A 103642-nucleotide genomic window follows, 5' to 3' on the forward strand; every position below is an offset into this window, starting at 1 on the left:
AGTGTCTCTCTTTTCTTGTTCAAGTGTTTACATTCAATCAGTAACAGGGACAAAGCAGAACCATGCTTTGATTCTCGGATACACAATACAAAGCCCATTACGAGTGTCATGGTCCTTTCCATCACTTGCTTTGGGGTTACAATATGTTTCAAACTAAACACAGCACAGATGATTCAGATGACTCCCTTTGTAGATATTGTTTCTGTTCATGGTTTTTAAAAATAATTTAAAAAATGTAAAAAAATAAATAAAAGCACACACATGTGGAACTGTACATTTATCAACACTGATTTTGCTTCTTTGGAATTCCTGTTTTAATTCTTTCTTCATATTGCATTTTTTTTTCTATGAAAAAACAATGAATAAGAAGAACTTGAAAGTTGTCCTTGCATCATGATACCGTATGTACTCCTGGTTGCTTTGATTAATCACTTTAAATACATTGCTTTAGGTATACATAGAGTTAATATGCTCAGCATCCATCTTTAAAAAAAAGTGTTGATTAAAAGGTTTGGTGAGACTTTTTAATGGCCTCAGTGTCTTTGTGTGTCTATGTGTCTGTGTGTCTGTGTGTCTGTGTGTGTGTGTTTATATTTATATTACACAAGCTTATGTTTGGCTGCCAATTAAGTAAGGTGCATTAGCTATTGCTTGATTTAAATCTTAATGCTTTTTATCTGGGAGGGTGTTTTAACAGTAATAATAGGTGATCCATTTTCCTGATCAGTGTTGTACTTCTTTACATGTATGTCGTTTTAAAACTGATTTCAATATTTTACTAAAGCAAATATAAATCTGTCAAGAATGGCACATATTCAAATAAAATGATAATCTCTGGGATTTTACAACATACACAAAAAATATTTTACACTGTGTCTGAGCACATTATTATAACTGTAATATTTGTTTAAATTCCTGTCCAAATTGCTGTGATTTTTTAAATTAGGTTTTATTGACCCATGATGCATTATTAAGAGAAGATCAAAGATTGATACAGGGTAAGCTAGCCTCCAATCTTACTTTACAAGTTGATTCTAGTCTTTGTAACCCCCCTTTACTCCCCTAGAGGTTATCATTACCGTAATTGTGCATTAGTTGATGTAATTGATTGATTAGATGTTTTACAGTATTGAGTAGGGTGGGGGGTAGAGGTATTGACGTTTGAGCGGGGGGGGGGGGGTTATGTTCCGGTAACTTTTGTAGAGAGAACAGGGCGTGGCTGGGGGCCCTGATGATCTTCCCAGCCTTCATCTTGCTTGCGTCCCATGATGGTTGCATCCCATGATGGACTGGGCTGTTTTCACCACCCCGTGTAGAGCCTACACGGCCCCCGTGTAGAGCCTACGGTCTAGGGCTGTGCAGCTGCCGTACCAGGCAGAGATACAGTCGGTCAGGATGCTCTCTGTGGTGCATCTGTAAAAGTTTGTAATGATCTGGGGGTCCATACCAAATTTCCTCAGCCGCCTGAGGAAAAACAGGCACCGACGCATGGTCTTGATCACAGAGTGAGTGTGTTGTGACCATGTTAAGTCCTCTGCGATGGGGACACCAAGGAACTTGAAACTGTCGACTCTGTCCACTTCGGCCCCTCTGATGCAGATGGGGGTGTCAATCACCTCCTTAGTTTTGCTGATATTCAGAGAGAGGTTGTTATTCTGGCACCAGTCTGCCAGGACTCTTACCTCATCCCTGTAGCTGACTCGTGGTTTTTAATGATCAGGCCAACCACAGTGGTGTCATCAGCAAACTTGATGATGGAGTTGGAGCTGTGCGTGGCCACACAGTCGTGGGTGAACAGGGAGTACAGCAGGGGGTTGAGCACACAGCCCCTCCTGTGTTAAGAGTCAAAGTGGATGAGGTGATGCTGCCTACCTTCACCACCTGGGGTCTACCCATCAGAAAGCCCAGGATCCAATTACATAGGGAGTTGTTGAGACCCAGGTCCCTGAGCTTAGTGAGGAGCATGGAGGGGACAATGCTGTTGAATGCTGAGCTGTAGTCAATGAACAGCATTTTCACGTAGGTGTCCCTCTTGTCCAGGTGGGATAGGGCAGTATGCAGGGTGTAGGTGATGGCGTCATCTGTGGATCTATTGGGGCAGTATGCAAACTGAAGAGGGTGGCAGGTAATGATGAGTTGATATGTGACTTTACAAGCCTCTCGAAGCACTTTATGGTGATTGAGGTGAGCGCAACGAGGCGGTAGTCATTGAGGCAGGTTATCTTGGTTTTCTTAGGGACTGAGATGATAGTGGTCGCTTTAAAACAAATGGGGATTCCAGACTGGGACAGGGATATATTGCATATGTCCATGAAGACATCTGACAGCTGGTCGGCACATGCTCTGAGAACACAGCCTGGGATGTTGTCTGGTCTGACTGCTTTGCGGGTGTTGACGCGCTTAAAAGCCTTCCTCACATCAGCCGTGTTGATTGCTAACACGCTGTCTTCGTGAGCAGCAAGAGCCTTAATGGGGAGCACAGTGTTGTTGCTGTCGAACCGTGCATAGGAGGTGTTAAGTGTTAAGAGCAGTAGTGTTTAAAATGTCATCATGATGGCAATTAAAAGCCATGTTAATTTATGCAAATTTACATTATATACTGTAGTTTAAAAAGTATCAAAAAGGCTTTTTCCAATGTTCTTTATTTAGAGTTTTCTGAACATTATGAAGTTGGTTTGGTGTTTCTAGCTTCAACAGTGACGTTCTAAAAATTGCCACTTCTGGTGCCTAGTGACCTCTGTTTGATTTTTCTATCAAACACGTAATGCTCATTACCGTAATATGGTTCCTCATCTAGTGCAATCTGCGTCTCACCATCGAAATGCATTATGTTTGGGCAAATATTTCCTTGAAAATAATACTGAATTGTACATATTTGAGCTCCTTTTAAAGTGTGTCTTATGTTTACTTAAAACATTTCCCTAAAAACAGAAATGTTTTTATGTCATATCAAACCGTAACAATTATTACGGTAGACGTTGTCTTGGAAAATGTTTTAAAATTAATGAAAAATGATTTACACAATTATTTAATTTAACATAAACAATAAATTAAGATAAAATTATAAGCATTACACAAGGGAAAATGTTTGTCTCTCTCTGACATTGATACAAGGACAGAGCCAAGTTCGTGAGAAACACCCAAGAACGTCATCAGCAAGTCAGCCTTCACCAACCAAAGGTACGATATTTACGATAATATGTGTGCTAACAGATATTACAGCAGATTAAAGGTGCGTACACTTGAGTAGAATGTGCGTTGTGAGATGTACACATACAGTAACACCCACATTGAACGTTTACTGTACATCACGTGCGGGCAGGCATCTGTCATATTAATGGTATAAAAAGGCCACTCACGATTGCTAAAAAATAATAATTCAAAGTAATTGAAATACAATAAATATTATTTGGACCCAGTTCTGCTGTGGCATCCATTACCTGTATGATAAACTACAGTAAGTGCCTCATGAATAAATCATCTGGACAGGGCTGGTGACCATTTTTTATTAATTATTTTGTTGCTGTTTAAAAAAAAATGAACAGAAGAGGGCAGCATATACCAAGTCCCTAGACAAACAATTGCTGTTGTAGATGTGCTTGCTTGCTTCAACTGTCCAGACTTAACTCAGTGAAATAACAATATTGGAGAATACTACACACAGATTACGTTATTTAATCATTGACACATGTTATGTATTTTTAGAGTACACTTTATTGAATGTATTGATTAAAGGGGCAATCTGTAATTGTTACATCCATTTTTGGACTTTTAAATTTATTATATAAAGCCATTGATATAAAAGTGCCTCAAGAGCTTAGATCAACTGTCTTACCCAGTCAGAACCCAAAATACACTATACACTTATTTTACTCTATTGTTACTTATATAAGCAAAATATAAGCTTGTGTTTATCCATGTAAACAATGCAATTGTAAACAAACACTGTATAGCTTCAAAACATGATTAAAACAATAATTTTTATGTCATGGCTGGTCAGTCCTTGCATCAATAGCTCTGTCTATAAACTGAAAGTGGTTAAATTTCTCCAGCCCCATCGCTCAGCTGTTGACCAAAAAAGGCAGGGAGCCTGTTTTGTTGTTTGTATTACAGATTGCACCTTTCAAAAAGTGGTTAATTTTGTCTGATATTTATGTCTGACTGACATTGCTGTTGAACAGTTCAAACATCTTATTAGTTCTTATTTGGTTGATTAAGCAGTTCAAGTAATTCCTTCTTTATCATTTGAAGATCTGACACAGGATCTTATGTAATATGATAACTGTCAATATTCAACCCATATTGTGGGTTCTCTCCTCTGTAGGGTGCTGCCTTGCATTTGTGCAGTGTGTGCAGCAGAAGCCTCGATCCTTGAAAGAGTGTCACCTCTCACACAGGATCAGCGTGGGGGTAGAGGCTTTTTTTCCCTCACAACTTTCTTTACGAGAACTTAATATCGTTAACCACATCTACACCCTCCCACACAATTCGCGGATACCGTGTTCTTTATCTTCTCCCTTCAAAGGTCATCTGACAAGATAAGAGACACACAGGTAACCTGAATTAAACAGTGGTGGGTCTGGAGACATGCTAACTGCAGTAAGAGACATGCAAACATGCCAAGTGGTCATATTTTAAGAATGATTATCACACACACATACACACACACACACACACACACACACACACACACACACACACACACACACACACACACACACACACACACACACACACCATACTATTCACATTTAGATAAATAGTATGATCGTGCAGATGTCAACACATCAAATGAGATTACACAAAAGCATTGACCAAGGTAGGTTGTGAGGTTTAAGCAAGTGCAATTCATTTGTTTTCATCCAATGAAATATGTTTGGTCATACATCTACCTTTTAGCTAATGTCATCTGACTTCTGAAAGATATAAAATATCAAACTACAGGGGTTGGTAAAACATATTGTATTTCTATTTGGCCCCAGATTAGTATGTTTAGATTAATACGGTTCACTGAAATAGTGGTGAGACAATTCTTATAATTATTAGAAAATGAATGTTACAATGGAATGTATAGTGCTCAATGTACCAAAGGAGGCTCTTGTGCTGCACTGTATTTGGAATAAGATATGGAATTTGAGGTAACAGCTTTAGTGAGTATGATCTAATGATCTTTTCTGATTTAACACATTTCTACAGTTAATGGCATACAGTGAATGTCACTGAGTTTTGGTTACATGTAGTGCTTTTGCTTGGAAATTAAGACCACAGAAAAGGTGATATTGACATCTCTACGCGCACATGCGTCTAGTTTTTTTGCTTCATGTTCCCTGTCACACATATTTGATGAGAGGGCGGTGTACAAGTAATGCTTAGTCTTGTTGGATAACCTTGTGTTAAAAAATGCACACTGGTACAATGTTTTTGATTCTTTTTATTCAAGACTTTTATAAATATTTGTATATTCCCACTTCTTGTATGTTTGCACTAATCGAATACATTCATGCATATTTTGAGCTATACCACCATTAAAGAGAAATCTTCTTGTGGTTACTATAATGTATGTTTTTATTCACATCCACAAGTTTGTGAATGTGCAAGAAAAGCTTTCATTGACTGATTTTGTATGAGATGTAATGACTTATTAAATTTCATATAGATATAATATTTAAATTGCTCCTCTAAGTAATGTGATATGACGAGTGAATAGATTATGCTACTGTTTGTATTTATTTGTATTTGTATTATTTGTATTTTAAAACATTATTTGTATTTTAAAACATTATGTGTGTGTTATCAAACATAACAAAAATCTTGAAGCAGTCAATCATTGAATTAAAAACCTGATAGATTGTTTCTTGATTGGCAGTATATTTATAATGCTTTCACCTTGATCAATATTCTGATGTGTGTGTGTGTGTGTGCGTGTGTATGTGTGTGTGTGTGTGTGTGTGTGTGTATTTTACATACTGGTTTTGTTTTACAGATACTTGAGTGAAGTATCTTGAACCACCGAAAGCAGTCTTACTGTAGCACAACAAAAGCAACAACAACTGAAAGGTTAGGGTTATTGTGTTGTTTACCCAATATAGATTTACCTGAGAAGATTGATGGGTCAGATAAAGTGAGAGGTCAAATTCTCCTGGTAGGTACAGCCTGTAAGCAGCCGGCTTTACTCCTTTTTAATTCTACTCACAGATTTACTCTGCTAAAGGGTAGCTCTAGCTCTCCCAGTCACATAAACAGTGTCACTCTCCACTTTCACTCGCTGTTATCATCTTTCATCGAGCAAATCCAGAGGAAGTGAACAAACAAAAATGTAAGTGTGTATTTTACTGAATAGAGAAAGTCCTAGATAAGTGGTACAGCTCAGAGCTGCATTGTATCCTGTTGATGACCGAAGGATCAAAAGGTCAAGATTGCATCATGTCATTACTTTCCAAACTGTGTTTGGCCTGTCGCCACAGAAATATAGTTAAGAGAGAGGGTTGAAAGGTCAGCCATAATCTGGTTTAATCTAATGATGAACTGCAACAGTTTTGCCCCACAGAGGCTGGAAACATATCTTTATGAGTAGTTGACTAAAATGTAAAATGTTTGCTAATGGGTGGCCATTGTGGCATGCCACCAGTAGAACCTGATATAGCATATAGCATGCCATGTGTCTCCTTAGTTTCCAGGTTGCTTATACTGTTGTTAAAAAATACATACTCTACAGTAGCTAACCACAATTTGCCATGAGTGTCCCCTTCTGTATTTGGACAACCTGATTCATTAGGTCACAATTTAATGGACATGCATGGCTGAGTAAGATCATTCTTAACTATTTGCAGCTATCTAGAATGCAAGCATATTCCCCATTACTATACTGAATTACATTTTCCATTTGAAAAACTCCATGACAGCATAATGAAACATGAAAAAATGAGAGCCCATGAGATAGGGTCAACTACATATCCCAGGAGCTCCTGCCAGTCTTAGCCACCGTGTGCGTGTGTGTGTGTGTGTGTGTGTGTGTGTGTGTGTGTGTGTGTGTGTGTGTGTGTGTGTGTGATGTTGTCTACCGAGTTTGCTGACGTCACTGCTGGAACTGCCCTGTCACGCGCTGTTAGTAAAAGTTGGGATAGAAGCTCCAGTCAGAGAGAGAGAGAGAGAGAGAGTCACAACCTTGTCCGTCTTGTTGACACCAAACATCGATAAATCAACTTCACGTTCGTTCAGACTAAAGAGCACGCGCGTTTTAGGACAATCAAAGGTGTAGGAGAATTGTATTTGGAAACGTCGGGGTGGAGGATATTTTGGAATTGTATTCAAGGAGGCAAACTTGTTCACATTCGCTTGTTGCTAGAATTTCATGAGCTAAACAAAAGTTTGGTGTTCCAGTTAGTAAATGTTGTGACATTTAGAAGTATTTTGCACTAGCCGTCGTTCAAGTGACGGGTAAACCCGAGCTGTCAAACCCGATGACTACTGCAAACTGCACCGGTAATGAGGAGCTGGACTTCAGGCTGATCTTCGGAGAGGACGGGCAACAGCAGTCGCTAGGCCCCGCAGGTCAGTCAGTGTTTTAAATTTCTCCTAGCTGCGAATAACAGACAATATTGTATTCAAGAATACAATTTGCTGCAGCAGTGCATGGTTTACAAAGCTGCTTGCGTTAGTTGATAGCTCTAGACTAGATATAACAACATTCCAGACTCCTTCTTTGGTTGCAACACAACAAGATTGAAGCTAGTATATCTAAATATGAATTTATTACTGCCTTATGCATATTCGTATTTTAAGAAATCATTTTCCATTTGTTAACTTTTTTTGCCAACAATGAAACTAACACTGTAGCTAACACCTTTTGCCAAGTAACAAGGAAGCTCGCGATAGCTGTCAGTTAGCTTAGGTAGCTAAGTACAGTAGCTATTCGATCTGCTGCCCTATTTTGCCACATAAGTTCACTTGCAAAAAAAAAACTACGTTTGAAGTGCAGTAGATAATGACCACAGATACCGTCTATGAACCCTGTACACGCAGTTGTTCAGTATGTGGCTACTGTGATGAAAGAAGAGTTATAATATAAGCGTAGTTGTTCATAAATAGGTACATTAGCTAGCTAGCTAACACAGTCTGAACGGGCGTAGATGTCATTCAATCTCTAATGCTACCTTTTAGGCGCTGTGCTCGCTGCAAAGTGCAATGCTTACGTTACTCCAAACAGTAGGCTACTTTAATGCATGCATTAGCATGCATGTATGCTTTTAACGAGTTTATTAATACATGTTCTGCAGCCATTTGTCTATTTGCTAAGAATCTCATTGACAAATTGCAAGCATTGTTGCTTGTGAATACGACATTTGCAAGTGTGACTTGTTAGACACTTGAAACAAAGGTCAGTGATCATCATGTGAAATCAGGGATAATTACTAAACAGATTTTTAAATTACATCTGCAGCATATGGTTTTATTGTTAGATTGAGTTTCGCTTTTATGTATAGTAATAATTGATTGCAATTCTTATCAATTACATTTTTTCCCAAGTCAGTTGAATTGTTTAATCTGTCAACCAAATGTAGCCTAGATTTGAGGATTCCAAAGCCTCATTATTGTCCAGAATAAATCATTTATTTACATTGATTTACAATGCTTTTGATCAGAACGAACTCTTTCAATGAAATGCAGCTTGACAAAGTAATTAAACCACAATAACAAAAACAATACAATAAATCAGAACAGTCATGAACTGAAAACAAATAGAAAGTGAGGCGGCAGGCTATGACACTGTACACTAGGCAGTTCACAACCCTAGCTGGGCCTATGAAGGTTTTTTTTATTTTTTTTTAAACCAAGCCTACAGATAACCACTAACCGTATGTCACCTTGCTGCCATTTTTATTTTTTATCTCTGCAGACTGCTCTCAGTTTGCCATCAACAGGACCCAATATTTGACTCTCACTCAAGAGGGATGTGTGTGCGAAGGGGAATGCATATCATCACTGTCAGTCTGTCCAAGTCTGCTGGAAATAACACGGATCAGGGAAAGCCTGGTTATGCTATTTTGTCCTAAGAAATCTTGTGTATTATTTTTGTTTGGAAACAACCACCTAATACATTTTGAGACAAGAGAAGCCAAGCGACCAACCATTCAGGCTAAGCTATGTCAATGTAAATTCAATGTGTTGCAATTGTAAATGATGACATCAGGGCAAAGGCAATCAATGGCTCTATCTGCAAAACTGAGATGCTTCCTTTGAGCTGCTGTTGTTTAATTTCACTTAGTGCTTTGAGCATGACTTGGCCCTAATGTGACTGCTATTAGGTTATTAGGTACTATCTTACCCAGTCCAGGGACTGACGAGCATAGAACATAAGGACTAGCCTGAGCTGAGCACGACTAAGACGCCCTGGTATTGGCAATGCTTGTGCTAACTTGCATCTCTGCTGCATTTACAGGAATTTGTGTGGCCTACTTTTTGAATTAGGATAGCAACAAGTGGTCCCTGAACATATAATGTGGGAATTATTCTGTAACCATGGTTCAAACATAACTACTATAACATATTACTGTAGGACTATCTAAAAAACCATGACAACTTCATTTGTATCAACTCAACTCAGATCCAGGACATGAGCTGTATCAACGTTTTTATCAGATCCAGGACATGAGCTGATGTCTGTCCAGTAAACCTTTAGTCCCATTCAATTCAGAGGTAGCTGTGTCTTTTTCACGAAACTCGGGCAAAATGGTGAACCCAAGGCTTGGCTAATTCTTCCCAAGATTAGAAAAAAAAAGGAGACAGGGGCGAGAGGAAAAACGTCTGGAATGAGCATAGGATTAAAAGCACCCACTGTACAAGTGGTTTTAATCTGGAAGGACTGTATGCCTTTGTCCGTATTGGGTGTGCCTGTCCACATTAATAACTGGAGTGTAACACAGTATCACACAGTCTCAGTAACATTGAGTTTTACGCTCCAAGCTGAATTGGTCTCCCTCTCCTCAACTTAGACACACAAGTCAGGGCTCGCTCGCTGGAACTAGGCTATCTTGAGCTCCTCCTGGATTTCCCCTGGTTTTCTAACATGTTTTTCCCTTCACTATTTTATTGTTGTTGCTTGAACTGGGCTATGACTGTCATATTGTGCACAGCTCCTCTGCTACCAGATAGGCCTATTGTATTTAAAACAAGGAAATATGAAAGGATTTCAGTATTTGTTTATTCTATTTGGTTTAGGCCTAGGCGTATGTCTTGGTGTTCCTTAGACTTCGAAATTATAGGCTAGCTGTTGGGTAATTCCACCATAACCTTGGGACTCAATTTCTCACTTTCAAATGTATGCCAAACAAAAACCCTTGATAGAAAAGTTTAACAAACTATACAACTCTATGCACAAGGACTACTTCTAACAATTTCAACTGAAAATACAAAACACACATTTACTTTAAGAACTGTGCAACTTCAAAGTTCGGTAACAGAATGACCCTAAAGTCTCCCCGGGTTTTTTATGTAACCATGTTTCACAAAACTTAAATACGTCTGCAGAAAAAGTGGGGTGTTAGTTATCATATGATACCTTGACTTTGAAAATATCTCTTTTGGTTGTAGACCTGCAGTAAGTGATGTGGATTTACATCTGGTAACAGAATTACTAAATAGGTCCCCTACAGAAATGCAAGGTAGAAATATACAATAGACACTGTCATTAAGGTAATGATGTATTATTTTATCAACTTATATATAACATTAAAAAGGGAAATTGATAAAAGTTCACAAAACACAAGAAACATAAATCTGCCTTTGAAACTCTTAATTTAATGTGAAATAAATCACAAATGACATTTGTAGTTTTCATTGTCTTTGCTGAATATACCAAAAGGAAAATAGGCTACAATTTTAGCAGCAAAAAGTTTATTTGGAAACAATAAAATACAAGTAGGCCAATGTCATGATACACACAGTGACACCCAATCTGCTCCTAGTTTGCCTCAGAGATAGGATCCTTCCCACATTGGGACTCTTTGTGTGATTTGCTGGCTTTGCTTTCCCCCCTGAACAACAATGAAGTCTCCATTTATTTCAGCATGAGATGAGGATGTTGATGCAATGGTTTGTAACTAACTACTACTGTAGGATTTCCATCTGTTTTTCGTCTGTCCTTGTGGAAGAACCATTTTGGAACCCTTTTTAATTTCTGTGAAAAGGTTTCTACATGGAACCCAAAAGGGTTCCTTAAGTAGCCAATTAAATTTCAGTAATTCCGATTTGATTTGTCATTCTGTTATTGATTTGGTAACAGAATGATCAGTTTAATTCATAAACAAAATAGATTTCAATAAAAACACTACAAGTATTTGGTAGGTCTACCTATACGTCTTTTGTTAACTATACGTCTTTTGTTAACTTCATTACCATCGCTCCTCATTAGGCAGAGAAATTTGAAATATCTTACACTTATGTGGGTTTTTGGTAACAGAATAACCTGGAGGCTGGGCAATGATTTTCAATCGTACAGAAGCCAAACCATTTCCTAAAAATGAAATATAAGTGTTGATATTAGTTGACCGGGGTCTATACTTGAACATTAAATAGAGGTTTGATGTTTTTCTAAACACCTTTTTAGAGTTTTTCTGGTAGATGTTTTCTTAGATGATTTTCCATATGTTTGACCAGAAGTCAAAGAAGTCATCCCTATTTTTATCATGGAAGATGATTGAGAAATGTATTTCTGACTTAAGAAAAAAAAAAAGAATCCCAAAGAATATGTCCAACCTAAGATAAGAAAAGAAATCCCACTTCCCCGACAGCTCTGGCCAACACCTGTGGTCAGTCACAAACCAACTATCTTCACACCAACCTGGTGCAGCCAATTGATGTTTTAAGCATTTTGTCATCGCCATGCCCACCTTAATCCTAACAAATATGAAAGGATTTCACAATTTAAGTTTATTCTATTTGGCTTAGGCCTAGACCAATGTCTTCCTTAGACATCAAAATGGCTACATGTAGCTAGTAGATGGATTAAAGAGCAATCAATGAAAATTGTATAAGTTGTAAATATATCTGTAGTGCATAGTAAGTTCTCCAACCTCTTGAATGGAACAGTATAGTCTAGTTCAACTCCTGCGGTAGTTGCCTAGTATGCATTTTATTGTCATCATATCAATCATTTTGTATTTGAAAGTGTGTTTAACACGACCGTTTCCTCAGTAATCTACATGTCATGCTCTGAGTCCTGTCAGTCTGGTACTGTGTTTGTTGATTTATTTCAATGGTAGAAGTTGGTGTAAGAGCCATTGAGAGAGAGCCGATAGAGACTCACCTCATTTCTTCTCTTTCAGTGTGACCTATTAGGCTTACTCCATGGCTGTACCTCTCCTCCTCCTTGTGTGTGGAAACACTGTACTTTGCTTGGTGTTCTCATTCTCAGCTCATGATTTGTTGTTCAGGATATGTAGTTCCCTTTGAAGTAAGACATTCCAGTGCTCTATAATTTAAAGGCATTAGTAACTCAAGGGTTTTCCCCCCTTAATGAACAACTGTGATGAATGTAAGAAGTTGAAATCTTAATTGACAGAACATTCAACTACACTGCCTTACCTTTGGGTTCAGTCACCTGTCACATCGATCTTCCTTGCAGACTGTGATAGTGTAGCACAGAAAGTGTCCTCATTGTGTGGTAGAGATGGTGTGAGCGGGAAAAGTGCCCTCTCTGGGGTGTGAAGGAGTAGATACCCTTTTCTACCTTTCCTTTTGTCTCTCTGTCTCTTTCTTGCTGTGCTGCTTCTTTCTCTGCAGGCCTCAACAAGGACAACTGAGGCTTGTCTTCTCTTCTCCCTCATTTCTCAGGATATTAGAGACCAACATTTACGTCAGAGACTGATCTAATGAAGTCTCCAGATATGAGCAGTCTCGGCTTAACTGTAATCAGGTTTGATTTGGTTTGGTGTAGTTAGGTTGACACTTTGGTATGTGGTAGTAGAATGCTATTTAGGCAGTTGATGTTGTAACTTAGTATTGAGTCATGGCTAAGACGTATGAAGAAATTGTCAAAGTGACGGTCTGTTGGAGAAAGCTGCTCTTTGGTTGTTCTTTTTGCCCTGTGTCTGGACTACTGGCTCAGTCTGTCTCAGTCGTGGGAAAGACTGAAATTACATCGCTCTCATGGTGGACTATTTTGAGCTCCCAGAGAGAGTGGCAGAGGGCAGGCGGCAGGTTTTAGAGCGTTGTTAGAGCAGGAGTCCCAGAGCACGCCTGAAGCTGTCCAGTCGAGCACACCGCTTTACCGTCTAACGGGAGAGAGGAGCGGAAGAATGCTGTGCGCCACATCACCAGGTGAGTGTCTCTGCTCCAAGACACTGCCACGGTGTGTGAGTGGGTGGGTGGATGGAGGTGTGACTGCTCAGACCAACTGTTGTTTAAGCGACTGTCTTCAAGTGTGTCAAAAGTAAAAGAAAGAGAAAGGCCTAAGTCAGTGATGGCTAATTGTGAAGCTTTTGTTTCTGAGTACTGGTAGTCACATTTGGCAACTATACTGCATATTTGATGTTTCAATCAAGGTTAAAGTGCATGCTTTAGTGGTTAGCATAGAGGTCTTGCTGTAGACTTTGCGTACTGTCGGTATTATGAACAAGTTGAGTAAAATAATAATACATTTTAGCATTGTTTTTTTCTGTGTCAATCTGGTTGGGTCAGGCCATGGAGCCATGGGCAAGCCTAGTCAGAGAGTTCTACATGTGGGCTAGCATGCCATGTGGGTGCCCCCTAACCCTCCAGACGGTGTGAAACTGAGGGGGCCTGACGCCCCGGAGTGATGAGAGAGATGTTTGTTTCTTGGGGCGAGGCACGAGCAGCTATGTGTGGCATCTGTCTAGTTTAAATTTAGTGTAACTGAAGCTACCGCTGGCTGCCCTGTATCAACATGCTGGTGGCGTGTTGCACTAGAGGGAAAGTTGTTGAACTCTTGCATTTAGTTTTGTCCCCTCTCCTTGTTTTAAGAGGCGGGGCCTATGGCAATGGGCTCAGAGATGGATCCCAGTTTATTTTAGGCTGTGCCTCAGGCCTCTGTTTCAATGCTTACTATTGGCACCTTGTCCCTCTGCACTTATTCTAAATTTTAGAGACATTTTACTTTTGTTTGAATCATTTTACTTATTTTTGATTATGGTGTGATGACTGTTGATGAGTAACATGCATGCAGCAAGATAATGAGCATTCTTCAATAATACACGAAAATCTAAGTTTAAGCCAAATGTCTATGTAGTCTATAGTGAAGGAGACTTTGATAATTGAAAGAGCCTAAACTAAGCTTTGGCCAATGTGAACAAGAAATTACCAGTTTGTGAAGGCCTACAGTACTTAACCCATGGGGTGTTTTAGCATGAGCCTGTGGCTGTATAGAGAATGATCCAGTGAGCGATGGCTCCCTTCCACTGCAGTAGCTGTCAGACAGAGAGCAGCAGCATCGCCATATCTCCACCCAGGGACATTGCACTTCCTTCCGTTTCTCACGGTCCCTTAGGTCACCCCCCCTTCTCCCCTCCCTGGTTGCACAATTTATTCACGGCCATCACTGCTGTTACAGTGGTGTAATTAACCTGAGAGGGGACAGAACAGGACAGGACATCTTCACCAGAGGTGAAGCTGCTGGGGGACGACGATAACGACATGAGCCTGCTTGTTTAGGGACTCTGGAATGGTCAGAGGAACTGAGAGGACATTGAATAGATGTTGAGATAGTCGAGGACTTCTGCTGTCATAGTTCAAGTAGATGCTAAGCACCACCCTCAAGCTCTCAAACTATCATTTATATTTGTCGGGAATCACCATACGTTATTAATGAAACTTGTGATTCCTGAGTTGAGCTGCATGCATACATTCTTATCTAGCCCACTCGTTCACACTGTATTTGGCAGTTGGATAATAGACCTATTCAGTCTCACTGCACTTTCCCAGCCTCACAGTTTTAAAATGTCAACCCATATTTCTCTCTCTCCCCCGCCCTCTCACACACACTCACATGCGCACACAGTCTCTCCCCCCCCCACCCCTCTCTCTCTCTCTCTCTCTCTCTCTCTCTTTCTCTCTCTTGTTCATGCACATGCACAGTCAGCCTTGACAGATTGTTTAAATGTCACCCTGTGAGCAGTAGCCTCTGATGTTATCTGCTCTGGGTTATTGCAGGCCGCTGGGTTGTGTTCAGTTCTGCACGGCTCTCATCCTGGCCACTGAAAACTAATGCAGGAGCAATGTGACATTGACACAACCATAGTTGGACACCACAATCAAAGAACTGCTCAAGCCTTTAGCTTTGCTTGTTGTCTCATAGCAGTTTGATATTTTGGGGAAATCAAGTGAGAAATACATTTCTCAACCATCTTCCGTCATCGGAATGGAAGCAAGCAAAGGATTTGACTTCTGGCCAAACATGGAAAAGCATCTGCCAGAAAGTCTTTAAAGGTGTTTAGAAAAAACATCAAACCTTATTTGTTCATCATGTTCAAGTATAGTCCCCATTCAACTAATATCAACACATAAAGTACCACAAGTGTAAGACATTTTAAAAGTTCTCTGCCTCATGAGGAGCAAGGATAATGAAAGTTAACAAAAGTAAGAAGTATAGGTTGACCATATGTTTTTACTAATATTGATCAGGGTTGGGCGAAATACATTTTTTCACACCTTTATACCATCCTTAAATTATACCGGGGTATACGGTATTACCGCAATTTTTTTTAAAATAACGTAGCGTAGGGCTGGCGGGAGCCGACTCTGCTCCATATATTTAATCTACATTGAAAAACGTAATTATTTATGTGGTTGCTCTACCGCCTTCCAACAGTTGGTGGCTTGGTAGCACTTGTGTCACTGGTCAGCACTAAACAGTTCACAATTTCTCTTGCAGACTTACACTACTAACACCTCTCTTGTAATCTTATTTTATTATTGCTCTCTATCACTCTGCAAGAGTGAACAGGCTTACAGTACGTATTTATCAGAATGCGTTTTGGGACACTTCTCCACTGTTCGAACATGAAAATCTGTCAGTAAAAGACACTATATGATTAAGATCATTGTATTAACTGGGCAGCCTATAGCAGTCAGTTATGGCTTATCAAATTAAATAACAAAAATAAGCAGCAGCAAAGAAATGGCCCTTGGCCTAAGTGGCAGGCCTACATACCATAACATTAAACTTCTAGGTTTTTCGCCAGAAAGACCAGCATGTTCACTTTCTCCGGCTTGAGCAATGCACGTAATTGACTCCCACCGTGCTGAACACACGCTCTGATGGTGAACTTGTAGCACAAACAGACAAGTATTTTTGGGCCACCTTAAACATCAATGGAAAGCAGGTTGCATTGGATTTCCACTAGAGAAGCTGGTCTTCCTCTCCATCAATGACGGCCTCATGCAGATAGGAAACGATCTTGGGTTCTGCTCGCTCCTCTATGCTAGTAACCTAGCTGCAGCAGATGCTTTTTCCCCAGGAGACTGCCGAAAGTATTTTTTATCTTTGGGGGCTACGCATCCCTTTCCTCTCCCTCCTTCAGCCTGAAACACACAGCCTACCTGAGTAGTGTACTCCAATGGCCTCCACAGTCACCAGATCTCAATCCAATAGAGCACCTTTGGGATGTGGTACGGGAGATTCGCATCATGGATGTGCAGCCGACAAATGTGCAGCAACTGCGTGATGCTATCATGTCAATATGGACCAAAATCTCTGAGGAATGTTTCCATCACCTTGTTGAATCTATGCCACAAAGAATTAAGGCAGTTGTGAAGGCAAAAGGGGCTCCAACCCGGTACTAGCAAGGTGTACCTAATAAAGTGGCTGGTGAGTGTATATCCCATCCGTGCAGCTGTTTATTTTATTTTATTTTTGGTATTTTTTTAAATATGTTTTTCGGGCATTTCTGCTTTATTGGGATAGAGACAGTAGAGATTGACAGGAAGGATGGGAGAGAGAGGAGGGAAGACATGCAAGATATGTCGGGGGTCGGAATCGAACCAGGAACCTTGCGATTACGTGGTATGCACATTAGTGTGCTACGCCACCAAGCGCCCCATCCGTGCAGCTGTTAATGGGTGTTTCAGTTTGAGGTGCGAGTGTAGATTAGATGTGTTCTCATCTCTGGCCGGCTCTCCTTTATCGTTGGACTGGAACCCGAAATGCTGCCATTAGCGCTAGCTATCTTTTTTTCCCCTAACCTTAGGTGGAAGAGGTCATGTGCAACACCCCAAAAGTTACACAAAGGTGAAATATTGTAATTCTTGCTCTGCCCACTCTGGCAGTGGCACTGTTACACATTGTGAATTGACAAACAGTGCTTAATTTGGCAGTTTGATAGATAATGGAGCAGAAATTTTATGATGGTATTGAAAAGCATACCGTGAGCATTTTCAAATCTCGCGGGATACTTGTATTACCGTTATACCGCCCAACCCGAATATCGATTTAGTTTATGAATTAATAATTGATTCAAACCAAATCTGTAACAGAATGACATATCATATCGGAATTACTGATATTGAATTGGCTACATTCACTTATTGTACAGGTTGTCCCACTACATTCCATTACTATGAAAGTACAAATCAATTGCTATGTAACAGCATGTTATTAAAATGTTTTATTAGAGCATTACAGAGCACAGGTATAGGGGGAGCCTAATGTAAAGTATGACTGAAATATACTTTTCTAACCAAATAGGAGTGTTTTAAATGCTCCATTAATGGTTGGGTTGGTGCACTGGTGGGCACTTAGTTTAGGTGGCCACTGGGCATTCTTTGTTAATCCTATAATGTTATCACAACATGAGATTGTTAATTAGAGAGCTTTATTTAGAAACCAAACATATGTTAAGTTGGCTTAGGCAGCTATTGGGCCACGGACGGCTGCAGAGTGTATGTGATGGAACAGCCTGTAATGCAAGAGGAAGTCATTGTTGTTAAGTGTTGATTATGGCAAGAATGGTCATGTTAGAATGAATCAAATGAGGATTTAATAATACTGTAAACTTGTACAATTTTATGAGAGAGAGAGACACACACAAATCAACACCTGAGACCTCTGCTCTGTTACAGTGTATTTGGAAAGTATTCAGACCCCTTCACTTGTTCTGCATTATGTTATGTTACAGCCTTATTCTAAAATGGATTAAATTCATTTGTTTCCTCATCAATCTACACACAATACCCCATGATGACAAAATGAAAACAGATTTTTAGAAATTGTTGCTAATTTATTAAAAATATAATAATATTCAGACCCTTTACTCAGTACTTTGTTGAAGAACCTTTGGCAGCGGTTACAGCCTTGAGTCTTCTTGGGTATTACACTACAAGCTTGGCACACCTGTATTTTTCGGAGTTTCTCCCATTCTTCTCTGCAGATCCTCTCAAGCTCTGTCAGGTTGGATGGGGAGCGTCGGTGCACAGCTATTTTCAGATCTCTCTTGAGTTGTTCGATCGGGTTCAAGTCTGGGCTCTGGCTGGGTAATTCAAGGACATTCAGAGACTTGTCACTCCTGCATTGTCTTGGCTGTGTGCTTAGGGTCGTTGTCCTGTTGGAAGGTGAACCTTCGCCCCAGTCTGAGAACCTGCTCCAGAGCACTCACGACTTCATCAAGGATCTCTCTGTACATTGTTCCGTTCACCTTTCCCTCGATCCTGACTAGTCTCCCAGTCCCTGCCGCTGAAAAACATCCCCACAACTTGATGCTGCCACCACCATGTTTCACCGTAGGGATGGTATTGGCCAGTTGATGAACGGTGCCTGGTTTCTTCCAGACGTGACGCTTGGCATTCAGGCCAAAGAGTTCAATCTTGGTTTCTCATGGTCTGAGAGTCCTTTAGGCTTCCATCTGGCCACTCTACCATAAAGGCCTGATTGGTGGAGTGCTGCAGAGATGGTTGTCCTTCTGGAAGGTTCTCCCATCTCCACAGAGGAACTCTGGAGCTCTGTCAGTGTGACCATTGGGTTCTTGGTCACCTTCCTGATGATGGCCCTTCTCCCCCTATTGCTCAGTTTGGCCGGACGGCCAGCTCTAGGAAGAGTCTTGGTGGTTCCAAACTTCTTCCATTTAAGAATGATGGAGGCTACTCTATTCTTGGGGACCTTCAATATTGCAGAAATGTTTTTGTACCCTTCCCCAGATCTGTGCCTCGACACAATCCTTTCTCGGAGGTCTACGGACAATTCCTTCGACCTCATGGCCTGGTTTTTGCTCTGACTTGCACTGTCAACTGTGGGAACTTATATAGACAGGTGTGTGCCGTTCCAAATCATGTCCAATCAGCTGAATTTACCACAGGTGGACTTCAAGTCGTAGAAACATCTCAAGGATTATAAATGGAAACAGGATGCACCTGAGCTTTCTAAAAACCTGTTTTCACTTGTCATTATGGGGTATTATGTGTAGATTGATGAGGAAAAAAAATAATTGAATCCATTTTAGAATAAGGCTGTAACATAACAAAATGTGGAAAAAGTGAATGGGTCTGAATACTTTCCAAATGCACTGTACTTGACTTCAAACGATAGTATTTAAATGAATAGCTGTTTGCAAGGAAAACCAATGAGACCTCATCCTATCAATTCTATTCATATGACACCACAACATTAACACATTCCCACAGGCTTGTAAAACATCACAGAGATATCACAGTCATTTGGCCCATCGGGGGAAGGGATCTCAAGACGGGGGGGCAGAATTGATGTCTCCCCCTTTGGTCCACTCCGTGGACACAGCAGAGGTGAAGGGCATCGAAAGTGTACATGAGAAAAGTCTTGAGAGTCCTACACCCCAGTAAAGAGGCGAGTGGTCAGCGTTGGCATCACACTTCCAGTCCAGTGTGTGGTTAGAATCCTGGTTATAATGGTCATTCACTGTGCTTGTTCAGACGGGAGGATGCGCTGTCCTTGACAGGCAGATCACACGCACACTTACAGTCAGTAGAAGAACATAGTATTGATCAAGATTGAGAACAGGTTATGATTTTGGACACTGTTGGGTTTGTGGTAGTTGCAAATGGTAAGATTAAAACAATGCTTACTGGTCCATGAACAATTGTGTGGACTCGTCCAGGTTGTTGGACTAGCAGCACATGAACCAACAAAGTACATATACCATCCCTATGTCCAAACGAATGGTTTGGTTTGAAGTACACCTGGTTGAGAAATAAGATTAAAAGGTTTGATGGTAAGCAGTCAACAATGTTGAAACAATATGTGCCTAGGAACAATTCCGTTGGTTTGGCGTTTTAAAATTATCAAAACAAGAGAAACAAAAGAAAATGATAAATGAAAAGTGCAAAAATGTAGTTTTAAACAGATGTAACAAAGGTTTCATTTCAAAAGTACAATTAAGACTTGGATGAAATCAGAATTAGAAAATCTCATATGTGCATCTGAGTTATGTGTTGTTTAGTTATATAAACATATGTTTACTAAATTGATTTTGCCATGTTCACTGCAGATAGGGTCAGGTTAACTACAAATGTGTAGTCCTGGCTTCACTCCAGGCTAGCCATGCAAATGCTATGTGAAGTTTAACACCCTATTCACACCCTTTGCTTCTGTGAAACATGGGCAAATATATCTCCACTGACACAGGGTCACCACTGGTCTGTCTGAAGAGACAGATAACAAGCTGCAATAGAATTGAATGTCTGTGCTGGCCAATACAAACAAAGTAAATAACTAAAAGATGAGTCAACTTTATGAATGTGAAAGCTTGCATAATAGTAATAATAATAACCCTAACCTTTTAACAGGTGTCAAAATATGTAATATGCTTAACAATATAACAAAGACGAAACAGAATATGCCCCATGTGCGGTCTAAAGGCACTTAATGAAAGACTCAACAAACCTACACCTGTAGGTAAACTTGAATTACCAAATGCACTATGCATATTTAATAGACTGACAGCAATTGCTTCCTCTGTGTTACATCAGAGGCTACTGGTCTGGCTTAGAGTATGGAAAGCATAAAACTGAAATGTATGGCATCCGCGCAATGGGTTTCTCAATATTACCTGTGAAGAAAAACATGTTGTCTATTAACTTGTCACACAGCCATCTATTTATGTGATTGACTGGGAATATCCCACAATTTAGGGGACACAACATTGTAGATGTTGCAGGTTTCATGGATTGATCAGGGAATCAATGATAGTCAGTCTATTCAAGTTCCATCTGACTCCAATGAATAAAAAAAATAAAATAGATTGGCTTCCTACTTTCGTAACTAGCCGAATATAATGAGCCTGAAGTGTGTAAGTCGGATTACCTTTTCACGTTATGGCCTTAACGAGAGCATCACACTAGACTCTTTGAATATACACTCACCGGCCACTTTATTAGGTGCATCTGTTCAACTGCGCGTTAACGCAAATGTCTAATCAGCCAATCACATGGCAGCAACTCAATGCATTTAGACATGTAGACATGGCCAAGATGACCTGCTGAAGTTCAAACCGAGCATCAGAATGGGGAAGAAAGGTGATTTAAGTGACTTTGAACGTGGCATGGTTGTTGGTGCCAGACGGGCTGGTCTGAGTATTTCAAAAGCTGCTGATCTACTGGGATTTTCATGCGCAACCATCTCTAGGGTTCACAGAGAATGGTCCGAAAAAGAGAAAATATCCAGTGAGCGGCAGTTCTCTGGGCGAAAATGGCTTGTTGATGCCAGAGGTCAGAGTAGAATGGCCAGACTGGTTCGAGATGATAGAAAGGCAACAGTAACTCAAATAACCACTTGTTACAACCAAGGTATGCAGAAGACCATCTCTGAATGCACAACACGTTGAACTTTTAAGCAGATGGGCTACAGCAGCAGAAGACCACACCGGTGCCACTCCTGTCAGCTAAGAACAGAAAACTGAGGCTACAATTCGCACGGGCTCACCAAAATTGGACAAAAAAGATCCCGTGTATTAGTCTAAAATAGTGTGTTAAGCATGTATTACTTGAAGCAACCCAACTATAAAGTCATTGCCCAGTGACTCGCTACGATGAGAGAGATGAATGAAATGTGAATCTCATGTGTTTTCACGTTTGCCTCACGGTGCACACACGGGACAACATAAAACTTGCGTAAGACAAATAACCAATAATAGACAATAGGCATTATTGCTAAATCTTGCAATCTTGCTATAGATATTGCAATACAGGAGGGTGCCTTGGTGATTACAGTCAAACAGAGCCATGTGCTCTGTTGAGCTCAACTCAATTCTGCAACACAAAAGATGGGGGAGACACCCATTTCCTAAATCCCACTAGGTGTGACCACTTTGTTGGCAATAGTCACAGCAAGTTATTTTACATTGAGAATAATACACTCTGTCTGAATTATGGAGGAGGAGGCCTCTTCCCAGGTCCCAACATCGGGTTGGCTTGGATTGTGTCTACCTGTTAAACGATTGCCCATAGAAAAATCTGCGGCTACATAGCTTGCCATTGTCCTAATGACAGAGACAAGCGCATTAGTATTTAGAGAAAGAGAGACATGCACAGTCGTGTTTGGGGTCTCAGATTTACAAGAATGAGCATCAGAAGTACAGTTTGAATCACATTGAGAGATGTCGCTAATTCCAGTGTCGGAGACATTATGCTCTAGCGACTCACTGTATTGTTGCAAATGCTTAACATTACTGTCCAATGAAGCTATCATTTTGGCATATTTCTCTTGCTGTTTTGCCCAACTAAGCTTTTCATGACCAAAGTTATCGAGTTGTAGTTTCAATTCCTGAATGCTCTCCTTTTTCACTTAACAGTAATGCATTTAGCACATCATTCTGAATGTTCTCCTGAGAGGTTTTTTCACTTATCAATAGGCTTATTGTATTAAGATCCTCCCGCACGTCCGTGAGATCGTTATGCAGATGCATGTTGACATCTTGCTCGTGGGCAAGAGTCTGATGTTGATGTCTGTTTAACAAATATAAAACGGCTTGCAAAATTCGCTTTTTCTCTGACTTGCTTTTATGAACACCAATTGTCTTGTCCTTTTTTTTTTGCTCAACTTCAGCAATAACTCAATCACTTCATGCTCTCTTGCCATTGTATTTGTTAAACGTGGTGAGTGATTACCTTAAATTATGAAAGCACGGTTACTATGGACCTGGGCGGGTTTAGGATTACAAAGATATATTGGTCCTGAAAATAGGCCTGTTTTACAACGCTATTTATGCAGAGTTATCCTTACAAACAATGCAATTATAATACCCATGCAATGGACCAATACAAAAAAGGGCATGAATTAATTTAAAGCAGTTTCAGCGCTTCATATCGTCATCCAAAACTGTAGGGCCTTATAGTGTGGTAGTTACAATATGAAGGGTAGAGAGAGAGACAAATCAACACCTGGGACCTCTGAGCAGGACACAAAGACAAATAATCTGCTCCTCAACCCTGTTTTTATACCTGATTTTCAAACCGTATTATTTAAATTTAGAGGTGTTTGCAAGAAAAGAAACCTCATTTTATCAATTCTATTCATATGACACTACAGCATTAACACATTCCCACGGGCTTGTAAAACATCACAGAGAGATCAGTCAATTGGCCAATCAGGGGGGAAGGGATATCAAGAAGGGGGGCAGAATTGATGTCTCCCCATCCATTGTGATAACCTGGAATGTTATCGTTTATGGACCAGATTATGTTACCTTGGCCTGCACTCTTCAAGATGTGTGGAGCCCATCACATTATTATTTTATTTTTTTTACTGATGTGTGTGTCTCTTACACACACACACACACACACACACACATCAGTGGGAGGTTCATCAGGGTTGAGGGCCACAGGTGTAGGTCAGCTGTGTGTGTGTGCGCCACACAGACTCTGTGTTTAGAAACGGGGGCAGACAGCCAGTGGTTCTTGGAAAGACTTAAATGTGTTGTTGAGAGCCACCTTGGGAGTCAATGCTGATAATGATGTGATGTATCAAATCCAAAGAATCATTGTAATTGTGTGTGCACAGATGGTGATGATTACCCTATTTTTGTGTTTAAAACGCTATAATGAAAGATAAACAACATTAGCCCAATTGCAACATTTAATTAATGTATTTAATAATTATGAAAAGGATATATGCTGGTGATACGATGGGCTTTTTTATTTCACTAGAAAGGTGGTATTGCTGTTAACATTTTGCTCATGCTTTAGTCTTGGTGAGTCCCCCAGTCACTCCATAGAGGAGAGCAGAAAGGGGAGACTGTCTGCAGGGGTGTGTCCAGTCTACAGGGGTGTAAGAGGATCCATTTCTAATCAGCCCGTGGACACACAAAGGGAACCCAGGCTTAGGTTATCCCAGCACCTCACTCTACTGAACCATGTGTGGCCTTGGAGGACACACACACAGGTACCAGATAGTGAGTGTTCCTCAGAATGTGTGCCTGTGTGTCAGTTACAGCCAGAGGACTGTGACACACTTCTCCCAGGCCAGAGCGTGAGAAGGGAGGAGAACAGCGCAGCCTCAGTAGCTTATCCCCCAGCACACTGAGCCCATACAGTATCATGGAGCTAAAGCCAGGGAGCTGCTCCTCCAGTTGCTGGGGGGGAGAACACCACATGGCGGACCCTGGGGTGTGTCACGGACAGGCATCGGCAAGGCATCGGCAAGCAAAACTCCACTGAGCGATTTCCGGCTATTATTAGCTTAGGAACAGCAAAGCCTCTTAGAGCTCTTTATTTAACCGGATTGGCAGTCTGATGTGTGGGCACTTCAGTTGTCTATGACGCACTCTGTCGTCAGCAGCCCTGGGCCCCGAACCCTAACCCAGACCAGGCTTGGAGCAGCTGGGACTTCCATTCACTGGTCTGACTGGGACCGGATAGAACATCCAATATTTAGAGAACTGATGAGGCTCCATCAATAGCTCATAATTCAGCCTGTTTTGTACAGAATGGAATATGTCTTTTGTGTTTGTTTATAGGTGGAGCTCTGTGTATGATGCTGATTACATGGTTCGTATGACTGAGAGGGGCATTGACCTGCATCTTAAGCCTGTCTCGTCCACATGCAGCCCTGCCCTACCCTCCCCCTCTCCTCTCCTCCTCTCCACACCTCCTCTTCTGGGAGCAGGTGGTGGTGGTCTGGCTCTGATGGGGTGCTTTCCCTCCTGGCCCCCAGCTGGACCCCCTCACCAGGTATTAGGTGGCAGGCTAATCTTGGCCCAGAGAAGGGTGTGAGCCATGGGGGGCCCTAACAACCCCCCCCCCCCCCCCCCCCACGCAAACACACACACACACACACACACACACACACACACACACACACAGACCTCCTGTGTGATAAAGCCATGGTATTAACAAAAGGATTTCAAATCAGTCATCTGAGGACCTGCAGGAGCCCAGAGAGAGGCCCTGAGGGTTGCCACACCATAAAACATCTAGCTAATGAGCTCTTAGATTAGTCATAGGAGCATTTTTACACACTCTCTCATAAGCAAACATGTACAGTACACAAACACACACTTACACTGAGACACACATGCACGCACACCAGTATGACAAGTTGTCTGTCATTATGATATTTGATGGGGAGAATAAGGCAAACAGCATTGTAAGCCGTTCATGATACAGTCGCAAATGACTTCCACTGGTTGCTGTTTTCATCATTAGGTCATGTTTTGTCTGGCTCCATTCTTCTTCATTATTGCTGGGTGGGTCTGTGGGGCACATAGACCCTCATCAAACAAGATGAAGCCTAATTGAGAGGCTGTATACTCTCTCCCTGGCCTATTCCCCCCTCCTCTGCCTCTCTCCTTTCTCATTTAGTGAACCATGCTAATGAACTGGCAGCCAGAGCCTGCGGTGGGATATTAATTGATGGCTGGCCCGCCTCCCTCATTTAGAATAGCATTTCAATGAGGAGGTGAAACAACAGGCAGATTGTTTACCACCTTATACTCGGAGGCTCTCGCAAAGAGGATCTTTAATAATAGAGGAATATTTGTGGACAGCTCTTGCTAAGGTCTTTGAAATTGAAAATGCTTCTCCAATCATCTCCCAAGGATGATAGTGTTCACCAATGAATATGTGCTTCTTGTAGATTACTGTACTGGAATGCAAATTCTGTGTAAGTGCTTCGTCCAGCTACATTGAGACGTTTTCCACTTTCACTTTGAAATGCAAAATGCAATGCAATTATCAAGGGAATTGAGCTGTACAGATTTGTCTAACTAAATTTGTACCACTTAGAATGTTTTTTACTACGTAGGAAACTACAGTATCTAACCTTGTTATCACAGGAGCCCCTTGCAATCTTGTGCCTTTTGAGTGACTCGTTTTGGTATGGCTACTTTTGGAAATAACTTTAATGTACAGTTATGGGATAGAGCTACAGTAAAAAAAATACTTGATGTACTCCATGTCACGATTAACATAAGTAAAGCATGTGGAACCTGTCTTTTGTTACTAGATGTTATGGAGAGCTGTGTGCTTGTGGTTCACTCCACAGACGCATAGCAGTGTGTATATGTGTCTGTGTGTGTGTCCTTCCTCTGAGGGCTCAGGGGGTGTGGCGGCCGGTGCATGCCGCTGACCCACTCTGTTGTCCTTCCCTCCCTGTCAGTCAGATGCTGTCGTCAGAGGATACGCCGCTCAGTCTTGTGACAGGCAGGGCCAGTGTGGAGTTGCTATAAATAAAGAGGCTGCCACTTCTGCTGGGGAGGGGAGAGGGAGGGAGGGAGGGAGATAGGTAGGTAAAGGGAGAGAGAGAGAGAGAGACGGGGAGAGAGAACTCTAAAAGTGCCCCTTTGACAGATTGTGATAGCTCTTCTTTAGCTTCAGTAAAGAGAGACTGTGTGTCATGCTGCTGAAATGCTTGAATAACATGATTTGTCTAAGATTTAGATCTAAAATCGAAACCTGTTTTGAGGAACACTTTCAGACATTTGAGGAACATTGAAGTACAAGTGTCATTTCACAACCACTGATGTGTATTCATACGTCAACTCTGTGGATTAGCCTAGATAGCATGTGTTGTGTGCACATTGGTCATACTACTGTAGCTCATTTGTAATTTCTCCATGACATGATTTTGGTGACCAATGTTTCCAGTTGATCTGAGCACTCACAAAGTCTTATTCATCATTGCAAAATCTCTGCAACAAGCTTGAACAGAATGTGACAGAAGGGATATGCCTGTGTTGAACATAACAATACAGTGCAGCCGGGTCTGTTTGTCCCCTTTGGGTGTAGCCAACAGAAGTTTATCAATAACCTCTAATAGAGTGGTGGTGGTGTGGACAGTTGCCCCATGTGTGTTTGGAGGCCAAGCAGCTTCGAGCTCTCTGGTGAGGCTGGGCTGGGCTGGGCTGGGCCGGGTTGGGCTGGGCTGGGCTGACCTGTGGTATAAATAGGCTGCTGGCGCAGCCGTGTTGACAGCCATGAGCACGCACCATTGTGTGAATTTGTTTCCTGAGTAGCAATGTTCATTGGTTATCCCTTTTGGAACCATGCCTATATGCCTGTCTACCCCAATAAAGGAGGGAGATAGATAGATAGTTGCCAAAGGTAGTAGTTTGTATGACTCCTTCTTATCACTCCCCTGGCTACTTAGACATTGAAAGAAAATAACTAAACAAACAATACCTATTATGGTTTGTTTTTACATGCCAAATGTATGTATATTGTACGTGAGGTTCATAATAGAAGAGAATGGTGTAAGACCATAGTGCACTCATTGAGAGTGTGATAAAGTGACTTATTCTCTCTTTCTCTTCTTCCCCAGATCTGGAGCCTGATGACAATACGTCGTTCTATATCCTGAATGTTGGCCAGCCCCAGTCTGTGGTCAACCAGTCCATAGGCCTCCCCCGCCATGGCATGCAGACTCACTCCCAGGTCATCAATGCCTCGCCGCGCCTGCAGTCCCACAAGGTGTACGACCCCAGCTATGATGTCTTGGACTCTAACAAATACGGCAGCCCTGGGATGGGGGGGCCGCCCAAGGCCTTTGAGTGCCCCAGCATCCAGATCACCTCCATCTCCCCCAGCTGCCAGCAGGAGATGGACGCCAATGAGGAGGATATGCGAGTCAACGGCCCCGATGGAGACTACCACCATGACCGGCCCCTGTCCCGAGACCACCTGTACCTACCCCTAGACCACTCATACCGGGACTCCTCCCTCAGCCCGTCCCCCTGCAGCAGCCTGTCCTCCAGGAGCTGGTTCTCTGATGCCTCGTCTTGCGAGTCCTTCTCCCATGTGTATGATGATGTTGACTCTGAGCTGAACGAGGCGGCGGCTCGCTTCACCCTGGGCTCGCCCCTCACCTCCCCCGGCTGCTCCCCCCAGGCAGGGCCACTGGATGAGCCGTGGCAACACCACCACCCAGCCTTCATCCACTCTCACTCCCAGTCTCACTCTCACTCCCACTCTCACTCCCACTCTCACTCTCACTCCCACTCCCACACTCACTCCCTGTCGCCCCGCCAGTCGCCTTGCCACTCGCCCCGCACCAGCGTCACTGATGAGAACTGGCTGAGCCCCCGCCCCCCATCACGCCCCTCCTCCCGTCCCACCTCTCCCTGCGGCAAGAGACGCCACTCGAGCGCCGACATCTGCTACCCGGGCTCTGTGTCCCCCCACCACTCACCCACCCCTACCCCGGGACCGTCTCCACGGAGCAGCGTGACAGAGGACACCTGGGTCAGCAGCCCCTCCATGGGCATGTCGCCGTTCCAGTGCTGCCCCTCAGAGGCAGACATCCCCTCTAAGACCAGGAAAACCTCCCAGGACCGAACAGTCATGCAACCTGCGCAGGGCGATCTGGGCCTGGACGACTCTGGCAATGTGTCACCACTGCTGGACTCCCCATCCGAGGACAATCTGCACACCCTAAAGAAGGACGGGCCCGGAGAGCAGTTCCTTTCTGTGCCCTCCCACTTCACATGGAACAAACCCAAACCAGGCCATACACCCATCTTCAGGTACGTCACTGTCTGACCTCTCTTCAACCAGGCTAATATGCACTGTCTGACCTCTACGACCAGGCAGGTTGCTCTTTATCAGCTCTGAGCATGAACACTTATATCACTTATATGATATTGGGCATTATTGGGGTCAAGGCAGAGAGACGGATCAGATAGGACCCTTTTATAGATTTAGTGGCAAGTTATCAAAATGTTCAAGATGCTATATGATCTAGATAAGATAATAAGAACACTGTTGACTGTCTGATTATAAAACAAAGCCTTAAGGTCATAAATTAGCATTAGTGTATTGCAATATCATTCCGTAGGTTTAATTTCAGTGTAGAATAGGCAGGACATTTTAGCACTGGAAAGCAGTGTAGAGTACTCTTTAAACTTGCATGGGTTGTAGCAGTGCAACAGTGTAATATAAGATTATCAGTACCTGGGAGGAACCATATGTGAACACACAAACACAACACACAGTAAAGGGAAATCGGTACAACCAGAGGCTCTTGATCTTTGTGATAGACTCAGCCAGAGTAGAGGAGGGGACTGAGAGAGTCTGCTCCCTGCTCTCTCAATGTGTGCCGCAGATGAAGGCATGGCCTTGTTTGTGTGCACTGGCCCCTGTTGCTATAAATCAGCATAGGGCACATATGGTTGAGGGTCACCCCCCCCCCAGGTGTATCCCCTGCCCTCTACTGCAGCTAGCTCTAGCTAGCCCTAACTTTCCTACTACAGCTACCACACACTCTCCTCCAGCCCTAGCCCAGCTATTGCACCACACACTCCCCTCTGGCCCTACTGTAGCGACCCCACTACAACCCACAGACACATTCACAGACAGACAGAACAGCACCCTCAATTTCAAGCCATATAGTTATAGGGATGTGAAATATAATGCTACAATACAAGCCTGTAGGCCTATACCTTAGATTAACCAGTGAGTTTTTAGGACCGGGGTTGGCTTCTACCATTCAATGGAGAGTGCTGCAGAGCGAGTCAGCTCCAGTCTGCTGTGGAAGGTTCTGGAAGCGTTTTTAGAGAAGCCCAGCACGGTGTGCTGAACAGATGGCTCAGGCGCTTGTTGGGTGGGTTTCAGTGGCGCTGGCAGAGTGGGGGCCTCTGACTGGGGCTAGATTCCCCCTACCTTTAGTGTGTGTGTTTGTGTGTATCTAAAGGTAGCTTCCCCCTACCTTTTTGTGTGTGTGGAGGGCGACAGCAATGGCTGTGGGACGTGACTGAAGCGGGAGCCCTGAGGTACGGAGCGGACACCCGAGAAAGGTTACGCTATTTCAGGCCACGGGCCGCCACTCCGCCATGGCGCTCAGGTTTCCTCCATCCCCCTCTCCTGTTACCGTGGCAGCGGTGCAAACACACTTCCTGGGTTATGTCATGGCTGCTGAGGGAAGGGGACATGTGACTGTCACATCCCTGGTTTTATTCCTTAGATTAAACTGTACTACATAATAACTAGTTGTGGACTTGTGGTTGCCTTTATGTGGGCCTACTGTAGTGTAATGTGAGGGGCAATCCCTTGTCATGTGCTGGAGAATCTGCAGAATATAATTTGATTTAAAACCACAAGTTTTTGTGAATAGATAGCCACATAATACCCTCCATTGACCAAAATGTCAGAGCCACGTGACTCTCTCTTCACTCAAGTGTCTTTCCTCTTGTCTCGGTTCCTCTCAAGAGGACAGTGTGTATAGCCTCCAGGGAAACTGGTCCAAAGAAAGCGAGCCACACATTTCTCTCACTGATGCTGTCCACAGTGAGCCAGCACTTGATGGACACTTGGAGAGAGAAGAAATGATTTTTATATATATATTTATATTTATATACACACACACACTCACTCACCGGCCACTTTATTAGGTACACCTTGCTAGTACCGGATTGGACCTCCTTTTGCCTTCAGAACTGCCTTAATTCAATGCCACAATCTGACAAGGGGAGCAGAGCCCATAGTGGTTGACTTTGTTGCCATTCTGTTTGTCTGCCTGCCCATGAGATGACAGTTCCTGGCAACGGCCTACAGTGATGTATCATTCCTCTTACTCATATGCCCTGACACACACACACACAAACATATGCATGCAGTTTCATCTCATGCATACTGCACAGTACTGGCAGAAGTAGTAACAGAGTAACTGTTAACAGACCAGACAGAACACCTGTAAAGCACACATGATCAGAGCCATGTTTACTATTTCATCAATGATAGATTGTGTGGATCGGCCTAATCAATTACTCACACATCTAAAAGGTGTATTCAGCCCTTTGGTTTTAGAATGGATTATTTCTCTATAAACTACTAGGAGATGGAGACAGTTTCTGTGTAGAGGGGCATTGGGCTGTTTATTTTCGAGTGCAGCTGTTCAAATATGATTGTGCCCTACATAGATAAAAACACAGAAAGGAAAAACACACAGCAGCAGCTCTTGTGACACAATAGTCTGTCTAGTCCATACAGGACCATAGAACATAGAAGGCACTCCCCCGGTCCACCGTAATTGTGAAAAGTCCCAGAATGATTCACCTGTTAGTCACAGCAAGACCTATTACAAGTCTTATGATTTTTAGAGTATGGTTAATGTTTGTGGGTATTCCCATGATTCACTGTCTGATAGGGTTGAATACACTTGCCCCCATTTAGCCACTGTACTCTGTGTCAGACCATAAAGCTAGTGTGGCTCCTCCGCAAAGTGTTTCCAGAGTTCATGATTCAGTCTAACCTTCCCCCACCTTTGTGTGTGTGCAGTATGTGCCATTATGTTGTTTTTCCTGTTTTAATATCTTTGTGATCAATTGCTCAATAAAAAAAATAAAATAGAATTATCAAACAGTAGATACTTCCGTTTTCCAGGAGGAGACGTGTACAGTGGCAGCTTGTAAACAGAGAGTTATCTCTTAGGCATGTTTCATTGAAGCCAGCCCAAGGTCCAACACGTGTCCATGCTGGTACCTGATCTTCCTGATGTGTTAAAGCATTGATTGAGATGTATCCAGCATTGGCCTTATTGTCTGTGTGTGACCATCATGTCTGTGTCCCCAGGACATCCTCCCTGCCTCCTCTGGACTGGCCTCTGCCCAGCCAGTTTGGCCAATACGACCTGAAGATCGAGGTACACCCTAAAGCCCATCACCGGGCACACTATGAGACGGAGGGGAGCAGAGGAGCAGTCAAAGCAGCCTCCGGCGGTCACCCTGTGGTTAAGGTGAGACATGCGGTTTAACCTTGGGTACACAGTTCTGTTCAGTTATGGGTACAACAACATCAGTTTTGGGCATTCTTTATCAAACTACCACCTGGTGACCTAATCACACCTTATCCCTAAAGCATGGGTCAAATTACCCTATATGTCGGACCCATTTTGTTTCGCCTGTATGTTCACATGTTGCTTGCATCGTATTACATAAGGCTGACCTGTCGTCTGAGCACCTACACCACCACAACACAGCAACCATCGCTGGAACCATGGCGTTGGCGTGGCAACCTGGACTCAGGAAGTTGAACTTGAGAAGCCCTCCACAGTGTAGCGGGTGTGACCTGCACTCACTATCCTGACACTCCACATTCACATTGATGGACAGCCCTGCCTTGTTGAATGAGGACTAGTGCCAAGACCTCAGCTGTCAATTCATCATTTTACAGCTGTCTACCCAGCTAAAGACACTCGCAGTGCAGGGCTCATTTTACCTGGCGTGTGTGACTGTCATCACACGGTGAACCCCCTCTAGGTTAGAAAGGCTAACCTACTGAAGCAGGCAGCTAGGCCAGGGACAGTGGTGTCACCGTAGCTCAATTAGTGTCTGTGTCATGTGATACCCCAGAGAGGTAGGCTGGGTGAGCTCTGCTACTGGCCCAGGGCTCCCAGGGCGTTCAGTGGGCTGCCAGTGAGGCTAGCAGCAGGTGAATATTTCATGGCCATGGGGACAGGTCTCCTTTGTGTGGGTGACGGAAGCTGGGCATCACTGCAGGCCAGGAGCACTGTTGTGTAACCCAACAATGCTGGGGCTTAGGAGCCTGTCAGCCCGTCTATCAACTTTTAGACTTGTCTTTTAGAGAATGGTCAGAGAGTGGTTTTGAACACTTTTTGATTAGAGTGACATTTTACAAACTAGACCACAAGATGACCACAGTTTTGTCTTCAGCTGCTCATTTTGGTTTATTTTCACAGTCATTATTGGTTAGTTTGACCCAACTGTTGTTCTAAAGTTGTCCTGTGCAGCCGTTGACCTTGATCCAGGTCCCTCGTCCCAGGTCCTTACCTCCAGCAGTAGTGCTGTCTCCTCTCAGGGCTAGTTATGCAGACAGAGCCCTGTTCCTCCATCAGTCACAGCTAATGGTTAACCACATTCTACTCCACCATGTGTGAGGATGCATAATGTAGCTGTCAAAATGTAGTATCCAGGCAATGGGTTTGTGGGGGTTTAAGCTATAAGGTCTTGTTACCATATTCTGTCAGCTCCCTGCTTTTTAGTTGTTGCAGATCAGTTTCTGTGGTATTAGCATTCACATCACGTGAGGATAGACAAATTATATCATCCCTGGTCAGGCAGGTCTACTGGTCTCCTTGTTTACTAAACACTCGCTCCTCATTGTTAGTCTGTTGACACTGTGTTTCATGCACCCTGTAAGACCAGCCCTACCCAAAAAGGTCACCCTATTATGGTGACTAGACCATTGTTTTTCCAGAAACACTTTTTGATACTGCTCAAAAGAAACACCTTTTTGGTATTGATACAGTAGCACATCAGCCCTGGTGAATAGCGATTAACCATCGTGGGTCAGTCCCTCCTCTAGTCTAACAGGCAGTATTTCCCCTGGTGTAGCCTAGCTAGGTGTGTAGCTAAAACGGTAGAATGACATTGAATGTCTCAGAGTCTCTCTGCAGCTCTTTGCTCTCTACGGGAGCACCAGTCTTCCTGTGGGGTTGACTCTGGTGTCATGATGTCATCAAATGACGCCAAGGCTGCCATCTGGACGCGGTGTGGGCTTCCTTTTGTGACTGTCGCCCAGATCAAGGCACCACAGAGCTGCTATGTCAACAGAAAAACAAAAGCATGTGACCGGGAAGGGAGCCATGGGCTGGCTACATGTGTAAGGTAGCTCAGGGGAGGGGAAGGATTGTATTTGAGCGTGTGAGACAATAAAGGGAGAGACGGCCTAAGTTATTCATGCCACCTGGTTTGTGAAGTTGTGTTAATTGTAGCTGCCCTTTCTTCCTATTATTTCTCTTGAATCTGACAGAGCAGTGTGTTTACATGGGAAAAGCCAGGCTTCGTTGGTTTTCTCTGATCACAGGATGATGCAGTTGAGCAGCTTTAATCAGGTAGAGGTTGTGTTGAAAAGGCCTCAGGCAGGATTTGATTATGAGCTGTTAGTCTCTCCTCCCTTCTGACAGAGAGTTGAGACATGTCTCTGCTACAACTGGCATCATGCATGTTTCTAAAACTATGTACTGACTCTCCTCAAACCAAACCAAACCAAAATAGGTGTATATATGGCATGTAGCTATCTATAGTACTCCTAACAGTCTTATGCTGCTCACCTAGTTTGAGCTAGTTTGCTGGAGGAGCCGTCGTGAGTGAGTGATTTCTGTTTTGTCCTATGGATTGTGTAGGCTAGATTCTAATGGCCAGATCCCTAACTGCAGAGGCCTTCAGGTCATCAGAGTAGTGTAGTTTACATGAGAAGAACAGTTACTGACCTTATCCATGCCCTGCTCAAACAGCTGTTAAATACTGTCATAGACTGACTTCAGCTGCACAAGGTTAATGAGTTAGACAGAGTCAGAAATTAAATATGGTCTTTGTCCTAAAAAAGCGAGCGCATTAGAGAGCCATCAGTCTCAATGTCATAACAGTAATCCCATAACTAAAACGTACAGTAGCCAGACAAACAAAAGCGAAACAGTGTGACACTGTTTACATCGGCTGTTTGGACTGAGGTGATTCATGCTGCTGGGTTCTGCGTGGAACGCTGCTTATTCCAGTGCAATCATAGCCTAGGCTACGCTAGCTAGTTGGGCCGGCCCTCAGGGGCTAGCCTAGCTGCGGGCAGACCATAATTGGCACACCTGTTGCTAGGAGACGTGTAAGTGCAAAGCCTCTCTGGCAGAGGTATTCTTGTGCGTATTTAACCGGCTTAATTGTTCACTCGCTCTGACACAAAAGAAGGAGCTCCTTTGCATTACCCAGTGGGCCATGTATACAGGCACATATGCACACACACACACACACACACACACACACACACACTTACACTGCTGCCAAGTATTACAAGGAAAATAGATGCTGTAAACAAAAACATTTGACAGCAACATTTAAATGTTTTGTATTGCAGGCATGAGTTTGTCTTGAGCTTTCATTCCCCTTAATAACTATGAACGAGGCCATGGTGTCTGATGACAGGGGTTTGAAAGAGAAGACAGTCAAGTCTGTCCAAGAGCGCGTTATATTTCCCTCTGGCCAAACAGAAGGATTTTGACCCTGATATCATGACACCCCCCCCCCCCCTCCCCCTCTCTACCAGTGACCGGGGTGCTATACATAACCTCAGCTTTGTCCAATAATAAAGCATTTGCCACACGTTGTCACTTTTCTACCCCAGTACCTCGGTTTTGTTTTTGTTCCCTTGTGTTGTTATTGTACTGCTTTGTTGACTCTTTCAATAGACGATGCGTATTGAAGAAGCATGCGAAGCGCTGCAGTTTGCACTGTGTGAACTGAAGCTGTTGTCCTGCCCCAGGGTGTATTTGATGTAAACATGATGTAGGCTTGGCACTCATTTGAGAGAGAGAGAGAGAGAGATGACCTTGTTTAAACAAATGGCCGACTAGCCCCCTGGCTCTCTGTGCCCTGGTGTGCTGGGTAAACAGCAGGCCTGTATGTGAACAGGGCGCTGTGTGTGTGTACGGGCCCTAGGCCGTGTCAGAGCAGGGACACCGCCGACGACACGGGCCAGGGGCTGCCCATGACCTTGACTACCACTGCTGCCGCTTCCACACACACCACACCACACCAATACACACACAGGCACACTCATCCCCTCAGGGCTGTAGTTTACACCAACGTGAGCGTGCGTAGACCCACACTCACACTCGTATACACGCACAGACCCTTGCCATGGCAACGGCAGAGAAACATGGGGAAACAACTTGGCAGAGGCAGGCGCCTCTGTGAGAAAGTGTTGTGTTACGGGAGAGGAGAGTGGCTGAGGAGTTGGAGAGAAGGAAGGCAGGGGGAGATTTAGGCATGATGAAACATGCCGCTCTCGCTGTGAAGTGTGGTGCGCTACGCTCCTGTTTAGGGGTACGGCGTCCAGCCCGGCCGGGCTCAGTCCAGCCCAGCCTAGCATAGCCATCCCTCAACACATGTTGTGTTTTCCTTTTCATATTTGCGAATGTCAAACATTTGAGGGGCTGTTTCTTTTTGTGGGTGTCACTCCGGGCCCGCTGGGCTATTTTCCCTTCTATTACTGGATCAGTGGAACAGATGCCGAGCAAAATAAGTGGGGCTTTATTTAGACTTGAATATGTAACGGTATCCAGCGGTTTTATTTTAGGCCTATTCCAGCAGCGCGGGACATGTGACTGGTATTAATGTCACCAGGTTTAATATAACTACTGATCCATCAGGCCTTATTGACCAGCTGGTCTGAGAGGATTTGGGGAGGTTAAGAAAGTGCAGAGACCACCCTCCCATGGTATTTCACACCAAGCATGGATTTGGTGGGGGCTGCGGCCTAGGAATGTGAAACAAGCTGTGTGTGTGTGACCGTGTATGTGTGTGTTGCCTGTGTTCAGACTCACATGCAGTTGTATGTATGACGCATACACTATGAACAGTATTTGGAAAGGTGTAGCTTAGTGATGATTTTGGACTGAAAAACACTAACCGCAAGGAAAATAGTTGTTTTGGAAGTAGCTTTAAATGTCAAGGGCTACTAAATTAGCCACTGCTGTGTTATGTTACTGTTTGACCTGGGAGTGCTGAAGTGGGCTTACAGGTCCTAATCAGTTTTGCCTTGTGCATTATTTGATTTGGAGCAGCCTGAGTCTGCTGAATGTGTCTATGACAACATGGTGGCTCCATACCAGAGCTGGGCTTCATTAGGAGAGAGAAGTGGAATGCCTTTGTAGGAAGACTACTGTTCCTTACATATTCCATCAGTTTGTAATTCAGTAAATGTCACAAAACAGTAACTTGTACTTTTGTACCATGACACAGAGCTTCACTCTCTCTCTCTCTCTCTCTCTCTCTCTCTCTCTCTCTCTCTCTCTCTCTCTCTCTCTCTCAGACACATAGTCACTGTGTGCTGTCTGGAACACACATGGTGCTGTGAATAAACATTGTCAACTCCACACACATGTTGATTTACAGACACATGTCTGTCTGCACAAACTTCCATAGTCTACATTCTACACATTATAGACATCTAGTGCTGAAAATCACAACAGCAACCACCACAAACCCTGTGACTTTGAGCTCTTTGAAATCAAGATTAAGGTGTCGTTTACAGCCATGGGCCATAGTAAAGATAATTGGGTCTGGATAATCATCAGTGGTTAGTTATTACATGTGTTGCACTTTGATGTGGTTCTTGAGACTAAAGATTAACTCTTAATAGGGGGTTATATTATAGTGTGCTGTTGAACCTGTAAGCGGCTTTCCTTAGCACTTTCTAATAGATATATTAGAACATATATTAGATATATTAGAGCATATTTACTAAATAATGCTTACTGTACCTTTCATTGCCAATTTAAGTTGCAGTCTACACATCCAGATGGGTTGCATCCTATTTCTTAGGGGAATGTCACTGCTGCTAGTCTCACAAGGTACACTACTAAGATTAGGCCTGTGGGGGGAAATGACTGAATAGACAGTTTCTGCACCTCTTTTTAAAAGCTCTGAAGGCAGAGTCAGCTCAGTACGACACCAGTGTGGATGCCTCAGGCTCTATCTCTTATTCACAGAGGAACCCAAGGACCAATGTGTGTGTGTGTGTGTGTGTGTGTGTGTGTGTGTGTGTGTGTGTGTGTGTGTGTGTGTGTGTGTGTGTGTGTGTGTGTGTGTGTGTGTGTGTGTGTGTGTGTGTGTGTGTGTGTGAGCACAAAAAAGCCTCTTAGTGTAGTCATGGTCACCGAGTGTCTCCTAGATGGCAGCCTGCAGGGCAAGCCAACAGCAGGCTTAGAAGGGCCACACACACACAAGAAGTCAGGGAATGGCGATACAGGGCTGACTGGCTCATTGTCCCTTTGTGACTAAGCTTCTGTGTTTCAGGGGCACTATGAGGGAGACCTTTAGTGACATGTGCCCCTCACTATCATGTGCCATGTTCTAATGCCTGCACTCACAGCCAGCATCCTCTGTGGAACAAGCTTTTTGTTTTTGCTCATTAAAGCAATGCCTGTTTTGATTGGTAAGCTCCCTGTAATTCAATTGAGCTGTGATGTAATTAAAACGGAGACAAAAATACATGAATGTTCAGTACATTTCTGTCTCGTCTGCCATGTATTGAAAGGTTGAGAATGGAGCTCAAATCAAACATAAGAGGTGGTCCCAACACAAGTGGGGACAGCTGCAGGGTCAAAGATCATCCTTAGGGGGCTCTGGGAGGGGAGCAGGGTTCACAGAACAGCCCCAGAGCAGCATTAGCTCGCTAACTGACCATGCTGCCTCACCTCTTCACTTTGGCCCAGAACACTGAGCTCTCCTGTCCCTACCCTCTACCACCCTGGCTGGGGACTCGTCAACTCTACCCAGCCTTATAAACACAGCAACATCATTTCCACTGCACCGTCTGACCCCGGAGAGCCCCCGTAACACTGTTCTTACTTACCCCGCTAGGGACCATCTCATTCAGGCAGCTCACAGCTAGAAATTGAAGCAGCTAACAACCAATGGAAGTGGCTGGCATGAATACTGCCCCTATGCACCACAGTGCACCTTTCATTTGGAAACTGGAAAGTCAAGAAACGCTCAATCACACTCTGAAACACAAACCAAGCTGGTCCAATAATTGGTTTCAGAGAAAGTCAATATTTTGAAACCAAGCATGCAGTCTTGGGGTTGGTGTTTTTCTCATGTACACGTGTTTCCAGACCATAATTTCGCCATTTTGGCTGCGCTGCTTTTCGAGAACCACATTTGACAACTCCCAACTCCTTCCTCCTACCACATGTCTCATTCCCCAAACATTAATGCTGGTGTGTGTGTGTGATTCAGACACAGGGGTCGGGGTAGTCACCCTGCAGTTATAGCTGGACCAGGGCTGACTAGGTCTCCAGAGTGCCAGTGAAAGGGCGGTCTCTGTTACCCTCATCGGGCTGCTCTTTCTGTGCTTGGAGTGGTGGTGTTGGGGAGGAAGAGGGAGGGTGCCATCCTCCCTTCACGGACCATGCGCCATCCTCCCTTCATGGAGCGTGCCAAGCACAACATTCCAACAGTAGTGGTATTGTGTGGCCAGTGTTGTTTCTGTCCCTCTGAGGAGGAAAGCCCCCCCTCTCCCAGGGAGCCCTTCACCTGCCTGGCTGCCATTTGGATTTGTGAATGGCCCAGGGATGACAAGGGCAGCTGTCTCAGGCGCCGGGCTCCGGCCAGGCTGGCACACACCAGCTAGATCAGGGGCGTTGGCATTTCTGCTGGCAGGTTTTGTACTGGATCCAAACTGCAGCTTCGCCAATAAAAGGTACTTGAAAAACATGGTAGACCTCACAGAATGAGTTGAAGATCATGTCAGTGACTTGTTATTGCAAGTGCTCAATTCAGGCCAGATTTTTATTTTATTTTATTTTATTTATTTTGATACTGTGGCACACCAAATATATATATATATATATATATATATATATATATATATATATATATAATTATTATTTTATTTTTTTCTCTGCTCTCTCACTCACTTTCCGTCTCCATGTTCTTTCTCTCGTGTTTTGAAAACGTGTCTCCTCTTTTTTTGGCTTGGCCTTTTTGGTAACTACGACTTCTTTTGGATTTGTCTCGGAAAGACCGGGCCGAGATTATGGTTCACAGAAGGGATTTTGTAGGTAATTGCGCACATGCGGGATCCTTCTTAAGGCACATGTAGCAAGGGGAAAGTATGATAAGGGTATGAGTGGAGAACATCAGTGTTGACCTGGTTGGAGGCCAGAGCGCTCCAGATGAGTCTCCAGTGGCCCTGCCAGAAACATCTGAATGTTTCAGCCATGACATTTAGATTCCCCTCATTGGAGAGCAGTGGAAATGTGCAGAGCCTTTCGTGCGTACTGCTCATATGGACCCACGCACTCATGTCTGTTTTTATTCCCCCTCTATCTCTCTGTCTTGTCTCAGCTCATGGGCTACAGTGAGAAGTCTGTCAACCTGCAGATGTTCATCGGAACGGCGGATGATCGGTACCTGAGACCGCATGCCTTCTACCAGGTGCACAGGATCACAGGGAAAACGGTTGCTACGGCCAGCCAGGAAATCATCATCACCAGTACAAAAGTTCTCGAAATTCCTCTCCTTCCTGAAAATAATATGACCGCCAGGTAGGTGTCATAACCACTTCAACGTAACATTACTCACTGATGAGCATACCACCGTGGAAGTCACTCTAGTATAAAAATAACCACATTTATGATCATACAGGGTCGTAATGTCTTCCACAAGGGATTTTATAGAGGTGTAATTCAAACTGGAGAGTAAAGCTGAGGGTTTCCCATGAAGCCGAATACTCTATACTTGATTCTGCGTTGCCTGTAATGTTTATATTTTTAAGGCTCGGGTTTCATTTTCATTGTAATTTATGGGAAATTATTTGTTCTGTTCTGTTCACTTTTTTTTTTTTGTTCTCTTCACATTTACAGAAGCAATAAATCATACAATTACATCATTTGTAATTTGCCACTGTTGTTTTCACAATAGTCATTATACTACTGGGCTATGGTTTGTTCTATGGCTCTCAGCCCAACTGTGCTTGGTCATTTCTTCTGATTGCCAATAGTCTGTGGTTCTAAGCTCTACCCTCCCTCATGCAGTATCGACTGTGCAGGCATCCTGAAGCTACGGAACTCTGACATCGAGTTGCGGAAGGGGGAGACAGATATTGGACGGAAGAACACACGTGTGCGAGTAGTTTTCCGTGTGCACATCCCCCAGCCTAACGGGAAGGTGTTGTCTCTACAGGCATCCTCCATCCCTGTTGAGTGCTGTGAGTGTCCAAATCCTGCCACACACACACACACACACACACACACACACTTACACTGTCACACAGTTGTAAATGTTGCCTCTGGTTGTCTTTGCTATCCCAGCCCAGCGCTCAGCCCAGGAGCTGCCTCAGGTGGAGAAGTCCAGCCTGACCAGCTGCCTGGTCAGTGGAGGAGAGGAAATGGTCATCACAGGCTCTAACTTCTTCCCAGAGTCAAAAGTCATCTTCCTGGAGAAGGGCTCTGGTAAGAGACTTGTCTACACTGCTTCAGACACATAGCGGAACAGTGCTGGTCTACAATTCCTCAGAACCATCCATCAGAGCTGGCACTAGGATTCGAATCTTGGCCAGGCCGGACAAATTTGTGTGCAGTCCAAAGATGTGTAATAGAGACAATGTCGATTTAAACCTGACTTTAGTCTGTTCCAGACCAACATTATAGCTCATACATGTTAGGCAATATCATCTATATCTCTCATGACAAAATGTAATCAATGCAAATATTTATTATTCTGTGTTGACAATGCTGCAAGAATAAATTAAAAAGAACAATTACTTACAATTCATTGCAAGTGTAGGCTAATTACGTTACTATAAATGATACAATAAGCTATTCCCTTACTGTCAATGGCATCATGTCAGCCAGAAAAATGTGGTCTTCTGTAAGCACATTTCATGCAATTCTACATCATTTTAGTAACATTTTCAGCAGTCTTGTCAAGCCACAACACAACACTGTAAAAACCCCCTGCTATCCTGCTTCAATTTAATAGTGCCGTGTATCAAGGGCACATATTTCACTTTGAGAGAGCAGAGTGTCAGTAGGCCTACGGTGTTAACACAGGTGTGATGATTCTCCCTCTTATTAATCATCCTTCTCTATAGTCTCCCTATTTATAAACCCCCCCTCCCTATGTATTAAACGTGGCCACCAACAACATGCTAAAAGATTATATTATGGCTTACTCAATACGGCACCTGGCTCCCACTAGTTCTGCTTTACCTTAAAGGGATAGTTCACCCAAAATCAAATTTTGGGTTCCTTACCCAGAAATTAGTTTTTGGACATGAACAAACTTCAGTCAGCACTGGTTCTGTTTATCTGGGTACTATAACTAACAGCAAAAAAAATGTTTTAAGCCTAAGTCAATTGACCCTAAATTGGAATGTTTGAAACTTCATGTCCAAATCATCTCAAATTATCTGATGGGACTCAGTTACATGACTGAGATGATTTGAGCATGCCATTTCAAACTAGCTTGGAGACCTTTTATATTATCGGTGGGAGATCTGTACTATTGCTTGCACCCGCTGCTCCCGATCCCCAGGGGTTTCATTCGCACAGGGCAGATTTATGGCTCACAGTAATGCAGTCTGTCAGGTGTGGAGAGAAAGATGACCTGCAGGATTCGGTCTGCTGCAGGCTGGCTGCCGCTGCTACTGACACACAGGTCATCAGACCCAGCATCTCTTACTGCTCAGTGCTCATGCCAGGCTAGTGTTTGGGTCCTCACCATCTCATGACACCTTCCTTGAACACATACTGTATGGTAAGGCACAGAGGAGACTTGTGGAATCGTCATTAATCTGCCCCCCCATCTCCAACTAAAAGGCCAGAGGTTTGGCCATTGGTTTTCACTCATATCTGTTCAATGAGGGCTGAGCTTGAAGTGGTTAGACAGTAAGGGTTTTCTAGCACCACCTGTGTTTTAGATCTGCCTCCCCTCTCTCTCTGTCTCTCTCTCTCTCTCGTAGAGGCGGACCCAGGGTGGAAACTTTGAATGGGTGGTATTCGCTGAACCAGTCAGTGCCTGCCCAGGGTACCTTTGTGAAAGAATGGAACTGAGTCAAGTTAGCACACGGTGGAGTCTGCAAGGCTGTTGTTACTGACTAGCCATTCTAAAAAGTTGGAGAAAGAAAGATAGACTTGTAGGAATGTCTCTGTAGTTCTTTGAGGAGCTTTAGGTGAAGCGTGGCATAGGAAAGTACCATAGTAGAGGGTAGAGGCAACACCACCATGGCCAGGTCTTTGTGGCCCCATAGGGGGAGTGGAAATCTCTGAGTGGAAGAAAGTTGGGAGATAATGATTTGGTTTGTGTAAATTATCCTCACCATCCCCACTAATCCATGTGCTTATTGCAGAACATGCTTGATTGGAGAAAGCAATGGCATGGAATAAAGGGAGGAAGAGAGGAGTAATGACAGAGATTTTTCCACCTTCTCTCATAAACAGAGAACAACAGTGAAGTCATGTTGAGCGGGGAAAAACAGGCTTATTGTGGGTATTGTATAGGCTGGTGGTTTGGGAGGGGATGGATAGGGTTCAAGCTCAAGGCCTAAGTTGGTTAGAAATGCCCCTGTCTTCAACTTGTGACTTTCTACTGTTCTCTACTTGTTAATTTCCCCATTCTGAATATGATAAAACTGAGCAATGTTTCTCCACTGTCAGCATTGGTTGTCTATATCTTGTGTATTTTGCTAAGCTTCCAGGAACAACAGTTTGGTCGAGGAACTGACTAATTGGAGGATGAGAAGTGGAAGATGAGGTTTGGTTTGAGGAAAATAGGGGGAAGTTGAGGTTTGGCAGATAAGGGACTGAACTGAGGAGGATTTGAGGAAGGGAGGGGGGGGGGAAGTTGAGATGCACGGATGGAATATCTGTCTGTGTCAAGTGCTGCTGTCAGTGCTGCTGTCAGGTTCTGTCAGGTTCAGACCCTATTCGCTGACAGATATGTGGTCGTCAGTTAACATGACGCCATACATGTCGTTAACCCTCCACTTTGTCACACCCAACTGGAAACTACAATCAACATCGTTGATGTACTCCGCACAGCACTTATGGATTGGAAATTAGATGCAAATAAACTCTCGGCCATAGCAACTGATAATGCTGCTAACATTGCAGCCGCCATCAGGGCTCTGAATTGGCCATGGCTCAATTGTTTTGGCCACAACCTCAATCTGGCGGTGACAAACGCAGTGCAGGACCAGAGGCAACGGACAGAGTGGGCCCTCAGAGACTGCCGTGCCATTACCGCCGCCTTCTCTCACAGCTGGCCCCGAAAGAGAGAGCTCAAAAAGTAGCAAGCGGAATTAGGACTCCCAGAGCATAGTCTCATAACGGTAACTAAATCAATATTTTATAGACAAATGATAGCCTATAGGCTATATGACAGGACATGAGACAAGTTATATTATTACGAATGCAGCGTGTGATGCTTTATATTAAGCAATCATATTGTGCTATCCAACAGTTTTGTTTAGTTTGTCAAGCTATGATCGGAATGTAAAGTTTAAATGATTGTTTAGGCTAAATGTCATACAGTATAGCAGTCACCACATAAATAATTCAGTTTTTCAATGTAGATTAAATATATGGAGCAAAGACAGCTCCCGCCAGGCCCCCGCGATGTTTTTTTTTTTTGTTCCGCGGCAATACCGTATACCCCGGTAAAATTTGAGGATGGTATAAAGTTATGAAACAATTTATACCGCCCAACCCTAGCTCTTGGTCCCTCTGTGTGCGGTCTATGGTTCACTTTCTCCTCACCTCCTTGCTAGGAAAAGCAAGAGCAGTACAGCAGTATTTTCCTCCAAATTAAACACTAACACATCCACTCTGGCCTCCTTTAGCCTTCAATCACTATTACCTGCTCTGTGATTTCACATAATCACAGTCGAGAGGGAAAATAAGGTCCAGAGAGTCCAAAGGAAGCAATATGAAAAGTGCATTATTTGGAAGCACCAAAGATTATATGACTAGTGTGGACCTCAAACAGAGGAAAGGGGCCCCTTAATGGACTGTGTGACTTGAAGCCTTGATGAAGACAGACGTTTACATCGGGGATTGGAGGGTTGAAATCAGGGTTGAAGTCAGTTGAATTGAATTGCATTTAATACTCCAAGGTTTTTTTCTTCCTTATACAAAGATCTGAAAGCCCAGAGTTATTATAACTGAATAGCTTTTGTTTTTTGTTTTAGTAGATCTAACACAATGGGTGTATTTTCCCTCCAAGCGGGGCGTGGGGATGATCCACCCGTCATCGGGTGTGGTATGAGATTCCTGTTTGAGCTTGTTTTCTTATGGCGCATGTGAGGGCCCTCTCTCCTGCATGTTGAATGTCAACATGTGCTGTAGAAATACATTGTGCTGAAGTCAGCGAGGCACCCAAGGTCATCCACTCATTACCGGAAAGCAGTCTGACACAGACCGCAAGTGGAGCTCCCTCACAAGAGAGGGAACCTCCACAGGGCTCTACAGAGGAGTCTTATGCACTGAGACACAGACTGATGTTGTCTCCCAGGAGATCAGAGCAGGCAAATCACCTATTTCCTGGCCATTAGATGGGTAAGGATCTGGAGTAAAGCAGAGTAGATATAACAGGGATAATAACTAGGCCTACATAGGCTGTTTGTGGAACTGGGGCCCTTTACCAGGCATGTACAGCATATGGCAGGTAGCGTTTGGGGAAGCCCTTAGCTTGACAGGAGAGGTAGCTCGCTACTGTAACAGGTGCAGAGATGTAACCCGACCCATATGCAACATGGTGAGCAGCATGAAACAGCCACATTTGCAAATGAATTTCTACAGGGAACAGTTGTTTTTGCCACAGAACAAAGGCAAAAGACTGCAGTAGCTACTGCAGTAGCCGAATTCCCCTTTGATATGTAGTTGTGATGATTGTGACTTCTCTTAACCACACCAAGCAAGCGTTTCCCCAGGACATTATTCTCTCAACTGCTTTTCTGATTGGCTTCCTAATATGTCTGGCCAGATAATAACATCTGTAGTAGGAAAACTGGAAAATGATATGATGTTTCCTAGCCAGAAATCTGGCAGCTCGTGGAGGAATTTTAAAATAAATACAGTTATTCCACTTGTCTCTCCATAATTTTAACCAGGCAAGACAAACAGCAGGACATTTAGACTTTGATTACTTTTTAATAGCTGTAAAAATATTCTCCACAGGGTTTCTGGGCCCATAAAAATGACATCATTGGATGTTTCAGGTCCCATAAAGCAAATTGAAATTCCCTGCTTTCGGAAGCTTTTGTAGTTCCTAACCCCTGTCTGCTAGAGTAGAGTGTGCACTGACACAACCATGGAAATGGACCACAAAGAGAACTCCCGATGAGGGAAATACCTTCTGAAATATTACTCCGGATTTCAAGATAGGTCTGGAATATTAAGCAATGATCATAGCATATACTGTGTCTTCGTCATAATTATGTGTGGCTTGAGAGTATATCAGGCATCAGGTTTTTGCATTCAGATGTTCAACGTATCCTCCTTTTTTCATCCAACAGCAAAATAACTACAGCATATGACCATTCCTATCATCTTATTGTCTTGACATGTATGAGCCTTTTTAATGCTCTAGTCCATAACCATAATATGAATTTACCATAAACCTATTCTCTCATTTTCACATTGTTGATATACACTCACCAGCTACTTTATTAGGTACACCTTGCTAGTACTGGGTTGGATCCCTTTTGTAGCCCATCTGCTTCAAGGTTCAACATGTTGTGCGCTCAGAGATGGTCTTCTGCATACCTTGGATGTACCGAGTGGTCATTTGAGTTACTGTTGCCTTTCTATCATCTCGAACCAGTCTGGCCATTCTCCTCTGGCATCAACAAGGCATTTTCTCCCAGAGATCTGCCGCTCACTGGATATTTTCTCTTTTTCAGACCATTCTCTCTAAACCCTAGAGATGGTTGTGCGTGAAAATCCCAGTAGATCAGCAGTTTCTGAAATACTCAGACCAGCCCGTCTGGTACCAACAACCATGCCACGTTCAAAGTCACTTAAATCGCCTTTCTTTCCCATTCTGATGCTTGGTTTGAACTTCAGCAGGTCGTCTTGACCATGTCTACATGCCTAAATGCATTGAGTTGCTGCCATGTGATTGGCTGATTAGATATTTGCGTTACAGAGCAGTTGAACAGGTGTACCTAATAAAGTGGCCGGTGAGTGTATAGTCCAAGACATGGCATTCACTTTTCCTCAGTGCCACATACTATATGTCTGCTCCTGCCATCTTTTTAGTGGAGATGGTGATTGTCTGTAAGCTGATTCTCTCTGGGTGCCTCATTTACATTTACGGCATTTAGCAGACGCCTTTATCCAAAGCGACTCTCAACAAATACATTTGTTTAAGTAAGTGAATCATCTATCCATCAGTCATCATAAGATAAAGTAATCAATGCTCAGACCAGGGGCCATAGGCAGTCACAATGCTAGAAGAAGGATTTTTTATTTTTTTAATTAACAGGAGAGAAACTTGTACAGGGGGGTAGTGGGGGTGAAGAGGTCTTTAGGAGGGATCGTTAAGATGTATTCCATTGATTCATCATGTGAAAAGCAGTGGAAGAGCCTTCTGGATGGTCTCTAGCCAGGCTAAGACTCGAATGGGCCTGCTTTGGTTTTGCTTTAATGTACTTGTCTGTCAAAGAGAAGTCTGATGTGTTTTACCCATTTATGTTGTTGTCCCTCCCCTTTAGATGGAAGACCACAGTGGGAGGTGGAGGCAAAAATCGTCCGTGAGAAAAGTCAAGGAGTAAGTAGACTACTGTTTCTCTCTGCGCTTATCTCTTGTATTATGTAGGCCTAGACTGTATATATTGTGTTAGCAATGATGTTATTGTACTGTATTAGCTGTTATGTCATTTACAGTGCCCTCCATAAGTATTGGAAAGATGAAGTATTTTGTTTCCTTTTAGCTCTATACTCCAACAGTTTAGATTTGAAATCAAACAATTACTATGGTCAAAGTACAAACTCTCAGTTTTACTTAAATGTTTTTTTTCCAGATTGGGTACTGTTTAGAAAGTACAACATTTTTTAAACATACTATTTCAGGGCTCCAAGTTGTCTCCAGTTGTTTGTTTTGAGGTCTTTTTGCCTCAAATCTTATGACCTTGGAAAACTCCTTAGTTGCTATGACAGTATGTTTGGTGTCATTGTCTTACTGAATGATGATGAAGCAACATCCAATGAATTTGGAGGCATTTGCTTGTACTCGAGCAGACAAGATGTTTATGTACACTTCAGAATACATTCTGCTGCTGCTGTCACCAGCAACATCATCAATTAAGAAAAATTAGCTAATTCTTGTGGTAGCTATACATGCCCAAACCATAGCACCCCTTTCACCATGTTTCAATCTTGCAATCACTCTGGTACATGATAATATTTGTCTTATCTGTCCAGAAGACCTTTTTTCAGACCTCTGCAGGCTTTTTAGGTATTTTTTAGCAAACTGCAACAAGACCATCCTTTTTGAGGATAACTTGTAGTTCGTCTGGTGACGTATTATGCGGATGGTAGGGTGGTAATTTTACAATAAGTTGGTGCCCTGAAGTAGGGGGACTGTGTCTAAAAAGGTTTGTAATTTCTAAACGGTGAAACCAATCAGAAAAAAGAAAACATTGAATTAAAGCTGATAATCTCTACTTTAACCATCATAGTAATGATTTGATTTGATTTCAATCCAAACTGTTGGACAATAGAGCTAAAAGAAGACAAAATGCTTCCTCTTTCCACTTATGGAGACCTCTGTATGTTGACTGTGTTCCATCCTGTTGACAGTCAAGCATCGTGGTGGAGGTCCCTCCCTACCACAGTAAGACAGTGACCTCGGCAGTTCAGGTGCAGTTCTACGTGTGCAACGGGAAACGGAAAAGGAGTCAATCACAACGGTTCACTTACCTGTCAGGTAGGAGTCACTTTACACCAATCATCGTGCTTTATTCCCAGGAATTTAGAGACAAGGTCATCTTTAGATTCTGGGTTGCCTCTAGCTTCTCTGTTAGGCTCTCAGGGTAAAACTGCGAGTTTGAGTGAAAGCAGAACCATGGAAAGCAGCACACATGGCAGAGCCTTCTGTTGTGCTTCGCTAACCCCGTTTCTGAGAATTTCCCCACAGTTTGCATTGCTGTGGTTAAGAAGAGGCTCCTTGACAGTTACTTATGCACCTGCCAACCAACCGTTCATGTAAAGCTCTCTTAAACTCTATTGCCAACCTATCAAGACATGAATTTGCATGATATTTTTAGTATGCAAATCTGCTCTTTCCAGGAAACTTTTTTTACTGCACGTAGGGCTTGTGGTTTGCTTAAAATGTCTTCTCAGCATTGAGTAGAAAGTGATTGTTTTTTATGTTTAGAACCTATAGTTTGTTATTTTTTTGATTGAGTCTAATCACTGCCTTGTTACTGGATATTGTTATTGTTTTTCAATGCGAGTCAAACCGAAAACAGCGTTGGCGGAATATAATGACATGTGAGCGGTTTTCTGCAATGTATAGAGCCCTAAAACAATACCACAGGATTGCGCGTGTGTGTGCGTGTATGTGTGTGTGTGCGCTTATACATTATGTTTGTGTGAATGTATGTATGTGACCCTGCCTCCACCCACCCTCTTCATTTGCAGCACGCCCACTCAAGAGCTTCCTGTTTTCCCCACTAACCCGCCAGGACAGCCAATCGAAGCTGTGCTCTGTCAGTGTAGATAGGATGCTGGAACCACCATTGTTACCACGGACACCACATACCCGCCAATCACACTCTACCCCTCTGCGTGGGTAGCAGTGGCCTGGCCTGGTTTAGGGATGAATTCTGACAGAACTGTGAGAGAGAACATTTGTTTTCAAGTCTGATAAGAATGCCATGGCAGGCCAAGTATAGATGGTTGCTATACCTACCACTTGTCAACATAACCATTAGAAATATGGTTGGATGTACGTCAGTTGAAAAAGGGTCCAAAGGAAGACTCTTCAGTATTTATCTTAACTAGTGCATCTATCAAAAATAGTGCTCAATCACTCACTCCTCTATGTCCTCTAGTCCCCTCCTCCTGACTCTGATCTGACACAACTGTGTTTAGCCCTTCTTGTGTTTGTGTCTTCAGAGAGGCCAGGAGGGAGGTAGGGACTGTGCTGTAGACTGGTCTGTCCTCATGGTTTGAGCGGGGCTGGAGGGCTTTCCGCTTTTCCCATACAACAGTTAACATGGCACCCAAACCGACAACATATGCTCCCTCTGATTCAGAGCTGGGAAAAAAATAAAACTCTAGTCACAAGCACCAGATTGGGAAAATAGGTTACTGATTGGCATGCATGGTGCTGTGTGCTGCTATAAGGAATGATGCCCTATTTCAGTAGCAGATATTTCGTTTACACTAATTTAATTGAAATACACATTTCAAGACTGGTTTGTTTCAAAGATCTGTTTATTCAGCCATTTGGAAAATTATTCTTATGGAGCCCTTCTTTGAGACTGATTTGATGTTAAGTGGGAAATTAATCCCCACATTCTGGCTATTACCTTCAGCAGAAGTATTTATGGCATCAAATGGGTTCGGGTTAGGGTTAGAAACAAATACTTAAATACTTAAAATATCAATACCAGTAGAAATGCTCCTTCCCTTGGTGTGTGTTGTCTAATTCCAAAGTGTGTGAATGTTGCTAACTCATACTGAATGTGTTCTTTTCCCCTCTCTCTCCCCAGTCCTGGTGAAGCAGGAGCTTAGAGAAGAGCTGGACTCCCCCGCTGTGCCCCCCATGCCCATGTCCATGCCCCTGGCCCATGCTGCCAGCCTGGTCCGAACCCAGCTGCCTTCCCCTGAGCAGGGCCACCCGCCGGATGGCCTTCTGTCCAGCTCTCCCCGTGGCCTGGCCCCCGGCCCCGGACCCGGCCTGCTCCCCCTCCAGCCTGCCTGCCCCCCCATGGGCTCCCCCTCCTTCCAGCACCTGCCTCACTTTCAGGGCCGTGGCCTCCACACGCCCCCCGACTGCCACATGACCTTCCAACCGGGCCCCACCCATCCCCCCAGGCCTTCCTACCAGCCTATGCAGCACAGCCACACCCACAGCCACACCCACAACCTGCCATACAACGGCCAGCCCAGTCTCCCCATAAGCACTGCCGCCCCCCAGAGCTACGAAAGAATGCCTTTCCAGCCGGACCCCAGCGCCTCTAACCCCATGGGGCTGGGCATGGTGTACCACCCCCCCTGCTCTTCCCCCTCCGCCACAGCCTCAAGCCCCAACCCCACATCCCCCCACAGCCAGCCCATGGCCCACTCCTCCCCTCACCTGCACTCTCTGGGCTACCACTGCCCCAACCCCGCCCAGGTTTCCTCCCCCACCCACCCCATGGGACAACCTTCCCCCCAGCTGCAGCGTGCCATGCGCAGCTACCACCCTGCCGGCCAGAGGTCTGCCTCCTGTCCCACACCCTCCAGCGCCCCTGCCCGCATGGTGCCCTCGCCCCTCTCTGGGCCACCCTCCCCTCAGCTACACTCACTGCCCTACCAGTCACCCACCTCCCACTCCCCCACCTCGGGCAGCCCCCTGGGGCCCCTAGCGTGCTCTGGGCAGCACTCTCCACAGGCCAGCAGCCCAGTCATGGCGAGCCTGTCCCCAGCAGGGCCTCTGGTGCACCCCGTAGCCCCCAGCCTGGCCTCCCAGGCCCCCTTCCATTCAGAGGGGGAGAGGGTGAACATCAAGCAGGAACCTGAGGAGAAGGAGCCCACCTTCCGCTCCATAGGTCTGCAGGACATCACACTGGATGATGGTAGGACACCTCTCTCTGTCCCCAAGTCTCTCGAAATCACTCTCTTCATCTCTCTCTTACTTGAACAGGGCATATTTACAGTACCATATGTTGCATGTGAAAATACATAATAAGCTATAAGAGAGGCCTATAAAACAGGGTAAAAAGATACCGTCCACCAGATGCTGAATTCTCCTGCGTGACATGATGCTTCATCATAGCGATTGTATTTCATACAGCATTTGAACAGGCAGTGTAAGATATCATAGTACACAATGGACTAATGACTATCACATTAGAGGCTTCATCACAAATATCTTGTCCTTATCACCAGCTAGCAGATTAATTACATTGTATTTCGCTCCTTTGCATTTAAGGAATATTGGTTCACTGGGGCTACTTGGAAAGCAAAGTCACGCTGTGTACCACAGAGACCACAGTCGTGTGCTGCAGTAATTACATGGTGTGTGTTTAGAGGGTAATGGCAGCTCCAGCTTTGCTAATTAGGATGCTCAATAGGACTTGACTTTGTTAAGTAGAACAAACTGACCTGAGGATGATGGCTAAGCTAACTCACAAAGTAGTTTTTTTTTATTCATCAAATGCCTGAAAATCCTACCTCAGCACAAGTTGCTAAACCTCTGTTCCTCATTTACTATTGTGTAGTGCAGTCTCTCATCTGCCATGCATGACCACAACTGCTTTTCTGAACCTCGGTCATACCAAATTAGCAGGCAACTTGCATATGTTAATAAACAGCCCGGAGTAGCTGGTTCAGTAGGGACCATATTGTGTGCTAGCAAGGGTCAGGCTAATTAACAGAGCCCATTATCAATAAGTCATGTGCGAAAGGCCAGCAGCCAGGGAGTTCATGAGCAGCATAATACCAATTATGCGTATACACACACACACACACACACACACACACACACACACAGACACAGACACACGCTCAAACACACGCACACGCACACAAACTCCCACATAATCATATTCAGTGTTCTCTCAAACATTACACACACTTTACACACTTCGCTCACTCTTACTCACACAAACACTCATAGACCCACTTATTCTGAAAGTAGCTGTCTCGCACTAAAACACAAACACACACACACACACACACAAACTCCCACATAATCACATTCAGTGTTCTCTCAAACTGCTTCAATCTTCCCGAGACGGTGTGTTATCAAGAAAAAGTGTGAGAAAAGTTTTGACTGACACAGTTCACCCGGGATTATACACTCCCCTAAGCGAGTGTTATAAATAGCTTCTGTGTCATTCAGGCTCTGTAGGGCATCTCATGAAGCATTTCTGAGCAGTGAACTGAATTTTAGGAGGTCAGAGCAGCAACTTAAATAGACCACAGACTACAGCTCAGCACGTGCGTCTGGAAGACTAATTTACATCCCATAATTATACAAACTTCATTAATAATGCAAGAAGTTGTATTTGTATTTCTGTGAATATGGTCTGCATGTCTCAGGTTAAGTAATATAACAGCAAGGCCTGCAGGTAAGCAATGGGATCCTGATATGTACATTTTTATTGGAGAAATTCCCTAGAATGATTGTGGTGGTACTGTATAACCTGCATAGGCTCATGTCAGCACGAGTGTACAACGTCACAGTGTAAAACTGCTGTGGTTAGCTAGCAGATGGCCTCTGTGACGTACGCCAGAGCAGGGGCCACGCAGGAGTTTGTGGCCGTGGGTGTGTGGCACAAGGGATGGGGGGACAGACTAACAGACATATGGACCGACAAGTTCAGCCGGTGTAGCTTTATAGGCCTACAATTTAGAATTATATACATTACCTGTACTGACAGGCTATACTTACCTAGCTCTCAGCTTCTTAAAGGTCCAGTGTGTAACATTCAAGCTTTCTAAAAGCTTCCACTTGGTTGGTTGTAATGACTATGTTTAATAGGTCGAGATCAGGGAACGAGATCCCTTGAAATAAATATTTAATTTATGAATGTTGTTTTGGTCCATAAAAAGGGCTTTCTAAAATGGAGTGTCCTACCCGACACTCGGTTTGTATATAAACATGATTACTGCCAGGGGTGTTCTAGGGGAGCAGGTTCTTTCTGTCTCTGGTAGCTGGCTCTTTTTAAAGAGTGCATGCATGCAGAAACGCAACAGCTAATGTCTGACACTGCAAGTCCATTTTGGGGGTGCTTACATTATTATTAAGGAGGATGTTGTTGTTATCTGAATTTCACCATGATGGCCAGAGATGGCAGATTTCCGACCCTTTAAATTTAATGTTTTCCAGTAGGATGTTAATGTACTCCTGTAACTAATGTCAGTAGATATTCACCATGACCCATCATTAGTGTGCTGTAGGTCTATGTCACCCTTTCCCCTCTCCTCTGTTAACACTTGAGGCCTGTGTGAGCGAACCCTCCTGCGAGGGTGATTACGGCTGTCATGGCGACAGACTCTGAAACACTTGTGGTGCCGACCCATGTGTTTATCTAATTAATCAGCTCACGCCAGCCGTGTGTTTGAGCAGCCAGCGCGGATGGCGGGCTAGCGGTGGGCCGGCGTGCATCCATGGCGCGCCTGCGTCTTTTGTTTGCTCTCCTGCCCGGGTGCACAGCTGCCTCCCGGCGTGAGTGTGGCATTCTGGGTTAATAATAGGCAGGGCCTGCTGCTCCTGCTCCCTGTGAGAGACGATTCTGCTATCGCTCAGCTCTGCCACAGAGCACTGCCACATGCACACACATATACATACATACATACATACATACATACATACATACATACATACATACATACATACATACATACATACATACACACACATACATACATCAGATATACACACATACTCTTAAGTAAAGCGCCACACATTGTCAACACCATGTATAGTAGTTATACACATACTTGACACATTTTAAATCCCAAGCACAGCCTGACATACAGGAGGCCTACTACAGCATTACATGCAATAGCACTCCTCTACACAAACAGACACAAGTCTACATTTACAAAACTGGCTAATCTGGGTCTGTTACTAAGGCTCTCGAAACTAGCACATTTATCACTGGACTGTCATGGGCTTGTATCAGACTTCATTCCCCTCAGTGAGGTTGTCCTATCTGATTCCAGCACTCCGTTTTAGACTCTATACCAGCAACAATGAGTAATGGTACAACCATGCAAATAACTGTCAACAAATCTACAATTATACGCCCTCTAAGGTGCAACGATGTGGTGCTGGTCGATTTTAGTGAAGCAGGCTGATGGAGTTGGTCTTGTTGGGTCAAGCGGGCCTCTCTATCATGGTCCCGTCCCATGTCGTCTCTGTCCTCCACAATGGAAACTCCCTTCTCTGTGTCTTGGTCCCGTCCCAGCCTGTGGCTGCCTCTAACCCAGCGTGGCAGATTAATAACACAACTCCTCGTTCCTCAGAGGAAAAAACAACAGCAGTAGGAAAACACAGGCCTCAACCAACTGCAGCTTGTTAAATACAATCACAAACACTCATGCCGGCCCTGAAACAAGTGGAAACGGGCTTTGTGTGTCATCTTTCCATACAATTAAGGACTTAGGAACGTAATGCAGATGTCTTGGCAGCATCGGGCTCTGGTGTTGAGGTCTTGCCAATGTGCATTTCTGTGGGTTTCGCCTTCGATATGCTGGGCAGAAGGGAGAACCGAGAGATCCCTTGGCGATATTGACTTATGGTCAGGAAATGGAAATGGAATACTGTTGTTTGTGTTGCTAGAATATACTCCAAAGGAAGTTCACTTATGTTTTGAATATTGTTGGCTGTTTATGTGCAAACGTTGCAAATCGTTCTGAAAATCTTGTGTGGCATTATTTTGGTTTATATTGTCAATCTTAAATGTCATTGTTGATTTATGTTTCACTAAGCCACTGCTACTACTGGTAGAAAATGAAAGCTTTCGACATGTTATTATAATGCATAATCACATCCCCTAGAGGAAACAAAAGGAAACCAGTGCATGGTGTTGCTGATTTTATTTCCCTATTAAATCTAGTGTACTATTAAATGCAGTGTGCTGTGTACCGAGAGCTATTGAAAACAGAGTGTCTGTCAAGTATCTCAGAGAGCTGCTGATGACTCACCCTGCCCCACTCCAGTAAAGTGATGCCAACGTACCAGTCCTCTTGTAGAGGAGTTGCCATTCTGGCTTTGGGACTAGCTCTGTGACCCACCTGTCTCCAGTCAGGCCCTCTCACTTTAAGCAACTCTGAAAAGCAAGAGGTGCCATTTATTTAGTCACTATGGAAGGCAGCATGGGGCTTGTTAGCCATGTTCCTATTTAAAAAGCCCAAAGTGGTGCTATTATGGTCTGGTCGACCATCAGGGCTCCCCAAGGCTTCCACTCTCTAAGCTTATTTTTGTGGTCATCTGATGGCTTCCTGTGAGCCTGGATCAAAGACTGGCTCTTGTGAAACACTTATAGGCAGATCAAATGGGAAGTTCACTGATGATCACAGAGATGAGTGACTTCGCTGTAAAAAGAAAACTTCAACTGAGGCTTTAATGAGATTCTACTGTACTTAGTGCACAGTCTCTTTCACTCACTCACTCACTCTCTTTTTTTCCTGCGTGTCTCGTAGAATGTGACATTCTAGAGGACGACAGAGCTAGAACAAGCAACATCAAAGATATAAGATTGAATCAGAGATGTTAGCCTAGCAACATTGGAACATTTTAATAATAGGCTAGTTTCCGTAACTGACCCTTTATTTCCAATGAATGTAATCACTCTGTGCTCTTATCCATTCAACCAAATGTATGCCTCACATTTTCTTTTCAAGCAGAGGCTCTCTGAAGACGTGTGCATGTCATTACAAGGGCCTTAGTGGAAACAAGTGTTCTTTTGACATTCTCATTTTCAGGCAACTGAATCTTGCCTGTCCCTTGCACAAGTGTTTTCCATTGTAACATGTTTTCTTCATTTGGTAGAGAGAGCAATCACTCAGTCTTCATGTTTTTTTCATAAGCTGGTTCGGTGGAGTAATGTTTTTTTCTGTAACTACTTCAGTGTCAGGGAACTTTTTTTTCGCCTGTCACTCAGAGGGAAGGTAACAGTAAATTACCCAATTTCCATACTGACTGACAACTTGTTGTACGTCTTTCACTTTTGTTTCTTATAACAATGTGTATTTCAACAGATCTCTTTAGACATGAAGTAGCGATATTAGACATGACCTTAGAAATCACTATCGATACCAATGATGGGAAATAAAGAGTCGCTCCAGAAAGGAAACACAATGCAGATGAGACAATGGTAATAATATCCCTCCGCTCTACTTTTGACTGTGATTAATGTGAGTTTCCCCATTTAGCTCAACCCAGGAGAGAGCCAGGCCCCCGATACACTGAGAGGCAACACTAGCTCGAATGGTAGTAAAGCAGAGTTCTACATGTACCCCAGTTGGCTGGTAAAGTCCCGTATTTAGTGAATCACATATTGAGAAGAATAGCAGAGCACTGTGCTGGAGAAAACTGAGAGTGGAGGGTGGTGGTGACTTGGTGATGGTGACTGTGTGAGAAACAGTACCCTGGCCTAGGGAACTCCCCCCTCCCCAGTCATCTGTGGAGGATCTCCCTCCTAGGGAGCAGCTAAAACCCAGTGGTACTGTCGCAGGCTGTGGCCAATCATCAGGTTTTTAATGCAGTGTCTTGAAAAGTGACATAAATGTGAGATTTGTAGATTTTGTACAGGTAGGAAAATGATGCCAAGCATAGCCCAAATACTTGATCAGTTGAGTATATTTAGTCTGCCAATGTATGTTCCACACAGTGCAGCTGTTTCCTGTCATTGATTTAGTAGTAGTTTAGGAGGGAAAGTGAAAACAAAGGTTGTGAGGGTTTGCATGATCTTCTGAGGAGTGTGTAGGTGTAGATGTTTGTGTGCTTGTTTTGGTTGTCTGTGTGTGTGAGAGTTTGTGTCTTTGAATCACATGATTATTATGTCCAAAATAATCTTGTGTTATTTTAGAGGACCAAATTTAGCTTGTGCAAATGCAGCTGTAGAACAGGCACGTTGATTGTAACTGAGCATTTTATTCTAAGGCCTGATTTGTGAATTGAAGTTGTCAGTACAAAATGTTAAACAATCTGTTATAAATACTGTATACAATACATTCATAGTTCTGCTAGCATATTGAGATGTGACACCAATTAAATTATTTTAAAAAGACTAGCACTTGATCCAATCTATGGTTAATATTCATGATGTTTCTGGCATTTTATGCATTTGCCTTTGCTGTCTGTCTTTTTCGCAAATCTCAATTGACATAACTTGATCTGTTTAGAGAATGTATATATTCCTGCTATCTTCCATAGTGCATGTGTACCGACAGTGGAAAGTTACCTGTCTTTGTAGATGCCCATGGACTCATGCACCATTGATACACACGCTATTGAATCAGGAGAAAATTAGTTGAATGACTTCAGCACCATCCACTTAACTTGTCTGTTGTCTATTATTTTAGGACTGACGTGCATGAGAGTGCACTGACATATTTAATGCATACTGACGACTGTAATGCTAAATGTGTTAAATTTTCACTTCGTCTTGTGACTGTTGTCCTGTACAGTACAGTGCAGATAGGGTGTAGATACAGTATTATGTTGGAGGTTGGTGTTTTGAGTGGAGTAAAAAAGCTCTGAGAAAGTTTTGAAGATAGCTGATGGGAGAGGAAGAGCCGCCCACACGAACAGGATGATCTGAGACAGTGGCCAGGCACAAACATCTCTCTCACATCATCACCTTGCACTAACAAACACAAATAAACACCACTATATCAGTCATGGAACATCAATGAGCTGCATTCAAAATGATACTCAACGTTCATAGGACAAACTTCAATAGAGTTAGAGTAGGCTTAATAGAGTAGGCTTAGTAGATTATTTAGGCCTAATGTAAAATAAAATGGAGAAATAGAAAGAAGGGTTCAGTAATACAGTTTATTTAATATAGATGTATTTGATTTGACTTTATGGGTATTTTGGACAATGGACATCACTTTTAGGATAGTTCTTAAGATACGTATGATTCTAGATTAATAGATGGTAGTCCTTTATAATGTAGGCAATTCAGTTGAAGAGAGGAATTGAGAGGAAGAGTTAAACTTGAATAGGGAATCTCAAGTTTTGAATTTGAATTAATTATGAAATTAAAATTGTACATGTATCTTATATCTTGTATCTTATCATGTCCCAAAATAAAATGCAATGTTTTTGTATGATGAAAAGGGTTCATTTTAACAGACTCACTATATATTTTTATTTATATTCATTTTATGTTATTTCATTGACTTTGTGTTGGTTTGTTAGAATGGAATTGGAATTGATATAGACTATAGACCAAGATAACCTAGTTGGTTGGAGTAGCCTATTTCTGTTCAAGTTGTACTGTACATTAGTACATGTTGTATCTGACGGAGAGTGACTGTTACTGGTCCCTCAAAGGTGTCCAATTACCATAGTGTAAAGTTGTTGTGAGGGTGGAGTGTGTGTATGTCTTCACTCTTGTAGGTTAGTCACACAGTACCTCGGCACATGGTCTGTGTATGAGTCTATTACCCCTGAATATGCCTGTGCATTTGGCATCAGTTTCAGACTAGTACTCCAGATCTTAGACAATGATCTGCTTATTTAATTCTCGAATCCAGCTAAGAACCAACCAATGAAACCCAAACACAGATCTTCATTATCAATAGGGTTTCTTAAAGCTGATGCTGAAAGTCCTTTAACCCTCTCCTGTCTTAAGACTCAGTGTGGGGAATGTGTGATTTCACAACCTAGTACAGGTAGTTGCACAAATAGCCAGTTGTAGGGTGAGAGGAATTCACTAACAGTAACACTGCTACTGTTACTATCAAGTATAGACAGGTCTGCCTGTCTGTCTCACTGTCAAACTGTGTCATAAGTCTTCATTGCCTCTCATGTTTCTGACCTGTCATCATGGCATTTTACACCTATACCACACAAGGGAATCAAGGAGCACACCAACACCACTGTAGCTCGAATGAAAAGCTACGGAAATGTTTTAATCACTTCTTCCACAAATACCAAGAGTGAACGTCTGTCTGTCTGTCTGTCTCTCTCTCTCTCTCGCACGTACGCCCTTCTTTTGTTCCACAGGTAGAGCAGTTACTGTAGTATTGGTTGATGGTGATGTGGGGTTTGAAGTTGATTTACTCTATGGCTGTGGCTTTTACTGGCCACCTGATGAGAGATGCTGGGCCCAGTGCGAACTGCACCACTACAACAATCAGCCCTCTGTTAGAGGCGCTCAAAAAACGGCTCTGAGTGTCAAGCAACCGCTCCCCCTTATTTATTTAATATTAGGCCTTCCAGGGCTGGCAGAGTCATTACCACACTGCGCTTGAGTGCCTCTCTGGGGTTGACAACATATGTTTTAACAATGGATTCGTTTTATACAGCCCCTTCACTCTACTCACAAAACCCATTAATGGGCCAGAGAAAATGTACTCAGCCGCCATTAAATGCCTAATGAAGTTATGGACAGCTTGTGCTTGAAGCCATTAAATAAATGAAGGATGATATTTATAGGAGTCGTGTTGTGGTAAATTCAAATATCTTGGTGGTGGTCAAAGGTTAAGTCTTACGCACAGACAATGGAATGGCTTTCCCTCTCTTTCTGGTTGTCAGTGTTGATGAGCTCATTCCCAAACCTGTTAGTGTAACCTTTGAGTCTGCCAGTCTTGGTCTGATTGAGTTTTTCCCTCTAACTGTCGCCGACTAGTTTTCAAACTGTTTGAGTGTTCTGTCCTCACATCCACAGTCACTCTGTGCAACAGTGCAGTGCCAGCACCCTCTGCTGGCTCCTCACAGGACTACACAATTCCTCCTTCTCTGTAGCTCAGTATGCATTTGTAGGCATAATTTAAATACTCTTCAATGTATTACCAATAAATAGATGTCATGAAATTCAATAAACATAAACAAATAAAAAATAAATGCTAATATTTAGCCTAAACCATGTGAACATTTTCAGATGAAATGACTGTGTTTCTCTTTGTGTTTCAGTGAATGAAATCATCGGCAGAGACATGTCCCAGTCCCCTGGCACCCACGGTCCGTCAGCAGCACACAGCCAATCGTAGCCCCGCCTACGGCCAGGCCTCCACACTTTCGGCTGGGCCTAGCGACATTCTCACCAGCCCCTACACCACCACCTCCACCAGGCCTCAGTCCCCCCAGCATAGGACAGGACAGGGCCAGGCAGGTGCACAACGAGAGAGAGAGACGCACAACGCTTCCTTCACCTCTGAGTCCACCAGATACCCCTCCAGAGAACACACAGGAACACACACATACACTCACCCACCCACATGACGCACCTAAACACGTGGCAGATAACAAAATAGTAGAACTTTATACACACATCCATCCTTCAGGGGTGTAATAGTATTATTGGGTCTGTGGGCGGCAGCAATAGAAGGTCAATGCTCAATTCTCTCTTGTGCTTCCGTACAGTAAGCGTTGGTTCTCAGGCCTCAGATCCCAGAGTGAGATTACAGATTAAGAGACTGAACTCTGTTCCTAAGAAGTCACTATGTGGCAGAACCGGCCCACCCCTCCCTCAGGGGAGTCTGATTGGTGTATGCAATCCAACCCTTCATGTCACAGTGAAGTCTCTACTGGTGTCTATGCCCTGGAGTGTAGTTAGACGAGGCTCAGTGAGGATATATAGGATGCTCTCAGAGAATAAAGTAAGGTTGAGTACATGATGGTATGTGTGCTCTCACCAGCATTAAGCCCTTGTTCACCTTTCTACAGCACAGTTTGGGTGGTTGAGTGATATCAACAGCGCCCACCACAGGGTGTAGAGACAGACAGCCTTGCAACCCTACCGCATCCCTACTGCCTCAGGTGTCTGGGTGCCTGGGAAGCCCTTCTCTGGTGCTGGACTTGGATCTGTAATATGCAACATTCCACACTTTTAGTGACCTTCCAGCCATGTAGATAACTGTATATTAATGCCCCCCCCCCCCTTCAGGTTGAACAAATGCCTTATTAACTTTTAGCAGCTTTGAATGATAGCAAAAGCGTTTGTGTTTTGCACAGCTGACTTTCATGCTGAATATGAGGTTGACTTTTTTTATATAGATGGATTTATGATGTGGTCAGTGGATATGCTTTCAACAAGTATAATGGTTTTGCAATGGATAGAACACACACACACACACACACACATATATATATATATATATGTATGTGTGTGTGTGTGTGTGTATATGTATATGTATATCTATGTGTGTGTGTGTGTGTGTGTGTGTGTGTGTGTGTGTGTAAATGTGTGTAGATGTGTGGGAGTTGAAGATGGCATTTGAATGACCCACAGAGATGGACCTGAGTTCCTCTGAGCTCTGTGATGATGCAATAACTCTCCTGATGTCCAGGGACCCTTGTGTGCCTACCACTCCGTAACAACCACCATACCTGCAGGTATAGCAGCTTCAGTCCACATGATATTGGAAATATGATGATAATAACACATTTAAATCTGTGCAGATTTAAACTGTTGTAAAAGTATTTTCTAGAAAGGCCTATAAATATATTCTCTATTTATGTGTAGTGTCCCCCTGATGAACACGGTTAGGTCCATGTTAGTTCAAAGAACAATCCCTGTCTTGAATATGGTTGGTTCTTCCACATCCCTCTGTATTTACGCACCATGACAATCACTGCTCATTTTGTAGTTTAGTATCATCTATAATATTCAAACTGTTTGATATTAGCATTTTGTTTTTTTGTTGACAAAATGCTATCTGCACTAAAATACGTATTAATCAGCTGAAATTGCCCTTTTTGGGAGACATAGAGTGGATGTATGGAATACTAAAAGCAATAATAAAAAAAAAAAAAGAAAAAGGGTTGCCTGAGAAATAAGACTAAACAGTCCAAAGAAAATGACAAAAAGCTGAGTGTTTTTAAAAGTGACCTGTTCAACTCAAACGTCATCAGAAGGATGTGCAGGGAGCCTGATTCTGAATGCCGGATGGATGTGTAGCAGTGTAACAGTTACTCTGTACAAAAGATGTGTTTATCTGGTAGAAACAACTCTATGAAGAATTGCATTGGCTTTTTGCCTTAACGTGTTCTCTTTGATTTCACAATGAAACTCTTGCATGTACGTTTGTTTTCTAAGGAGGTGTTAATGACAACTGTCAGTCATGTCCAAGTGGGAATGAAAATAATTCTGCTATGCACTAAAAATCTGCCTGATGCCTTTTAAAACAGAAAAAGAAAAAAAGAAAACCTTGATGCCTATAGATGTAGTTGCTGTACATGCTTGGTTTTATTACCATAGAGTAGCACACAATAATTCTTATTCCTGCATAAGAGAAAAGTCTGTGAATCTGCCTTGTAAAGGACACAGTGCAAGCGTCTTAATAGAATAATGTGTGAGAGTGTGTGTGTGTATGTGTGTGTTTGTACCAATAAACTGTAGATAAGCGTTTTGAAAGTACTGTTAGAATTTCAATAATCTAAAAGCACACGGATGCATTAGGCTATGCAAACCACAACAGCAACATAACATGATATTTAAACCCTTTCAAATGGGGGATGATGTTGTCTATTTGATTATTTAAACTGTAGGAATGCCTTAATGTTTTGAATACCAATTACAGGTTGTCTGTATGCTTTTTGGGGTTAATTTAGAAATAACTTGAGAGACTAATTTTGGACAGGACGTTAGATAGGTGGCTGGTTCTGGGGTGAGACCCTCGGAGTCAGAAACAAGACCAGCATTCACAGTAAGCGCACTCTGCCGTCCTCTCTGCTAAACCAAAGACTGAACAATATGTTCCTATTTTACATACTGGTAAAGCAACACAGACTTTAGAACTCTATTTTTGATACTTTGAAATGGATGTCATTCCTAAAGGTTGGGGACATATATATCTATAATATATATATCTATTATAGATATATGTGTGTAAAATAATAATAATAATAATAATAATGTTTTGTAAAATAAAAGGGAAATGCAGGTTTAGCTGATGTTTACGGAGCCTTGTATTGTCATTTTATGTACATTTTGTATTTTAACATTTTGTAATTTTTAAGACTGCAGTGCTTTTTGAAATTATTCAAAGGGAATACCTTGCATAGTAGGCTCTTTTAGTAGTGTATCAATAAAAAGGAAAATGTCCAACTATTTCTTTGTGTTTTTCTCTTTGTAAATGAATCAGGTGTGGGAGCAATGCTGATTATTCTGGAATTAATCTCTTGTTACTGTTTCACAGAAAAGCACACCTTATAATGCAAGATTCATGTCATGCATGTATCCATCCATCGATCCATCCATCCATACATGCCATATCTCTATTTGCCATCTACCTCTACACTGAAATATGTATGAAGATTTGATATATCAGCCTTTCAATTATCCATTTGGGCCTTCAAATATTAACATGCTGATTAGCACAAGACCCTGTCCTTTCCATCGATGGAAAGTGCATCAAGCATTGAAGTCTGTTCTTGTTTGTGCCATTAAAACCCTGTGGAGCTGTTTTCTTCTGTGATTCTAGTGATAAAGAGAGCAGTGCCGTGCTAGAACAAAAGTCCTCACAGTACCTACGGTGCAGACAGGCCCAATACTTCACTCAACACGTGACAGAAACACCCTATTACTGAGAGTGTATGTGTGATGTTCTGAAGCCACAGTAAATCAATCGGTTAGCCGGTTCGTTCAGCACATGGGATCTGTGCCTGATGATTGATCAATACATGTGACAGCTCAGTGTTGATTAATGAAGTGGAGAGATCACATGCTATCTTAGGAATGGGTAACTGATGCTGGGAGCCCATTCATGATATATTGGTTGTTCCCTCTCCCTAACTTTCATCTTGACAATTGGGGGGAGTTAGTCTGCTCTAAAGAGAGTGCCCTCTGCTGGGAGATTGGCTACACCAATACATTCTCAGAATTTCACAATCTTGCTGACAAGAATAAGAATAATGTATTTGCCATGGCTGTAATATTCAAATAACTAGACATTCCAAAAAATCTAATTACAGGACAGTCAAACCTCCCAGGCTCGTACCTTCAAATCCAATTAGATAGAAGGCTGTATACAATGCTGTCGACTCAGTGGATCTCCCTGGGGCCTTCAGATTAAACCCTGGGGTCTAGTGAATTGAAGTGAAATGGACAGCTATTGACAGTGAGTGTTGTGTCAATGACAGTGCTCTTTCCCACTATGACCTATGCCAGAATCTGATATCAATGAGTACAGTGGCCGGGAGGGCATTACTGTGACATTGCTGTGGAGAGATGCCCATTAGCCCTTGTTATGTCAGGATAATTAGGAGATGGGTATCAGGCAAGCAAGGCACTGCTCAGGTCAGAGCACGCAGTTATAGAGCACACATGTCTCAAGAAAACTGCAGGTTTCACCCATAATGTCTGATAGAACATATTTCACAGTGGAAAGTTGTGTGAGAGCTGTGTGTTTCATTTACATTTTACTTATTTGACAGATTTACTTCAAAAAACAAAGAAAAAGAAAAAGAAAATCGCATCTTAAATGAACAGCATACCTTAGCTGAAAGAAGGTAAATTGGCATCAATATCTAATATTTTAAATAAAGTCCTAAGTGCACATGACTGGGGAAAATCCATAGCTGATCTATAATGTAACCATTCTATTTGACAGTTCTACTTATTCCAATTCTACAGTTGCAATACGTCATCTACTGCGACGACTACTCAACGTCATCTTCAGTCGTCGTCGAGGCATGGGTGAAAATGATATACAAGAGGTAGTCTGGCGAAACGTATACTGTGGTAGAATGTATCTAGTTCTCTGCGACGCTGATATATTGCCAGTTTCCATTAACATGCTATATAGAGCGTTTTCTCATTTGTGAGGACGTATACTTGCTGATAGTTGATACGTAGCAAACAAGAGAATCAGAATGCAGTCTGTGAAGGTCGGCTACGTAGGGTTGTGTGCTTCAAGATCATATTTATCACAGCACATGTACTTGTCCGATCTTCTCGGAGCAGCAGCATGTTTTCATGTCCATCGTACTGTCGGTTCAGCCCGTGGTTGTCAAACGTCAAACACCACACAACCGGTGGTAATCCGTATCCCTAGACACATGCAGGAGCATGTTGAAAATGTGAAGCAGGTGAGAGGCAAGAACAAAATCAACACCATCAGGCCTGGCAAGCTCCTGATCAGGAGCAAGAACCCTCAGCTGAACCAGTCTACGGGCTACACACTTGGGAAATTTGAGCAACCCAGTCTTTCTTCCAAAGGATGGAAACATAACAAATCATTTGGTGACTACTTCACTATTAACAACACCCAAAGTGTACCACCTTTTGTTATTGAAGGCCACCGGGAGAAAAGTGAGGACAAAGAGAAGAGAAAATCTGTGACATTTCGCAGCCTCCACCTCTGCCCAGAGTTGGTGGAGGCTTTGGGCAACAACAGCATAATCCACCCTACAACAGTACAACTTCTAACCATCCCCAAGATTTTGAGTGGCCACAACGTTCTATGCGCTGCTGAGACTGGGAGTGGAAAAACACTGAGCTACATGCTGCCCATTATTCACAGACTCCAGGCAGATAAGGCAGCAGAGGAGGACTGTATTGAGACCACACCCAAGACTCGCTCTGTGGTTCTCGTGCCCTCCAGAGAACTAGCTGACCAGGTGTCAGCTGTGGCCAGGACCCTGTGTACTGCGTTTGGCATGATGGTAAAGACTGTGGGCGGCGGGAGGGGTATGGGCAACATCAAGCTTGCCTTCTCCAAGGGCCCTCCAGATGTTTTGGTGGCTACTCCTGGTGCGCTCGTCAAAGCTCTGCGGAGGCGCTACCTGGACCTGGGTGAACTGAGCTTCTTTGTGGTGGATGAGGCTGACACCATGTTTGACCCAAGCTTCTCAGGTATGCTGGAGAATATCCTGACCAAGACCCGGGTGGCCAGCAAGCCCTCAGAGACACAGGGCCCAAACAGCAGAGCCCAGCTGGTGGTGGTGGGGGCCACTTTCCCGGGGGGGGTGGGAGAGGTGCTCAGTCAGGTGACTGACCTGGGCAGCATGGTGACCATAAAGAGCAAGATGCTGCACTTTCTCATGCCCCACGTGAAGCAGACCTTCCTGAAAGTGAGGGGAGCTGACAAGCTGCTGGAGCTCCTCCAGGCTCTGAAGGTGGCAGGGCAGGATGGGGTGGGGGTGCTGATCTTCTGCAACAGGGCCTCCACCGTCAACTGGCTGGGCTACTCCCTGGAAGAGATGGGGGTACGCCACGTCCGTCTGCAGGGGGAGATGCCTGCTGCTCTAAGGGCTGGGATCTTCCGCTCCTTCCAGAAAGGGCAGGTGGACGTGCTGATCTGCACTGACATTGCGTCCCGGGGACTGGACACACAAAAGGTCCATCTAGTGGTCAATTATGATTTCCCAGAGTCCCACACAGACTACATCCACAGGGTTGGGCGAGTGGGGAGGGCAGGGGGCGTGGAGGACGGGGAGGTGCTCAGTTTTGTCACACACCCCTGGGATGTAGAGCTGGTGCAGAAGATTGAGACGGCAGCCAGAAGGAGAACCAGCCTCCCAGGCATGGAGTCTGCTATTCACAAGCCAGACCCCAAGACAGTGGAGCCAGAGGAAGAAGAATAACCTTTGTTATCAGTCAATAACAAAGACTATCAGAGATAAACTTGTAACTTCAGTTTGATCACTTCTGTGTTCACAAGAGATGGCAATGTTTGTTATGTTGTCACACTCCACAGTAAAATACTTAATTTGATTTCTACTGTTGTTCAGCGCCTTATTTACTCATAAGCAAATCCTATATTTTTGTAAATAATGTCATAGAATGAGATACAAGGTTTGAAGCAGAGGTAAAGGAGAAGTAGACATGTCAATGGGCATTTGTCTGATGGCTTGCATCTATCTTACATAAGCAGTCATCTCTTAAAGTCCTCAATGTGATTGATATGCTACGTAACTATTGCATTTGTGATAACCTCGTTGAGACCAGGCTTTCCGAACTGGTAAAATCCTTTGCAGAAAGTAGCTACAAAGGGGTGGAAACCCGTTTGAAATTAGTGGCGCCTCACTACACGTCAAACCAATCAAATACCTAATGCCTTCATCGACTACATTTTGTGCACACTTCTGGCGAAACAGAATTACGTTTTTCCTTCAGGTTTTCTTCCATTTTATTAAATAGTCCTACCCAGTCAGAAAATAGTCAAGACGACGCACATAGTCTCGTTCCCAGACACTTCCGCCCAAATGCATGAACGGTCTGGTGGACCAACGCGCCAAACTCGGCCTTAATTAAGCGAATAGAAAGACTGTCGAAAACCGACGGCGCATAGCCATTGGTTTTATTTTAGCACTTTCCCCCAGTGCTTGCGCATCACACGTCACGAAGCTACGCCTTGCATCTGTGTGATTCGCTGAAATCAAATAATAACAAATACTTTACGCAGTAAATTCACTCCCACTAAGGCCGGGTTTGAGTCGTTGTTATTCCAGGTTCATACACTGCGCAAAAGCCTGGGGACGAGGCTACGAGTCGCATAACAACAACCAATCATCTACGGGTATGTGGGCGAGGGTTCTTGGAAGTAACATCCATCGCTCCGTCCAGGTTCAATCCAAGCTGATCGGCTAAACTAAAATTCTCCAGACCTCCAAAGGACGCGTGAGAACTACGCGATTTGGAGGTATGGTTACGCGAGACTATATTTGTGATACCCCATCTCTGTGAGGCTGAGCATAGTCAGTGTTTTATTTGACAATTTCTTATCAGCCACGTAATGTATTGCGTACCGGTATTTATTCCCCAAAATGAAGTGTATTTCATGATAGAATCATGCTTTTAACATTTACATGCAGCAGGTAAGTTGCTCATGTCTGACATTTAACCACAAGGTGGCAGCATGTGCATTATAGAATTGCAAATAGCAGTGATGCCAGAGTGCACTACACTACTGCATCAAATGTATGGTGTTACACAGGATACAATAACTAGTAAAGTCAGTAATACAGAGGCACATTATCACAAAGTAGCAACATTAATCTGTTGTCGGATAAGGGCCTAACCTTGAAGTATATCCCATTGATGCTGCTGACAGTGCTGACAGACCTGGGTAGATCTACTTGAAAGTATCTGTGTGTGGCTACTTATTCAAACAAAGCCACATACGTTTCAACATGACTGTGTCATAGTGAAGGAAATCTCTTAAGTGAGACCTTGTTTCAAAGGGTAATGGTTTTCTTAAAACCCTCATATTATGTCAATTGGCCTGCTATAGATGTTCTCACATATCGTGTTAAAACACACACACGGTAGGACATACAGTTGGTCCATATATATTTGGACAATTTTTATTATTTTGGCTGTTTACCAAAACATATTCAAGTTACAGTTATATATGAATATGGGCTTAAAGTGAGGATTCTCAGCTTTAATTTGAGGGTATTCACATCCAAATTGGAGGAAGGGTTTAGGAATTACAGCTCTTTTATATGTAGCCCCCTCTTTTTCAAGGGACCAAAAGTAATTAGACAATTGACTCAAAAGCTGTTTCATGGACATGTGTGGGCTATTCCTTCGTTATTTCTTTATCAATTAAGCAGGTAAAAGGTCTGAGTTGATTCCAAGTGTGGCATTTGCATTTGGAAGCTTTTGCTGTGAACTCACAACATGCGTCAAAGGAGCTCTCAATGCAAGTGAAACAGGCCATCCTTAGGCTGCAAAAACAAAAAAAATCCATCAGAGAGATAACGGCAATATTAGGAGTGGTCAAATCAACAGTTTGGTACATTCGGAGAAAAAAAGAATGCACTGGTGAGCTCGGCAACACAAAAAGGCCTGGATGTCCACGGAAGACAACAATGGTGGATGATCGCAGGATCCTTCACATGGTAAAGAAAAACCCTTTCACAACATCCAGCCAAGTGAAGAACACTCTCCAGGAGGTAGGCATGTCATTACCCAATTTACAATAAAGAGAAGACTTCATAAGAGCAAATGCAGAGGGTTCACCACAAGGTGCAAACCATTCATAAGGGGGACTGTGTATAAAAATGGTTGCAATTCCTAAATGTTTCATACGATATATTTGTTCAACCCCTTGAATTAAAGCTGAAAGACTGCACTTCAATTGCATCTCGATTGTTTCATTTCAAATCCATTGTGGTGGCGAAGAGAGCCAAAATTATGAAAATTGTGTCACTGTCCAAATATTTCTGGACCTAACTGTATATATATTTATAGAATGCAAACATGACTATGGTGTCTCCTCACATTTCCAAGTAATCCAAATATAATATGAGATCTCTCAGTATTTGATGACAGTACAAACAAGGGAATTTTGCAAAATCACATAGCACACAATGTGTTCTACACATATTCTTCTTAATCAGTTTATTATTTAGAGTTAAAGTAGGGCTGTCAGTCAGTTACATTTTTCACCTTGCAATTATGATAGTCCTAGATTTTCTAAAATGTCAAGATAACAAAGTGATCCTACAATGAGTAATAGAGTACTTTAGAAGTTAACAATTCAGGATGGCCTTCAAATCAATCGTGCGAATTGCCATTCCCATTCTCATAGATGAAGACAAATGGCTGCTAATTGCTTAAGCCGAGCTTGTTTAGGTGGCTAGATGTCACTCATTTTACCTTTAACTTCTTGTGCTTGGTCTGATATATAGAAATAAAAAACATATTTCTAAAATGAGTTCTCAACTAAAGCATTAGTTGATTAATCAGCCAGATTAATGTAATACACTTTACAGCCCTAATTGAAAGATGCATTATTAATCACTATAGTGTCATAAGAGTGTATTATGCTTTTTTAGGATTGACGATTAGCAGCTTCTTGCTCCATAATACCAATTAAAATGCAGTTAATTCACAGGCCTTTTAACAATAAAGGTGATTCACTAAGTAAAAGACAGGAAATTATGCAGTGGTGGGGTAGTAAATGTTTGGATCACACATGAGACCTCGGGCTAAAGATGGGCAGCAGTGTAAACTGAACGGACAGTATCTATGTGTTCTCATTAGGATTTCTGGAATGTTGTTATGCTTATATATCTGTCTGCAGCTCACCTGTGGATCAGCGCCTTAGCTTGTCTTAATTTCAAATTCCTCTACACTCTGCCCTGACAACAAGGGCCAAGTTTTGCACTGTTTCTGCCGTAGAAGAAAACCCTTTACAGTCAGGATTGGTAAGCATACAGGTACTAGGCAAAAGAGAGCCCAACCTTGCTCACAGTTCAGGTGATGTAGCACAATAGTAGGTCATAGAGGACAAATGACATTACATTTCATAGTAGAAATGATAAGGGCATTCCGGCAAATGCTGCAGTCATGAATTCAGGCTGCACTCATAGTGCATTGATGACCAATTCAGAATTCTCACCTATGATGTCGGACCTCCGAGTTCGGATCATTCAAGTAATTGCTTCAACTATTGTTCTTCGACATACTTATTATTATTAGGTGGGCTTACTTCAGCAAGTCCAACTATTGTTCTTCTACATACTTATTATTATTATTATTCCAATTCTGCCACCTGCTACTCCTCCTACAACGTTTAAGTGATTCACCCCAATCCATCTTTAAAACGTGCAGAGATATCTAACTTGCGTTGCTATGGCTTTTGATTTTTGATACCTATTGATACCTATTAAACCTTTTAAACATTACAAACTTGAATGTGCACTTTTTAACATGGAGGTCTATGGAAACCAAAAGATGCAATTTTTTAACCACTGCCGATCTTATCTTACACCGTTTAAGCTATTAACACTATTTCAACTGTAAAATGTGCCAAAAACTCCAAAGGATCTCTGATAAAAGCTCTTTGATACCTGTTGAGCTTTTTAAACTATTACGTTTTTTGTAATTTCAAAGACTCTAATCTGGTTCACATGGTGGAATGTTGATTTAGGCCAACATTCTGTGAGCTGAAACTGTCATGAAACTTTCAGGACTCTTAAATAAAAACCACAGAAACCTGCAGAACACATTCTTAGAATGATTACACAACAATGCACTCTCTTTGCTACCCCACTGAAGCCACTATCAACCAATTAACCAACCAACTATACCACTCTCAACCCTCTACCCACTCCACTGAACTACCCCATGCTCATTCTATCTATCTATCTATCTATCTATCTATGACCTTCTAACAGACTATCTATCTACTTCTATCTTTCCAACCTTATATCTATCTGAACCTTCCACTACCTAGCATCATCCTTCCTTCCTTTCACCAGTCACTACTACTTCACTCAGTATAACCCACACTGGATTGTTTTGATCTTTCTATACCTCTCCTCTCTCATCTATCCATCCTCTCTTTAACCTAACCAACCGTTCTCACTTTCTTTCATTAACTCTAATAAAACCTATTACACTTTTAAGCTTTTTTTAACTCCAAAAACTCTCATCCGGTTAACCTACCACTCTCAACCACTCAGACAACCAACCCTCTACTCACTACACTGAGCTACTGCTGGCTCATCCTATCTATCTATCTATCTATCTATCTAACATTCTATCTATGACCTAACATACGATGTATCATTCCAACCATATATCTATCTAACCTTTCAACTACCTAGCCATCATCCTTTCACCAGTCACTACTACTTCACTTAGTGTAAGCCATGAGGATTAACCTCTTAATTGTTTTGATCTTTCTATACATCCCTTCTCTCATCTATCCATCCTCTCTTTCATCTATCCATTCATCCATCCAGTCAACTAACCTCAACTAACCTCTCAATACCCAGAAAACCATTTCTTTCAACTATCCAGAAAATCTTCATAAACCCTGATAAAAAGTTTTTTTATACAAATTAAACCTTTTTAAACTATTAAGCTTTTTGTAACTCCAAAAACTCTCATCTGGTTAACCAGCCAACTCTACCACTCTCTACCACTCCATCAACCAACTCTCCACCCACTCCACTGGCTCATCTTATCTATCCAACATTCTATCTATCCAACCAACCAACTAAACCATCTTTATCTGCTATCATAATAAGACAATCTCACTTTCTTTCAACTACCCAGCAAATCTATCACATCTTAAACCTTTTCCACTACCAAAATAAGACTTTGCAAGCCCCCAAAGTGTCTTCTGGAACTCTTTTATTATTATTCCAATTCTTCCATCTACTACTCCTACAACTTGTAAACTATTCACATCAATCTTTTTCTAGTTAGATGTCTAAAACTCCAAACAACTTTCCTGTAGACATGACGTCAGAGAATTACAGGTCGGAATCTTGGAGCTCTAGGATGATCCCCGAGTTTCCCACTTCGTAATTACGAGTTGGACGGCCGTTCAAATAGATTTTTCCCACTCGAAGCTCGTATTTCCGAGTTTCTGACTTGTCTTAAATATAGTATTTAAGTATCCCATTAATTGTAGTCGCAATTGTGGATTCATGTGTCTTTTACTCGTGTCCACTGGACTACAGAGCACTGAAAAAGTCTCTCGGTTATGACGCGTTTCCTCTACTCCGCCTCCCCTCCCACACAACGCCGATTTCACTATTTGGCCACTTGGAGATTTATCCAACGAGGAGTTTTTTTTTTTTCTTATTCCAGAGAGGCAGGGCTGCTTGCAAATGTGCATCAAAAGGCTGACTACTTGCAATGAAACAGTAGAAGATTCGCAGGTAGGCTTGCTATTTATAACTGACGTATTCTGTTGTCCAGTCCCCTCTACATCTAGGCGTCGAAATGTGACCTTCTCCCTGACCAAGGCTTTATTGATATTGAGACTTTAATGTGATTATTGCAAAACTGACAGTAAGAAAGGATTTTATCATGTTTTAGAGAGTTAACTGCAAGTACGATTTCTCATAATTTCTAGACCTGTCTATCATTTCATTTTTGCATGGCAATTCTAACCCTATGTCTTGCTCTGATCTCAACCCGAGCGACTTTCTTTTCTCGGAATGGGTATTTCTGCGAGACACTGAGTGTTGCCTTTTTAGGAATTTCGCACAGATCTCATTGTACTGTCAAATAATATTTTAAGTGGCTGAGACTTAATTTCTCTACATTTAACAATGACCACTTGCATTTGTCGAGTAGCTCAAGCGCCTGTGCATGCTCGTCTTTCAGGGTCCTTCTGCTAATTAGTCAATTGTAGAATTGTGAACGTAGTAAAAACACCACATTTCAAATCCTTCAACATTGCAGAGTTGATTCACTGTTACATTTTACTTTATTGCTACTCTCTCATTAGAAATTATTCTATCCAGCTGGGGTAGATTATACCATTGTAACTGCATGGAGGGGCGAAATTACAAGCCGCCATATTATGGTAGCCGCTACCATTAGTTTACTGTAACGTGACACACTTTGTAGATCTATGTAAAACTATTTCTAACATTCTGTTTGTTGAACAATTAGCCTATATCATATAAGAAGCCTGCTTTGATTGTTTTATTAAACGTATCCAAGCAGCGTCCCCATGCATGCAGAAGCTTCGCATTGTGGATTGATTGCTGTTTGGTGTTGTAGCTTGCACAAACTCAAATCAAATTATTTACAAATGATTAAATGTTAAACGATCAATTGAAGATTGTTGTCAAATAATTACAGAAAAACATCTCTGCATTGTTTGCATAGACACAATCAGAGATTGTAAATTTCAAACATTTTCAAACAAGCAGATATTCAGCAACATCAAGATACTACGACTCAATATCGTCGAATGATGACGCAAACCACACACCCTACTGTGGTCTACACGTGTGTTGCTGCTCGCTACATGCACACACTATTGGAACTGCAATGCAACAATGTAGCCTAATCAGGAATGTTTCGGATACATTGTAGCGGGTTGTTGACTATGGAATTCTATTTACTGATGTACTGTTACATTGTGATTTCATGATGCTTTGCGCACTTGCAGCGCATAGTCGTGCCACACCCCTTGCATTGAACCACTGTGGTCGTGTATTCTAAGACTAGGATAACTGAAGTGGTGATTATCGTATGATTTATGGCACAATATATGAGTCTGAAGTCAGTCTGGGGTCAACCATAATGAGGATTCTAATGCTGTATTCATTTTAGTGTGAGCCATATTGCGTTTCTTCATGATTATTACAATGAGTGTATATTTGAATGTCTTCATGATATTTTAATCGATTGTATTGTTATTTCATTGCTGTGCTTTAGGATCAAGCAAGGCAAAGTCAGACTTAGTCATGTGTAAGAGGTTGACTGCACATTGGAGGACTGGATGTTTCAGAGCTGATTAGGAGGCACACTGTTATGAGGGAGTGAGAGGTGTGCTTGAAATGTTTGCTGTGCGAGTTCTTTTTTTCTTATTTTTTTGCAGTTTTAGGAACAAAAGTAAATCGTCAGGAAGTCTCCCCTGCTAAGTCCTAGGTGTGTCAGAAAAAGACACATGGCCTTATAGGATGTACTGGGTATGTAATGCCTCAAGCAAGGCTGCTCTGTTCTGGAACCTGTTCTGGAGTATTTTCAGTCAATGCACTCTTCCCCACATAATTTATTGTTCACCAAACTACCTCCTACACATACACAAACACGGACTAGCATTAGAAAATTTAACGTCAAGTCAACATGACTGTCAAGATATTATTCAAAAAATGTTCTGTAGAAAGAAAGTGTTGGTGTTATTCAGGTGGCTACTCCATAAGCAATGTTTAAACGTTTTTGCAGATGCTTAGAATGCAGGTCTGTCACAAGCAAAAACCTTCATCATTGTTAAACTTACTTTTAAATTTAAATTTAAAATGGTATTAGCAAATACTTTGACCTTTTTGAAATGTGTGTTTTGAACCATTATGTTATTAACAGTTTGAGCTTACATTTTTCAGCAGCATGATTGACAAATATGCTTACCGTTTCAATGGGCTTACTTGTCAAATTATCAGTGCTGAGATCAGTGGCATGAAGAGAGACAGTATTTAGAATCACAATTGAGCTATTTATGAAACTGCTGTGTGACTCTGTAGAAGTAAAGCTGGCCTATTTTCCATGAATGGCTCTTGAATGCGCCATTTATTTCACATTAAGTATGCATTCATCCCATTAGTAGCAGAAGTTTAAAATGAATCCATAGGGGGATGTATAACAGCTTTGTATGTAGGCATATTGTATGGCAATATGGCAGTATTATTGTAGGCTATGTGCACATTCTGGCATTGACAGACTGTCCAATCATACTGCCAATGTGATTGACATGCATTTAGTATCCTGTGTTTCTCCTGCATAATGTTGACATCGGATACATTGTAGTATCGCATATTAAACTAGACTCAACTGCTTTGTGAGTCTCAAAGGAACAGCAATAGGGGCTTCACAGGCCAAGTGTTTATGGCTCATTAAAACCTCTGAGGCCAATAGCTTTTGGCTGTGCATGAGTTAATCAGGAGAGCTGGGCTAATTTATTGATCCAGTCTGTGTTCTGCTTGGAGAGGTCTGCGCTGTCACCACAGGCCAGAGAGAGAAAGTAATGAGCGGTTGAGGTTGACTCTGCCATGCCACTGTCATATTCACAGGATGTGCAATGTAAACACCCTGGACCAGGGAATGGGAGCAAGCACTACTTCCATGCCCAGGCAGGTGTCTCTGCTCCGGGGGAGAGGAGGTACCCAGGCCTGCTGGCTGGAGGTGAGACACTGGGAGATTGACAGAAACATCTCCCTTGGGGCTTGGATGATGTGTTTAATGAGAGACTGTGCTGCAGAGAATAGTTTTCAACAAAGTCAGTAAATCATTGAGGTGAGTTTTTATGAGATACTCCCATAGAATGTAGCTAATGTACTTTTAGGTCTGATGCTGAAAGGTGTGATATGAATGCAATCCCTCAGTAGTAGGAGATGTCCGAAAGCAGACCCTGGCATGGCTCTCTTAGTGCACATTTGCAACAATATCTCAGAATTTCACACTCTCGTGCGACCCAGCCTAGTCATGTGTAACCTTAAACATAAGAGTCAAATCACAAGATTCCAATACTGTGGCAGGCCTCCTTTGAAAAGCATGGGCCTGCAGCCTGTCTGGGTTTAACCCTTAGTTTGGACTCAGACAGAGAAAGTATGACAGACCCAGTGCACTTCTGTTCTGTCCCGTCCCACCCACATTCTCATATGAACAGTTATATTTAGCCACAGGCAATACAAACAGCATTCAAGTGTCACAGCCCTGGACTAACTTTGGACAAGCTTGCCAACAGCAACTGATAAAATACTATACTATGATATGCATATGATCAAAAGGCTGGACTTTAAATTTGGGTGTTTGTACGGGCCCTCAGTCAGTATTCCCCTCATCTTGTTAAGACCAGGCTTTTATAGTTCGTAAAACCTGGGGAAATCCTTTGCAGAAAGTAGCTATGAAGGAGTGGAGATCCATTAGAAATGAGTGACGCCTTGCAACAAGTCAAACCAATCAAATACCTTGCCTGGGCGGAGCTCCAAAAAAACATAATTCTATTTTTGTTCCATTTTTTTTCAGGCTAGCATAGGCAACAACTCTCCGCAAAATAGTCCTACCCGGTTGTAAAAGACAACGCACACAACAAAAGCAACCATTGGACCTCCGAAGGTGGCGTGAGAACAATGTGATTTGGAGTTATGGCTAGTATTCCCCATACTGTCTACTTTATACTCATTCCACCTCAGTCCAATAAGAAGGCCTTCCCATTTTCATTACAAATCTAAATGTGGCTGCCTGATGTCTGCCATCTATAGTTGATGATTTATCTGAAGTGCAGATCATTCTTGAAAAAAACAAAAACAAAAAACTTTTTCTAGGTACAGTAATTGCCTCCTGAATACAGCATGGCTACCCTGCAGTGTTTTCCATGTAGTATCCTGACTGTAATGTGAGACAATCGGCCTTCATCTTCAGCTTGTGTAGGGAGACAGTTCAGATTAGTTCACATGAAGAAACATTTGTGAATTATATGTTTCAAATTTCGGATCTGTTTTGAGAACCATTCCAGATGGTAATACCTCATACTTGCTGTTAAGAGGGTGTGTCTGGTCTTGTGCTATCGCCTTACTAATTACACACCAATGGTAGGCCTGTAGCCTGATGTAACCTATAGGTCTACCATTTAGGTGTTACATGTGTGTATGGTGCATTTGGTCCTCATGGGGCAGGGTGCATGTATTCCTCTCTGACTTGAATTATGGCTGGACCTGGATTTAGCTTCCAAGTATCTCCTAGGAGCTGCTGGAGACCTGTTACACCGCTTGGGCTATAAATATGTATATTTATATAAATATTTCTAACACACCCTAGAATCTGCTAATTGGTTATTCACATTGTTTATTATTTTAATTGCCTTGGATTGAAGTTCCTTTTTTCTCACTCAAGTAATTGAAATGATTTAATTGGTTTGTATCTACCCTTTTCCCCCCTGCATTGGTTTGCTACCATTAGAAAACACATTTTGAAATAAGCATGCATTCTGATTTGAAGCTATTAAGAGTTCTTATATATGACACTGTTATGAATGTCTTTTTCATGTTGTAAATAAAGGGGAAAGAGCCTGGGAGCCCAGTCACACATTGTGGCACTGTGGGAGCTCCAGCCTGTTGTAAGATTAGCCTATTGAAAATGTTTCTATGGTAAAAATGGACATAGGATATGATACTTTCCCATTACATGGTTTCCCCAAGAAGGTTCCCTCCCTGGCCTTTGGGCCAAATCCAGGTTGACAAAGTACACCCTCATCTCTTAATTTTAGGGGTTCGGCCCAGACCAAAGGAACTCACCCCAGCTGAAAGCGGATCTGCTCAGAAATGTGTTTGAGGTTGCAACTGAGTACCTCTGCTATTGCTGGACTGTGGCTCTGGCAGGAGTCTCCACTGGCATGCCTGCCTCCCCAGGCTCATGCCTCTTAGTCACTGGGACAGAAATGTACCATAATCAGGTGTCTGCTACCAATACATGCCCGCAGCATTGCAATCACAGTGTAGACTTGGCTAACATGCGTAAAACCACACATGACCCTGCTTAGCGGTGTAACTACCTGACACTTGTGTTAGTCTGCTTGTTTCACCTTAATCCCCATGTCAGTCTAGTGAGCCCTTTGCTGAGAGGCTGCCCTATCTGTGAGGACAGCTCTCAAACATGTGTGTCAGGTTTGAGTTGTGGTGATCCTTTAGACTGACACTTCACCTAATTTAGATTTCTTTCAGACCTTTTCACTGCTTCAGACTTGGTTATTTGAGTGCAATGTTCTCAAAGTCCTGCCCCTGAGTCGAAAAGACTCCTCCACTTGCCCTGTACAGTTGAACTTTAACCAGGTTTTACTCCACAATACTTGAATAATTCCCAGTCTTTATGTTTCCACTGTACAGTAACCACTGTTTTCGGAAATCTGTTCTTCATAATGTCTCAATCTTTTGAGAACAAACATTTTGCAAGAGCATTACCACAGTTTAAGTCGCCACCATCCTCATGATAGATGTTTGTTCTCAAAAGATCTGAACGTTTGAAAGAACATACAGTTATGCCAAACATGGTTACTGTACAGTGAAACAAAAAGACTGGGAATTATTCAAGCATCATGGCGTAAAACTTTCTTCAAGTTCAACTGTATGGGGGGAGTGGAGAAGTCTTTCCGATTCCGTGGCAAGGGCTATGGAGTCGGATACTCTGGCTAATTGCTAATATTTGATGGTCATTGAACCCGTAGAAATAGAATGATGTTATATTTACTGTATATGATTGAACCGTCCCTTGAGTTCTTCAGACTGTAAAGCCTTGTGCATCCCCAAATCGGCTTATTAATCTAGTTATTTGTCGACACAAGTATAGCATTTGTATCACTCATCAGAAATATTTTTGGTTCTGACGTTGTGTTTGTAACCATGCTGAAAATAGCCTACTTGGTTGGAATTCCCCAGGAAGTGTTTCTGGCCTGGGTTGTATTGTTGGGATTGTGAACATGTGGGTGTTGGAACTGGAACCCACCCTCTGCCCTGCATCTTCCCCAACCTTGCTTTAGAGGTTCTATTCTTGGTTTTCCCATAGGATAGGTATGGTAAGCTGCTAGCCTGGTTGAGGCTTTTTGTGGTTCTACCTAGGCTGTAAGATTGGAGTGATAAAGTAAAGATTAAGACGACTGAATTTGTGAACTTGTCATATTTTCTAAATCCTAGGTTAGAAGCAGTAGGTCAGACAAAATCCTGTATCTGTTCTTTTGCATCGGTACATAACACTCCTTTCAGTGGTTCTCTAAAGTTGAAGACATCAATATTGGATGACAGATCATGAGTTAAAACACACTTGCTTTCAGGAATTACACACTCAAGATTGCCTTTAGGCTCTATTTTCTCTATTACACCTGTTTATAAGTTTTGCTATTTGCTTCCCATCCCATAGATTACCACCTCCATTCAATATTTTCCACATGCTATATCTGGAGAGGTCAAAGGTCAGTTCTATAGTTGTCCGTTTCCTTTGACTGCATAGCCTCTTGATACCAGAGAAAGATGGTCTATTCATCCTATGGTGCAGGAATTTGCACTTTGCAGGCAGGTGTCAATGTTTGCTTGAAGTCTGTACAGACCTGACAACATAAAGTTTACAAAGCACTGAGGCACGGAAGCATTTTGTGTGACTTAATGTTACCATTAAGGAATTGTATTTTGCAGTTCTTCCCTTAGTTGTAGTAGAGGCTTCACTGATAAAATGTACCTGTGAAAGACCTACTGTGGCCTCAGGCATTTACACTGCCTCAGTGTTGTAGGAAGACACACTTTTCTTGATGACTCTTATGTTGAAATGTATGTGCATTGCAGTCCCCTCAAACATGCCCAACTTGAAACTGCATCATCCTTTAAATGCACTATACCAGAAATAGCCTTTTAAGTGCCCGTTAATGTAACTGTGTTACACAATGATACTGCCAATGCCTGTTGCCTTTGGCCCAAACTTCCACTTCTCTATAAACTTAGACAGTATGACATTCTCTTGCATGAGCATCTCTGATGTTGCCTCTGTGTACTTTCAATAGAGCTATAAAAGGGAATCCATTCTTTCTTTATTAGTGAAGGGAGAGTGAATGGGAGTGCAGCCAGGCCTCCCAGCTTTGAAAATGGGGACAGAAAAGAGGCAGGCAAGAAAGCCTTCAAACCCCACTGGTGCTCTGCCTCAGCTCTCTGGCTAAAAAAGTTTTTTAAAGCACTGTCATGAGTGTGGCAGCTGGATTGCATTACATGCGGACAGCTTAACGTTAATCAAATGGCTGCAAATAGCCTTTTATTTGCGCTGCATGCTCAGGCTGGGCTCACTAATGGAACTAAATAGATACGGCTCGACTAGCAGCCTAACATTAGACTTGTCAACCTCTAAGGAGCCAGTCCAGATTGACCACAGTGATGAGCAGAGGGAGAGCCGTTAACCTACTGGGGTCAGATCAGGCAGTTGCTTGCAGGCTGGCACTGGCCTGACTCGGTATGGTATGAAGAGCTAGCTTGTTTGATGCTAGTCTGAACCTGAGTTTTGGCAGCAACTAAGTTAAGCAGTTTTAATGAGCACCCCCTGATTCACTAAATGCTGCAAATTGAGTTATCATCACGCAACTGTACTTGAGGAGAGTATTACAGCATAGCTATGAATGGGCATTTCTCCTGCATTGACTGCCTCTTCAGTGTCACCCAACAGAAATGAGATGATATCATCATCAGTAGTCCAACACTGGAAATTTGCTGGGAGATGGGCCTTGTCTTCAGTTTGCTCCTATGAATAGTTTATCATTGTGCAAGGTAAGAACTTGCAACATTCTTCTCATTAGTTGATCATAAACAGTATAGGATTTTTTTTTTTCTGGTTTCATGTTCTGTACTTGTGAATAGTGTGAGGTACCCCGTGTTGCAGAGGATACTTGTAATACTGTTGTCTCAAATGGACCCAGAGAGGCGGCTGCAGAAGGCTCACTTTTCATTGCAGTCACTGGTTAGCGACAGGGTTAAAAGTGTCCAAGAAGTCCAGTTAAAGCCTTAAATGAGACCAGCTGACAGTGGCAAATGCAGTCATTAACAAGGCTAATGTTTATTGGAGGAATGGTTGTTCAGTTGGGTGGTCGCTTAATTTGACGGATGTGGGAGTGGTATAATACACATTTTTATTGGCTCTGATGTGGGATGCTCTGTGTGCTCTGGGCTACTCTGACACAATCTGTGTGTGAACAGGAGGAAAGCATTCTTTCTGTACTCAACCTGTTTCATGAATGACTCAGTGATTGATCAGCGGAATTGAGAAACTGCATGTGGTTGCACAGGACTTTTAATCCTGAATCTGTCTCTTACTCACTGAATTGTAAGTATTTGATGACTACATGGGCAATGGTTTCTGTAATAATCAAAAGCTTGTGATTTGTATGCTTCAATGGTTAGCTTATTTGCCTTGCCCCCAGTTCGCCAATGGTCTAATTGCTCCTGGCCCCAGTTTGAATTTAATAGAGATAATCCAATGTCTGTATTTTCTACTTTGCCTAATTGAAATGTGATTGTTCAATAATCTTTTAAGCTTTAAGTTTGAGCGCACTGTTTCAAATTGACACCATCTGAAGGAGTTTGTTCTCTGATCTGCAAGAGACAAACGGAACATTGTAGCCCTTCTTTCTTTAAGATGGTCTCATGCATTTGTCTTTTGGACTGGGGGAAGAATGCCAGCCTTGTCCTGACTCGGGTTACTTTATCTTTGCCAGAGCAGTACACACCCTCAGGGCCACCTCGGGAGCACTCTCTCCCTCTCTAAGATAGGTGATTGATGTGTCTTACTGTAAATGGGGTCCCAAAGCCATTTTTAGACTAACACTGAGGAACTCTCTCATATGTTGTTGATATTGTATTTCTGGTGAGAAATCTGTTGTTGGCTACATGCAGACATTGTTCTGCTGTTTCTATGCTAAGTCAATTTGTGGCATTGGGCTCTCCCTCCCATGCTCTGATTGGATTACCTGTTCCAGGCGGTGGGTTGGGTTTGTCCCACATTCCCAGAGGTTAACAACGGCAGCCACTGCTGGGACTGACTGCTGCTCACAAAGCTAACCAGCCTTTCACTCAACCCTATGATGACGAGCAGGTAAACACCACATGACAACCTGGCAACTCATTGTGTACTCAATCTCCCATTGTAGAATGTTCCCAACTCTTTGCTCACGTGTAAGTGGTCTTTGTATCTTTGTGGTTAAATGTATTCACAGTAAATTACAGCGACTAGCTTATGAAGCAATGTGAGATATCAGGAGGCAGTATGTCTGAAGGGGGGTGGATGTGGTGGTAAAAATAGTTTATCCCAGACATTTCTATTGTTGTGTCTGTTCATCATTTTAGTAATCCTAGTATTATCAGCATGCATTTAATCCATAGTGTTTATCAAAATGTGTCCCCCTCCCTCTCTCTGTGGTGGTGGTATTCCTGCTGAAAGATAAGCCGTGTTGCTGGAATCAGCCCTAGACTGCTGACCTAGCACGGAGTGCTAGAGCCCCACCCCCCCTCCCCCCAACCCCCCACCTCTCCCTCCAGGGTACAGCGGGGCTCTTTCTCTATCTCTCCTTAGCCCCACGGCTACCGTGTCAACACCTCAGCTGCAGCAGTGTAACAGAGAAGGAATGACACAGGTTGCTTTGGCAGACAGTAAATCACCTCACGTGGTAAACGGATGGATGGAAGCGGGTGGAGCTGGGCAGAATGTTCACACCGCATCTATGACATTTACGCTTCGTCACCACCTCATCTGGGGATCCTCAACATGCATGCATGTCTTCTGGTGGCTGGTGGTGCTTGCGCCAATGTAATTGGGAGATCAGCACAACTGACTTACTTTTTGTATAGGTTAACTACCTTTTAAACTTTGGGCACTACATGTCTTTTCCATTCATTTTATTTATTTCATGCTCCATTCATTTTGCGTGGGTGTGCCAACTGTTGTCAGGCAGCTATCCCTCTGGGTCATTGGCAGATAGTGATTTCTCTCTGTGTCGACAGGGTCCAAAAAGGGGCAAGTCAAGCACAGGCCATCCTTGGACTGTACACAGATTATTTGAGTGTATGCACTTCTGACTTGACGAAGCCTACCTGCTGTGGCTCTACTGTATTTTGTAATCAGAGGTACAGTAAAATGGATGAACTCGGTGGTACAGTAATACTGCCCTAAAACCTACCTGCTTGGGGCCTAGGCTAGCATGAACATGACCTGCTTTCATTATGTGTTTAACAAACACAATTACATGATGTGGTTGAAGATGACATGACTACATATTTGATGAATATTTGAGGCCCCAGGTATACATTTAATTCCCTGGTGCCTCTTTTAATACATATACAATACCTGCTCATACACCACGAGCAGGTCTGCCCTCCAGTGAGTAAACCTATTCCTCAAGTCTGTGGCTTTTAGATTTAGTCTGCTCATCAGTGGACACTACCAGGACGTATTAAAGGGATTGTTCATCCTAAATCAAAGTTTGTCTGATGTTTTCATACATCCAAGTGGTCGTGTTGAGTCTACATCCCATGCAATCGGTTTCCTAGACCCCATTATATGTGTTAATAGACCTCCTGTAGGTCTCTATGGAGTTGGATCATGCTGATCTCTCCCACTCATATGAGATTGAGGTCTGCGCATTTCTCCTAATATATAAAACTGTATTGACACTATAGATGATGTGGAATATTGACTCTAGAACAGTTTTGAGGTATGAAAACATCTGACTATCTTTTGATTTGTGGTGAATTATCCTTTTAAATAGACTATTTACAGAAATATCTTCTGATGTGTCGTAAACACTGTGCAGGGGCACAATCTATTGAAGAAATTATCATACATATGGAGGATAGCCATTTCATTACCATCCAATATGGTTAACACCACCCTGCATATGTTTCACTGTCAGATGTTAACAGCCATTTTACCATTCCATTGAAGTCTCTGTGTTACAAGCAGAGCCAATGGTGTGAAAGATGGAGGCATTGTTGTCATCATATCTGGGTGATGTACTCATTTTCAAATGGTTCAAATGAAACATAGCTGTAACACTGACTAAGCCATTTTAATTGGTCGCACAAGTGACATTTTACAACCTGTCCAGTTACAAGCAAAACCGTTGAAAAGTCATGGTTGCTGTCAAGTTGTCCATTCAAGCCGCCCGTCTTTGAGAAACTGGGTTGTGATGTTACATATCAGACGTGTGTGTGTCTGTGCATGTCTGTATGTGTGTGTGTGCAGTCATTGCCATGTGTGCGCCCACAAACAGGGCAGGGTTTTTTATGTCTGAGTAAAAAGGGAGAGGCTGCTCCCTGCCTGCCCAACACAATAGTCTTGACATCAATGGCACCAAGCCTCCATACGACAGTTTCCAGCAGCTATATTGTTTGTCTACAATAGCCTAGCCTCAGACCTCCGTGTCAGATTGCCATTCTTGTCATGTTGTTCTCTTCTTTCACCATCCCTGTGCCTCTCCACAGCCACCACGGCCAGTTAATTGGGTTCCTGCAGGTCAGAATACCTGTCTGGAATGATTGTTATCTTCTGAGAAGTTCACAGGATCATCAATGGTCTTTTCAAAGTTTGTTTTTGTTCCTCTGTAAGAAATGGCCTACAGCCTACTGTTGATAACAACAATGAATCTGTATATTACCTTTTGGGTCACACTTTCAGCTTCTGCTATTCCCTTTTATTAGCTCTAGTAACAACATTGTAAGGGAGTTGAGGTGTTTGTGTTACTACTACTACTACTACTGTGGAACAAAGACTGCTACTTATTCCTATACTTGTGTAATAGCACAAACCGCTCAACTTCATACTATGCCACTATCAAATGACTATATAACAACATGTTAATGCAATGTTATTGCTAGACGATATCTAGTTACTACACAGGTATAGTAGTAACTGAAAACAACATACAGTGGTTTGACCACAGGAGTAGTAGCCAGCCGACGTTCAGTGGCTGCCCTGCATGCAGCTCTCTCCAGCCAGCCAGCGGATTAGAGATCTCTCCTATCGCTCCAAAGCTGAGTTGTAAGAGATTAGGGTGATGGCTCATGAGGAGGGGATGGGCCACACCAGGCCTTATCTGTTGGGCAGGATGAGAGGGAGGCAGTGCCTTATGAAGTCTCCAGGACCGCTTCTATGAGGTGGGATGAGGGCCTACGCTGGGCTACACCTCTAGTAGAAGGTTTGGCACCTTCATCTACCACACCACAGCCCTGTTACACCACGTGTGAAATTCACTTCTGTGAGACTAGCGTGATACAAAGTTGATGCATTATATTCAATGTTAACTGCTACACCAGCGCGTGCATCAAGTGTAGACGTTACGAGGCTGCTACAGCAGCAATGTAAAATTACATTTGGAGTGTTTTTCTCTGATCCACCTGCGTAAATACCATACAAAGTGCCTGAAATGATAGGTTTCAAAGCTTTTTGTACACTCCAAAACGTATTCAGTCAGCTTCATAGTATGGTAATATAATAGAAACATTGTTAAGAGTAGTACGTGCATACAATAGTGGTACCTGTTTGAAAAAGGAGCTGATCAACTGAAATACAGTTCTCGTTTATATTTAGAGGTTAGGGTTCAATGTCAGGAATTGATTGAACGAACTTCAATGTGGAAACAGATTCAGAGGGCTGTTTATTCTGCATCCACACGCACAACTGTTCACATTTCTGGTGTAGCATGTTAATTACTGCACTGATGGGTATGTTCACATTTGCGCACACTGCATCCCTGTGCTATGTTAATCTCAGTTTTCACTTTGAGCAGGATGGAGAACAGAATAGGTGCTGCTCCAGAGAAGGCTTAGCGAAATGCCTATGAGTAATACTACAGCTTGCTTATTGTTGTGGGAGATCATTTAAGGCATTTTACTAGTAGTGAGCCCATAACTTGCATGTTACATGATATTGTCTCTCATTGCAGCTCTTACTATGAATGGAGCATGTTATAAATCATACTCTGCCATCAAGTAAGTGGAATTCCATAGGTCTGACTGGTCTTCAACTCAAATTGCTTTGCTGTGTCATCAATGCTCGGCAATCCAAAGCATTTTCAGCCAGCCTGAATCCAGTAAACTTTTCAAGAGGCCCCTGCCTCTGACGGATATAGGGAAAGATTGAAAGCGAGTGGTGGGGAGAGTACATGGCCTGCTGTACCCTGAGTGGGGTGTGAGAGTGCCAGTGTAGGCGAGCCTGGACTGGAGGGTGTCATTTAATGCGGTATGCCGCATGCCAGCCATGCCGACAGTGACAGTGGCAGTTTAGCCCTGTGCTCGGCCTCTCTCCTCTCTGGCTTTGGGCTTTGTCCTGCTCTCCTGTAAGACCAGTCCAGCCCAGGTCCTGTGGCTCCTGACCTCCTATGATCTGTTTATAAGAGGTGTGTTACTGGCTGCCTCAAATGCTACCCTTGTATTTTATTTTGGGCTATTTTAATAATAGTACTGAACCATGAATGTGGTTTAGTCAGGACACAGTCAGTTTAACCATTTATTGCATGAAAATGGTAATACATTTAAGCTTGGGCATAATTGGATGGCTCCACTCTGTAGAGCTCCCTGCCTGGAGTTAAATGACCACAACATACATAGTTGATACAAGGCAGGATGGATCCATGCTTTCATGTTGTTTACGCCAAATTCTGACCCTACCATCTGAATGTCGCAGCAGAAATCGAGACTCATCAGACCAGGCAACGTTTTCCGATCTTCTATTGTCCAATTTTGGTGAGCCTGTGCGAATTGTAGCCTCAATTTCCTGTTCTTAGCTGACAGGAGTGGCACCCGGTGTGGTCTTCTGCTGCTGTAGCCCATCTGCTTCAAGGTTCAACGTGTTGTGCGTTCAGAGATGGTCTTCTGCATACCTTGGTTGTAATGAGTGGTTATTTGAGTTACTGTTGCCTTTATCATCTCGAACCAGTCTGGCCATTCTCCTCTGACCTCTGGCATCAACAAGGCATGTTTGCTCAGAGAACTGCCGCTCACTGGATATTTTCTCTCTTTTTGACCATTCTCTGTAAACCCTAGAGATGGTTGTGCGTGAAAATCCCAGTAGATCAGCAGTTTCTGAAATACTCAGACCAGCCCGTCTGGCACCACCAACCATGCCACGTTCAAAGTCAGTTAAATCACCTTTCTTCCCCATTCTGATGCTCGGTTTGAACGTCAGCAGGTTGTCTTGACCATGTCTACATGCCTAAATGCATTGAGTTGCTGCCATGTGATTGGCTGATTTAGATATTTGTGTTAACGAGCAGTTGAACAGATGTACCTAATAAAGTGGCCGGTGAGTATACATACATACATACATACATACATACATACATACATACATACATACATACATACATACATACATACATACATACATACATACATACATACATACAATACAGAGCAACCAGCAATGAGTGGAGGCTGGGGTTGGTGGTTGGGTTCACCACACAACCTACTCCCCTAGCCATTACAAACATACTCACAACTATTGAATGCTACGAGGAGCATACATTTGGCTGTTTTTAAGCCTCTATCTCTTGAACATGTGATGATGTTTTTGCATGTGTGAGAACCAGCTGGCCTATCACCTGACCTGCGACGTTCAACTTAGCGTTAGTTCAGGCAGGGCACTCGTATGTTTCATTTATGTTTCTCAGATAGACTATAGCGATTTGGTGTGATGTTGTCATTTGGCTTCATGTGCCATAATATGAGGAATTTTTCCTACGGGAAATTTCCCAGAGCGCTATAGCAGTGCAGCTCAAGTCCTCAAGTATCTCAAATGATACGGAGTGTGTTTTATAAAACAGCCAAGAGATAAGGGTTTGCAGAATCAAAGTGCTTCCTCTCTAACTCAGTGGCTGAAGGCCCTCATCCTCTCTCTGGTTCTGAATAGCTTTTATGCACCTGTGTTTTCACATGCTGCTGTTGCCACTCTGCTGATACTACAGCAGCGTTGATGACAGGCCTGCGACCAGGCTCAATAAACCTTGTCTGGTGGAGTGCAGTTCTTTCCTTTATACGGTTGTTAGGGAGTCTGACGCTACAGTGAAACACAACACGCACCTCTGCAACACACACACACACTGTAAACCACTAACGTAAACAAAACAGTGCTGTTCTGCCCCTGGTCCAAAGTTGGACAGATGTGTTTGATTCCATGGCATTGAGAGCAGGGCTGAGGGCCTAGCTAATTAAATTACTGGCTTTGCCCCTCCTCACAGGGAGGTCAGGACTAATAATTTAGAATCTCTCTCCTCCGTGTGTGTGTGTGTGTAATCCACAGTGTTTAGAGGGTAACACTTTACATTCAGTTGCCCCTTTACCTAAATTTAGATTAGTAACCTCTTTTGTGCGACCTAGCAAGAAGGAACATTTTTGTTGAAAAAAAAAATATATATTTTGAAGCGTGTCCAATGATGGGGCATTATGTGAGAAGGAGCTTTTCCCTGTCTCATTTCTAGCCATTGGAACAGATAATGATAGCAGTGACTGTGAGTGAAGACTATATTGAGTGGCTGACCTAGTCAATACAGAACAGAAATCCAAAGGAAGTTGCCTGAACAGTGCTTAGTACACAAAGGTGTACCTGTGTTTTAATCTCCTGGTCGAGAGAGAGGTCCATTGCACCATGGCATACAATTCACAGTGATGAGTGAGTGATCTAGCATTGGTTATAAATCTTAAAGCAACGTGATACACTGTGTCAAGAGCTTTTAAGGTACTTCGGTAGGTATGGCGATAAAATATCACCATAATTATACACAGAAAGGACCTTGTTCAAAGCAATGTTTTATCTAACTGACATTGAAAAACAAGATTTGTTCCTCAAATACAAAACAGTCAGTTTCAGTTTCTTGGTCAGGTTTTCAATGTGCTGTTTAAAATGTAGCTTTTCATCTAACCAAATATGGTCCCCTAGAACTATCAATTTGTTGACCTTCTAGAGTTAACATTTACAATCTCTCTGCTTTCACAGAAGTGCAACATATTAAATATATTAACACGGTAATTACTGAGTATAGCAACTCTGTAATTACTGTATTAACATATTGTAATTAGATCATATGAGTGGTTTGTGTTATTACTTTGCCCTACAATAACCCTATTTATGTTTCCAATTTCCCCTCATCAGTCTTTCACTTCAGTGGAGAATACCTTCTCTGAACAGGAATCTTCTGCTGGTTTCACATGTTAAATCTCATTGGGATAGTGTGTTCATTTATTTCTCCTACTGTATACCCTCAGAGGGATGGAAGTAGCTTGTGATCATGGCAAGGAGAAGAAGCTGCTTTCAGCGGTGGTACACCATAGGATCCTATTAGCCTGATTCCTTCTCCTGTGATCCGTGGCTTTTGAGAAAATAGCATGCATTGCACTTTATTTCCAAAGATAAATTGTGAAAAAAGACTACACATCATCTGCTGAACATTAATTTTTGGACAGTTTATGTATTTATTTAAAGGATATGATCAATAGTGACCCAGGTGGACCACAGCGATGGGGGCTAGGGTAACATATTACCACGTGTGTATCCTCCCTGTATTTACTGATCCCAAATCTCCAAGACCACTTAGCTAATTGCATAGCTGGGGCTGCAATGATCCATGGAGGGTGGCAGAAGAAACCAGCCAATTAGTGGGCCTCATGATTTTAGGCCACCAGCTTAGCTATGAATAACAAGGAAATGATAATGTAATCTCCACTTGCCTTCCCGTAATCTTCATCCCTAGAATTTTTTAGTAATTCCTGGAATGTATGACCGACAGATGCATTTTAGTCAAATGTATCATGTTCCTCCTACTTCAGAGAGAGTTGGGCATACAGTGTTATGTTTCAATAGTTCTAAGGCTAGCACAGAAAAGGTTTTCTGATTCTGAAAGAATTAACTGATTAGGTTGCCCTTGTCTGCTACTGTACAATGTCCAAGGACTATGGATGAGCAAGTTATGTTACAGCGGATCAACTGAACCAAACTCAATGCAGCATCAATTTATTATGCTTAATTAAGGAATTCTACACCAGGCACAAAATGTATCATAGACTGGAATGTTGCACCTATATTGAAGCTCACTGAGTCTAAAGCTTTGGGAGTCTAAAGATGTAGTCTGTTATTGAGTTTTTGATAAATCATAAATCAAGTGTTGTTACTTCATGAACATCTTAATCAGTCTTTACATAGAAAGTGAATTGTGGGTGGTAGAGATGCCATTGAGTGCAGTTTTATTTTAAGTAATTGTCACTGCTGGTGGTGAGTTTCCCTGGCACCACATTGTCTGGGAGACACCCACTCTGTCCACCTTGCAGCATGAGAAACAGTGGAACAAGTTTATGGATGTAACAATGGAGTCTCGTGGTGTATTGTACAGTGTAGATGCCAGTGGTGATAGGCCCCTATGCCCCACCTCTAGAGCCCCCAGAGGGATGTGATGCCTTTCCCACCAAAAGCACGATTCTATTCATAGTAGTAAAAGGAACCAACTATACCAGTCCCTAACTAATTAAAGCTACCACATGTAGACAGACTCTTACCTAGATAGAGTTTTTGGAGTCTCCTAGAACTGTAAAACTTGCTTTTGTACAAACCAATTCTTCTAGAAATGCAGAATTATAGGAATTCCAGTTGCTTATGTGGCTCATGATGATATGGTTCTCCTCAGGTGTTCTTTGTTCGTCTTATTCAATACTCAAATTTGTTTAGCTTGAGGCAAAATCCTGAACTCTTTTCATGATCACATCCTTGTCTCTTCTTTCCAGGGATTTCTCTATTGTTAGTGAGTGGAGCGCTTGTGTGTGTGAGAGCTCTTCCCAATGTTCTCATGGATCTGTGAGGTATGTGGAGTAGTCTGCTGAGGCCTAGACTGCCACAGTACATGTAGTTGATTGTATGTGTTGTGTGTTCAAGGATGCTACATGTAGTTGATCATGTATGTTACATGTCCTAGAATGCTCCAGTACAGTTAACCCATGTATGTTATCTGCCCTCACTCCATCAGCATCTGTGCACAGTGTTGTCTCCAAAAGACCTGCAGTGATTGGATTTTTTATCTCCTGACTTCTACAGTAACCCAGTGAATTTAAAGAATGAATGTAGATCCATTACCCTGATAAACCCAAACCTTCCTCCTCTATGCCAGCTCTGTGTGAAGTGAGCAGGCAGAGTTTCAGGTTGATGGTGCTAGCTGCCGTACTAAAAGCTTGAGTTGTGCTGCAGCAGTGATGAGTATGCAGCTGATGCAATGGCAAAACAGATATCAGTTACTCCAATTAGCCCCACTGCTCAGTGTGCACTTCCATCTGAATGCAGCAGTTTGATTTGACCTCTTCCTCCTGCATTATATTTGTTTCTCATGCAATCATGTTCTCATGAGGGAATGACTGGGACTGTGTACTCATCCCCTTCTATTGTACTATCTGTACACCCTCCCCTCTATTGAGATGTTCCACCTTGAGTGTAATATATGCCATTTAGCTGATGCTTTTATCCAAAGCGACTTACATTGCAGTGAGTGCATCCATTTCAGTATATATGGTCCCAGCGGGAATCAAACCCACAACCTAAGTGTTGTTAGAGCCATGCTCTACCAACTGAGCCACAGAGGACCACAAATTTCTATGACTGAGTGTGTCTGTCGTCCATGCCTATCACTGGAGCCTTTCTCCTAATCTGGATGGTTGTGGGAGAGTTCAACGGTAGAAATAGGTTTCTATTAAGGCTGTAGTTGCATAGCAAATTGGAAGCAAGGAGACTGAAAAAAGCATGCAGAAATGTGCATGTTTACAGCCTTTCTAATGGAGGAAAATATCATACAGAGAGTGGTGTTTCAAGAAATGTTTACTCGTTGGTGGATGTCACTTTTCATGTTGTCATCATAATACATATGTAGTCATAGGCATTCACTTCATCTGTAATAATGTCCTGATGGTCAGCTGCTATTTATCAGCCACATTGGAATTAAGCATTTTGCCTCAAATATATCTTAATTCTAAAGCACACTCTATTAAAATGTGACACATGGCATACTGCAAATATCAGGGGCTATAAATATCCAGTCAGGAGCATTTTGCCTTAGACTAAGTTCTCCCTGGAATAATAATGCAAACATTTTCTAAAGCTGCTGACATGACATATGGTATACATTTGCTTGTTACGATTGTAGAGGGTACTTCTACAAAAACCTCTTAATGTTGGTGAAATATAATCTCACAAGTTCTCTTTCTCCCTCTCCAGCTGTGAATATCTGCAGACATCCTAGGCTGCATTGCCCTCTGCAATAAGGTAAGCCTCTGGATATCACAGAAATTTGACGGCATATTGTTATCAAATTGTCTTTAAATCCACCAGTCCCACATGGTTTAATCAAAGCTGGTTGATTCCTTAACATGGTTGGTTGGTTGGTTAGTTGGTTGGTTCCCTCCATTAAATGGTGTCTCCACCAGAGCGTGTGAGCGGACCTCCACCAGAGCATGTGAGCGGACGATTGGAGCTCCGGCCATGAGCCAACCAAAATATTTTGCAGATATTCCAATAAATCCTGCATGGAAATGTGTTTGGTCAATGACATTATAAAGCCACTCCAGCCTTCCAGGCCAGTGTCACTTTCACTTTCATTACTGAGAAAATGGTCTGTTTTCTCATTACTTTAAACAAATACGGTGGGGCGCTTAGTGGCGTAGCACACTAACACACTTACCACGTAATCGCAAGGTTCCTGGTTCGATTCCGACCCTCGACCTATCTTGCATGTCATCCCAACTCTCTCTCCCATCCTTCCTGTCAATCTCTACTGTCTCTATCCCCAATAAAGCAGAAATGCCCTAAAAAACAGAAATATGGTAAATACTTTCAAGATTAGATGTTGTTTGTTGGGTTAAATGATTGTGAAACCAATGGAGTGAATTTTGAGCGACAATCTTTTTTCTGTGAGTGGTTTGGAGTGTGGGAGAAGATGTGGTGCACAGCTTTGTGAGTGAGGTGCGACGTCTCATATCGCTCAGCTCTCCTCACTTGCTCTGGTCTCCACTGATATGCAAATCGATGGAAGTTGCTTGCCGGTGTTGGAATGAGGAAATTAGCCTATTTAAGAATCCAAGTGACCTCAGTCCACTGAATACTATCACCATTGGGGGGAGCCCCATGAGTGTCACATTTGCATAGTCAGAAGTTACCAGGGCAGGGAATCGGCCAAAGATCGATTGCCTGGGAGACGTGTGGAAGTGGAGCGTGAAAAAGTGAGGTTGGAAACAGTTAAGGTAGGGAGGGAGTAGGCAGGGAAGCGGCATCATTCACATGCTCTGATCTAAATCCTCAGGCTCTTCTCACAGCTTCTCAGTACGACAGCAAGAATTTCAGCTTCATAGAGCAATTCACTCAGAACGTATGATGTTCAGCTACTTGATGTGATGCGTTTGATTTTGAAATTAGTTTAGGGAGCTATGAGTATCTGCATTTTTCTAAGATTAATCAACTTTTATGTGTATTTGATGACTCTCATTGTGAACCTTGTCCAGTGCTGTGTGTCCACAAGTGTGCTGTTTCGAAGAGCTTCATGATACAATTCAGAGGATATTGGCCTAGTTTAGTTTAGGAGGAGAGTGTCTGTCTAAGAATGAAGTGTTGCTGATGTGGGGGAAAATATCACAGAAATGACCCTCTCTTTTCCCCCCACTGTATATGTCTTAAACAGAACCATCTTCAGCACAGTGCTGGGAGGGCCATTAGCTTTGTGGCAAGTGCATGAAAGTGAAGGGATACTGGGGAAGACTAAATGACTGTCAGTTGTAATCAGCATCCAACAATACATCGTCCTGGCCTCAGAGTGCCCATAGAGAGATCTCTGTACATCGAGGGCCCCAATTTGCTTCCGCTAAAGAGCACTGCGCACCACTAAAACCATGTGCAAAGACTGTTTTGGTATCATCGCAAAGTGCATCTGTCACGGCCAACACAAACTTTGCACCAATATAGGTAGAGCAGTAAATGGGAGTGCTCAGAGGATTGGCAAGGGGAGTGGGACAATTATTGATTCAATCTTCAATAATTACCAAAAGGTGAAAATAGGCAATTATTTGAACTTAACGGGCATAGTAGTTGTCTGGAATAGTCCCTCATACATCCTCTATAAAATATATGGAAGTAGGCCTTGTGTATATTCTCACATTATGAAATTCTGTACGCTACCTTGCCCTCCAAGTATTGGAAAGAGGAAGCATTTTGTCTTCTTTTTGCTCTAAAGTCCCAACAGTCAAAGTAGAGATTGTGTACACTTCAGAATACATTCTGCTGCTGCTGTCAACATGATCAATTAAGACAAGTTGGCCAGTTCTTGTGGCAGCTATACATGCCCAAACCATAGCACCCCCTCCACCATGTTTCACAGATGAGGTGGTATCCTGTAAATCTTGGGCAGATCCTTTTTTCTCCAAACTTGCTCTTGTAATCACACACAAGATAATATCTGTCCACAAAACCGTTTTCCAAACCTCTGCAGGCTTTTTGGGTACTTTTTAGCAAACTGTAACCAGACCAGCCTTTTTGAGAACAACTAGTAGTTTGCACCTTTCAGTGAAGCCTCTGTCGTTCGGCTGGTGACGTATTCTGTGATGCTAGTCTCTGACATATTCACCCCTACCTCCTGAAGAGGGTTGTAGTTGTAATACTCATCATTGCATACTTTATCAAAAGGTTGGCTGGACCTTGTTGAAGTCCCGTAGATCTCTTTATTACTCCTTTTTTTTGTGTATAAAGCCCTACTGCAGAACTCCCGGCTTACCTAACCTCATTATTGAAATTTAAGAACACAAATTACCTAACTCGTTCTCAGAGTTGGTTAGCTCTTGAGGTTCCTCGGGTCACCACCGAATTGGGTAAATCAGCTTTTAGTTATGGTGCACCTCACTGCTGGAACAGTCTACAGAAAACATTACATTTGGTTGTTCTGGTGTCACTCGGGCAATTTAGGGTGTTGCTCGATGACCTCTTTGGTGAAGGGTGTGATTGTTTCTCTTGATATATTGTGGTTTTATATGATGTATTGATATCTGTATTTAACTGTTGTTTTTTAGGGTTAGGGTTTCCCCCTGTATAAATAAAGGTTAAATAAAAGATATTTAATTATCCTCATCCACTCATTTCCACAGGCTTGGGCACTGCCTCTACACTAACTGAAACTTTGCTAAATAAATTACCAATCTAGTGGCCATGGCCACTAAAAACGTAGTGTTGCGCAGTGCTCTTTAGCGAAAGCCTCTAAGGTGGTTTTCCACCAGTCTCCTTTGCCTGACCAGTCTTGATCTGACTCATTAGCACTGTCCAGTGCTAATGAGTGTCCAGTCGTGTCCAGTCGTATCCAAGTAGTTGAGGGCTGGTTGAATAATAGGTCTGTCCCTTGTGTCAATCAGCTCTCCAGGCAAATATTAATTTCTGGTTGGAAAAATTGAGGCCCACTAATGGATCTTTTACGGGAAAGAACCAACATAGGTTTTTCAAAAACAATCATTTCAGAAAAGGTTTCTTCATTTATTAAGAATCACATTAGCCCCCCTTTCAGTTGCCTCGATTTCATTCTGTGTAGATTTAGAGTGATTACCTCTAATTTTGAGAAGGAATTCTTTGTAAAAAGTACAACAATTCTGGAGCTAAGTGTGGAGAGAATGGTTGTGCATGAATGCCTTATCAGACAGCCATCTTTCCTGTTTTGGCTTTGCTTGCCTTCACAGATAAGTCTGGTTGTTAGACCTTTATTGTTCCTTGTTCATAGCATTGTCATCTCTGTGTAAATATCTTTGGAGACTTGTGAAGTTTAACTAGCTGAGAGAGGAACACTTTTCTTTGGATTTTCTGAATAGCAAGTGGGTTTTGCTAATTTGTTTTTCTATTTGAACGATGGATTGAAATGTGCCTAGCTAATCATAACACATTGTCAATTATGCTGTTTTGTTTTACTACCAGACTATCCAGATTGAGCCTTCCAGAGTGCCTTGCTAATGAAAAGTCTAATTTCTTTAGCATAATTGTGTTATTTCTCAATTAGGTGAAAATAATCTACTTTTTAATTTGTTGATATTAGAACCATATGCTCAGGCTAATTTTAACAGCCAGGAGAAATGGAACACATTGCTCTTAACGGGAGGTTTGTGTTCATGTTAATTATGTAAATATGGCCATTACCTGAGAAGAATTTGTGTTGATCTTAATAAGAGCTCTCATCTCTCCAGTGGTAAGGTTTCACAGTGTGTTCCTATTCAGTCAAATAATGGTTTGCTAGGTTGAGGTGCTTGTGATGGCCTCTATGGACCCTTGCCAACGATCAACTAATGATCAATAGTGTGCAGTCTTTTAAGCAGTGCTTATAAGAGAGACCCTTATTGTCTTTGTGCTGAGAACAATGCTCAACTGAGATCAGGGTGGCTGAGGATGGTCATTTCAAGGCTCACCACCCCATTCCCCGACTAAATAAAGCAGTGGTATGTGAAGTGGAGATGTTGAGCTACTGCGAAGACTGGAGTCGTCTGGACGGTCCAGGAACCAGGCCAATAGTCTACTCTTCTCTGGTTCACTCTCCTTTTATTTGCAGGGGATCATTAACTTGACCTTTGAGAATCAATTGTTTTTGAGAATCATAAGTTTCATAAAATGATGTTGCCACTACAAAAGTGTAAGTGTTATGCTAGGGTGCAATGAATGAAGCCAGTCGTGTATGGACTCCTGATAGTCTGTCTGTTATTTTGTTATCACTCTGAAATTGTAGTCTTGAGCATATGATGTTATTCATCTACCACTTTCATTTATGTGTTACAAAAGCACTCATCTGCTGTGAACAAAAAGTTTTGAAAGTGTTACCACTGCTTTACTTACAGTGGTTGAGAAACCAACACGTTTAGGGCAGCAATCACATCTTACTTGAATGGAGGCTGTTGATGTGGAAATGTTTAGTCAACATCGTTGCTTAGTTTAACAGCCTCGCTCACTTAAGTTAATAAAAATCCAGTTGTTGGGAAAACGGTAGGAGACTGTTTATTTTCAGATCTACAGTATGTGGTTAAGCTGAATGCCATGCTCTGTAAATAAGGGTGATGTCATGTTTGAGAAATTGTTCAGGTGACATTTCTCTCTTTCACACCAAAAATGTAGTTTTTGTGTATTCTGTCCACCTGTACTGTTAACTTCTAATCATATAAATTAGTTTTGAGTGTTGAGTGACACCAGTGACACTATGCCCAACTCTGGGGGCTGGATAGCTTCAGACCACCATCTCTGACACGCACACTGACAGTGTCGCACACTGATACACTGACAGCTGTCTTCCTGAGAGTCATTTCCAGGCTGGCTGGAGCTGCTGGGTAGAGGTGTGTGTGAGCGAGCTGCTGGCGGGGGGTAGAGGTGTGAGGCCAATGCCCTGGCAGGCACTGTTTGCTGTGAGTCACCTGATTTCCAGGCAGTGTCACAGCGCACAGTGGGTATTCCACAGGGCAACCAACAAACCTGCACGACCCAGAAACCCAGTGCCCTTCACGTGCACCTGTCAGGACCAAGACCATGACAGTAACAAAATAGTAGGCCTCTGGAACAGGCACGTGTCCTGTGTGTAACTTCTCACCACAGCAGCTAGCCTAACCATACAGCTAGATTATGTGGAGTACATGACAGGGATTATTAATTTCCTATCTTCTCATGATCTGTAGCAGGCATCCTTGCAAGGATGTTTGTGTTCTACTCTATTAGGACTTGGATGGGGCCTAGGAATAGAATGTTTTGATATAATGCAATAGAATGTTTTGATATAACGCAAGATACTACATGCATTGTGATATGATTAGATGCATTATGATATGGTTGTATAGTACCGTGTGTTATGTAATGATAATAGATGCAGCAAATGGTATGACTTTATTTACAGTATAGCACAAGCTTTTTAGCATTCTTTAATTTAGCGGTATCACTCCGCTGAACGCATTCAGCCATTTTTCCTCAACAGAGTGGTATGCTTCTCTTTTTAACAGATTTTTCATTGACGCTTTAACGTAGATACAATCCCCCCAAATGCTACATCTTTGTACAAAAAGATCAGTTTTTGATGCTCCGGAATCCCTGTGTTTGGAGGAGAATCCAAGCTGTGTATTTCAGATTGATGTGTGCCATATGGGGATAATGTGCACAGCAGCAACAGCAGCGCCCACCTCTCCAGTTCTGACTCACTCTTGAAATTGGCTCACTCCGTGTTAGTGCCCCTGGTGCCTCCAGTGAAGATGGAGAGTGTGAAGAGGACGGCAGGGGTGAAACAGGGTGTGTGTGTGGGACTGCTCTGATTCAGTAGGTCAGGGTGGCGAGCAGAAGTGCTGCTGTCATGTCTGCTCTACTTCTAATCCCAATCTAGTAGCCTGGTAAAGAGCAGAGATTCCTGACCAGCACCATGATGTGTTTAACTCCTAGGTTCACGGCAATCCTGTTCTATAAAAACCTCCACATCAACCTTATTATCAAGGTCTGGATGTGTGGTGGATCAGGACACAGCATATCTCCTCTCCTGACAACCCCCCATTGTCACATTTTAAGACTTCCCAACTGACGTACCTCTGTGTTGTTGATCTAGAATGTTTCAGTTACTTCCCCTCTCCCCCCCCCCCCCCCCCCCCCCCTCTCTCTCTCTCTGGTCTGAAAACGCCAGGCCCAGATGTCTGCCCGCTGACTCTGTAGCCATGGCAACCCTGCCTTGACTGAATACAGCTGTAGGAGAGCTGGGCTGTGGCTGACTATCAAGCCGCTTATGCATCCCTTTCTCAGTCATTAAAACACCCAAGGTTTCAGGGCCTAATTTATCATAGCCTAATCTTTTGATGGAAAAGAAGGACTGGAAGTCACACATGAGCATTAATGTAGAGGTTAACTTCTTTGTGGATGAAGTATGTTGTTGTAGGTACATTGGCTTGTATTGTCTGACATTGTGACCTGTGGAGCCTGTCCAAAGAGTGGTTGTTAGTTGCCCCTTGACACAGATTTGAGGGTGTCTTTTTATTTTCCTAATGGTTAAGGTTAGGATTGACAGAGCAACTTGTAGCCCTAGCCTGTCCAGAGGCAGAGTAGTGAGGAGATGATAGGGAGCTGAGCTGAGGCAGTAACTGATGCTGTTGAGAGAGGCTGGAGATGAGATGGGTTCGCTCTGGGGTCTCCTTTATTTGCCCTCCAGCACTGCCTGTCTGGGGCTCCTCTCCTCCTCGTGTGAAACCCTACCTCTGTGTTTAGTGCTGCTTTCTACCAACACAGGCCTCCTGGCCCTCAGCCATCTGCCAGGGAACAAACGAACACACACACACACACTAGTCTGTGTCACACAGGAGGAATGCAATCTGTTGCCTAGCCCAAGGGCCACCAGGTGACTTACTAGTAAGTTTAATAGGCCTTGATTTTCACGCGTGGGTGGATGGGTGGGGGGGGGGGGGGGTAGACAGACTGACAGACATGTGGATATGGTCTGCGTGTGTGGCTAATGGAGAGAATTCAGATGCTGCGCTTATGAGATACATATGAAGCTGGGGGGGGTGGTGTGTGTGTGTGTGTGTGTGTCACCCATGCACTCTATAAGCATTGGCATAACTAGCACACACATGAACCAGTCCCCCAGAGACTGAAACATCAGACTGCAGTACAGTCTATCTGACTGGTAGGGCCAGAGGCTCCAATCTGTCTGTCTCCACCACAGAGGCCCCTCAGAGCAGATGGTCCTATAGCAGAGGGTGAATGTCACAGCTAGGACTGAGGGCAGGAGAGGTTGTCCCAGTCTGGCCTTAGCAGGGTATGTCTGACAAAGTGCCCTACTTAAGTGATGGGACAGTGGAGCATTTTTTCTTCTTTTGGCTCTATACTAGATTTTTGCCCTGAAATAGGGGGACTATGTATAAAAAGTGTTGTCATTTCTTAATGGTGAAACCAATATGGACACAAATACCCTGAAATAAAATTTGTGAATCTATAACCTCATAGTAATTGTTTGATTTGAAATCCAAACTATTGGAGCAGAGAGCCAAAAGAAGAAAAAATGCTTCATTGTCCCATTACATACGCAGGGCACTCTGTAATGGTATCTAGCTGGGCTGGCTGATATGCATGATTGTATTGTAGGTGAACATCCCACATGCCACCACTACTGTAGATGAGAGGGAATAGCGGACCATGACTGTCATCATAAAAGGTACTGCATTTCAATTGTAGCTATTTTACTACAAGGCTCTTCATAGGAGTTCAAAGAAAGCAGAAGCTAGCCGTTAAGAGCTGAGCGACCCTTTGAAAAGCAGGATACTCTTGGTTTTTTATCTCTGAAGAAGATCAGGCGAGGAACTCTGGCTTCAGTAATTAGCCAAACTGTGTACCTTCTGCTAATAGAATGATGGAGGTCTTGCAGAGGCAGAAGAGGAATGGCTTTGATGTCTAAAATCCACATACTGCCTCTCAATCCTGCTCATTTGTATGACACTTCAGGCATTCAGGTGCAGTGCTGAACGGTCCTGTGTAGAGACTGCTAGATAGTAGTAGTGTGGAAGGCCAATCACAGTGCTAGAGTAGGTTCCTGTGTGTCCTATGTGGGGTAATAAATAGATCTAGAAAGTTGTTTTAAAGTTGCATTTCCATTTTTTTACATTTAGCAGAGGGTTTTATCCAAAGCGACTTAGAACAAGTACATTGTACTTTTTTTTATTTTTATTATTGACAGTAGAGGAACTGTACAAAGGGGTAGTGGGGGTGAAGAGGTCTTTAGGAGGGACATTCAAGATGTAGCCTGAAGAGATGGGTCTTCAGTCTACAGCGGAAGATAGGTAGTGACGTAGAGTTCCTTTTTTCACTTTTTTTTTTCTACTGAAATATTGTATATAAGCATTATTGTGTCCCCACTCAATCAGCATATCCTCTATTCTCTGAGAAGCTACTATACATATTTTGCTGTAATAATTCACATGGGAACTCACTACATGGTAAAGATGAGTCTGACAAAGTGATGCATCATTCAGCCTATTTATTATTCAGAGCCAGTGCATGTAAAATTGATGGTTCATAATGTGCTACATACTCTGGGAATAAATTAAAGCTGCCTCTGTTTAGTAGGAAAATATGTCACCATTTTGGACCAAGTTGTTTTACACTGTCTTTGTGCCCATGAAGGTAATCTAACTTGCTCTAAATGAATTGCTCTGAGTTTACTGTATTTGAGTAAACACAGTATGAGTGATGTTTGTCTGGTACAGGTCTTGATCAAATTTGAGGCTTGTGATTGTGTTTAAACTCTACCTTTATTGTGTTACCTGAGGCCATGTGTAGCGTTGAAGAGCAAGCCTGTGTCATACGAGGAGCCTGTATTGTATTTGTGACCACATTGATGCATTCCCGCTGTATTGAATCTCCTGTCCCACAGCCCCTCCAGGGTCAGCTTCTTCCATTGAATTAGAGACCATGTTACAGTAACCAGGTTGGGGTTTTCCCAGCAGCCTTTGATCTCCATTGATCTTGTGAACCTCTCTCCTCCATGCTCTCTCTGTCCATCGCTCATGCCTACAGAATGAGTTGGGTCTGATTTCATCTTGGGGGTGTTTGTCGATACAATGGATTGTTATGCATGAGTATTTCTCTGTAGTCTCTGTTACAATAGCCATAGTATGGTTGGCTAATTCTTGCACCTACAGCATGCTATGGGCTTGTAATACCTGAGGAATAAAGAGGATGGAATGAAACATGAAAGGAAATGGAGAAATGAATTAAACTGACTGTAACATGTTGTGGAATTGTAAATTGTTTTACATTTACATTTTTTTTTTTGTAGATTGTAGATCACAGATGGTATAGCAGGCTACCTTAAGTGTCTCACAGGAGAATCTTATAGGATGTATTTACAGCATGGTGATATCATGAAAATGCAATGCTCCCTAATTGAATTGATGGAGGCTGGAGGACATGGCATGAAATGACAGGTGGATTTAGGGATGATGTCGCGCGCACACAGCAGCCAGGCAGTCATGGATATGCAGTCACCTGGATGGCAAGTGCTGAGCCAGCACAACGATGACCCTGAAAACCTCTCATTACTGTTTCTCTCACTAACACTCCCAGCCTTAAATCAGAACATTATGATAAAACACCACACATTATTCTATACCTCAGTCTTTTCTACAGTACAATGGTAATTCCCACATTACCTTCTCTCCCACACTGGATTTATTTGCAGTCTAATGAGTTTGTCCTGCTCGGGGGTGTAATTCTGGTTTGAAATGGTATGAGACCTAAATCCTTTCTCATCTTAGGGAGTGAATTGGCAGAATAGCATGCTCATGTGTTAATCCATCTGATAGGGAATCCTCTCACTAGCCTGCCTGCAGTCTCAGTGCAGGCTCATTCTTCTGTTGACAAATTATGTTTTATGGCTGTATCAGCACAGAGGAGAGATTGAGGCTAACCTATGCCAATATTCTTTGAAGCTTATCAGTGTAATCTATTCTTCTGCTGGTTGAAAGTCTTTTAATTAGTTTGAGTTTGTCGACTCATTGAACTGGGTTGTTTCTCCCAGCCAAGTAGCTCTCTGGGAGAGGGGAATGGGAGAGAAGCAGCATTATCCAATAAGGACTCAACACACTGCCATATATACGATATGCACCCAAGTGTGTTTATTGTAGCAATGTTTGACCCTGGGGTCTTGATGAGGTCAGAGAGTAGTCAGCACTGTCACTCATCTGCACCCTATCGGATGACCAGGCTCTTTCACATGTCATCTGTCTCACTGCTTCATAGTCATATAATGGATAGGGCATATCATATGTGACTTGTATGCAGGGTCATACTCTATACTGAATGTTTGCTTGAAATGGCCCTCTAGGGTGGAGGGGATTGCATTGGACTATAGTTGATGAGTGATGGTTTGGTTGACTAAGCGGATTATTGGTGACAT

At 42.8% G+C, this 103642-nt stretch overlaps 3 protein-coding genes across 7 annotated transcripts in view; all 3 read left to right on the top strand.

Moving 5' to 3' along the window:
• The window catches only part of dlg2 (discs, large homolog 2), a 177261-nt gene extending 176748 nt beyond the window's left edge, over window positions 1–513 (top strand). For all 5 annotated transcript variants that reach the window (XM_083665055.1, XM_083665051.1, XM_083665052.1 and 2 more), the window contains one exon: window positions 1–513. This exon is cut by the window's left edge and continues 3140 nt beyond it. The gene's annotated coding sequence lies outside the window, so the exon portion shown is untranslated.
• Window positions 514–13146: 12633 nt separating this feature from the next.
• LOC310816978 (nuclear factor of activated T-cells, cytoplasmic 3-like) lies at window positions 13147–63875 on the top strand (the record flags this gene model as incomplete). The annotated part of the gene is given in 11 exon segments (XM_083687357.1): window positions 13147–13210; window positions 13213–13317; window positions 27731–28931; window positions 31975–32137; window positions 40266–40465; window positions 40955–41127; window positions 41231–41371; window positions 47635–47690; window positions 48722–48848; window positions 50641–51708; window positions 60735–63875. Coding segments are annotated over 11 exon segments (3375 nt in total). The 3' UTR covers window positions 60812–63875.
• A 1585-nt stretch (window positions 63876–65460) lies between these two features.
• ddx28 (DEAD (Asp-Glu-Ala-Asp) box polypeptide 28) lies at window positions 65461–67485 on the top strand. The gene has a single exon (XM_083691015.1). It carries the CDS (start codon window positions 65637–65639, stop codon window positions 67347–67349), a length of 1713 nt encoding a protein of 570 aa, XP_083547141.1. The 5' UTR covers window positions 65461–65636; the 3' UTR covers window positions 67350–67485.
• The last annotated feature ends 36157 nt before the right edge of the window (window positions 67486–103642 follow it).

This window comes from Argentina silus (genome assembly GCF_951799395.1).
Source record: "Argentina silus genome assembly, chromosome: 2".
NCBI classification, from domain to species: domain Eukaryota; kingdom Metazoa; phylum Chordata; class Actinopteri; order Argentiniformes; family Argentinidae; genus Argentina; species Argentina silus.

Excerpts from the sequence above, each read along its gene's own strand:
- ddx28 (XM_083691015.1), top strand. The coding sequence starts at position 65,637 with ATGCAGTCTGTGAAGGTCGGCTACGTAGGGTTGTGTGCTTCAAGATCA.